Raw genomic sequence first — 144,179 nt, 5'->3', positions numbered from 1 at the left:
AACTAGCTGCTGTAAGTTACATACATAATTCACATCAGTAGGACAATCACTCTCCTCTTCAGTAGGTAGGGGGAAATGATGGAAGGACAAGGAACGGTCGATTGCTTGTTGCATATCACCAAGTGTACAATCGTCCGTGTCACTCACAAATCTATTATTATCATCGCCCATTTCTTCCCACCAGCCCTCACTGTACCATCCATAACTCATCCAGACAAACCTAGGATGAATCATGCCCCGCCGACGTGCCTATGATATAATATAGATGAGCCAGCCAGTATTACTTCAATTTGCACATACATAGACGTGTCCATTAAATGTTCAATGTATGTACATACAATACTTACATACCAAACAGAATAATTGTCTTGCTGCATTTTCAAATACATTCATTATCACAATTCTAGCACCACTGGACTGTAATCAAATTTAAAAAAAACACATTAATACTATCTAAATACAATGTGGGAAAACAACAATGCAAAACAAGTTGATGTCGTGCACTTCTAAAAACCAGGTTCCATGCAGCAAACAAACCCAATTAACAGTGTACTAAACTTTGGGTTCGTTTTGTTGCTATAATATACACAATTGAATCATAATTTGTATTTTGTAATTGATGAAATATTTTGTAATTCTGTAATTACATTGCTAAGCACTGCTAAGGAGGCATACCTCAAACAAACCACTAATAATGCACAGAAGTATCTTCATAACTGTTTTATAGTTTATTTGTAACATTTTCTTATGCAAATTCTCCAGACAAAGCCTCAAACTTCTCTTCATTTTTGTTCGCTTATGTATGGGCACGCCTCCTTTTCAACTCTAATGAAATATCAATGAATTTGTATACCCAGTAGCCTAGGCCAGCTGTGTTGTTTTTCGGCTGTTTGACGACCATAGAACCCATTGGGAAAGGCCTTCACCACATCCTTACAAACTCACTTCATCTATATTTCAACCGGCACCTATTAATCATGCTCACCTGCCTGGAAGTTTAATACAGCCTCATTATGGCCTCACATAAAGGCTGCTTTAGTGAACAAAGTTTCACTCACGTGGGTGCGGAAAGACAAACAAACAAATATACATGCATACATACAAACACACACTTATTGGAAAAATAATTTCAGTAAACCTGGTGTGCCCACAGCTGGCCAAAGGCTGGCTGTGGGCACGCTCCTGGTTTAATAATAGAGTATTATTGTACTAACAGCAGTTGAAAAATTGTGTACACTAAATAGCTGAACATACAGGAGAAGACTAACTAAAAGCTCGTGTTAGAACTCAGAAGGAACAGACAGTTGATTTACCAGAGTAATTGATTTTATAAATACAACCTGAAAACTGTCCTAGATAGCTAAAAGCTAATACTTATTTGTAGCCACAGCTGGAGGGTAGCTCGTATATAGTGCATGCAACAGCGTTGTAAAGTGGATTGGGTCATCCGGATTATCCGGGGTCGTATTTTGTCCGGTCTCATCTGCTATATTGAATATCTGGGTCTGATCACATGTGATTGTACATTAGCAAGCTTTATTGTAGTGATAGAAATATAGTTGTGCAGCATACTTAAGAAACTTGCGTGAAGCCATGCCCACTATCCAGGCTGTGTTTTGCTTGAAAATATGTGGGGTCACACCCACTTATCAGGATTGCATGCTACTGTCTGTAGACACATGCATGGGATTATGCCCACTATTGGGATTGCTGCTTGCAGCCAACCAGTCTGGTGTCCAGCCAACCTAGAATTGTTGGTTGCTGTAGCTACCTGTAGACTTACGTGAAGCTTATTGATTGTGTTTTGGCTCTTTGGTAGCTACTTGTTTTTGTTCCTTCTTGCAGACAATTATAATAATCATATAGTGCCACAGTATACTAGTGATGTAGGGCTAACTAACACGGCTTACAATTGGGACTTTTAAATCTAGCTCTTGATGAACGTCTCCATTTTAATTAAACTGGGCCACGTCTGGGTCAGATCTGGGATAACTATTCAAGTTAGTGGGTCAACCAGGTCAGCAGTACAGACCCACTTAAAATGCTGGTATGCAAATGCTTCAACGAGTACATCAAATCTAACTAACCATTATCCTGTTAATAATGTCTTCAGCACTAGCATTGTTAATATAAGAGAGACCATTGGAGATGACATTAATCCTATTTCTAGCTAGTTCTGACTTCAACTGGTCACTGACCTAATGAAACAAAAACAATCACACAACAATATGAAGAGAATAGTACAGAGCCAGTTGTAAACTAAACTGCATGGAATTCAAAGAAAGAAAATAAGAAGACCGATTTCCTTGTAAACAGGAAAAGGTGTATATCTACAGACAGATATTTTAAATACCACACGATTTAATTTTACCTGTTGTGTTGTGTACATGTTAGAAAACATTATCAAGATAGTTTACACATGTGACTATACATGTCATATGTAGGTTTCTTCAAGTTTTCGTAAAACATATTTTAAGACAGGTACTTTTAAAAACCATTGATGAGCGGAAACCCTTCACACATAAATATAGACAATCTTGATTGCAAATAAATAGGAAAGGTATTTAGCTAGTAGCTAGGTGACAAAATATTTGCACTAACTGTAAACACACAGTTTGTTGTTTATTTCAGTGCCACAACATCCTTCATATTTTACTGTTTTTGATATCAGTTTTGTATAGTGGCTTTGTTAACACCTTGGTATGACTATATTATCAGAGCCCTACTATGCAGTATATCCATTAATTTCCATAGGTACAAGGGGCCTTCCAGTGTGACACCCATTACCAATCTATATTAATACTTACTTCCCTGAACAAGTTGACATTTTGAGTGATAATAGCTACCTGTCGCCAACCAAACTGTCTTATTGTAGCTACATTTGCAGCAACTGTGGAAATATCAGAAGAAATAGCTCTGAAGAACGTCGGGAATCTTTTGGTATTGTTGAGATCAGGTGAAGTAGCAGTGTAGGATACCTGGGAAGGAATAAAACAACTAATAAGGTTTCTGGTATATTAAATTGATTACTCAATCATTTCAACAATCAGAACACCTGATACTGTTCCAAACATACTTACACATATTATAGGGCTTCACTACATAGTGGGACAATTATCAACCTCTTGCTACACCTGTATATGGCATAAACGGAAGACAAGAAATTCTAAAATGTTTCCTGTTCCCAATAAAGTTTCATGCTAGACAGTAAATAGTCCTTTAAATGCTTCAACTCAATCTTATAAACTAAAAATTGCATAACTAAATATCTGGGCTGCACTATCATTGAATGATGCTTCTGTTACATAAACAGACTACATATATGTGCACCGTATAATCATGAGATAGACAGCACAAACTGATAAGTCAATCAACAAACACATGTACAGTTTACAAAGCAATGAACTTAAAAATAAACACCTCATACACCCCAATACTTGGAATTAGAAAATTGTAGTACTTGTTTATTTCACAATACCTACACAGAGATAAATATAAATAACATCACTCAACTCGCCCTAAATAAAATTCATTACATGGTCAGGTAAGCCATAAAGTGTTGTCTGATCAACCATAATATAAAAATGCTTAACATGTTCACTCATATGGGCTCTGATCATGACTCTTATATTGAGCAATGCCATTGTACAAGTTCAGTAAATTGATTCCAATTGAGAGAAGAACTTTCTACAAACAAATTATGCATTATACTTCAAATACTTGCCACAAAAGGTTTCATTACAATGATGGTAGATATGCTAGGTGTTTTAATGTACACAGCACTTATAGCCGAAGTCACATAAACACCTCGTGAATGTTTACAAAAACAGATCATGAGAGAGAACAAACATCGGTAGAAAACTACTTGTCAACAACCAGTTGTTCATAAAATAAAACGAACTATTTTATGTGTAGATTATATTGGATTACTACCCACTGAATAGAGACGACTTTAGTAACCCACACAACGAGGTTGTTCTTCCTATTATTTCCTTCCTGTTTGCTTATTCCTATTCTATCATTTCCTGCTCTAGGTATTAACATAACTTACAGTATACCACAAAACTCTAATGAGACAGCTAAGATTATATTACAGCATAACTCAGTCAGCATTTCACACACTGTACAGACACAGACACAACATTTACCATATTGAACTAATAAAATTTTAAAAATACTGATTCTGTTTGGCATCGTTTGGCATCAACAATTATCATTTACATTATGTACACCTCGATACAAATAATAACTGATTGATAATAGGAACACTAATGATGTAGTAGCAATAATGATGGATATGAGATTAAAACTAAACTGACTATACAGTGTGTATCATATCACATCATGGTCAATAGGCATGATCTTTCACTATTAAATGACATTGTGAAGTGACATCATACTTCCCATGAAGTTTAATCATGCAAAGAGACCAAGTGTGTTATATCATATCAAGAGTGCATAATATTATGAACTCTTGATCATACGAAGAATAACCCATGACACCTACTAGACATGTGTTATTTACTATAATATTGCACTTTAAACCAAAATACAGACAGTACCTGGATTAAGTTTGAGAATGGAGCCAGTTCAGCTACAGGCTGTGCAGCAGAAGAACATCCTGGTCCTAATATGGCAGTAATAGGTCGTTCATTATTATTGGGGTCAATCTGGTATATGAAGGACCTGACAGCTGGTAGAGGATCACACTAGAGTGGGAGACAAACAATATTATCTCATAGTGTGACAAAGATGATTTAACAGCACAATTATCAATAATGGTATCAATTTCCACTCTATTCATGATGCACATAACAGTTAAGGTGATAAATATTCTTAAACACAAGTGATGATTAATGACACATTCTGCCTAAATAAAATAATACATACCCATAATATGTACCTACAGGTAGGAAACCTATCATATAACTTACTACCGTACGCAAGGAAATTTAGACGTAAGAAAAATTCAGACTTCAGCAGATTTGACGAATAAAATGTTGATGAAAATCAAGAAATTGTAGGCAAAACCTGTACTTTTAAGGGCGCTTATAAACATTTGACAAATTTAAATTTGACGAATTAAACCGATTCGTCAAAATTTTTTGACGTCAAAATTTCTTTGCGTACAGTAGACTTTGTACATAAACTTGTTTTATAGAGTCTTAATATTTGCTTAATCACTTGTATCAATTAGACAACTGACACTTGAAAAAAGTTATGTAGAAATTAGTACTACAACATGTGATCTACAATACTTTATGTATAGAACCTGAGAATGTTTCAATTGTGTAAACAAATCACCAAACTATTATGTGTAAATCTCTAATTCCATTTACCTAACAAATTGGGGGCCTGCAAGTTTGAGTATTAGAGATCTTCCCAAAGTCAATGTAAGACTTTTAGTTCTCCAAGCATCTCTTAAAATTTCATGTAGCCTCTTTGGTTTTGCCACATGATCATGATTAACCATTACTTTTACCATATAATAAAATAAGTGCACAAGCATGAGTTCAGTTTTCAAGATTGCTACAATCATACTTGTAGCTACGTCGTGCGCTCTGTATAACGCAAAGAAATGCTGGAAAATGTGTACAGTGAATCTTATAAAAAATTTTACAAGCAATACACTGAACTGAATAGCATGTCAACATCAAGTTCGTTGATAAATTAAAGATAGTCTGGACCAAAATCTTGTTGTGGTTGATGTCAGCTATTGGTTCGAACAAAGACAGTATATCAAGTGTTTGATGTGTAACTAGTTTAGTTAACCAACTCAAGTGCCAGCATTGCAAGGCACCAAATTAGATGCAGTTTAGCTATTGTGATACGATAAAAGATATTAGTAATGATCTGTTTACCTATTGACCTGCTATCAAAGGATTGTCATAAGACACTTACGAAGAAGTTTGTGGACATTTGCTGTACTTTGTTCATGGTAAAAATGCCAACCAGAACAATACATCTCTATTGAAAAACTGTTAAAAATGAAACAATTATTGTGTACCACCTAGTACCTTCCAAGTGTGATACACAATAATGTTATGTACCTATCAATACTATCCCCCCCTTTAGGCATACATGGGCTATTTGACACAGTCGAATGTCAAATGCCCCATAGTAGGGCAAACCTAGTGTCAAATCCCCACTGTTGGCCCCAGTTGTAACACAGGGATTTGATATAGCATGGAAAGTTACAACAAAAAATACTTGGGTGCTCAATAAATGATTGATTGTTAAATGCCCCACAGTGAGGCAACAGTTTTGTGTCAATTCCCCCTGTATAGCCCCACCTATGCCCGAGGGGGGGTGGGGTGGTTGGGGAGGGGGAGGGATGGTGGGGCAATGCATTGATAGGTGCATTAGAAGCCCAATTCATAGAAATCTCAGCAGGATGAAATGAAATGGCCTATTCCAGCAAATACATTAATACAATTGATATTAGGGCATTTCAGGGCCATGTATTAAATGGTGTAATAACCAGTGACATGTAATTAAGATACCTCAGATTCCGGGCTAGATTTGGAAAGATCAGTGAATGGCAATTTGTAAATGAGCTATAGCAGAAAGAAATCAGACAAAATCAAGCACATCATTTTAAGATTGAAAATCACTCTCTTAATTGTTCTATGATGAATCAAATTGAAAAGGAACGCTGTAATGGACTGACACCCATTAGGCCACTCCAAATAAATTCTGTTTCCAGTCCACCGCCCGCATCTGGTTACTGTCAGCTCTAAATATTCCATTATTCCGTATTCTTCCATTACTTTCCCGGTTATTCTTGCATACTGATAGGTTCAGTAAAAGCTATCTTGAAACAGTGTCAGCTCACATGTCAGCAGTGCTATCAAGTCAGCACAAACTTCACGTTTGTGTTATTTTTGCAACTTACAAAGGAAGGAACAAGCTTAAGCAAGCTTTTATGCAGCCTTTTTGGCTGTGCCAGGCAAGTAATGGCTTGAAAAGCTAGCCAATTTTATAATGAAATAATGGAAATGGAACGCCCGCCCGCCCGCATGCAAATATGCCTGAGTCCAGGACTGGAAACAGAGAATTTATTTGGAGTGGCCTTACCCTGACCCTATAACTATATACTGAAACAAAAGGTGTTGCGAAGCTCTGCTGGTTTGTGAACTTCAGTGTTTCGGTGATTAAGCACCCATTTTTTTTGTAGGAAACTTCTTCATATGGCTGGAGTTGGGTAGCTACGTATGACATGTTAGGCCACTCCAAATAAATTCTCTGTTTCCCGTCCACCGCCCGCATCTGGTAACTGTCAGCTCTAAATATTCCATTATTCCATATTCTTCCATTATTTTCCGGTTATTCTTGCATGCTGACAGGCTCAGTAAAAGCCACGTGTCAACAGTGCTATCAAACTTCACGTTTGTGTTATTTTTGCAATTTATAAAGAAAGGAGCAACCTTAAGCATGCTTTTTTCAGCTTTTTATGATTGTGCCAGGCAAACAGTGGCTTGAAAAGCTATAATGAAATAATGGAAATGGACCGCCCGCCCGCATGCGAATATGCCTGAGTCCAGGACGGGAAATAGAGAATTTATTTGGAGTGGCCTTAAAAGAATCATACTATATCAAACGATCGAGGTATCAAGGGAATAACCACAAGAAAATCGCTACAATACCGTTATTCATAGATCTGCATCATGTTAAACAAGGACGCTGACAAATAATAAATTGTTATCAGTGACAACTTACCATAGAATTATTTACTAACAGTTGCAGCCTATATCCTTCGAGCAAGTTTGGGGTGTTACCAATTTGTCTGATGGCCATCTGAGCGGCTGGGGTTAGTCCACGTGCCCTGAATGATGGTGTGTTGCAGGGAAACAGACCCAGTAGGGTGATGGTGTTGTTGGTATCATTAGACTTCTCCCGACAGATACTGATATTAGTGTTGTTCGCACAGTCACCATCGCACAGCAGCAATGCATTCGTATTAGCTGTAATCGAAATTAGAATAACGAGGACGGACACACGATTCATCACTCCCTTTGTAAAATCACTGTTGCCTAGTTTGATACTGTTTTATTTCCAACACAAACCTATTACAGCCCACGTGATACAACGATATCAAAGGGTGCGGTCATTATGTCAGAGTGTGGCTTCATTATTATTGGTTGAAGTTAGCTCCTAGTGCTCGCTATAGTGTCAGATTAATAAAGCATAGTTCGCAGTAGTTGTATCGTGTACCATGAGGTCGTTGACGATTCTTATCGTCTGTGCTAATTTGCTTGCCGTGTCATCCCAAGGGAACACTACTAACGAGACGAGCCGTAATGAGACTAGTAACCACACGTTGTATCTTGGAGTGTTTCTTTCGATGGATACTGAGGACCCAAGTCAAGAGTCCATAGGATTTCTACCAGCTCTGGACTTAGCTATTGAGACTGTTAATAACCACTCTGAGGTTCTGAAGAATTTAGACGGAGTGTCGTACACTTTAGAAGTGGTTAAAAGTGACTCGAAGGTATGGCTGTATGCCAAGCTACAACTAGTACAAGCAGTCTCAATGACGTATGTATTCTTGTAGTGCGAGGCATCTACTAGTCTTCAAGGATTTATTCATCAGATTTTCAATGAGCCAACTAAAATTATGTTGATAGGGGCCTCGTGTTCAGTGTCTACAGAACCACTAGCTGAACTGTCACCATATTGGAGTTTAGTGCAGGTATAGCTACTACTTGTGTATGTATTTGTGTGGGCCTGGTAACATACCGTTCTGGTGGTGTGGTTAATGGTAGCAGCCCTGGCCCTGACCGTGTAGTGGAGACCAAGGGTGCCTGAGCTGGGTCTTGCAACCATGCACACATTGCAACTAGGAAGAGACTCGGGTCCCTGCTATTGTCAGTTGCCCATCTTGGGAGTCCATTCATTCATTTGGCCTAAATCCCAACAATACTTGGGGTGGGTGGGTGGATGGGTATCTCCCATGGAGGGTAGGGAACCGAATCAAAATCCGAGGCATGCAGTCAAGAAGTGTGTGTTTGTTTGTTTTTTTACTTGCATGGGTTTCACATGGAATGTATAAATGCTCATATATTGCATTACAGGAAAACTATTATGACCATTTGTTTCCCCTTCTTCACAAGCATCACCTTTTCTTTCCTGATTTAGATATCTCCGTCTGCCTCATCTCCTCGCCTCTCAAGTACCTCACCATTTTCCAGATTCTTAAGAACAGTGTCAAGTGATAGAGAGATAGATTATGGGATATCAAGAACAATGAGGCGTTTTGGATGGTCCAGAATTGCTTTGTTAACGCAATCTGAAAATATCTTCACTTTTGTAAGTCATTTCATTGTCACTAATTTATAGTGAAAATACATTAATTTTGTGATATCATTTTTGTGGTTCACTGGTATGAAGACAATAGAATATTGAACAGAATATCATGAATGATGTTATCGTTACACCTAAACATCTCAGTAGTTAATATGTTTACCGTTTATTGTCCCTTACACACATTAACTTCTTGCTTCTATAGTGGAGGTAGCTAAGGTACTTGACAAAATTGCCATGGCTATTTCCTGAATAATTTTCTTGTTTTCCCATATTTCTACATGCTTTAAAAACTTGTACTTTTTTTAATTTTAAGGTTATTGTTTACTATGTAATGTGATTAGATTAAATAACAGTATAGTGTTACCAATATGTGTGTGTTATATGATGATAACACAACATTTTTAATATTAACATCTTGAGTGATAACAAGTGTATATTAGTTGAGCAAATGAATTTGAAGTTTAGGTGTAAACTGTTCATTAATTAATGTAATCTGCTTTGAGCTAAACTCTGTTCTTCATTTGTAACGCTGTATGTGTATCGGTGGAGCATAGCTGAAAACAAAATGTAATGGCCATTTCCCTTTCCGTTATGTAATTAACACGTAAGATTACTTTTATGGCATTCCTGGTGCCATTCTTTATTTTAATGCAGTTCATTCGTCATAAATGTGTTATAAAAAGTGAACAAACAAAGTAGAAGGACAATATAGGAAGATTAGTGAAAAAGTAGTGATACCTATAGATATACTAATATAGTATATCTGCAGGTATAGGCAACCTTCCTTGTTTCACCACTTCTTAGCTATTCCCTTGTTTCACCACTTTTTTCTTTGGTCCCTAATCCAACCTTTTGAAAAGAGTATCTACATATCTCCCTATACAAACTCACTGTTACGAGTTTAAATATTCTACAGCTGTGAGGCATTTGTTGAATTAGATGACAGTGTAGATAGACAACACATATTTTACTGGATCAACACATTTTATTTCGTCATACTGGTTATAGGATGAAAGGGTTAATATATTAGCTTAAGCATGCCCATATTTTTGGACTGTTATGCACTATTACTGGTATATTTGTGTATATGCAAAAACCAGTGGTGAAAACAATCACTCTAACAAAGCTGCTTGATTGCATCATTAAATTATCACACCAATAAGGTCTCTACAATCTGACCCTCATTATTGCTGAATTAGTAAGGACATTAGATTATCGAGCTGGTGTTACGTAGTGATTAGAGTTTTTGTTTTTTTGTTGCTTTATGTACGTAGTCTATGCACATACATAATAAGAACAAATTTGTAAGTAGCACAGAGATATATACTGTATGTATATCATATGGAATATGTCTAGTTTCTGTCATATCATTATTGTATGTGTTTGTATTGTGTAGTTTGCTGCAGCTTTACGTGATCACTTTGAAAAAGAACGAGGTGATTTGAAAATTATTACTGAAATATCATTCAATACTGATGGAGATGTGGAACAAGCAGTGGCTCAACTACAAGTAAGCATATGTTGTAAGAGTTGTTATATGTGACTGGTCAGCGGAAAAAAGGCCGACCATCACTCAAAAAAATAACTGGTTGTTTTCATAAACTTCTGTTACGTGTATTGAAATAAACAAGGCATTGCATATAAAAAATTTATACCACGGCTGCGAAGAATTTTGCTGTTTACATACTCTGAAGTACGAAGGCTACAGGCCCAACGGCTAAGAGTACATAAATCAGCAAAAACCCTGTGATATTGCCCAGGCAATATTAAACCTCAAGCAGCATGTTTGAATGCTCACAATATACATGTTTTAAGGAAAACTCAAATCAATAAAACCTATATACCATTGGATTCATCTGTTAGTGGAGAGTAACAAAACTTAGTTTTGTGTTCGTACAACAAATGAGTTGTGGGTGCTTATTTCCAAGTGTAAGAGAATTTTAAGTTCAATTAAGGATCATAGAAAGAATAGTAGGGAATCAAAGGAGGTTGCCTACACCTGCAGGTACATTTAATCCCTGATTCAGTCTATACCCACGACTGAATCAGGGATTAGATGTCCACTAGTATGTCTGCAGGTGTAGGCAACTTCGTTTCCCTACCTTTTTTCTGTGATCCCTAATCTTTTAAAATCTTTGTTTGTTTACTTTTTTGTAACATTATGACTGGTGACCCACGCATACTGCATCAAAAGAAAGGATGGCACCAGGGGTAATGTTTTCGACTGAACGCATGCCCCAACTGACTCGAAAGTGAAGTGACCATTGCACTTCGCTTTCAGCTATGTTCAGCACATTTCATAACGTTACAAACGAAGAACAGTCAGAGAAGTGCCTCTGCAATCAATCCAGTCACCACAGGGTGACTATGTACAGAAGCGATTGAATTACCACGAATTGACACCTTGGGTTGTCAGCAAAAGAAATGGGACACAAAGGAGGACAAAGCTAAGTCCATGATGTGTGCATCGTACATACTGCAGTATGCCTAAGGCACCTGTTGGGCTGAAGCAATCTCGAACAGTGAAAAAATTAAGCCCATAGCATTAGTTGTTATCAAGTTACGCTTGTCTGAAGGCATCAGGCAGGCAGTTAGTCAGTCAGTAGGAAATTCCATTGAATAAATTTTGTAGCGATCGATCTATTCAAAGCATTTAGGGTTGTACTGCTGGTTTTGGGGTATATGTTTTGGCCAAAAAACCCCAAACCTTCATGATATCTAATATACTATCATATAGTACAGTACTACTGTATGTACGTATAGTACAGTATGGCCTTCTTCTTTGTGGTGAACAGATTGAGCCAAGTCCCGTCTTTGTGGCTTGTTTCAGTTGTGAGTTGTGATCAGTTAAGTTATAGTTAAACCCCATCACAAGTAGGATATCGTTATCAACTGGAGGCCGAGGTGTTTTTAGTAACAAAGATATCCTACGTATGAGCGCAGGTGTGGTTTACTGGCTTCTATCCCACACTTTGAAGCACATGACTCACAAACAACATGACCATTGCTGAAATAGAGGTCTGATGTCATACTTGTTATAACACATATTCAAGTTAGTCATAATTTTTGTTACCTACTGGGGCTTAACTTCTATTCCTGGGGTTTGATTACCATGTACTTTTACTTTGATGTAGGCTTCAGTAAGATAAAAGTGCTGATAATGTATTTGTCGTATTGTTACTGTGCAAATCGAATTTCTGACTGTACCAATTATGTAGAGCTACAATTGCTCCAAGACTACTAGCAGTCCACTCCTTTGTTACTATAGATAGCAGAGGAGCGATTTTGTCACGTTCAAGCAAAAACATTTTAGTAATGTCACTGTGAAATCCATTAAAGTTGCATTCCGTTAATTAGTGTATTATATAATATTATAATGTTTTTTGTTCAGCGTACCGCAGCTCGTGTGGTGTTTGTCAACATGTACTCTCCTGGTGCTATCAGAGTTGTATGTGAGGTTAGTAATGCTATTTGGTATTTAGGAGTAACTATAATGTTATTGTTTGACTTTGTAGGCACACAGGAGAGGCATGACCCACCCAACATATGCATGGATGTTTTTCAACTGGTACAGCAATGATTGGTGGAATGTTTCCAATTCATCTAGCTGCACTGATGATATGAGAAAGTCATTTCTTGATTACTCGCTTGTTTTTGATCATTATCCAAGAATCAATGACAGTGACAAGAACGAAACTAATATTGCTGGAATGGTAAAGAATTATTTGATCTTGTAAAATGCATGGTAGTGTATCATTTGGCCAAGAAAGCTGATGTACCACACTAGTGTATTATTGTCAACCAGGAACTGCAACAAAAATGCTATTTTCATGTGTACATAATTTCTTGCTTCATCTAACAATGTGGTCTGCCTCTAGCAGTCGACATTCCCAGGGGTGTAGACAGACTTTTGGTGATGCCAGGGCCTAGCTATATATAGCAAGTCAATATAAGGAAAGACATACCTTAGTTTGTGAAAGCATGCCAACCTAGGGGGTTTGGGCACATGCTTCCCCAGGAATTAGACTCCCTGAAGTTGAATCTGAGACAGTTTATCACAGTATAAGTATTAATATGCTGTATTGAGGTGACTGCTCTATTAGGGTATCTTGATCTTGAATTTTATAGCTCTCTGTTAACTACGTACCACCTAGGAAAATGGACATTATCCCTTGGAAATTGTTGGTTTATTAGAGTAGGTACTATTGTTCACATGCTATTATTATTTGACTGTTCTATTAGAGCATCTCAATCTATTGTGTACAATTGTTGATGCCTGAACCTGGCCTGGGTGGGCTATGCCTCTACATTCCCACAGTAAAATCCCTCAAGTTTGTCTAAAGTTTCTTGTTTTGCTTTTCTTCATTTATGCGCTATAAATTTCCCTTATTAATGCTCAGTTATGCCCCATTATGCCTCAAATATGTTCTTAGAAATTTATATCTTTGACTGCTCTGTTAGAATTTGTATTAGGATATTTTCAGCATGTGGTGACTGTTCTATTAGAGTATCTCAATCTTGAGTCATGCCTACCATGGTAGCATAGTTGGTGCAGGCCTACGTCAGCTATGAAAAATGAAATTTTAGGTAATGTAGGTGAGAGGTCAGAATTATAATGCTGTACATGTTAATTACATTCACATACAGCCACGCTGTCAAAAGTGAACATAAAAAGTAGTAATTGCTGAAAATATTGTGTATATGTAATAATTGATTAATCTATTTTCAGACTTATGAGCAATACGAACATGAGTACTACAAAAGACTTCAAAATGACTATCCTCATTATCGGACTGATCTTTTTAATGACAGTGTTTATACATTTGATGCTGTGTGGGCAGCTGCACTAGCTCTCCACAATGCTTCTAAAGTGTTGGAGAATGATCTAACACTGATGAACTTTAGTTATAACAGTGAGAACACCTCAAGGGATATCTATGAAGCAGCACTTAGCACGTCTTTCTTTGGTCTTTCAGTAAGTGATATAAACCATAAGATGGTAGGTAGCTAAACTGTTCGATTTTAAAAATACAGGGAGAAGTGAATTTTGACAGCGAAACTGGTGACAGGATTGGCAAAGTTAGACTGCTTCAATATCGATGTTAGTTTATCCATAACGGTAATCACACATTGGGACATATGTATATTGTAGATACTGGAAACCTATCAAAAGTGCAGTTTGCTGAAATCTCTTCTGACAAACGATTAGTGTTTCTACAAGGTCTCAGTGTTGGTACAGTCTATCCTAATGGTGAGGACAATTGTATATCCATCATGTCTACATCTGTAATGGCAGGCATGGCTGTTGATGAGGAACATACTTACATTGATACACCACTGTTTGCTACCTACACTGTTTTGTCTGTGATTGGAATTGTGTTTTCCTGTGTCATGTTGATTTTCAACTTGTGGTACAGAGAACAACCGTAAGTAACCATGGATGTACCCGTAACTAGTACACACCCTGAAGTTACCCCAGAGCTGGAGGCACAGTTCTCAATGGGTGGTAATAAACTAAAGATCTGAATTAAATATATTCATTTCACTATGTTTCGTACATTTATACCCTTCATTTTAAAGAAGTATTGTGTAATGACTGTTCCATTAGAGTACATATGATTGCTCTATTAGAGTGTATTGTGGGTACATGTACACTTATGTCCCCTTTAGATCCACCCCTAAGAAATTATTGTACATTTCATGTTATTTTACCAATTTCACTGCAATGTTCTCCTAGTTTCCTGCACTTCTGTGCTGCTGTGTTCTCTTTCTATGTAAAAGGTTTTCAGAGACACAGGAATGTCCCTCCCTATTCCCCTGCAAAATATATTTTTTTCTTGTACAAATTGTCATAGCTGTGGTGCTCAATGTCTTAACAACTTTTTCTCCTATCATACACACAGGTATGTGCAACTCAGTAATCCGTACCTCAATATCTTGATTGTGATTGGTGCAATCATGTTCTACGTTGTTGTGATATTGTTTGGTGTGGATGAGAACACTGCATCATTTGATACAGTGGACAGTTTGTGTCATACAAGAATCTGGCTGTGTGCGTTTGCATTTACTCTACTATGTGGTACCATCATTGCCAAAACTTATAAAATTTATCACATCTTTCGTCACACAAAGCCTAATTCTACTCCAGTAAGTGGAATAAATTTCCCCCCTCTGATTTTATGTCACTGTTTTATATACAGGCGGTCGATCTTATTTACCTGTTTCTAATTGTCGGAGTACTTCTTGGTGTGGATTTCATTTTCTTGGTGGTTGTAACAAGTTTTGATAACACGAGGTTAAACCGAAGGGAAAAAGAATTAGGCACTGATGACGATGTAAGTTTTACACATCATTAAACGTAGTTTATAGATGTATGCATTTTTCTGTTCTATGTAGGATGGTAGTTTGCCTGAAATTGTTGGAGTATGTGATGCTGAGCACTCTGTAGAATGGTTATCAGTCTTATTTGCTTATAAAGGATTTATTCTGTTGGCTGGACTATTTCTTGCTGTTGAGACACGTAAAGTGAAATTAGCCTCTCTGAATGAGTCTCGATTTATTGCCATGTCAGTTTATGGAGCAGTAATAGTATCAATAGCTCTTACTCCGATTGGATTTCTGCTGGAAAACTTCCCCAATGCTCAGTATGCTATTTTAGGAATAATGATATTGATTAGTGTAACCATCATATTGGGATTAGTGTTCCTTTCAAAGGTATGTAAATTATTGTTTACAAAGAACTATTGTAAGACTGTCCAACTGTTAGATGTACAAAGTATACAGGGACCCAGATGGAAAGAGTATTCGTGACGAAATAAAGTCTGAAAGCAATATGAGTACCATTAAGCCTACTGACAGTACAGACTACAATGATAATGCCTATCGTAATAAGATAGAGATGTTAAATATGGAGGTGATTCAGTTGAGGGATGAAATTGCACAGGTAAATAAGCAATTGTGTAAATGTATTAGTAACATTTTTTTTCATTTGATGTTTAATTGTATAGCTGAAAAGACAGAATTCTGCTACAGATCTTGATGTGCCTATCAGTGATACTAATGGATCAACTGTTAGTGCTAAATATGAAGTGAGCATCAGTGATGCCAATGGATCAACTGTGTTATAAGGGAATTGTATTATTTCACTATTTTGTACTTTTTATCTGTGTAGATTTTGTACATTACATGCATGTACTGTATGTAATTAACTGCTATATATATATTCTCCACAATTACAGCACCCAATATTATTGCATTACTTACATGCGTCACTGTATAAATGTATTACTGTATAAATGTATTACTGTATAAATGTATTAACTACAGTTGCATGGGCAATAATTATGAATAAGGATGCAGCCTCATAATCAATAGGTCTTCTTACACATGTGGCTGATTTATTATATGATAGACATATAAAGGTATTGGAATGTATGCATGTGACATGATGTGCATTTGACATCTAAAAATTTGCTGAACCATCCCATAATTAGATCGGTATTTTAATTATTTATACATTGATGTCTAACATAGTGACACCTGACTGGTATCATATAAGGGTTTGTGAGCCATAAGCATGGTGCCAAAAACCATTATGCTTTGTTATTTTAGCAACCCATATTTTACTGGATGGCAATGATTACTACCGTAAGTTCTCTAAAAATTCGGCATATTTTTAAATCAATAATTTTCGGCCTATAATCACCACTAATTTTAGTTGATCAACCACTCGTCACTGTATAATTTGTAGCGTCGATATTAAGACTAGACAACTCTGACGTTCTCGTCACTATCAGCATCCATTGCAAAAATAGGAAACGTGCTGAATTTTTTATTAGAGGAAATTATTTCACTGTTAGAATACGGGTGCCGAATAAATAGAGGGGCCAAATTTTTAGAGAACTTACGGTATTACTGATTTGACTGATAAGTTAACAGTTAGAACTTCTAATGGCCAAATATGTTTAACTTCAACTATCATATTTACTGAAAGATGAGTACTTGTTCCTGTACAAGCGTGTATAGGCAATGAGAAGTGCATTTTGTTAAATGTTGGAGATCTCATCCTATTTAAGTTTTTTTAACTTGCACTTTAATTAACAAGTTATCCTGTAGAATCCAGCTACCACCCTATAGAGATCAGCTACAAACAAGTCACATTGTAGAGAGATCAACTAGAAAAAGTTAACTTGTAGAGACATCAGCTAGAAATAAGTCACCCTTTAGAAAGAATGATTGGAATAGCTAATCTTTGTGCCAGTCTTAATAACAAACTACAACTAAGATGGAAGTACCACACATATTTTTCAAGCCATACTTGCAACTTTCAACTAATGATTCAATTGATTCTTGTTTAGTCATTTTCACTTCCTTCATTAGTTCTTGTTCAATCATCTCTTTTATTTGCTCCTTTGGTGCCTGTTCAGCATCTTTTCTTAGGATATCTGCTGTGTTTTGGAAAAAGAGTATTCTTATGTTACCCATTGTAGTTGCTAAGTCTTAGCTTTTCATGATGACCTCTGTTACATCCAATGGGTGTAACGGAGGTCACAGCATGTCCTACCTGCTTCATATATCCCATCTCTTCTTTTCTCCTAACAATATTGTCACAACCCACTAGTGGAAACTCATCATTCATCTGCTCCCTTCTCACATGTCTAGTTTATGGAGTTTTGGATGCTATAAATACTTGGGGCGCATTTGCTGATGACTACCATTGATCCACTGGTAACGTGTACTGTCAGGCCTGTGAAGTATAGGGTCAGAAACATAGCACTAAAAACTAGGCATTCACTGTGTACTTACCAGAATAACCTCTTGTGTTTCATAAACAGTCATTTATTATTCTCTATCCCACTACTGCTATATTTACCAAGTTGCAGTCAGCTATTGAAAGAGGAAAAGGGACAATGATAGGCCTGCGTCAAATATGCCAGCATAATGCTAGTGGATATTTCAAATTATGGAGGTTAATTCCATGAAAATAGATCAATACACCCTAATAGAGCAGTCAGTGGAACTATAATCTGCAATAGAGTAGTACATAGCTCCTTAGATTGATACTTTCTAATAGAACAGTCACTTTGTAGTAAAATAGAGCATTCACTAATTAAAATGTTTCAAGAAAATTGTAAGAAATGCTGCTAACCTAGGAGCATAGTGCAAGCATAATGGGAACACTGAAGGGAATAATAGAAAAATTTGGGAAATTCCTGAAGTACTTTGGGCAAAATTTGGAGCATATTGGACTCAGGCCTAGACAATGAATTGTGCAGTGGTGAAAGGTAAATTTATAGTGGTCATTGGGGAGGTGTAGCTACTGGTGGCTACTGGTAGCTACTAGAAGTGTCATGTCGTATGAAAAGTTGATGAAGTTTCCATGTAGTTCAGAGGTGGCATTGCACTTATAGAATAGCCACTGATGAGCAGAGGAAATGCTTCATTAAGGTCATGGGATTGTATGGTAATCAGAGGAAATCTGATGAGATAGCTGCAACAGTCTGGATGTCAAGTACTCTTAATAGAACAGTCATCACATGCAACACAAATGCCAAAAAATTCTTTAATACTATGCGGGTGGTGATGATAAACCTCACAAACAACTGTGAATTAATTAAATATGCCTGGCCTATTTATAACTGAAACCCAGGCCACGCAGGACCGAGGCATGCACAAGCCGGACTTTAGAGCCAGTAAATCCAAATAATTAGAGTAGATGTTGCAGTTATTAGACACAAAAATTTAAATCCATGCGGTTTCAAATGGAAATAGTTTCAGACTTCCAAATTTAAGGCGCACATGGTGCACCTATCCTGATATTTATTTGTGGTATTTAATCTTAAAAATCATTCTTCTGAGCAGAATAATACACAATAGAGCATGGCATGGTCAATGACCCAATTGTGGGACCTTGGATGGGTTATGAGACACACACATTTAATCCTTTGTAAAAGCAAAAGGAAATCACTCAAAACATTGAAACTTGAGATGTAGTTACAGTCATATGTAGTTTACTGCATCAAATAAGGAAGCAAACAATTCATTACAATATTTTCAGCTCACTGATGATATCTAAAATAAAATACTGAAGCCACACCCCTTTTAAATGTGTAATCTTTACTGCCAACATAGGTTGGTGGGCTTAATTTCAACTAATCTAAAGTAAATTATGGGGGCATCTCCGAACTGATTTTGGTACGCTTACCGTCATAATGATATTAAGGGGGGAGGGGGGTTCAGCCCATGATGTTATTAATTTTTATTAAAGCAGTTATAGTGTAAACAGCTAGGAATAGAGAAGTGGTGTGATTAAGCAGCTATACTGTTTGTAGACTATGTTTTCAGGTAAAGAATATAACGTTTTGTGCTTCTATTGCCAATGCATTGTTTTCATAGCGCGACGTTAAGGAGGGGGAGGGGGGTCTGAAGTTAGCGTCATTATGACGTTAAGCGTACCAAAATCAGTTTGGAGATGCCGATAGCATTTCTTACATCATAGATAATATATGGAGGTATATATTATCTATGCTTACATTGTCAGGCCTGCCAACTCTCACGGGTTTACCGTGAGTCTCACGGTTTCACTACCCTGCTCAAGGGCAGCAGATCGAATCTCACGGTTTTTGAGAAAAGTCGAGACCTTTTTTTTTTTTTTTTTTTTTTTTTTGGTCTCAGCATAGCATCTACCAGTTTTTTTTTACTACACACTGCAATAAAGGTACAGAAATCTCAAGATTTTTTTACTTTCCAGGTTGGCAGGCCTGCATTGTACAGGTTGCCATCGTCTTCACACAACCTGAAAACTGGAGAATGTATTATAGCCCATATATTTTCACAGTATATTCAGTTACATAAACAAGTGTTAATATGACAAGAAAGTTGTGACAATACACCCATAATACCTGCTGTCCCATAATACCTGCTGTCCCATAATACCTGCTGTCCCATAATACCTGCTGTCCGTGTCCCATAATACCTGCTCATACTCTACTACTGTGTAATAAATAAACTAAGGAATGTGAAACCTCGTGTGAAACCTCGTGTGAAACTTCAGACATTGAGGAAACTTTAATCAAATTACAAATTGCTATACCTACATTTTCCCGGAAACGCCTGGCCCCCTATGGTTCAGTCATCGTGTGCCATGAGTTCGCTGGCAATTCTCGTCCTCTTTGCCAATTTGCTGGTCGCTGTGTCATCCAAGGGCCAGGGGAGTACTGTTAACCACACGCTGTATCTTGGTGTTTTCCTTTCGAATGACACTGTCGATCCAAGTCAAACGTCCATAGGATTTCTACCGGCTCTGGACTTAGCTATTGAGAGTGTCAATAACCACCCTGAGGTTCTGAAGAATTTGAATGGAGTGTCATACACTTTAGACGTGATTAAAAACGACTCAAAGGTAGTTAGCTATCACTGCTAGTTAGGTCATGCATTTCATGGCACTTCATGTAGTGTGAGCCGTCCGCTAGCGTTAGAGGATTTATTGATCAGATTTTCTTTAAACCAATAAAGATTATGTTAATAGGGACATCATGTTCAGTATCTACTGCACCGATAGCTGAACTGTCACCAAACTGGAATTTGGTACAGGTGAGCGATATACGTATGTCATATACACATGTAAGTGTACTGGCCATAGCTAAAAGAGTGAATGGTCTGTGTAGTCGATACCTGTGGCAGTGTGAGTTCATATGTGGATGGGCATCTGTACATGTGATTGTTAATTGTTCTGTGTACACACATTATATGTGACTGTCTCTGGGAAAACTGGTCTTATCGCCCATTTAAAAGTATCGAGAAACGTCGGTTTTAAATATTCTGTGTGTTGTAGCTGGCCAATGGTGGTAGCTACGCATACCAAATTTTCACACGTTTCACAACAATTTCTTACCTTCCTGATCATCCACTGAAGAAGTAGTCAACAGCTAAGTTTCCCGCCATTTTAGATAGTTTTTAAACCGAGGTTGTCTGTATCAGGTGAGCTCCAGAAGGGTGGGAGGCGGGGGCCCTGGAAGGCGGGCAAGATGGTGTTCAAAAATTGAAAAGAGACGTGCTGGGATGAATTAGGCCAAGTTATAGGCCATTCAGGGCTCAGAACTGGCTAAAATGAAAGGAAATTTACAGCACAGGTCATTGTCCAACACCACAGAGCTGTACAGCCACACACAGCCATCTCCTGGTTGGCCAGGGCTCCATCAAGACCCCAGACCACTTGTACGGCTCGCCACTGTGCTCTAGAAAAGCAGCCAGCAAAAGCAGACCACTTTACTCTGGTGGACTGTGGCAGTGAAACTTGATAGTGCATTCATTAAGCTTTGTGTTTGTGTGAAAAAATCAAACTTCCTGTCTTGGGTGATAAGAACGGTTTTCGTAGATCCAGTCACATATATAATATGCACATTGTTGGGATCTTTGGCCCCAAATAAATTATCTGTTTCCTGTCTTGCATGTTTGCATGCGGGTGGGTGGTTCATTTCCATTACTCCATTGTAGGATTGCCAGCTTTTCAAGCCATTATTTTCCTGGCACAACCATATAAAAAGCTTGTACATTCCTTTTAAAATAATCAAACAAGTGACAAACGTGAATTTGTGCCGATTTGAACTTTTTTGCCTGTACAGAATGCAAGAATAACCAGAAAATAATGGAATAATGGAATATGTAGAGCTGACAATGCGGGCGGTGGGTGGGAAACAGAATTTATTTGGAATGACCTATTGTGATTGTGTCCTAACCACATAGTGTATATAGCTAACAGTTGAACTACAGCTAATGAAATCATGTTAGTGTTTGGTATGTATGTACCAAGACACATAATAGTGTGTTGTGCAGCCCAACAAGCCAGTGTGACGGACAAACTGGCTCTAAATGGTGTTCAAATGTCATCCCATGAAGATATGTAACTTCCTCTAAGATTTGCATCACACTTTTCTCTCCTGTGTGATATACGTAATTATGTGTTATAAGTTGGACACTATAGCTATCAATATTTTAGACTCTATTTAGGCTGTTTTGGGTGGATAATAAATCTCATATACTCCACCTTGTTTTCTAATATACTCCACGTCTTCAGGCACAATATAACATATGCTCAAAATCTAGGTTTATCCAATCGCTATGCATTGTTCACATGCAGTAATCTAACGAGCGCCTATTATTTTGTCACGTGAGGACACATAGTTGCCATGGTGCTAGTATTATCGCAAGAAAACCAGCCGCTTTTGCTGAGCCTACAGCAGAAACAGCCGTGGATGAGGTAAGTAATCTGAGTGTAATGTGAAATAGAGTCTAAAGCAGTTATACGGGCACAATGTGGAGTCTATGAAATTTATAAACCCTCAGGCCCTTAGTAGCGCCCTCGCTTCGCTCTACAGCCCAGGCCTTCGGGTTTATAAATTTCATAGACTCCTCATTGTGCCCGTATAGCTATTATATATCATCACAATAAAACATGTAATAGTATCAAAGGTGTTTATGTATTGAGTTTCATGTTGTATATCATCACCATTATATTGATTACAAAAACTCAATTCAAATATGCCTGCTAGGTGCATTCATAGCTACATTTGGTTTCAATAACTTAGAGAAGTTGATGGATACAATAATAGTCATAGCAACTGGCTTTAATATTATGTGACTAAATTTACCATCTAAAGAACTACAATTTGGTACAGTGTGAAAATTGCATGTTCATTGGTGAAAATATGGCTTCAAGAATGTAATTCATGTTGCAGTGAAGAATATACCTATCATTAGGTAGTTTGCTACTTTTACAATTGAATTCAGAGGCGGATTTAGGGGGGGGGGGAGGAGGTGGGTAATAAAACCTTAAATCTTCTATGTGTATCAAAAGCAGACTTACTTCAGGAACTTTGCATCACTACCAACACAAATAATGTCTATGTAACTATACCTATTGTTCAACTCTGTTCCAGGAGAATATAGCTTCTCTTTTCCTCAAGAGTTGTTTTGATTGTGGGTTGCATCTTCAGTTACAAAAGTTTAATTGTGGGTTTTATTTTATTCAGATGATCAAGCAGTGTTTTCCACTATGGCTATATGAGGTGATTAGTGTGGTTTTTATATTTTAAAATGAATTAAAAAGTGTTAGTTAGTTTAATTGGTTGGAGTTATCAGCTTCAGTATAATATGTGACCGGATTTGCGAAAAGGGGTCTTCCACACACATCCAATACTCTGAACTTGGGAGACCATAACTTAGTGTTCAGTTAACATATAACCCTGAAAATTTCTCCACCCATTAAGCTATGTCAGTGCTCACTGCTGATCAAAATTCAAGTCATCATCTTTTCCCAATCATAAGTTATTAATCGTCAAAGTTGGTAAATTGGATGTGTGTGGAAGACCCCTTTTCGCAAATCCGGTCACATATGTAGCTACTAACTCGGCCATTTAGCAAACTGTAGTCTTTTGGTAATTTGCAGTCTCATGCAGCTATAGCATATTCAACCACTTTTTTCCTTGAATGTAATATCTGTATCAGTTACCTTCTGATATGACCCATGCTGTGGGTTATGGTGCTGGCATTTGTAGCTAGCCTATAGTTCAGTCTTCATAACCTGGCAGATCTAATAAGTTGACTATCACAACAAATTCAGAAAGCCCATAAATGCAAGTATAGTTGCACTTTGATAAGGATTGCCAGTGGACTAGCTAATAGCTACTAGTACCCTTCACTGCATTCTGCTTTTCAGTACACTATTGGTTGTATGGCTAACAAAGTGTCACTAGGCTAAGGAACATGCATACTAATAATTGTGACGTTCAAAACCACTACTAAGCTATACATGTTTCTGCCTCACAGATTTAGCTGATTAGAGCATGGCTAAGAGGAGCTAATGCAATATGGCATATAACTAGCTGTATCTAAATGCTTGGTAGCTACAAATGAAAAGATTGTCATGCATGCATGATAGCTACTCAATGCATATTGCAATCAGTCTTGATTTAATGGAAAAGTAAAATTTGAATGATATAATAAACTGAAATTCCATTATTTTCCACTGAAAAGCTGCTAAAAATACTCTCAGATTCATCTTCAGAGGGCATAATTTTCAAAAATTCCCTGGGGCCCCAGACCCCTCTAGGTTGGCATGCTAGTGCGCTTCACACACTAATGTCGTCACTATTCCAAATAGCAAATTTGACCATAAATACTACATGAATCTTACAACTAGGGCCTTGTGAGAAGGCTTGGTATCTTCTACTTTCTGGCTAGTTACCTATGTCCCTGTCCAGCTTAGCCCCCCCTTTCAAAAATCCTAGATCTGCCCCTGGATTTTGGCCAGAACTACTATCCTATGTGGTCTGTGGCATTGCTAATGTGAGTTTCAATAGTTATATTCATTGAATTTTAACGAAAGTCATTGTGTATGGTGAACCTACAATTACTCGATGGCTAGTTTTTTTAGATCAAAATGTTCACAGTACAATGGGCATTATGACCACACTACTGTTGTATTTTCAAATGGTTCATCTTGGTGATGTAAAGCAGCATTTGAGTGCCCTTAAATGCTATAACAGGATAAACAAGTTGATGTTATGCTTCTTCTCGCCCATGCAGTTAATACTGTCCCATTCTAACTAAATAGGTAATTAATCAACCATATATTTACATTCACGCTATCACTATTATTGATTCAGCTAGATAATTAGATTTGTAAATACTGTAATTTAGCATATTTTGTAATTCATGAATTATTGGTAATTATGTTGCTATGCGTTGCTAAGGAAACGTAACTCTAACCAACCACTTTAAACCGCAAATTACGTACAGAAGTATCTTCTCAACTGTTTTATAGTGTGTCTATCGCGTTTTCTCACAAATTGTTTAGAGAAAGCCTCAAGGTTGCCCTTCATTTTTGTTCGCGTAAGTACAGAACACTCCCCTTTAGGAATTCATTATTTCTGGTATCCTACAAAGCTTATTATGCTGTTTTTTTTTTGGTTGTATTACATCCATATAGCCCATTAGGAAGGTTGTTCACACCGTGTTGTTTAACTCGAATTTCGAAGTAGCGGCCTCAGCATAAAGCTTAGCTTCTTGAAAGTGTGATACAATGTTAACAAAGCATTCATTTCACATATGCAGGCTGCTTTTGACACAAAACTGTTTTCTCACGTGGGTGAAATGACACATGGATACACACACATGTACACGCACGCACGCACGCATACACACACACGCACACACACATTTTTCCAAAACAATTACAGTAACCAGGTGCACACCCCTTCAGCCAGCTGCGGGACATGCACCTGGTTAAAAAGCAGTATTTATTACAAATCATTATCACTGAATACAAATCATTAAGGTTCTGATTGTCAGTGACCTTTTCAGTTATTCCTAGAACACAACTACATTAATGAAACTAGCTTTCACACTTGTAGGCCAAACAAAAGAAGGCAATCCATCTGCCATAATATCCCAATTAACATTCCATGGCTTGTACAAATATATTTTACACCAAATATTCATCTGTTGATTAAGCTATCACTGTGTGGGTGTATATGTTTCTGATAAATATGCCCTGTTTTCAGTGCAGGTAATATTACATGTGGTAGGGTATGTGGGCTTTTTATAGGAGTGTAAAATGGAGTATATAAGAAGACAAAGGAAGGCCAGATGTCCAATTTGGGGTCTTCATAGATCCTAAAAATGAGACTAGTCAACATTCTGTCTTCCCCAACATCATCACAGTACCTAATTTTTACCAACAAAGCCACGGCCATTGAATGGCCCCAAACCTCTGCTCGTGGTTCACATGCAGAGTCTGAGAAAAGCTGCTGCAGAAACCAGACTTATCAGTTCTGAAGAAATGATAGAGTGAAATATGGTATTCTATCGAGTTAGCAATCGAGGTAGCAATCTAGTTGTGTGTGTTTGATTTTGTGCCCATCAAAGCCGGGTTATTTCTACACATATATACATAACATGGCATTTGTAAAGCCATGAAATTATTATGATAAATATATTCTGCTATGACGTACATAATTATTGTGATGCAGTATTTTAGTGTTGCCCAATCCTAGAGTTGATTGTATTGTTGCATGCATAACTGCATGTGTACACATTTGTGTTTTTCCCGCATGTGTGTAGCCATGTGTGTGTAGCCATGTGTGTGTAGCCTTGTGTGTGTAGCCATGTGTGTGTAGCCATGTGTGTGTAGCCATGTGCATGACTATATTGTAGGGCTTCACACAACAACAAGAGTTCATAAAATAAAAATGAACTCATGATATAATTCACAACAGGAACCATTATCAGAATCCCAGTGTACACATTACTTTTACCTACTTAGATTTCTCCATCTGCATCATCTTCCCGCCTCTCCAGTACTTCACTATTTCCCAACTTTTTAAGAACCGTATCAAGTGATTCAGAGATAGTTCATGGAATATCAGGGGCTATGAGAAAATTTGGATGGTCCAGAATTGCTTTGATAACACAGTCTGAAAGTATCTTTCAATTTGTAAGTGATTTCATAGCTGTTATAATGTTATCAGATCTATGGTGGTATACATGGGTGTAACCTTTAATTGTGAAGTCTTATCATCATTGGTTAGACATAACCAAGCCTAAAAGTGTCACCCAATAATTCCAATAGCTAGGTTGCTACAAAATTTGAAGATTTTATCAGTGAAACTTTCTACTGTCTAACTTGCTAATGCCTTCAGACAAGTGTAACTACATGCTTGTTGTTTTTTAAACTGTTAGATGTTGCAACATTTGGCATACCACGGTATGTATGTACAATGCACACATCATTGGCTTACTTTAGTCCTCCTTTGTGTTTCATTTCTTTTCACTCACAACGCAAAGTGTTGATTCACGATAGTACAACATGGCTTCCCTGTACTGACTACTGTATAGCTGAGGGGGAAAGTTTGTTTGGCTAAATCCCCCCCTCAAATTTTGAAGCTCAATCAAAATAGCATTGTTAATGTAGGTTAGAGACCTAGCACGAGGATCTTTGTGGATTTAAATACCGAGGTGAACCCGAGGTTTTTAAAGCACAAAGATCCGAGCGCATGGTCTCTAACTGACTTTAAACGTTTTATATGGGCACATACTTAAAGCATTTTATATGGGCACATAGGTAGAGTTATTGTGGGATTAGATTAGATGTCATTTTAGTTGTATTTATGGTTGTGTCATAATCACACAAACATGCTTTATTTCTGTACAAGTTAGAGCTAAAACACTGCCGCATGTGTGTATGAAAAATACAGCACGAAGGGGCATGTCAAGAGGCTAATATAGCACAAGGTGAAGCCGAGTGCTGTATTTGCCTTGAACCACCCCCCGAGTACTGTATTTTTCATACACACAAGCATAGGCAGTGCTTTAACTGTTATATTGTACTTCCTGGTTGTCTGGCTCGGAGCGATTTTCTCTAGTATTCAAACCGCTGCGATTTTTGGTGATCAGGATATCAGTAAGTGTTCATATAATCTATTTCTAGTTGTAGAATGAATTAATAGGATTAGTTTGGCTGGTTTTAGTGATTACAGTGTGTTGTTTACGTAACATTTCTTAAATAAATTCTCTGCATAACTGTACTGTATTTGCCCAAGTGTGCTGTATTTGCCCAATTAAGTGCATAACTGTACTGTATTTTCCCAATTAGCTGCATAACTGTACTGTATGACTCATACAGTACAGTTATGCAGTTGATTGGTACTGTATGGACAATACGATATGCGGCATCGCTTTGATCCTCCCACGCAAAGTACAATATAGGAAAATAAAGCACACTGATGGAAATATAGCATACTTTAGCACATTATAGAAAATAAAGCACACTTTTTCCCTTTGAACTGAGATGGTATCATATGCAATATTGTACTTTGAATGGGAAGATCAAAAGTACCACCATGTGCTATATGTAATTAGCTACATAACTGTACTGTAGGAGTCATACAGTACAGTTATGCAGCTAATTGGGCAATTACAAGGATAAAAGTAATAAGTAAATAGTAACTATAGTTACTTTTTCAAAGTAAAATTCTGTTAATAAAGCCCCAGAGCCTACCTATGGTCAACTTTGGGATATAAGTATAATAATAAGTGAAATATGTACATGCTAAAACAGCCAAGATATGAAAAAGGGTGTAATCTTAAGATCACATGGGTTTGAAAGGTTATGAAATCAAAGGCGGCAACCAAGGAATGGCTGCAATGCTGATAACATTAGTGCTCATCATTGCAGCCATTTCCTACGGTAGATATTTTGAGGCCACACTTTTTTCAAAGCTTGGCTGTTTTGGCATCGATAGATATACAATTTAGAGTAGTTTATTTATGCAATATGCCTAGTGATATCTGGTATACAATATGTAACACAGATGTTTTGTATCAGGTGTAGTAAACTATGTGTGTAATTTTAATAGTTTCTATGTGTGTAATTTTAATAGTTTGCAGCAGATTTACGTGAGCACTTTAATGATGAAGCAGGTGACCTAAGAATTATTGCTGAAATACAATTCAATACCGATGGAAATGTGGAGCAAGCTGTGGCACAATTACAAGTAACACATAAATAAACTCATGAGTATGCGTAGGTACATATAATTTATGTATGTACAGTGTTTATTATGGTATGTACATGCTGAGTGAGAAAAAATGGGTACAAAAGGAAAGTGGATTCATTTCTCAAAAAAAAAAGGCAACTAGATACTTAGTGAAGATGGCGTGGTTTGCTTCCATTACAAGTTCAGGAGATGGTATCTTTACTGCTTTATGATGAAAACCTTGATTTGTTGTAAATACATAATTTTATAATTTTGAAATATTTTCTGGGTCAATCAGTACTACTTATGAGCCAAACTTCAAAAACTTGTGTTACTTCATCCATGTGTTATTAAATGGTTTTGAGGGCTCAGCTCAAAGTGTACATACTATAATAAACACTTTTTCTAACCAGGTCTTGCTACGTACAATTTCTATTCACTAATAATATTATAAGTTGATAGGTAATAAACAAGGAATAATACAAACTGTGCATTTTGACGGAAGAGTATATAGCTAATGCATGCAAGATGAAGCCACTTAATTATGAAATCTACCAATATATTAACAAGATACTAGTATACACACATAGATTATACCACACATGATGTTTACTTTTGTGTTATGGTGTAGAAATCTGCAGCTCGCGTAGTCTTTGTCAACATGTACTCTACTAATGCTCTTAGAGTTGTATGTGAGGTGAGTGTTGTGTGTTCAAATTCAGACATACTGATGGCTACTTTGGAGCATTAGTAAATGTTGTATTATTACAGGCATACAGGAGAAGCATGACCCATCCAACATATGCCTGGATGTTTTACAACTGGTATAGCAATAGCTGGTGGAAAGGTGCAAATTTGTCCAACTGTACTTTTGAAATTAGAAAGTCATTTCTTGAATATTCGTTGGTCTTTGATCATTACCCAAGGATCCGTAATAAGACTATGACTAACATTGCTAACATGGTAAGGGATCCTTACTGTATAGGTGGTACGTAAAGTACATGTGACTATACTCTACTGTTATAGAACAGAGAAGTGAGACTGCTAGTTGTGACCAAAATACTGACTTTGGGCATAGGGAATAATCTTTGCTTCAGGCCTGTAAGATACTGAGACAAACACCATACATACATACTTAATATTACAAACTAATGACTTAAAACTCTGATGGTTAAAATTACAACCCTTGAAGAGTTAACTAACTCTCCCCCCCCCCCCCGTCTTCGTACTAAGAAATTGGTATACCTTCATGTTACAGTGTTTTACAATTCAAAATTCAAGCACTGGTATTAACTAATTTAAACTAATTTTGTATTAGCATTTTACTCCTTCAGGGGCTTGCTAATTAAAAGAAATGAAATGAAACAAAACGATAAACTGTGAATCAACTTTGTCTAGCCTGACTACAGCAAAGAAGAAAAACTGGAAAGTCACAACATCAACACCTTATAGAACCCAAAATTGTAAAATTATCCTAGCATTGTTCATCCATAACCATATAGTAGAAGTTTTGGGCTTTCCTGGCCAAAATATTACCCAACAACCAGACTCTCTTTTCCTTGATGCCAGCTTGGCAGTATTGGTTAGGCACAATTCAACCTAAAAATGCTTTTAGAGCAACCCCATTTAAACAAGTTTGTATGAATTTTTAAAAGTTTTATTTAACTGAATGTTCTACTATCTGACTACCTAAAATAATCAAAAGGTTGCAGGTGCAAGGCTGCCCAGGTCCAGTCATGGATTTTTTTCTCCTTTCTGCACTTTTCAAACACTTTATAATAGGCTATAGGATCAGGTGTCCTACAGACCTTCAGCACTTGTGTTGTAAAGCCTTAATAAATAGTAATAAATATGTACCTGACTGGCTAACTAACTAACTGATGCCTTCAACCAAGCGTAACTTGATGATGGTTAAAGCTACAGTCTTGATTTTTTCACTGTTTGACATTGCTTTGGCTTAAGACATGCCTCTTTGTCAACCGCAGCAACTACAATGCATGCACCATGGATTTATCTTTGTACTTCTTTATGTCTCGTTTCTTTCTCCATTACAGCGCAAGTGTTGATTCATGGTAATGCATTGCTTCATTGCTGGCTATCATTGGAATCATATCTGTAATTTTTGTAGTGACTGGATTGATTGCAGAGATACTTCTTGTACTGTTCTTCGTTTGTAACAATGTATAATGGGCAGAATCTAGCTGAAAACATAACAGAATGGTCATTTCACTTGATATAATGGGAGGGGGTTAGAGGCACTGTGGTACTGTTCTTCATTTTATAATGCTGTATAATGAGTGGAACATAGCTGAAAACAAGGGTAGGTAAAAACAGTGGACCCAGGGACCAATTACAAGGACCCGGAACCAGGAGACCCATGGATATCCAACTATTCTTGGGATTTTATGCACTTCACAATATTCTATACTTATATTAGGTACCTCTGCAAGTAATTTTGCATGGCCAATCCACTTTTTTATCATCACAGTGTCTCACACGATGTTTAAACCAATGAGCGCCTCTGAAAAAGTGTCTGAAGCTGACTGCATTTATATAGGCCACTCACCTGCTGCACAATGAGCATACTAGTCTATTTTGTTGCCTAGCTACTAAACTTTGGAAACATTGTGCAAATGCACCATAATTTATGAGGTCTGGTTGTGGAGCTGCTGGACTGAAACTTGCTTAGCTAGTTTGTTGAGGGGCATAGCCATCATGCTCTGCTCTCAGTCACAGACCTATTGTGCAGCTACAGGCACTGTTGGGTGTCTACGTATACATGGTACATTTTGATGAAGGTAATTTTCTCAAATACTCATTTTCCATCATTTTCACAATTTTATTCCCACTGCCTGCAGTGTATTAAAATGGCTAATATTTTTACAATTAAAACTTTGCAAAAGTTAGCTAGCACAATCACAAATTTGCAAAAGTTACATCCCTTGAGTACATATACAATAATACCTCTTACAGTAGCTTAAGCACTTCAAGCAATTTTGTGGTGTGTACATGAAGAAAGATGTCGATACAAAAAAACACCTTGATATGGCTTGATGTCATGAAGATGATTGAGCAGCATAATTAACAACAAAAAAGGCAAGGTGCAGAGGGGTGACACTCATCAGAACCCCAAAAGGCAGATCCCAACTGTGATTAAGTATTGACAATGGTGGTCGTAGCCTCTAGCCTTGTTACTGCGGTAAGGCTGACAGGCTGACACTAAGACACTTCTGTAGAGGTACTTCATAGTTGCTTAGAATGTTTCTACAATGGCTTTTAGCAGCAGCATTTTGGTGGGGCGCTATTGATTTTGGGAGATCCCTACTATACAACACTATCATACTGTATAATCAGATGTGTTGTAAACAGTGATAGTAGCATACACGTCAAGGAGAACTTTCTCACATTGTTGTCAAGTGTTTTTTTAATGCTAATGAAATTACATATTGAATCACACTTGTGAACATTGATTGCAAGAAATCAAGTGCTATTTTTACAGACTTTTGTGGATTATGAGAAAGAATATCACAACAGACTTGATCGTGACTACCCGGGAGCAGCTACCAACCTATTTGAAGACAGTGTGTACACATTTGATGCTGTGTGGACAGCTGCACTAGCCCTTCATAATGCCTCAAAATTGTTGGGAAACAACCTTACATTGATGGACTTTAACTATAACAGTAAAAACATATCTATGGCTATCTATGATGCAGCAGTTAGCACGTCTTTCTTTGGTCTATCAGTAAGTGATAACTATAGCAACATAAATTAGTCGTGTTCTTGTATTTGGTCATAACATGATAAATAGTACATTAATAATTTATATATTGCAAGCCAACAAGATAACAAGGGCATACGTAATATGAAAACATAAAAAGACCAATGAAACATAAGGGGTATTATGTGTTTTCATTGATCACACTGTCATAGTTTAAAATGATTAGTATTAGCATCATCGCAGCTGCCATTTCTTGGCTGCCACTTTTACTTTTGTCACCCTGAGGCTGCACCCTTTTTCACAGCTTGGTTGTTTTGGTAGGTGATATCCTAAAACAAAAAAAAAGCCTTGAAGCTGTAAAGAAGGGCGCTGCCAAGCAAAGTAGGATCAAGCTTATTCAACATGACTGGTAAGAACAAGGACTGATATCAAGTTGTAGCCAAGTAGATAGGAATATTATCATGATCAATCTATATACCAACTGGTAAGAAAAAGAACTGATATCAATTTTCACACTTACCGGAATAGCAGCTGCACCGAATAGCAGGTTTACTGAGTTCACCACACTGATTCACCTAGAGTTGACTGCAAATGTTAGATGCTACTTGAGTAAATGCTACTGTATTAAATAGGAAAATAGATAGAGGTGTCTTAAATTTAAGATAGGGTTCTAAAACAAGTCAGCAATCATTATTGTGTTATAAGTGCGCTTGTGGAAATTAACTTGCCACTTCTCAGAAAAATGGCAGGTCAGAATCAAGCAAAACTACTCTATATGTTTAGTTACTTATCAAAGATTGTCCCATGAAGCGCAAGAGTGACTGAATCAAGCTCTGAGAAAATTGCATATGGTGGCTTTCACAAGAGAGGTGGAGCTCCAAGATTTGTATTGAAGAACCAAAGAACTTGTGTTAGTAAATCCAAGGCTATGAAACTAACACAGTCTAAGATATAAGCATAAAAATGTTGGTCTCATGGGGCCTTTTGTACTAACAAGTATACGAAGGAGAAGAAAAATACAATGTTTTGTGCAAAATATCATGGAGCATTACTAAAATAAGAGGGGGATTATTTACTTACTAATATGAAAGTTGTGTTGTATTGTGAGGTGTTTTAAAAGTTGGTTTTGGGTGAGCGTTTTATTAGACTTAGTTAGTTGTGTAAATAGCACATGGTAGTTGTGCACTCTACTTTCCTTAGCCCTGTGACTCACTACCATGAGTCTTGATACCATGATTTATGGCTATGATTACCTTATAAGGTATAATTTCCCACAATACGACTAATAATCAGTGTCAAAATTGGCTTACTATTATTTACCTGCATAATACTAAATTGTTAATTTACTTTTTGTCTCCTGTATTATGGCTCTTCAGGAAATCAAAAATGATTAACATGTCATCATTCAATCAGCATGGCTATTGCATACATGTATCTATCCTCAATTCATGCAACGTAAGTCATAACTAGTTCTAATAGATGTGATCTCCATCATTTCTTGTACTAGGGTCTGGCATAATTTTAATTGTTACAACATGGTTATAGTTACTCAGAAATATAGCACATTCTTCCTTGGGCATTGCACACTCTTGGGAAATTTCAGCTGTATCCCTGTACTTCAATGGAACCAGCAGTTGGCCACTGAGCATATTTTCAGCAGTAGTTTTGACTGGCTAAGGAAAAAACCTGACTAGCACAACTGAAATTGAGATAGTGGCACAATGTGGTAGCTACATCCATACACTACTTGTTCTATCCAATCTTGTTACCCTGGTTGCTTTTCTGGACCCAGAGCCTCTGGTGACCTGTAGTGACATTATGCTAACTGCATGGCTATAGACTAATCCATTGAGATGGCATATAGATACAAAACTGTCTGTGATCATGTGGTGTTGTGTTTTACTGAATTTAACCACTCCTGCAGGTTCTATGAGGCTGTATGCTGGTCTCTGGCTTACCATTGTCTTCTCTGTCCTTTGCATGCTATTAATTGCCAATCCACTGTCCCCCACCCTCCATTCTTATGAGAGTGCTTGTGGTATAACAAACCCCACTGAAAAAAGAATGGCAAGAAAATACAAAGTAAGCATTTGTAAGGCTTCATGTATGGTGTAAATCTTGTACATATAGTAAAAGCAAGTGACGAACTAAAAAATATTTCTACAAACTTTAGGAATGCTAACTATAGTTAGGTTTTCACTTAGTGGGTCACACATATACCTCCCACAACATACAAACCCTTATACCCACGCATGCAATTACCATGGGTTGTGCCACCACTGGGTTGGCTATTACTATAAGTGAACCATGAACCATTTCATAGGCGGTGGAGACGGGGGGGCCATGGCCCTCCCACTTTTATGGGACACTGTTTGCAAGAAAAGATTGAGGTACTCTAATAGAACAGCCAGGATCTGGATACTCTAATAGAGCAGTCACAGTATTCAGAGAAGCAGTGTAGCAAGCTACTTAGCTACGTATGTGTAGTTATAAATAAGGAGATATAATTGATGGAGAGCAGCTATTGTCAGCAGGCTGTGACCTTTTCGTTTTTTTATTTTATTTATTTTTTTGGTCTTCAACTTACAGCTGGCCTGGCCCCCTCATTCTTTGGCCTGCTCCACCGCCCCTGAACCATTTACAACTACACCTCACACAAACTAAGTCAACTTCTACTACACATTACAATATCATTGTCTGAACAAAAAACTAGGGTGGGGGCTAGCAAAGTAATAATAAACTTAACAAAAAAAATTCAGAGCAGTCCAGCCTAAGACTACTCTAGGAAAAAACCTGATGGTTGCTTTTTTTTAACCACCAGGGAAAACCTTAAAGCTCCACCCTACTATGTGTGCATAACATGTGACAAAACTATTAAACATGTATGTTCATAGGAAATTTCCAAGTCCAAATCACTCCATCCTGGCCTCCAAGCTCCAGCTACCTAAACAATCTGTTAAGGAATCTAAGGGATGGAAGGGGGGAGGGATCACGTGATGATGTGGCATAAGGCCACACTTACATATTCTTGTGGGAGCTTATTTTCCTGCTCTTTCACTACGTTCAGACACTAGAAAATACACATATATAATGTATATCATACAGTATGATAGTACTGTATATTAGGAGGTTTGCACTTTCTCATAAAAATATTGACCAGAAACCAGCCTCACAATACCTTCATTGCACCTTGACAATACTGGTTAGGTTGAATCAAGCCCAAAATTGTCTTCAGAATGGCCAAAACTTCCAATAAGTTGCTATAGACTTTTATTTTTTTATTTAGCACAATTTTCTATTGACTGACTAGCTGCCTGTCCGATGCCTTGTAACTTGGCAACGGCTAAGACTATGGGAGTGATTTTTTCACTGTTAGACATCACTTCAGCTTGACAGGAGCCTTTTGGCACACCTCAGTAAAGTCTAAAGTGAAGGGGGGGGGGGCTTCAGCCCCCATAGCCCCACTCCTAGATCCGCCCTACAAATACAAGGAATTCTAAAATTCCTAATTTTTCCATGTACTTGTTTGTAACATGACCTATCTGAACATGCGTCTACAAATAAAGTGAAGTGGTCATAATGCTACATTTTTAACCCATCACACAGTGTTACAAATGAAGAACATTACAAGTAGCACTTCTGCAATCAATCCAGTCATTATGGAAAATATGGATGATTTCCATTACAAATGGAGGGAGCCATCATGCACCCACGAATTGACACCTTGGGCTGTCAGCAAAAAAAAAAGGGACACAAAGGAGCACAAAGGTAAGTCCATGATGCATGTGTTGTACATACAGTGGTATATATTCCAAAAGGCACCTGTCGGACTGAAGCGATATCTAACAGTGAAAAATTCATACCTGCACTCTTAGCCATTATTGAGGTATGCTTGTCTATAGGCATCAGGCAGGCAGTTAGTTAAAACTGTGCTAAATAAGATAATTTTAAAGTTTCATAATAAGCAATTTTGGCCACTCTAAAGACACTTTTGGGCTTAATTCTACCTGCCAACTGGTTCCTGGTCAATATTTTTTGTGAGAAAGTGCAAACCTCCTAGTATACAATACTATAGTACTGTGTGATACATGTGAAAAAGATGGTATTTATAATGTAACCGATGTTTGTGTGATAGGGAGAAGTAAGTTTTAACAGAAGAAATGGTGACAGAATTGGACAAGTTAGACTCCTCCAATATAGATGTTAGTTAGGATATTCCACAAAGAAATGTTACCTATACCACTGTAGGTAATGATGGAAACCTGTCAAAAGTACCGTTTGCAGAAATATACAGGGGTAACACCAGGTCAAGATTGATATTTCTACCTAAAGAAAATGTTGGTACAGTCTATCCAGGAGGTAAAGATGATTCTGATATTACTCAAAATCAATTGTACAATACTTCCAGATAACATTGCTAATGACGAAGAACACAGTTATATTAAAGCATTTCTTTTTGCTACTTACACAGTTTTGAGTGCAATTGGAATTGTGTTTGCCTGTGTCATGTTGATTTTTAACTTGTGGTTCAGAAAACAACCGTAAGTAAATATTCTGTGCAATGTATAGGTAGACTCATACTATGAATTAAGGAGCTCATACTATGAATTAAGGAAGTGAACTAGTAAAATATATAAATCATACGTAGAACAGTTTCCTTGCACAAAATGTGGTGGGAGCCCTTCACTCAGCTTTTCACCTCAGTATACAGCTAGTTCAAAGTGTTAACAGTTTTATCAGCTATTCATATAACATTGTTCTTCTGTTCATACACACAGGTATGTAAAGATCAGTAGTCCATATGTCAACATCTTAATCGTGGTTGGTGCAGTCATGTTCTACGTTGTTGTGATATTGTTTGGTGTGGATGAGAACACTGCGTCATTTGATACAGTAAACAGATTGTGTCATACAAGAATCTGGTTGTGTGCGACTGCATTTAGTTTGTTGTTTGGCACAATTTTTGCTAAAACCTGGAGAATATATTTCATCCTCCGTCATTCAAAACCAAATGTGGTAAGCAAAACAACTTTAACTTTTTATTTTTTATAACTAATACAGGTAATCAAAGATACTTACTTATTTTTGATTGTTGGTATACTTCTTCTTCTGGATATCATTTTCTTAGTGGTTACTACAATTGTAGACAAAGCAAGATTAACTAGAAAGGAAAAAGAACTTGGCACTGATGATAATGTAAGCCTTTGAATATTATTTATTTTACATACCATAATAATTTAATTGGCTTTTTAGAAAAGTGTATAATGTAAATTTAAGTGTCATTTTGTACTAGGATGGAAGTCTGCCTGATATTGTTGGAGTATGCGATGCTGATAATTCAGTATTCTGGTTATCAATTTTGTTTGCCTATAAAGGATTTGTCCTGCTGGCTGGACTATTTCTTTCTTTTGAGACACGTAAAATTAAACAGATCTCTCTGAATGAGTCTCGATTTATTGCAATGTCGGTTTATGGAGCAGTAATAGTATCGATAGCTCTTACTCCAATTGGATTTCTGCTGGGGAACTTCCCCAATGCTCAGTATGCTATTTTAGGAATAACGATATTGATTAGTGTAACCATCATATTGGGATTAGTGTTCCTTTCAAAGGTATGTAAATTATTTCTTTCCTGGAGTACTTAACACTGCATGCAACATATAGATGTACAAAGTATACGAGGATCCAGATGGAAAGCACATTCTTGATGAAAGAAATTCTGATAATAAAGGCACCACCATTCAAACTAGTAACAACAAAGACCGCAGTGATGATGTCTACTCCAACAAGATAGAGATGTTGAATATGGAGATAATTGGGCTGAGGAATGAAATTGTACAGGTATTATAAATACATGTTGGTAACAAATTATTTATATGATGTAATGTATAGCTGAGAAACCAGAGCTCTGATAATGGCCCTGAAGACTAGTTATGCCAATGGGACCGCTGTGTGATTATCAAGACAATTATTGTATGACTAAATTGTATTTGTACAGATATCTATATGTAAGCTACATTCATGAACACTTTTAATTCAGTACTATATATATATATATATATATATCTACAATCATAACACTCCTTCTACCTTTATTTTTAGGGTATGCACTGCATCCATGGTGTGTTCTGTAATGCTATATTAAGTTAACAGTGTTTTTCAACACTTGGTTGAAGCATATACATATTACCTAAATGCTATATGGAATGTAAAGAGGTTTACATGGCACTCAAAAATGAAGCCATACACTCAGTCACATGGAAATAATTAGTGTTATTTTTTTTTGCATACAATGCTGTTTAATTAACACATCTGGTATTTATAGGATTTACTTAAGTATTTAGGAATTGACAGTTTGTACATCAATTGTATAAATAACTGTACACCAAAGAACTGTTGTGTGCGATGCACAGAATTTTATAGGTGTTTTAAAGGCTTGTACTGATAGCTGGCCTTTGAGACACATAATATAAAACTAAACAAATTGCTGTAATTTGCTTTTATTTTCATGATATGTAAAACGTATGATTCACTTGAAAGACTGCTCTACTAGAGTATTCTGCAAAAAAATTTGTATGAGAAATTTTCATATATTTTACAAAAAAGCGAATTATCATGGTAATGCATTGTCAGTTTATGATAATAATAGCTCTTGGATTTCTGCTGGAAAATGTCCCCAATGCTTATGTGTCACCATTGTAATTAATTGGAATTGGTCTCCATTTCTGCAAGACTGTGTCTGACCATTATGGGACTTCGGTGTAATTTATAATCTTTAACTGCATAAAAAGACAGAGTTCTGCATGCTGATGGTCCTCAAATACTGTAATTTGCTTTATTTTCGTGCAAAAATTTTTCGTGATAAAAAGTTTCATGTAAAAATATTTTTGTATGATTTACGTAAATGACTGCTCTATTAGAGTAGTTAGATCTTAGATAAAAATTTTCGTACAAATTTTGCATACAAAAATTATTTTACAACGAAAAAATGCAAATTACAGTATGACGTGACTATCTGTGTTGCCAATGGATCCACTGTGTTATAAGTACTGCATTAATTATCCCACCATTTTGTACATTTTTATTTGTGTGTGTAGATTTGTAAGCTACATGTAGTCTCATGTGTACAACCACAACACACCTATATAGTCAGTTCATGTTTACTCGTTTCTTGTTGTATATAATAACTCTTGTTACACAGGCCACATTTAGTAGTTAGCATAGTGTTGTGCAGCCCATTAAACACCGGAACTGTTTATCAAAAAAGTGCTTTGATACAGGCAATGAGTTATGAAATATCCCATACATTTAGCATGAATAATTCAGGTATTCAACCATATTTACAACATGAAAGCATGCTTGTTTCAGTAATACACATGTTTACCTCTTTGATATACTGTTTTGGTGGGGACTCAGGTGAACGCAAACCAACTATATAGCTTAAATTCTACAGCTACTTTTAGGGTATGCATTCCATCTGTATTGTACTGCATCTGACTGGTACCTGTAATCGTTCTATTGTGTCTAATGTGCCTTACACTCCCTGGAGAAAGTTCTGCACCATAACAAATAAACTTCAAATTAAAGCCTTTTAGTTAATGGTTATATACTTCAACCTCCCCGACTACTCATGTACAACTTCCCTGTGGTGCGAATGTCATGTATTTCTTAGGACAACTGGTGCTAAAATTTAAATGCAGAAAACTGGGACTACATGCAATGTTTGATAAAAGAATACCTCTGTTTGTATTCTTATAGCAAGTTAAGGACTATTGGTTATTTGGTTTAAAATAGTATTACTACAAGCAGTGAAACCCACAATCATTTCTTTTTGTGCCCACAATCAATGTTTGCAAACCTCTGTATAAAAGTAATGTGGTGAATGCAGGTTTGTCTTCCTTCACCTATTAGGTGAGCACACCAGAGTGGTATATATTACTTATACCATGGCCACGGTATAACTATTAAATACGTACAACACAAATAGTTGTGAGAAACAAACTTCCTTTTGAAACTGAAAGTACAAAATAAACAACTAACAATTCTTGAATGAGTTCCTTCACACTGCACCTATCAGCAGAGTTTCACTCTCTATGATGTAACACATGTAGTACTAGGCTAATGAACCTTGGTGTATAGCTTTTTACAGCTATGCAGGAGGAGATCTATAAATGTTTGCAACACAGGAATTCCACTTAAAGATACAATATTATTTATAGCAAGCTATGGTCTATAACTATTTACTTGCAAAAGTATAGCTACTGTTTCATTGGCCTTTTGCAGTTTGCCACTTTTAGTCACCATGCAGAGTGATTTAGGCAATATATAGTACATCAAATCACGTATTGAGTACAGTATACTGAACTGCACAAAAGACATGATCTACTGGAAATAATTTATAGCTATTGGACTCAGCATAGTAGATCTTTCATTCACCCCCCTCAATCATATAGCCATGCTAGAGCTAGCTAACTGGTAAAATTAAAATTAATAACTCAAGATCTATAGCACCTGCACGAGGATGAGATTCCAGTTGTGAGCAAGCTCTGCAACAGGCTCAGTAGCAACAAAGCAATCAGCATTTCAAGTTCTGATTAAACCTGTCTACAGGCTTCTTGAATAATCGCATATATAAAGTACAAACTGAGGTTATGCAGGTAGCTAGCTGGCAGCGCAGTGTTACTAGCACTGGGCTAGAGTATGGGAGGTCCCAGGTTTGAACCTCACTTTAGTCAAACTTAATTATTTTGCTTTCTTTGGTTTTTTGTACAAGTTGTTTATTCATGTCACTGCTGTGACTCTAGGTACAGCCTACCATATAAAATATGCAAGCTAGAGATACCCTAATAGAGCAGTCACCTAATCCAACAGTCATTAATATTATACTGATATATAAATCACTCCCATATTCAATCTTAGAGGGTCTAATTTCCAAAAATTTCCTTGTGGGTATGCCCCCATACCCCCTAGATTAGCATACTTCGCAATCATTATACTGCTGAAAATCACTCTCAGATTCAATTTCAGAGGGTCTAATTCCTACCTCCAGACCCTCTAGATTGGCATGCTAGTGTGCTTCACATGCTAAGGTGTATGTCTTTCCTATAATGACTTGCTATAAATATATAGCTAGACTCTGGCATCACCTAAAATCTGGCTATATACGCCCCTGATACTGAGCGAATGCCGTTATAGTCTCCCATATATAAAAAGTTTAATTTCTTGCTCAGCATTAAGAGTCTGCTGCAAGCCTGCAACTATGTAACATTCCACTACTGCAATGGAGCACTGATGTCAGTCTGCTGCACAGCCACAGCTATCATACAAATTATGTTTTACTTGTAACCATTATAAGACCATCACTAGCTAAATGCTTAACCAGTTTGTGCAAACCTTAAGAACTTCTTACCCATAACGCTACACTTAAAAATGTTCCAATACAGTGTATATGCTTGTTTCATGTGTTAGCACTACCAAACAAAGCACACTACAAAATTATAAAAATGAATATGTGACCGGATTTCATATAACAAGGCTTCCACACACACAAAATCAAACTTACGTTTTTACCAGAAATGGATTGCTGGTCTAATACACTATCATATTCCACACTGTACTTCCTTCAGGACTGGCAAGTCTGGTTTCTGTAGCAGCTTTCTTCTGACCCTGTCAAAGCCACGAGTGGGAGATTGGCGCCATTAAATGGTCATGGCTTTGTGATAATGGTGTGTAGTGAGCTGGGACTTCACAGAGAGCTCGCCAGTAGTGTTCTCAGTCAATTTGGAGTGATCTGAGGGCCATGGGGAGCCCAAACTTGGCCTCTGGATTCCAATCGTCTTCTTACTTCATTTTATACCCCTAGAACTATTAAGCCCACCCACCACCCTCCCACCCTATTACTACCACCTGTGATATTATTACCCGCTTGAAAAAAGCTGCCCAAAACAGGGATAATTTTGGGTATCAGAAATGTATACATCCACTCAGTGATAGCTAGTAGATAGATGAATAATTGGTGCAAATTTTGTTTGCACAGCTGTAGGCACTGGGAAGTTATTACACAATGATTACTTAAAATCGCCATATCTCCTAATGAAGCTTTGTGTGTCGAAGCCTGGTTTTGTCAAATTCAGTCACATATATTCGAGATTGAAACAAAAAATGAAACAAATTTAATTGGGGGTTAAAATCACTCAGGTTTGACAGCAACAGCTACCAACAACTTTGTATATGTACAAAAATATAATACACTGCATGTATTAACAGGTAAACAGGTATGTAACATGACAAACATGCTGCTTGATATGTACACACATATTAACATTCACACATGTACTGTGATGTATTACAAGTTTAGTTAAGGCTGTTTTTGTGGTGAAACACTTCTACTATCAGTCCCTGTGTTCTGTAACATTAATGTTGCTTCAAGGTCTGAACGTTTTTGCAATGATTTTTCTGAAAGTTCACCAGATTTCGACTGCAAAAATAATCATATTAATACCATATAATTTACTTAAAAACGTTACACAATACTGAGAACACACATGTAAAGTTTAAATGAAATCAGTGTACAGTATGTTAAAGAGACAGCAGAATTTCCAAGCAGTGAAGAAACAGTGAGACAACAACATGTGGGAAAACTGGTCTTATTATCTGTGTTCTATAGCTGGTCTTATCACCAGATTTGACAGCAGGTTTGATTCTTTACCATTGACACAAAGCTAGATTTTGGTGTCAAAATTAGTTGGATTTAAGTGGTCTGCTTTTGCTGACGACTATTTTCAAGCCCAATTGTGAACTTTACAAACAATCTGAAGCATTGATGGGTCTCTGGCATACCTGGGGAAGGCTGAATGTGGTCTTTGTTGGTCTTTATTAATACACTATGTGGTGTTTAATAAAGACCAACAAAGAGTCAAAGACCTGTACTGTAAATAGGAGTGCAGTGATTATGCCTGCATAATTTTGGGAATGATAGGTATATGTGTGGGAATGGGGCATTATGCTGGCATTTTGAAGCAATTTAACAATATGAAAATTTGTAATTTGCACAATTCTGTTAAAAGATTGAGATACTCTAATAGAGCAGTCATAAATTCTAATAGAACAGTCACACAATTACCATATTTCCTCATATTCAAATAAATGCTTGTTCAACTATAAGCCAGGGGGTTTTCCAGCACATATGGAAAATAAATGCCTAGTCTCAAATAGAGGCTCAGGCGCTATTAATGGAGTCTACTGTTAGAGATATTAATGCTTTCCCTTGCTGCTACTGTTCCTTCAAACTTATTAACAGCCTCTGAGGGATGAAGGTGCTATGAATAATCATGTAGGTAGTCCATGTGCATGCAGATATGCATCATATAACTGTTTTTCAATTGTTTTAGACTTTCACTACACTTGTTTTTGTAGTCAACACACTGTATAAAGGTTCTCCATGCTTACCATGATGGTGTGTCCACCATGACTCTAATTTGATTAAATGCTGTGTGCCACTCAGACCTATTCAAAATAAATGTTTGGTCTCAAATAAGGCCTTATTAATTTATAGGCCTGGTCAAAAATTCCGGGAAGGAAATAGAAGCCTGGGATTTTATGAGGAATATGGTATACTAGTTTAATTAATAAACAATGATATACTCTAATATAGCAACCAGTTAAAAGATTTCTGAATATAAATGGTCTAATACAGCATTATGCTAAAGATGGTGGTTGGGCACAATGAACATTTCTCATAAGCATGATAGGTGGTTTTTGAACACTGCTCAAAAGCAGAATGCTTACTATTTATCACTGTGTGCTCCTCTGCTATTAATTTTAAAAACACACCTTTGCCTTCCCTTCTCTCCCACCACTTCTATAAGAGCTAGTCTGATACAATGACCCTCATGAAAAAACTATCAAAAAGACAGGAAACTTGGCTGATGGATACATATACAGTGGATGCTCTGAAAAGTCAGGAATAGGTGTAAAGCTAACCTCAACCATTGATGCTATAGCACTCTGAGTATTTAAAAATGGTATTTCTCAATACTTACAAAAAGGAAACAAGACTGGTTTTCCCAGAGAGTCAAATATGTACATTTTTTATTACATAAAACATCAATGGTTTGGTGATCAGTACATCATGCCAGGAGATATGGCAGATGAAAATTTGGTAACCTAATATTGCAGTCATGATGTAGTATTGAGCAATACACTGTACAAAAAGTTTGGTAAAAATGACAAATTAGCCAATTTTATTGACAATTTTTATAGCTAAACATAAGCAAGTGCATCTAAGCTGCTTGTGTTACACTGTATATAGGTTATCAACTTATTAGTATATGCACATATTGTTACCATTTCCAGTTCATAATTGAGCCTTATAATTTCGACATTAAGAGACTGTATTCTTTGCTTGAAAGTTTCTAACTCATTAGAAAGTTGGAGATTGGCAGTTTTATTAGTAGTACTGCTAGTACTATGATCTAAAGAGTGTGTTCCCTCTGGATCACGAAATACTTTGTACATCTATATAGAGTAGAATAGATTTAATAGCATCATGCATCATAAAGATGTACCTTTGAAACAAAAACTAAGCTCAATATTAAAGTTGTAATCAATAGCATCACCATCCCTAGTATACCATATTGTACACTTGGGAAATCTTGTAAGAATAATCCAATCGGAGTAAGAGCTATTGAAGCTATTACTGCTCCATAAACTGACATTGCCACAAACCGTGACTCATTTAAAGATCTAATTTTTATTTTGCGTGTCTCAAAGGCCAGAAACAGTCCAGCTAGCAGCACTAATCCTTTATAAACAAGCAGGACTGCTAACCAAGGTAGTGAATCATCTGATTTACAAACTCCAATTATTTCAGGAAGATCACCAGCCTATAAAATAATATCATTGACTAAACACTTTTTGTTAATACTAAAACAAACATTGTCTCCTTCAACTTCTTCTTGTTCCCTTCTCAATATGGCATTAGACACTGCTGTTGGTGGGATCAATATTACAATATCTACCAGAACAAGTACTCCAACAATTGCAAACAAGTAAATGTCTTTCATTTCCTGCAAAAATTAAACAAATTCAACAGTGATTAATGTACATACGTACCACAGCATTGAAATGATTGAAGATGTAATATATCCTCCAAGTTTTGGCAAAGATAGTTCCAAACAACAAACTAAACCCAATTGCTACTAGCCAAATTTTTGTCTGACACAGATGATCTACTGTTGAAGATGATGCCACATTTTCATCCACTCCAAACAAAATCACTGTTTTGTAAAATATAACTGCTCCAGCTATAATCATCACATTGACATATGGACTGGTAAGCTTCACTAGTCTAAATGTTTGAAACAAGTTATGCAACGTAGCATCTATATATAATAACATACTTTTGTTCTCTGAACCACAGGTTAAAAACCAGGCAAACAATAGCAAATATTATTCCAAGTAGAGATAATGCAGTGTAAGTGATAAACAATGGTAGGACAATATGAATGTATTCCTCATCTTCTGCAACACCATCTATGGATAAATAAGACATTAACTCACTTGACAGGAAATACAGGTGCAGTGGAACCTCTGGCAGTCTGGTACATACTACTGTCTGTATCTCAGAAATGTCTGTAACTAAGAATTGCATGCTAATATGCTAAAGTAATTGACTTAAATACAAGTAATGTTGTTATTGGCATCAGTTAGTGCTATGCAGTTTAGTGGGTAGAGGGGGAAGTCACTACAGAGCATTCATGGTCACTCCTCAGGGCTGTAAAAATGCATTATCACCTAGCAACCAAGTTGTAGTTATTATTAGTAGAATAAACAAGCCACCAAACAGGTAAACAGCAACCTTTAGGTTCCCTCCTTGTGCTTTCATTTAAACCAAACTTCATTATGGTCAATAAACAATGGAGGTGCCTGGATAATGGAGGTTATAATTATTATTATTATTATTAATGCTTTACAATGCAACATACAATTACAATTATACATGTGTAGGTGGGTATAGATGAAGAAAAAGTTGCATTGATGGTCTGCCAGCAACCTGTGCTGGCAGCCGGGAGTTAATTAAACTTATGTAGTAAAGTTAATTGTCAGTCCAGAATCATAGCACTTGCTGCATCTACAGCAGTAATGATAGGTGCAGGGATTGTCAGGAGAGAAATTTGTGGTGAAGTGTTGCCATAAATAGTTCTGAATAGTAGCTTTGATGACTGGTAGGGACTGGTTGATGTCAATGCAAGGTAATTGGTTCCATATCCTGGGAATTCTATTAAAGTAAAAGTTTCTGGCATAGTTACTATTAGTGCGGACATGATTTAGTTTGTTAGTAGACGAAGACCTGGTGTTGGTTCAGATAAGGGAGGTTCTACTGTCCTTGCATATGCAGTGCAATTAGTAAAGTACGTATTTAACTACCCTATAAGCAGTGGCGGATCTAGAAGGGTTTTGGTAGTTTCGACAGAAACCCTCTTTCAGAATTTCACTTTAAAAGTGATGCTGGCTGAGCAACCCATTCTTCTGTTATAAATAGCCCTTTATCATAACAGTAACATTTAACTTACAGAATGTCTTCTTTTTCATCTCTGAGGCCAACTAGATCAAATGCACAGCAGCTCTCCTGCTCACTCAATAATTAGTTTTTCAGGTGCTTATTTCTGTGTGAGTTCAAAATGAGAAAATGAAAGAAAAGAGACCCTGATGAGAACTTAAAACAAAGAAAAACTATTATCTTTCTTTGATAAAAGAGCAAGAGCAAGTAAGGATCTCTAAATGGTATAGCACAGTAGTGCAACAGTGCTAGCTACATAGCTATATGTTATAGTTACTGATGCTATAATTGAATGGCTTTTATGGAGAAATATTATACACCTTTCAGAAACCCCCTTATAAAAATCCTAGATCCGCCACTGATAAGTCTATAATAATAATTATGTAGTGCTAGCACTGGTATGGTAAAGAGTTCCATGATGATGGTATCAGGAAGGAATACTTGTTGGTATCTGTATTACAGAACATTTCAGCTAATTGGAACATGTGGCAAGACATTGTTTGTTGTTAATATTGTGATGTTTGAGAGTGAAATTCTGGAATGTGTTCAGATGATAATCACTCAGTAAATTACGTTAATGGCTGAAGATTGAATGTACATGTATTTGCCCATTGACATGGAAGAGATTTACATGGGTAGTGTTCACCAATAACATACAATCACACCTTTCCCTAATCATATGCATGCATGTATATAATGCTAAGGTTAATGCCCGTTATGGACAGCAGTACTTGTTGGGCTTGAGGTAGACCATAGCATAAGTATAAAATTGTTAGGGAATAGGTAAACAAATTAACCATTTGTGTGACTGGATGAGCCAAAACCCACTATTTTTACAAATTTCTATTTGCTATAAAAATGTATTAGGTAAAAATACATGTGCAACATAATGATAATGCACATTCTAATTTGCAGTGAAACAAGCCTTAACTTGATAAAACTATATAACATAGGATTTGCCTGTTCAGATAGGAAAAGAAAAATTTTTGCGTTGAGTTTGGACAGTAAAGGGCAGGTGAGTTATGGATGCTTATTTACGGTGCAGTAGAAACAAAGTTTACCATCTATAATTATTTTTCTGGAATGGCCTTCTTTGTGCACACAGAGGAAAATAGGCTATACCTTGATGGATTTGCCTGTTCATAGTGTGTGTGTGTGTGTGCGCGTAATTTGAGCAATGTGCAAAAACAGCAGGATTTTGCTTAGCTGGTCACATTTATGTCACAATAACATAGCCCACACAAAATTTTACTGGTTGTCTTGAAAAACATCTGCATGACATGTTAATGTAAGAGTTATACCTGAGAAAATCTTTGCTAAACACTGAGGAAAGGACTGAGTGAAACACTCACCTTGAAAAATTTTACTGACACTTTCATTGTCATTAAGCACTAAGCTTCCATTTTCAACTCTCCCAATGGGAACTTTTATTAAAATACCATCATCATCTGTAAAAGATAGTAAATGACATAATGGTAGTCTTATCTAACCTTGTCTGTATTGTAGTACACGAACTCTTGCAGGTCTGTCACCATTGTTTTGAAATGAAACAGTACCCTGTGATGTTGACATGTAATATTCTTTAATGTGCTGTATGTATTTGAGCATGCACATGTCAGCACTATGGAATTGCTAAAACATCACATGCATAGATAAATTGCTATCTTAAAACTTCTCTACAATAATTTGGCAGTTAGCACAGTAGGGGCAGATCCAGGAGCTGGCAAGGGGAGGGGCACAAACAGGCTAAGTTGTAGGTGGTTGGGGAGAGATTCTCTAGTTCAGTGCTGCATTTTTGAAGCAGCAAATAATCACCTCGTAGTAGTGTCTCACTGTTGATTTTTGCCATTTTGGCCTTTTCAGACGGTTGTGAAGTCTTAAAAGCTGTTTAAAAGGTTCTGAACGCCTTAAACTACAGCAACACTCTAATTATTTTTAAGGGCGCTTAGTACAGACAAAAGTGCTGGGTGACAATTTTACAGTTAGCTTGACTTTCGTTCACTTTGGTTTCAGGTGAATTTGTAGTAAAATGTGCATATTTTCATGAGTTGATAAACTGATCTTGGCCTGACAAAGTTTAGTAGCTATTTTAATTAGAAGCATGGCTGGCTCCTCCACAAGGTCGGGGGGGGGGGGGGGGGGGGGGGTTCGCCCCAAATTCCCCATCCTGGATCCGCCATTGCACAGTTACATATTGTTTTGTATCAGTTAGAAGACAAAATTAATATGCATCCTACAAATTAAGGTAGCTAATCATATTCTGCATGGAAGAAGTCCAAATCATGATGATTGAAGTATATGTAACAAGGAAAAGGCTATGGTGTACCTGTCAATTACTTTTTACTGTGTATACCTTGTATGATGGACAAAAACAACTTTGAACCTTTAAGCTTCTGATTTGGAGTCAAATGCCATAACCCAAATGTGGATCTAGGATGCCCCTCCTCCTCACTTTCAAGAGATGCTGTACATGCATGGCACTGTACAGAGCATGTACAGAAAAGCTATACATACGTTTATGCTAGCTTCATTAAAATGGGCATGGGATATTCTTCCCACAGCCCTCTCCAGGTAGCTATAAACATGAAAATTTCAATAAGCAATCAAGGTACTCTAATAGAGCAGTCAATAACTCTAATAGTACAGTTATTACAATAACATGTGTTTGAGTCAGTTATTACTCAACTGGTTCTTTAAAATTAACATGGTCACTAATCTATGTACACCATTTAGACCACTCAGATGAAATATTGATCTTCAAACATCTCACTGTAAGATTGAGCAAACATTATTTCTCCTGGTCACCTGTGTCTTGGCCTGGGTGTGCCCCACCCCTTGTCAGCTTCTGGATCCACCCCTGTAACTATTAAACCATAGAGTCTGAACTGAAGCAAAAAAACTGAAACGTTGAAATGTATGTTTGCATTATGGGTAGCAGTAGGTAACGTTGCTCCCACGTTTATAGATATGAACAGACAAGTCCTGGAAATATACAGAGAAAACTATCTTATAATCAATTGTAACTATTATTCTGAGCAAGGTGACTCAAGAGAGGAAGGCTACCAACATGTCTACCATGCCAAACTATGGTGAATTAAAGTTTAATTACGTTAGTTTGTGTACGTATGGGTTATTATTGTTAGTATGTTGTGTAGTGCGGGTTAATTTAGACACATGGTATATATGAACCATGGCGTACTTCAGAGTATTGCACTTATATACATCCCTCCTCCACCTCAAGTTTACTGTTGATAAACCCTCAGCTTTGCCTCGAGGTTATCTTCCTCTGACTTCAGAGTCAGAGTGTATAGTTATAACACGGTTATGAGAGATTGACAAAAAAATATACGCACGACTCCCTAGAGCATGATAGAGCTTGACGGAGAGTGTGTATATTCTGAGTAACCGTGTTATAACTGGTATATTCTACACCCCAGTAAGATTAAATGATTATAGGTAGCAGTTTATAGTGAGTTAAACAGTACCTGTTAGAGATTGAAATCAATAGAAATCATTAATGGATCAGACATTTCAGAGTCTTTAATGATGCCACATCAATCTGCTCATGATTAACGAGTTATTCATGAAGGAGACAGGAGTTCATTGACTATACAATCAGCAGCTCAGGTAATAATTCTTGGTTGATTTAGGGACTTGTTATTAGAGAATTGTTTACCATTTAGGTAAGGATTTTGCAAAATGTGTAATGTTACACCATATATGGTAAGTGTGGTTTATCAGCTATCCTGTACGTATACATGACAGTTTGCTGTGGTATATCAGTTATTTACCACAGTGTGGCAATTTTAATCTCCACCACAGGTATAGTATATAAGTGCAATACACTTCATAGCCATGGTTTATATTATAAAGAGCCTTGCATGGGAGGATCAAAACAAAAAACGGTTTTAAATAAAAGCCATACAAAATGCAACTGTTCTTTATAGAACACCTTGCTAGACCACAGTTCTATATCAGGTAGTTATAGCACTGACAGGCCTATTTGCAGGCTAATAGCCTGCTTTGAGTGATTAATCAATCAATCATTCTGGCCAGTACAACTAATCAACCAAGCCAGTCTAGGCTGATAGCCTAACTGCGCTGGCTGACCAATCAACCCAACCAAACCGCTTGCTTTAATTTATAGACATATTTGAAGATTTTGATGATGGTTGCTTGTGGTCAGCAGTAGTGAACATTAAAACTACGTTTTGTTTACATGAACAGTCAAGTCCTAGGAATATCACGGACATGTGCTAATTATGCTTATTAAGTACCACAATCAAAAATATTTAGTCGTTGAGAAGACGGACTAGACTCATCCTCTTGTTCATCCTAGTCTTATGCAGAGGTGTGATGCCTATTCTACCGATGATAAGACTACTTCATGAGTTGGTAATTGTTTCGTGTGTCTTGTGTGTACCTCAAGTTGATAGTTCTCTATACCTCTATACCAATAAAGCATGTACTGTATGTCAAATACTGTAAGAGTGGTCTCGAGACAATTATAGCACTCGGCTTTGCCTCGTGCTATATTTATCTTTCGCTGTTACAATGGTTAAATGACTCTTATTAAAATTAACATCATTGGAAATGGCTGCCACCTTTGATTTCTTCACTCAGGCTTTTGAAGGCCATACCTTTATTATACAACTTGGTTGTTTTCACATGGATTTCACTTCTTTTTGCATTTAAATACCCCAAAGCCAACCATAAACTGTCTTTGAAGCTTGTTTTACACAAATCATTGTTCTTATCTACAGATACAATGATGATGATACAAGACAAACTTGTGCTCTACCAATTGAAATTAAATACAGAAAAATACCAGCCAATTTGATACCAAGCTAAAGGATCTATGCAATAATCATAGCTAAATACAGTGAAACCTGTCTATTCTGGTCATCATAGGGACAAACTTTTCTGATCTCATTAAGGAGGTGGCGACATTATGCAAGTCACTTTGTACACAGTTGGCACATGTGGGGATTTTTATAATGGGATTAATGGCCAGTTTAGACAGGTGACCTCTTTATGCAGTGACCTGATTAGACGGGTTTCACTGTACTGATAATTAATTGTGACCCGCTGAGTGAAAACCAGCCGTTTTTGCAAAATTTTATTTGCCATAAAACTGTATTGAAATACACTGGGTAAAATACGTGTGCTACATGAAAAATTTACGCACGCTTTAATCACATTTGTACACACTGAAATTAAGCTCAAATCAATAAAACCTATACACCACTGGATTTGCATGTTTATGAAGAGTAAGAAAATCATTGTTTCGTGTTAGCACAGCAATGGATACGTGAGTTACAATGCAGTAAAAACAATCTCCGCTGTCATCATTTCTTAGATGGAATGGCCTTCTTCTTTGTCAACATGGAGGAGTACAGGGAAAGTACTATACCTTGCCAGTTCAGATTGAGCCAAGTCCCATCTTTATAGCTTGTTTCAATCATGAGTTATGATCAATTATCCAAGCACCTGTTATTTATTTCCCATATTGTTGCTGTACAAATCGAGGTTATCACTGTTCCAACACTCATTCATCATAAAAGGCTGAAACTTTGGCTGTCCACTCTTTTGGTACTATAGATTCACAGAGATACAATAAAATGGAATTCAAGGAATGTGCAAAACGGGCTGGTTTTTGCTCAGCCGGTCACAATTGCTTTATAATTTTGTACTTGCTAGTTCATGACTATGGCTGTATTATATATAGTACTTGTATTTATTTGCACTAGTGATTTATGTATCTGTTAAAGCATTGCTGTGAGTGCTATATATATGGTGGAACCTCAGTTATCTGGACCCTGCTTATCCGGATTCTCGGTTAACCAAAATACGGAAATGCCTGCTCTATTAGAGTAGTGACTGTTCTATTAAGGTAGTTGAAAAATCTGATATTTAAATTTTTTTCTTTATGCTATTTTAAGGTTATTTATACACAGTTTCAGAGATACGGACTTTTCAGACTTATAGACCATCCCTGGTCCCAAGGGGTTCGGATAACTGAGGCTCCACTGTATGAAAAATAAAGCACGAGGCATGCGGCCGAGGTGCTAATAAAGCACTCAGTGAATGCTTTAAGTAATTTATGAACTTTCTAGCAGCCATACACTAGGAGTCATAATTAACACGTGTTGCATGAATTATTAGCAGCCTGAATGCACATAAACTAGTTTTAAAAAAGACACTCATGTGTAGTTCACCATAGTTTGGCATGGTAGACGTTCATCACGTATTTTGGTCACAATTGATTCTATTGTGATGCATGGGGAAGTATTTCCATGATATCTCCAGGACTTGTCCATTTACATTAACAAATGTAACAGCAACGTTACCTTCTCCCACCCATCATTGAAATATTTAGATATGTCTATAAAACAATCCAGTGGTAGAACTCATATTGGCTAGGGTGACTGACCGCTCAACACGGTGAGGGCTATCAGCCAGCTTGAGTGATTAGTCATACTGGCGTGAGCACAGCGGGCTATTAGTCTGCACTAGATTATGTAAGCAACTGTACTTTATTGTCTACAAAGAGTGCTTTATTGTATGATTAAAGCACTCTTTGCAGTGCAATAAAGCACTCTTCGTGGGAAATAAAGCACTGTTTGCCTTACAAAGTGTACTTCATGAAATTTAAAGTACACTTTTCCTTTAATCTCGCCCATGCAAAGCTCTGTAAAACACATTCCAAGTTAGATATGCATGATTGCAGTATTATAATTATATATTTTGCAGTGACTGTTTTATTAGATTATCTCGATTTTTCATGCAAAACGTAACGAGTTGCATTTGCTCAACTTTTAGCAAAGCAAATCCTGCATCTTTTATGCAAGAATACAATTTCCAGCTGGTTATCACAAGTTTTGCTAGCATAGTACTTAATATGATGATTATGATGATGATGTTTGGTATGAGTGGGTCTTAATAGCAGTGTACTACCCCGCCAATTGGCACCTAAATGGCTATAATATTGGCTTTGATTCGATAAAATACTAGAGAAGTTACAATGGTATTGTATTGCAGAGTTTACTTGTAATACTCTAATAGAGTGCACATGTTTGAGGATTTCTAATAGAACACACATAGAATGTTCTAGAACAATCTACATTTTCCATTGGTAGATCTATGAAATTATAACCTTTTACTACTGTGTATGATTTTAGCTAGAATTTATTTAGAAATTAAGTGAGGTGAACAACTGTGATAGCAGTGGCTCAGTGGTTAGTTATTTGGGTGTTCAGTGTGAAGGTCCCTGGTTCAAACGTTGGGTAAGTTTTTTTTGACATTTTTATACACCTTTTTTTACTCTGTGGTGACTGTTCTATTAGAGTATATTGACCCCCAATTTACAGTTGTTTTGTTTTTGCTTTGTAACTCTATAGCTGCCAATGCGATTTCTTTTAAACCACAAAAGGCTGGAGCTATGATGGTTAACCTATACACATACAGATTTTTTATTATTTCCATAAGCAGTTTATCCTGTAGGCATGACAACAAGTCAGCCTTTTTAATGCAAAAAATTGTCTGTAGCTTTATTTATCAGATTTGCACCAAACTTGGTATGTGATTATGCCGAAATACATTCTAAAAGTGCACCGAAGTTCAAGAAAATTGAGCTATGGATTTGCATTTACAATCATTTTTATAAAGTGTGCAAAAAGAATAATATAAGCCCCCTGAGCCCCTTAAACAAAGAAAGAAAGGAAAAAAAAGAAAGAAATTGAGCTGAACTTTGAGGGCTAATATTTCACAATTGCATTAAGCAATCTTGCTCAAATTTGGTATGTGGGGTCCTGAAGGTGGAGGGAATTTGCAGTACAAAAAGATTCCAATTCAAGAAGGACGCATGCATGGAGCTATGTATGTGCGAAAATCTCATTTTCTTTATTCCTGTAAATATACTCACAGTGTGGCATGCCGGCTTTCCTGACACACTACTGTGTGTGTTGAATCTTGATATGAACCATGGATTACTTTGGCGTATTGCACTTATATACACCCTTCCTCCTCAGTCATAAGTTTACTGTTGATAAACACCTCAGCAAAGTAAACTTCCTCTAACTTCAGAGTTTGGGTATTTATGTACAGTACACCTCATAGCCATGGTTTATAATATAAAATAGATAAGATTAAGAGATGCATATATCTTAACTACTAGATACACATGCGTGCTAACATGTACACTTACAGTTAATCCAAAAAAATTCAAATCTATCATATTGTTATGTATGGACTGAGAAATATTAGCAGCTTCCTGACTGTTGTACATAAAGTTGACCAAACTATCATTAGTATTGTTCAGAGCTAGAGCTGCTGCCCATACTGCATCAAACATGTATGCACTATCTTCTAGCTGAGCAGACACATTGAGTCCCATCATATCAGAATATTTATGGTAATAATATGATTCATAATTGTTCCAAGTCTGTAAATTAAGAAAAAAAAAACAACAATTAAAATAAAATGAAAAAAGTGAAGTATCAACTCAACTAATAAGCTACATTTTGATCTCTTAATAGTACAATTAATTGTACAAATACATTACATTAGTGTGCAATATTTACAAAGTTTATTGGCTTAGTAAGGTAGTGTATATTTCTAATGCTCACCATAAATAAGCACACATAGACCCATGCATTAATGCTAATTATACCGTGAAGACAAAAATTCAAATAGCTAGCTAACACTATTGGCATACCCTGCATATCGTAAGGGGACAATTATACTAATAAAATGAAATTAAAAGTGAAACGAAATTAAAAGACTGTATCCATGCACTTAGCAATTAAGGTTGAGACTTTTACTTTACAGTATATGAAGTACCTATTGAGATGGTATGAGGTACATACAAGTATACCATGTAGACTAGTACCACCAACAGTACCATCCAGTGCCACTGAGATTGCATGTTTGTTAGAAAATTTTCTGCTGTGTATGCTGCTGTAGAGTTCCATTTATAAGGCTAACAAGTATAAAATAAGGTAGCTAGCAGCAATGACTTATATACCCTTCATACTGTATAGAGGAAAACTTTGGCGGGGGTAAAATTTGGCAAATAGCAAGCAAGTTGCATTGGGCGAAATAAATGTTGGCAGATTCAAGCTCAATCTATAGCTATAAAGATGCAAATCGCAGGTGCTATGGGTAATTGGCGGTTTAAAACTTTGGTGCCAAATTTTTTCCCCGTCAAAGTTTTCCTCTATACGGTAATAGCTATGTCTGTTGTATTTGACATGCCTGTGAACTGTGCTGGCTTTTTCTCTTTTTTTTTATCCAACCTACTAACTGTATATGTAACAAGATTCAAGCAACAGGTTTTCAAATAGGTAAAGCATAACAGCAGTATTAAACACTTGAATGTGACCAAAACAGCTAAACCAACATATATACTACTATAAACATAGTTAGGGACTAAACAAATAGCTCAGTGAGCATTAGATGGCACCAAAGACTTGTTGAGTTTTGGCACAGTTAACATAGATTTCCTTTATCAGGGCTGGAGCACTGACCTCAAGTTATATTTTTTAGGATTGTGTGTCCTCTTTCTATGGGGTCTATGCCTATGCTTTATATTTTAAAACCAGGGCCGGCTGTGGGCGCGGCCTGGTTTACTGAAATTGTTTTTGTAAAAGTGTGTGTGTGTGTGTGCGTGTGTGTGTGTGTGTGTGTGTGTGTGCGTGTGTGTGTGTGTGTGTACCTATCTACCTATGTGTCTATGTTTGTCTGTACACACCCACATGAGTAAAATCGTTAATGGTAAAAGCAGCTTGCATGAAAAACATAATAGCGAAAATGAAGTCTGTATTAAACTTCTGAACAGGCGAACTCTGCTCTGAGGTGGGTGGTCTGAAATACGGGTGTGAATACTCTTCTCAGGCTTTGTGAATTACCTTCCCTTTGGGTTCTACTGGCATTTAACAACTGAAAGACAACAGTGTACGCCTCATAGAGTATCACGAATATATAGCCTATCCCTTCAAGTTGGAAAGGGGGCGTATCCCATACGAACATGAATGAAAATGAAAAGCAGCTTTGTTGAAAGAATTTTCCAGAAAAAACATGATAGTTTAACTATAAAACAGTTTAGAAGATACTTCTGTGCACAATATGTTGTTAAAAGTGGTTTGCTTAACAAGTGCTTCCTTAGCAATACATAGAAATGTAATTGAAGAATTGCAAATTTCATGAATTACAAATCTGAAATTACAATAACTTAATTAATTGATGCATTATTGTAAAACCTAAAACTTATTAGCTAAAATAAGAACATAGCAATACATAGTTGATTAATTATAAAAGTGAGTTAGCTAGCTAGCTGCATGGCACCTGGTTTTTAGAAGTAGCACAACATCAACTTGTTAGCTTTTATCTCTTAAGATCAAACTTAGAACAATTGATTGTTCTATTAAAGAATCATGATCAATTGCTCCATGTATCGTATGATCTTAATATTACGTTTATTATATTATACTAGTCTATTGGATACTATATTAATGCTATACTATATGTGCCTTCTATTACAGTAATTTAAAAGCACATGGCAAACACTAACTATTAATAATAACTTACTATATTCCCCACATTTGGTACATCCTTGTGCTCCTCATCAATTCTGGGATAATGATCAAAGATTAGTGAAGTCAACAAGATGTTTTCTATAGCTGCTTCTTTTGCAAGATCATTTATTGTACAACTAGTGTTAGTCCACCAGTTGTCATTGTACCAGGAGAAAAACATCCATGCATACTTGGGATGAGTCAGTTGGTGTTCAAGTACCTGTACAGGTTATATTACGTATATACATACAGCTAATTTCCTAACAAACAACACTACATACAAACAAGTCACTATTACATACATACTTGTATACCTTACACATCACTTTTATTGCAAATTCTTGATACATGTTTAAAAAAATAACCCGAGCTGGAGAATTCTACATCATATTGAAAAAAATGTAATTATACGTGCAACATACAGTATGCTACTACTGTATATACGTATTACATAAACTTTGGCTATGTATACATACCAATAAATATTTGCATAAAAAGATTCATGCACTTATCTACCTTCAATGCATCCACAACAAAATCTACATTATCATCTTCTGTGTTAAATGTATGTTCTCCTATTAGCTGCAAGTTTTCTTTATTAAGATGAGATTTAATCTCTGTAGAAGCCTGAAATAAAACATGGAAGAATACATACTTTACTAACTAAATGCAATTTTACACCTACTTGATAGGCCCTACTAGTCATCTGTGCTCTGATTATTTTCTAATAGAACATTCTTTGCTGCCATGCAGCAGCTGTTACTGCTGCTTTGATGGCACATTTATGTTTTAAACAGATAGTTAAATGCATTAATAGTTGACTATCTGATGATTGATTGTGGGTTTAAAAAGCATAGAGTAATGATCCTCAGAACGTTATCAGTATGTCAATACACAATGCTAGCATGCTAATGATTGTGGATTAAGATTAAATATTTATATCGCAGTTGGTTTCACTTTTGTAAGCTTACTAACTTCGTTGCTACGGCAGAAAGAAAGTTACTATATTAAATAAAGTACATATACTTAGGGGTATAGGTTACTAACCTTTTTCAACATAGCAATTTTGTTCCATGATCAGAGTTGGGGTAGTCACTTCAAAAAAGCAATTAGTTACTAGTTATAAATTACTCGTTACTTTTATCCCTTGTAACTTACTTTTTAAAAGGTAACTAAGTATTTAGTTAGTTACTAGTTAGTTTCATAAAATTAATAAGCTATCCTTGTTTGTTAACTTTTGTAACATGATTATTTTGCCCAGAGCGAGAACTATATAATAATAGGGATGTCAAACGGATTTTAAAAAGTTTGACAAATGAATGTTTTAGCTACAGCATCTTGTGGAGCTCGAAAAATGTTGCAGATTGATGTATTAGCTAGTTTGCCACATTTGCTTTTGTGGTAGCCAGTAATTGTTAAATAAACAAATAGGCAGTTCTCCAGACTTCTCTATTGAGCACCATTGGTAGCCATGGCACAAAACAAAAACAAGTGACGTATGGGTGATTACGTCACTTTGTCTTATCAATTGCGTAAAATTGCCAGGAAACTAATACAGGCATTCAAGTTGCATCTTGTACCGACTGAAAACTGACCTATCAATTAACTGGAATGGTGTTGTGCATGGTAATCAACAAAATTAGCCTGCTGTCATCTTTCATACATTTTCTAGGCAGGGAACTAACATTGGGGCTTATACACGCACCTAGTTACTCTAATCATGAAGAAACTCACCAGAAGAGCACTACCTTGACCAGTTCATCTCTATGAAACGAAAAATTCTATTGCCTAAACTGTCTGAAAGACGCACAATTCATTGTGCCACCTTTTAATGAAATTTACGGGAGAAAAAATTCCATAATTTTGCACGGTTTTGACATCCCTAATAATAATTAAGGAAAAGGGATCATAGAAAAAAAGTACGGAAACAAGGGAGGTCGCCTACACCTGCAGATATACTAGCAAACATTTAATCCCTAATCCAGTCTATACCCAAGACCAAGACTGAACTAGGGATTAAATGTTCACTAGTATATCTACAGGTGTAGGTGACCTCCCTTGTTTCCGTACTTTTTTTTTCTCTATGATCTCTAATCGAACTTAAAATTTCTAATTTTTCCTTAAACTTGTTTGTTAACTATTTTTGTAACATTATTATGACTGGTGAACCCACGCATACTGCATCAAACGAAAGGATGGCGCCAGAATTAATGTTTTCGCCTGAACGCGCACCCCAGCTATCAAAAACTGCTTCGAAAGTGCAGTGGCTATTACACTTTACTTTCAGCCCGTTACACAGCACTACAGACTAAAAACAGTAGAAGAAGTGCCTCTGCAACAATCCAGTCACCACTTCCAATAAATTGTTACGTAATTAAAAAAAAATTAGATGGAATTTTCTACTGACTGCCTGCCTGCTGCCTTCAGGCAAGCATAACTCGATAACAGCTAAGGCTATGGGCTTGATTTTTTCACTGTTCGACGTCGCTTCATCCCAAGACGTGCCTTTTGGAATACCACAGCACGTACAATGCACGCATCATGGACTTACCTTTGTCCTCCTTTGTGTCCTATTTCTTTTTGATGACACCCCTAGGTGTCTATTCGCGGTAGCATAATGCATGGCTTCCCTACAGTACATTTGTAAACGGGAATCGTCCGTGATGACTGGACTGATTGCAGAGATGATTCTAACATTGTCTTCGTTTTTAACACTGTGTAATGGACTGAACATAGCTGAAAGTGAAGCATAATGGCCGCTGCACTTTTGAGGCAGTAATTGATAGTTGGGGGCGTGCGAATCGTCATATTTCATACTGAAGGCACTTTTGGGCTTGGTTATACCAAGAGTTCATGTATATTATGAACTCTTGGTTATACCTAACCAATACTTCCAAGGTGCCAGGATGGAGTTGTGAAGCTGGTTTTTGGGGGTGAATTTTTTTGGCCAGGAAAACCCAAATCTCCATGCATTATACAGTACTACTGTACTGTATGATTATATATACACTTGCTGAAAATATTGATTCTGTAACCATTTCAGCTCAGTTACAACTGTTATGCCTGATAATCAAGCTGAATCATGTAGGACAGTACACAGAAAGTATCTACCTAATGCGGCTGTAGCACAAAAATTGAAGTGCTCTTGCTTTTAAAGCATAATTATCTAAAGTTACAATGTAACTATTGTAACTATAGTTACTATTTTTTAGACAGTTATAACTATTTACAAGTTACTAGTTACCAGCAAGTAACTAGTTATATTAGTAGTTACTTTTACAATAACTAGTTACGTAACTTAGTTACAAAGTAACTAGTTACTGCCAACTCTGTCCATGATGTAGCATCTCCTCAACAGTTGGCACTAAAATCTATCCTAGCCTACGGTGCTTAGAAATACTCATCCACACATCTCCCAAACAATGATTAGCCATAGAATCAAGACACGCGGTAGTGTGTCGTGCGGCCCAAGAAGCCGGCGCGTAACACCCGTGAGTATATTGACAGGAAGAAAGAAAACGCAATTTTCGTACCTCCGTAACTCTGTGCTGCCTTGATGAAACAAGATGATTTTTGCTGTGGACACTCCCTCCAACTTCAGTACTCCACATTCCAAGTTTGAGCGAAATCGCTTCAGGCATTCCCGAGATATGCGACTTCAAAAATTGGCTTAGTTTCTTCGTTTTTTTTTTCTTCTTATTTTCTTCCTCTTTTCGCACACTTACAAAAACTGCTATAAAACGCGAACGCCATATCCGATCGCCTTGAAATTTGGCACACAGAAGGGGGGTATAAAGGCGCATATCTGTACCAACCTTGGCTGGAATACGATAAACAGGCAAAGAGTTATGAGCGATTATTCACGAAAAATAACACTAATATGTTGTCACGCCTACAGGGTAAACTGCATATGGGAAGAAGCTGAAAATCAGTGGGTGAATAGGTTAACTATTGAACCTCAAACCTTTTGTGGTTTGAAAGAAATCGAGCTAAAAACCAGGAAGGTACAACGAAAAAACCAACAGTGTGTAACAATTACGCAATCGAGATTAGCTAATAAAAAACGACTACTTGCCACGCCTACCAGATAAACCGCTTGGGGTAATGCTTTGAAAATCGCTGTACAGATGGAGTTATCATATTAGAAAGGCTCTTCAATGGTGTAGGATAATCAGACTTAAAGCCACGGAGTTATAACACGAAATCCAACTTGGTGTAGCAAGTGCGAGATCGAGATACTCTAATAGAGCAGTCATCCTAATAGAGCAGTCACCCTAAAGAGAATTCAAGAGATCAACTAGAAACAAGTAACCTGTATAGAGATCTGCTACAAACAAGTCACCCTGTAGAGAGATCAGCCACAAACAATTCACCCTGTAGAGAGATCAGCTAGAAGAAGTTACCTTGTAGGGAATTCATGCAACTATAGAAAGAGATAGTTCGGCTAGAAGAAATCACCTTGTAGAGTTCAGCTAAAAAGAAACCACCATATAGAGAGTTCAGCTACAAACAAATCGCCCTGTAGAGAGATGAGCTAGAAGAAGTTACCTTGTAGAGAGTTCAGCTACAAAGAAACCATCATGTAGAGAGTTCAGCTGCAAACAAATCACCTGTAGAGAGTTCAGCTACAAACAAATCTCTCTGTAGAGAGATCAGCTAGAAGAAGTTACCTTGTAGAGAGTTCAACTACAAAGAAACCATCGTGTAGAGAGTTCAGCTGCAAACAAATCACCTGTAGAGAGTTCAGCTACAAACAAATCTCCCTGTAGAGAGATCAGCTAGAAGAAGTTTCCTTGTAGAGAGTTCAGCTACAAAGAAACCATCATGTAGAGAGTTCAGCTGCAAACAAATCACCTGTAGAGAGTTCAGCTACAAAAAAATCTCCCTGTAGAAAGGTCAGCTAGAAGAAGTCACCTTGTAGAGAGTTCAGCTACAAACAAATCGCCCTGTAGAGAGATGAGCTAGAAGAAGTTACCTTGTAGAGAGTTCAGCTACAAAGAAACCATCATGTAGAGAGTTCAGCTGCAAACAAATCACCTGTAGAAAGTTCAGCTACAAACAAATCTCCCTGTAGAGAGTTCAGCTACAAACAAATCACCCTGTAGAAAGATCAGCTAGAAGAAGTTACCTTGTAGAGAGCTCAGCTACAAAGAAACCATCATGAAGAGAGTTCAGTTACAAACTAGTGACCTTGTAGAGACATCAGCTAGAAGAAGTTACCTTGTAGAGAGTTCAGCTGCAAAGAAACCATTCTGTAAAGAGCACAGCTGCAAACAAATCACCTGTACAAAGTTCAGCTACAAAGAAACCACCATGTAGGGAGCTCAGCCAGAAGAAGTTACCTTGTAGAGAGTTCAGCTACAAAGAAACCATCATGAAGAGAGTTCAGCTACAAACAAATCTCCCTGTAGAAAGATCAGTTAGAAGAAGTTATCTTGTAGAGAGTTCAGCTACAAAGAAACCATCATGTAAAGAGTTCAGCTAGAAGAAATTACCTTGTAGAGAGTTCAGGTACAAAGAAACCATTCTGTAAAGAGCGCAGCAGCAAAGAAATCACCTGTACAGAATTCAGCTACAAACAAATCACCCTGTAGAGAGAACAGCTAGAAGAAGTTACCTTGTTGATAGTTCAGCTACAAACAAATCACCCTGTAGAGAGATCAGCTAGAAGAAGTTACCTTGAAGAGTGTTCAGTTACAAAGAAACCACCATGGAAAGTTCTGTAATAAATATATGTATTATATATATAATTTGAACATTTACTGATAAAATCAGAAATATTTAAGGTACATCTGCTTCATCTTTTCTTCTTCCTGTGGTAAAGAAAAAAAGACAGGTTAAAAAAGTCCCAAAGCCGGCCCTAGGCCGGCTTTGGGGTATGCAAATACAAAAAGAAGTGAAATCTAATCCAAAACAGCCAAGCTGTAAAAAAGTGTGCGGCCCTCAAAAAGGCTATGGTGAAAAAAAATGTGAAATCCAAGGTGGCGGCCAAAAAATGGCTGTGATGGTAGGTTAATGGTAAAAATTTTAATAATGACAATTCAGGTGAATTTTGTGCCAATTGACCAAGCGGCACCAAAATTCACCTGAATTGGCGTTATTAAAATTTTTACCATTAACCTACAATCACAGCCATTTCTTGGCTGCCACTTTGGATTTCACATCTTTTTTCACCATAGCCTTTTTGAGGGCCGCACACTTTTTTGCAGTTTGGCTGTTTTGGATTAGATATCATTTATTACAATGAACAAGTTCTAAATCCCACAATAAAGTTGTGAAGTTGCGATGTAATAATTAAGTCAAAGCGTACCAAATCTTTGAACTGGTTGGACATCAAAGACATAAGTAAACCACTTTCCCAGTATATTTCCTGGAAAATACCCCAGGAAACATGCTATTGTTAAAAAGTGTTGCCTTTTGAATGCCCATGCTAAATGGGTATATACCAGTAGAAAATGCTTTTGTTTACACATGGCTAGTACAAACAATAATTATGTATTTGTATGTGCCACTGTAAATACTAATTATTACATTCATGTTTAATTAGTATTTCAGGAAGGACAAGACAAGCTCAAGAGAATTGAGGCTTCAGTGTGAGCATGCTCAGTATGAGTGGCCATCTAACAACAGCTTTTACAACTTACAAATGAGAATATGTTCTCCGATTGTGTTATTAAAGCAACTCTGGACCATCCAAATTTCTTCATGACTGCTGTTATTCCTACAGCAACTTCTGCATCACTTGACACTGTTCTTAGGAATAGCGGAAACAACTTCTTATTAGAAAGACGAGGTGAGGAAGATGCTGGTGATATCTACAAAAGCATATGATCATTTACCAGCCTCAAAATAATTATATATACACATTTGTGACTGTCTCAGTGAAAACTAAACTTGTTTGCACAAGCATGTGTTTTGAGAAAAACCACATTTTAAAAAAATCGCAGAATTATGCATGCTACAAAGAAAAAATACATAAATTTTTATTGGGCCATTACTCACAGAAGGAAAATTCAAATCCATTAAAATTATACAACATCTTATATTCACCTGCTCATGGAAAGTTTGAAAATCTTGGTTTCGTTTCTGTAGCCCCGATGGTATGCATGTCACTTGCGTTAATATATGATGCAGTAAACGTAAACAAGATTGTTGTCATTTATCCAACTAAACTGCCTTCAAACCTACGTATATGCATAAGTGACTACAAGGCAAACACTATACCTTGGTGGATTTGCTCATCCATGGGGAACATTTTAAGCCAAATTCCAACATTATAGACTAATGGGAACAGAAGTTTTGACTGCAAATGTAAGCTCCTGTAGTTTATTTTCAGTATAGTTGCTCTACAAATCGATTTGTCTTGCTCTTCCTGCTGTCTAGCACTATAATTCCAAAACTACACTCCACAGAAGGCTGAAATTTTAGTGATCCATTCCTTAGACACTGCAGATGATGTTGAGAAAAAAATTAGAAGTTATGTAAACAAGTTGGGTTTTGCTGAGACAGTCATATTTACACAATCATGCAATCATGGTATCTATAACTTATATATATCAAGACACACGGTAGTGTGTCATGCGCCCAAGAAGCCGGCGTGTAACACCCGTGAGTATATTGACAGGAAGAACGAAAACGCAATTTTCGCACCTCTGTAGCTCTGTGCTTCCTTGATGAAACAAGAAGATTTTTGCTGTGGACATGCCCTCCAACTTCAGCACTCCACATTCCAAATTTGATTTGAGCAAAATCGCTTCACGCGTTCCCGAGATATGCGACTTCAAAAATTGGCTTAGTTTCTTCGTTATTTTTTTCTTCTTATTTTTCTTCCTCTTGTCGCACACTTACAAAAACTGCTATTAAACGCGAACGCCATATCCGAATGCCTTGAAATTTGGCACACAGAAGGGGGTATAAAGGCGCATCTCGGTACCAACTTTGGCTGGAATACGATAAACAGGCAAAGAATTATGAGCGATTATTCACGAAAAATAACATCAATATGTTGTCACGCCTACATGGTAAACCGCGTATGGGAAGAAGCTGAAAATCGGTGGGTGAATAGGTTAACTATTGAACCTCAAACCTTTTGTGGTTTGAAAGAAATCGAGCTAAAAACCAGGAAGATACAACGAAAAACCAACAGTGTGTAACAATTATGCAATCGAGATTAGCTAATAAAAAAACGACTGCTTGCCACGCCTACCAGATAAACCGCTTGGGGTAATGCTTTGAAAATCGTTGTACAGATGGAGTAATCATCTTAGAAAGGCTCATCAATGGTGTAGAAGAATCAGACTTAAAGCCACGGAGTTATAACACAAAATCCAACTTGGTGCAGCAAGTGCGAGATACTCTAATAGAGCAGTCATCCTAATAGAGCAGTCACCCTGAAGAGAATTCAAGAGATCAGCTAGAAACAAGAAATCTGTATAGAGATCAGCTACACACAAGTCACCCTGTAGAGAGATCAGCTAAAAGAAATTACCTTGTAGGGAGTTCATGCAACTATGGAAAGAAATAGTTTAGCTAGAAGAAATCACTTTGTAGAGTTCAGCTACAAAGAAACCACCATGTAGATAGTTCAGCTACAAACAAATCACCCTGTAGAAAGATCAGTTAGAAGAAGTTACCTTGTAGAGAGTTCAGCTACAAAGAAACCATTCTGTAAAGAGCTTAGCTGCAAACAAATCACCTGTACAGAATTCAGCTACGAACAAATCACCCTATAGAGAGATCAGCTAGAAGAAGTTACCTTGTAGATAGTTCAGCTACAAACAAATCTCCCTGTAGAGAGATCAGCTAGAAGAAATTACCTTGTAGAGAGTTCAGCTACAAAGAAACCACCATGTAGAGAGTTCAGCTGCAAAGAAATCACCCTGTAGAAAATTCTGCCACAAACAAATTGCCCTGTAGAAACCTTTTAGAGAGTTCAGCTACAAAGAAACCATTCTGTAAAGAGCTCAGCTGCAAACAAATCACCTGTACAGAATTCAGCTACAAACAAATCACCCTGTAGAGAGATCAGCTAGAAGAAGTTACCTTGTAGATCGTTCAGCTACAAACAATTCACCCTATAGAGAGAGCATATAAAAGAAGTCACCTTGTAGAGTGTTCAGTTACAAAGAAACCACCATGGAGATTTCTGTAATCAATATATGTATTATATGTATAATTTATACATTTACTGATAAAATATTTAAAGTACATCTACTTCATCTTTTCTTCTTCCTGTGGTATAGAAAAAAGATAGGTTTACAAATACAAAAAGAAATGAAATCTAATCCAAAACAGTCAAGCTGTAAAAAAAGTGTGCGGCCCTCAAAAAGGCTATGGTGAAAAAAGATGTGAAATCCAAGGTGGCAGCCAAGAAATGGCTGTGATGGTAGGTTAATGGTAAAAATTTTAATAATGACAATTCAGGTGAATTTTGTGCCAGGTTAATGGTAAAAATTTTAATAATGACGGCACAAAAATTCACCTGAATTGTCGTTATTAAAATTTTTACCATTAACCTACCATCACAGCCATTTCTTGGCGGCCACCTTGGATTTCACATCTTTTTTCATCATAGCCTTTTTGCACTTTTTTACAGCTTGGATGTTTTGGATTAGATATAGTTAGCTGGCCAGCACTATCCCAATAACTAAACATTTAACTGAACATCAAGAGCATTACATGCACACAAGCATTTCTGAGGTATACTAAGCAGTAACTACTATTTGTTGCCTAGCAGCTATATAAAACACAGACCTCTTCAGCTACATCAGTACAATTCTCAAGGAGTCACAAATTGATAATTTGGGTTGTCTACACTTTACTAATAATAGTAGCTAATCTGATGATTTTATAGCCATGACTATACATATATGAAAAATAGGTATAGCACAGTGTTCAGATAAGCACATTATAGAAGAGGTTCAGCTTGGTCTTAATTGTTTGAAAGCTTTATCCTGAATGATTAGAGTATGAGTGACTGTTGTATTAGAGTATTTAGTGACTATTCTATTAGAGTATATCGATCTTTTCTAGACTATTAATATGTGATTACAACGCTTAAAAATACTGATTACATGTGGCTGATCATTATATTAGAGTAATTGACTGCTCTATTACTAAGTATTTCGATCTGGCTAAAGTCCTGGACATATTGAAGAGAAACTTTTAACATTTTTAAGACAGGGGATAGTCAAAACCCCATTCAAGTGGATTTGGATTGTGTATGTGTGTGCTGGGTGCAGTAGCCAGGCAGAGAAGCCTAAATGCAATGTAGCTATTCGGGCAAAAATCAAGGTGCGGTCATTGTGCATGTATTTTATTTACTATTGAACGATATAGTTTATGCTCTCAATTTATTTATTATTACTGGGCAGGCAGCTCTGCTGATGTCTCAATGTTCATAAAAATAGCTTTGAATTCGATATAAGTAACTATTTGATTTGCACAAGCTTCACATGTGGCCTAATTGAAGATTGCACGACAGAGGTGACTTTGGAGCTTTGTAATTCATAGCAAGTAAGGACTAAGCCAAATATCTAGATCAAAACTACTGTATTGTTCCCCACTGTGGAGGCCATACCTGTTAAAAGACATTGAATTACTTGAGAAAGTCCAACGAAGAGCCACTAAATTCATATTATCAAACTATCAATCAGACTATAAAACAAGGCTAATACAAACTGGTATGTTGCCACTAAAGTACATTTACGAAATTGCCGACATATTATTCTTCATCAAATCCATCAAAAATCCATCAGACAAAATTGACATCTTGAACTATACCAACTTTACTACAGGTTCAACAAGATCTGCTAGCACAAAGTTATACCCCAAGACAGCTCATATCAACCCTATCATGAACTCATATTTTTATCGTTTACCAAGATTATGGAACTCTTTACCAATAATTGACCTATCTCAATCACTAGATGTAATCAAACCAAAGTTGAAAGCATTTTTATGGAATCATTTTTTAGCTAACTTTGATAATACCCCCCTGTACTTTTCATTACCTGTGTCCTTGTACCCGCTGCTCCAAGACTCCTGCACCAACCAATTATAATTATTTGTAATTATTATATATGTATGCATGTATAGTTTTTGTAGTTAAGTAATTAGTGCTCTAGGCTACCAGTGCAGGACACTGGTAGTCCTTCAGAATTGTATGTCTCTGTAATCACTATAGCCTCTACTGTATGTAATTCCAATTCTGTAAAGCAATTATTAAATTATTATATTTGGAGAGTGTAAGAGTTGCTTTCATATCAAGCACAGAAAGACTTGATCAGCTTCAAGCATTATACGAGCAGTACCACTCGACCGATAATACATATTTTTATCCGAGAATTGAGAACATTCGGACAGGTAACTTTTGCAGCTCCTGCAACCAGACGAAGAAAGCTGCAGGTCTGAAATTTTGTATGCAAGAGTTTATGGCCTAGACCTCTCCAAAGGCATAGCAAGAGCAAAAATTTTCTTTGCGGGTTTAAAGAAAAATCGCGTCCGAACCGATGGTGGTCGAACATTGGTGGCTTACTCTAGTTAGCTAGAACACAGTGTATATAAATGAATGGCTCAGTAGACAGTACACATGCAGCCTTAATCAACTAACTGAGCTAGCTTACCTGTACGAGGTTCCAGTTGGGAGCAATCTCTGCAACAGGCTCAGTAGCGACAGAACAATCCGAACCAATCAGCATTATCAGACTCTGACTGAATATTTGGTCAATGAAACTTCGCAGGCTAGACGCCGCTTCACACTATACGGAAGTATACATTAATCTTATATCGGCATACAGTAGCTAGTTTGATATACCAGTGAATTGCTGACTGTTATATTGAATCTATACCGAAGCGACGAATCTTTGTTAACGGTATCTAACGCAAGTGACAGGGCAGGTAGTAGTCCTGAGTAATCAAACCCGGATCCTAGTTGTTGAGATATTAGAACTCCAATATGAAGTGTTTCCCTCCCATAAGCTGCTCCACTATACAACGCCAAAGCAATGATCAATGCTTTTGGTATGAACGCCATCTGACATCAATCTTTACTCACGAATATAGTTGGACCATCTATGGTTACTGTAATTTATACGCATGAATACGAAACTAAGCCACGCCTTGTGTACATATTCACAGCATAGCTAACATGCCGACATGCGAGGGGTAGGTAACGACCTGAAATTTAGTAGATCACCTCTGAAATTATTTCTAAAGATGAAATATTGCCTGAAATTTGTGCAGTTTGAAAGGTGAAATTTGACGATCGAAGAGATGTAACGAAAATTTACGGAGTCTAAAATTTACGGATTTTCTAATTTTACAATTACTGAATTTTACGGAGATATTTGTACTGAAATTTGTCTTGAAAGATGAAATATGGGCAGTCATCTTTGATATTTCGTAGACGATTTTGGCTCGTTACCTACCCCTCGCCGGCATGCCTATTATAACCATTCAGCTCAGCAATTCCGCATGTGCGCGGGGATCGCCAACGGCTTGAGACTCTCGTACACTATAGCATGCTAGAAGAAAGAGCAATTGAAGCAGTTTATCTGAGAACAAGGTGGCAATTAGCTCAGAATGGCACTGACAAGAATTTTGTCAAGCTAAGAGGAAACAACATTTATGTCAACAAGAGTCTCTTTGGCACAATTGAAAGGTCCAGCAGCACAGAATCATATGTAATGACTCCTATTACTACCAATGATCATTAAGTTATTAACTTTGACGATAAGAGCAACTGTACATGTTACTTAACTTCTTTCTCAAGAATTTATCAGTTACAGCCACCCACCTTCAATCTAAACTCTCCTTAGCAACTGTACGTATGTATGTATGTAAATAAATATGTAAATAAGTAACATAGGATAACGTACAAGGCTGTTGGTACAAGTTACCTTCAGGCCTTTGGTGTGTTTACACCATAAAGTTTTAAATAATAATAATGCTAACCTAACCCTAACCAGTAATAATAATAATAATCATAATTATTATAATCATAATGATCTGAGAAATCCAATTAGAAAGCTATTCCTAAATATTTTGAATCCTGGGGTAGGGGGGATTTTTTTCCTTTCTTTAGCCCTTTTCTGTTTCACCTTATTGTTAGCTAAGTTAAGTAATCATTAAGTCTCCAGTTCCTGTTAGGTTAGGATAATCCAAAGGCTGCAGCACATGTTGCTGTCAGACCTTCAGTGCTGCACACTGTAAAGTGCTAATATAAGAATAAGAATTTAGAGTTCCTGAAATATTTATTTATTTATTTATTGATTAGCAAACACCCGACAGGGTTTTACGCTAATGTACACGGTACGTACACATACAGTAAGTGCCTAGTTTAAGTTACAATAACATAAGTGCTTATAGTTTAAGTTACAATAATGATTAGTACTAAATTACAGTAAGTGGTAAGTTACAATAAGTGCTAGAATTACAATGAGTACTATTACAATAAATACAATAAGTGCTAAGTTACAGTTATAAAGTACTGAGTAGTTGATTGTTTAAATGTTTCAAGATCAATGGTAGATAGATTTGGGATACATAGATCGTTCCAATGGGGAATAGTTCTGGGTAGGAATGAATATATGTGACCGGATTTCACATAACAAGGCTTCCACACACACAAAATCAAACTTACGATTTTACCAGAAATGGATTGCTGGTCTAATACACTATCATATTTCACACTGTACTTCCTTCAGCACTGACAAGTCTGGTTTCTGTAGCAGTTTTCTTCCGACCCTGTCAAAGCCACGAGTGTGAGATTGGCACCATTAAATGGCCATGGTTTTGTGATAATGGTGTGTAGTGAGCTGGGACTTCACAGCGAGGGGTCCGTCACTGGCAGGAATATCGTCGAACATCAGAACTGAAATATGGAATATGGAATATATTCAAATCATATTTCCGTATATGTACGTGTATTTTCGTATATTGTTCTTATCACGTGATATAAAATTACATCATTTAATTATCTGCGGCGGGCGTCAATTATATCAAACTTCTTGTTCTCCTCAAGGTTATTCCACTGCTTGATGGTTCGCGGAAAGTAGCTGTAGCTCTGTTGGTAAGCAGTTGTTTTGGCTGGAGGGGTTATACTTACATTCGTCTTGGCCAGCTCAGTTACTGATTGAGTCTATATAAAATGGCCCGCTCCTCGCTGCATGGCTCCATTGCAACATGCCGGCTAACCATCATTGCTCGTACTGCGTAATCCTCGGCGTAATCGTCCCAACTGTGTGAAAAGCACTTCATTTGATATGAACCAGTAGCCTAAATAAATAATACATGGATGGAATGTAGAGGAATATTCAGGAATATTGAGGAATCCAATTGAATTATGGAATATGCAAGAATATCGCGAATATTTGAAATATAATCTGAAATATGCAGGAATATGGAATATCATGGAATACAATGCCCATATTCCGAATATCGTCGATGATTTCGCTAGTGACGGACCCCTCGCTTCACAGAGAGCTCGCCAATAGTGTTCTCAGTCAATTTGGAGTAATTTTAGGGCCATGGATAGCCCAAACTTGGCCTCTGGATTCCAATCGTCTTCTTACTTCATTTTATACCCGTATATATTAAGACCACCGTCCACCCCATTACTTAGTCTGGCGCCGCCCGCCCCTTCGCAAAAAGTAAGGGTCTGGTGAAATACAAATACCTAATCATTTCAAAAGGAATTCAATTAGACAGCGCACGTAATGCTTGTTACGTCAGATAATTGCACTTCAATTCGAACAAAAGCATTGTGTTGCCAAGGCGATTTCTGTGTGAACGTCATTGGCATGCACTAATTGGCTAGCGCCGAATCTGGGCGCTAGAAATGATTTAGTATCTGTATTTCACCAGACCCTTACTTTATGCGAAGGGGCGGGCGGCGCCAGACTACCTATTACTACCACCTGTGATATTATTACCCGCTCGAAAAAAGCTGCTCAAAACAGGACAAAGTTTGGGTATCAGAAATGTATACACCCACTCAGTGATAGCTAGTGAACAGATGAACAATTGGTGCAAATTGTGTTTGCACAGCTGTAGGCACTGGGAAGTTATTACACAATGATTCCTTAAAATCGCCATATCTCCTAACAAAGCTTTGTGCGTCGAAGCCTTGTTTTGTCAAATTCAGTCACATATAGAGATACGTGTTTACTGAAGATTGTATATGATTAAATTTCTGATCATGATGGGCTCTGGTAGCAGTTTGATTTAATGATGGCAGACAGCGATTTGGGACCAGTAATAAATGATTAACTATCTTGTACAATAGGATGAGGCGTACTTGCTTTCTGCGTTCTTGTAAAGATGGCCAATTTAGTTCATTTAACATGTCTGTGACACTACTGTCATGGTGGTGTCTGTTCCAAGGCTTATTTAAGACGAAACGAGCAGCTCGATGTTGAATCATTTCAAGTTTAGAGATGTCATTTTGGTGGTGTGGGTCCCAGATGGCACAACAATATTCAATAGATGGTAGCAGAAATTGCAATACCAGAAATTTGAGGTCATGGGCCTACTAATTAAAAATTAAATTGACATAGTGTTGTATTGGCAATACATCTCAAATACAGGGGCGTAGCTAGCCAGAGGGCGATGGAGGGGCTGGCATGCCCCCACGAAACACTCAAAATCATTCATGATTCCAAAAAAGGCTAATGACCCAATGGTGGGCTAGCCAACATACGGTGTTGTATTATTACAGCTTAAATAACTAGCTACATAACTATTTCAGTACTGACTGCTTCCAATCGAGGTAGCTATATTCGTCGAGCATCATCGCACGTGCCACAACTGTACTCCAACAAATTCATCCACAGTCCGGTAGAGCTAATACTTTAGTGCAAATACAAGTTACTTTACGTTAGCCACAGCCTATGCTGCAGTCCTAGCACACTGCTGACAGGATGACGTATTCACTCACTTCACTCGGTGAAATTCAAATGCCATGTATCGCACAAAATCCCACCTGTCTTGCTAGCAGAACTTGTAAGCTTGACTGATCCACCTGACTGGCTGACAAAGTAAAAACAGACTGCACTGCCGTACGTACAAAGGTCCAGTGTGATCGACTCGATAAAATTTTCATTGCTTCGTTCTGCTACAATGTGCATCTGGGAACACGATCCATCCTTCCAACAATGCTTCCCCGGAAATGGGCCATATGGACTTCTAGTTGTCCCTCTTTCAGTTGTCCAGCACACTTGCTCCTAGGTGCTGGGGGTGGTACGCAAGGGAAGTACATCCAGCCCGGGAAAAAAACTCGATAAAATAAACTTGGTACATCTATTTAGCTAACACTTTATCACCTCGTAGGCAGTAGGTTCGTAGCGTCATCTGGTCTCCTCAAGCTTGGGTCTCCTTTGTCACTTGTGAGTTGTGATTCCTGCCGCGGAGAAGCGGGTCACTCCTTTTAGATTCAAAAATGTTCTATCACGCGAGTAATCTAGGCTAAATATAGAAGTATGTCTCTAATATTTTCGTCCGGTGGATTCACGACCGAGTTGAATGTTGTGTGTGCGCATTCACTTGCAACCCCTAGTGATACCGCGTAGTAGTGTACATAATTTACAGTCATTTGCGTGTCAGTTTAATACTGGTAAACTTGTGACGAGGTTTTAAAAAAATCATTTAGTGATGGGGGGGCAAATGCCCCCCCTTAGCTACGCCTCTGCTCAAATAACGGTGTACAATGTCCGCTCTGGAGTGAAGGTAATGAAATATGTATGAATAGAGGCTAAACGACCCATTTGGTAGGATTGAAGTCCGTCTACATGTGGCAATACAGTCTATGGTTCAGTAGGCCCAAATGTATGGGTTTAACATACAATAAACTCACTCACCCTACGAAGTAGGTTTAATCTGTATGTAAGCAATCATTTTCACCTTATTATTAACGCGTAGGCTAAAACCTTCGCTAAATACAGCCATCTACTTGTGGTTCCAGGCCGTCCATAAATGTCCAGCGATGCTCCAACAAATTAGAAACTGCTTCAGTCTTTGACGTATTGCCTACGTCATTCGTCATTAATAGGCAAATCCAGCACTGACCTTACTTAGAAAGCTCAATCCAACTAATTATAGGTGTTCTGTTTTCTCCAGCACGTAAACTACGAAAGTAGTAGCTAGCTGAAACCGGCGCCAAATGAGATAGTCTACTTTTCAGGGTATATTAAAATCACGTACATCGAACTAGAAAATGCTTGTAATAAAATCAGCAGATTATGATGGGTGTTCTTTTTTAAACTAAGGAGTTTTGAGCATATATGCACGTACACAGTGCAAAACCTAGAGCATGCTTTAGCATGCTCTCGTCTAGGGGGTCTGGGGGCATGCCCCCACAGAAGATTTTTTGAGAATTTACCCATCTAAGGTTAAATCTGGTGTAAATTTGGACCAAAAATTGCTCGACTATATGTTAGCGATAATAACAAAGCAAAACGACTGAAATATGATGTGATAGACCAGCTTCCTCCAGGACAAGACACTTATGGCATACGCGTTGTGATACCGACTACATTATAGTCAATCAACTCAATTAATTTAAAAATGCAATAACACGCACACATGCATGCACATTATAAACAATCATCAGTTTAGTCAGTGACTTGTGGCTTCCGGATGAATGGTTTTGTATAGACGAGCTGCAGGCTATAAAGGAACATGTACTTGTAAATTACACACAGACACAGACACACACTACATACACAGTATGGCTTTGAAAGTGTACTAAGTGGAAGCAAATTTTGAGGTTAGTGCAAGATAATATTGTGGTTAGGGACTAAATGGCTTCAAACCCTTTGGAATGTGTTGGTTTCAATCATTAGACATTTATTCCAACATATGCATAGCTTTAAAAACATCGCATTCAAAAGTGATTGTATTATATGAATATTTTACACAGGTTGTCTACACTAATGCACACGACCAAAAAATGTACTAAATTTCTGGTATTGGTTTGTATGCGATCTACAAAATCAGATGTTTTCGTGGATCATTATATCATAGATCCTTGGGTGTAAAGGATCTATGATTATATAGTCTAGCGGTATTATTATAGTACTTCACTACCCTTGTGGCAAGTTGTGCTCCTGTCGAGGCTCCTATGGTCTCCAGTAAGTACAAGCGAAAACAGGTGGGGTCTATTCTACGGAACGGAACGGAATGGACTAAACTACGGAACGGAATGCTTTCTCAAATTGAAGCTTGCAGCTTACCATTGCTGTACAAGTTATCGGTGGCACTTCCAGCAGGTAATCAAACGCACACGAAGAAAGATAAAACGATTTTAAGGATCGATTGTGGGTTCTTGTTGGTTGTCATTAGTAACGAAGTACTAATGACAACCAACAAGAACCCACAATGGGAATAGCAATGGTAAGCTGACTCAATGTGGGAATAGCTGACTCAATGTGTCCATCTTCGGATGTATCAAGTAGGGAACTTAATGCATGACTTGTTTTTACTATGTGAGTTGTTTTTGCTTACTTTGACTTTAGAATGTACAGTCTGGGGACCAGCCTTTCTAATCGGCATAAATCAGTATGTAGCTACACTTCCCGGCTACACTGACTGACTACAAAGGAAACGAGTATGGTGATAAGCTCAGTCTAAGCAGAATCTAAAGGAATTTTGTGCAGTGTGTGAGGAGCAAACATTCAGATACCTCAAGGAGGCTATATTGTGTGAACATCAATGATTCATTAACAGAGTAGTGGACTAATGCCAGATATCTCAGCCTGAGTAGTGAGTTGAATCCAGGATGAGGTCTATTTTACAGAATGGAATGCTTTCTGAATCAAAACTTGCAGCTTAGCTAGCCGCTATCATTGCTGAAATTGCATTTTATCAGTGGAGCCTCCAGGAAATGGAGTAGGATAGTAATAAAATATTAATAGCTGTCTCATGCAGTAATTGTTCTACTATCTTCAATTCATTTATTGCATGACTAAGGCAAGTTTTGCTACTACAATACAGTAGCCAATTGAATGTCAGTTGTTTCTGCTGAACTTGACAAGGTAGATAGTTTAGAAGACCACTCAATTTCTTCAGTTTCAGAGCATAATATCTACAGAGAAATTAACTAGAAAGTTACTGGTGACAGGAAAAGGCTAGGTGATCATGACTTTATGGTTGATTGAGTGAGGTATCACTTTCAGAATGTTCAGATGACCAGCGATGAGATGCATGGATCATCGAATTTTTGTTGCGGTTGGAGACATTAAATATCCAAAAGCAAACTGACTGTATAATATTAATTCACTTTTATATTTCTCAATTTTGAGCCCGCATACAATAAATTAATTTTGTCTTAGTCAATAGAAATCCTAGAATAAGATGGGAGAGAAAATTTATCTTTGTTTACCTATACTGTACAACTTCAAAGGAAAATGAAGAAAACATACAAACAAATCAATAAAATTAGTACAACTACAATAAAGTAAATTACAAATTTAAATAATATGAATTAGAGCCTTTAGATAATTATTGTTCCGAAGCAAAATTGCAGATGGAAAAAACAAAGACTGGTGAGATCTTGGTTAATTAACGACAGTGGTTGGAGATTAAAAGCTTCTTGTTCTTGCATATGTTGCAAAGTGGAGGTACAAATCAAAATGGGATATCAATTTCATTATGAAGTTTGTATACATAAATAATCTAGCATTACTGTATTCATTTGTCCTCCACTTAAATATACTACAACAGTGTCGGTACATTGGCAGTCTACCTTGATATCTCAACTCTAGAGTAGATCCAACACAGAGTAGCCCGTCAAATACATGTGATCCCACTGTAATTTCATGGATCAGCTGGACTGGGAATCACTTGAAAATAGACGAACAAATTTAACCTGTTTTATTTGAAGTGAAGCATGTGAAATGTTACACTTAAACAATCCTAGGATTCTTAGGTGGTATGTAATTGATGTGAGTGTTCCATTTTAGGTCTGACTAGATACACACACATCTAGAAGGCTTATAATTGAGATTTGGTTGATCTGGCATTTAGCTTGATTCAAGGCTAGCAGTCAGACACATCCTTGAATTTGTGTAACAGAAAAAATCAGCTCACTATTGAACACGGCATTAGTCCATTGCACCGGCTGTTAATAACTCCATGCATACACTTCAGTGATGTTTGCAGAATATAGCCTCCTTGCAGTCTGCCAAAATATTTGCTCCTCACACAGCACAACATTCAGTTCAGCTGGCTCTTTCCTGTTACCAGTGTCTTCCTGCTTGCTTAATTTGTACACTGACTTATAACTTGAAAAACTGGTACAGACTGTTTTCTAAAGTCAAAATAAGCAAAACAGCTCACATAAGTGTCCTTCTTGATATATCCGTAGATGAACCATAGATGAATATCTTATTACCCCTCTACAATTAAATTATGGAATAACCTATCTAGCAGTACTTTGGAATCACCTACCTTAAACACATTTAAACAATGTATTAATTATAGCTAAGTACAATCACTACAATTTATTCTTAATTTAATCTGTTGTACTATATTCTATATACTTCATATGGAGGTTTCTGTACAGTAAACAAATATAATATATATAATGAACATCACTGATACACAATTAACACTTTGTTACTAATGACAACCAACAAGAACCCACAATCGATCCTTTAATTCTTTTTATCTTACGTTTAATCACCCACTGGAGATGCCACTGATAACTTGTAAGGGTAGTTTCAGCAATGGTAAGTTGCAAGCTTCAATTTGAGAAAGCGTTCCGTTCCGTGGTTTAGTCCATCATTCCGTTCCGTTCCGTAGAATAGACCCCACCGCGAAAACATTGGTAAATGAAAATTGATATTGTAGCCATAGAAATATTTTACAATTCGAGCGTAAATTGGATAGCTGCAGGTTCGAGGTCCAGTCATGGATTTTTTCTCCTTTCTCTAACTTTTCAAACACACCTTCTGTAGCTAAAGTCTTTGAGCAGGTTGTAGGACCAGTTGTCCTACAGACCTTCAGCACTTGTGATGTAAAGTATTAACAAACAAATACGTAAATATTGGGACTCACGACCAGCGTGTTAACAAATTAATAATACTACTGGCAGTATACACTCCATAGTTGTACATGGGCTGCTACACAGCTACCATTACACATCTATAGCTATATAGCTAGCCATTGCATTACTTGTAGCTAATGGTATTATGGTACGTAACTGTATACAGAATCTTGCAGTTGGCTGCAATTGATCAAGTCAACCAAAATGCTAACAGTAGAATCGTAGTGTAGTTAGGTATAGTGTTTCTCCAATCATCTGTGTAGCTAGCTATAACTGTAAATTATAAACATGTGAATGTACACATATTATACTGTACATTATAGTTAAAGCACCGCCGGCTCGTGTGTATGGAAAATACAGCACGAGGGAGCGTGCTAGATATTTATTATGGCTATTGCCATGCAACCTTCAGAAAAAGTCACTAACAATGATTGATCTCTGTGAACTAATACCTCTGCCTTAGGCTTAGCAGGAGCTTATAAGTGCCAAAGGCATGCGGCGCTTATATATGAGTTCCTACATACACTAACTATAATTCTTCGCCTCTGATACATGCAAAGCTTACTCAACACATTATTGTAGGTTTGGTCATCAACAAGCATGTTTATGGCTTAATTTGATTTATACCAACATCACCAGTGACCATGCAGAGACATAAAGTGCACAAGAAAAATTCATTTCATATACATGTATAGACCTATAAACTACCAGTTCAATGTCTTCTGTCAGGCCAGCGTTGCTGTGTTTTGTGTGTATGTGACTGAGAGTGACATGAGGTGCATGTTTGTCTAGATGGTTGACTATAGCTATATATGGGCTGGGTGCATCATCAGTATTTAACATCCAACCAATATTTTTTGCTGATGCCAAAACCATCAACAGGTTAGTCTGGTTATCAAGGATGTTTATAATCTTACATAATAAAGCCATTGACAGTGGGGTTACTGGTCCCGGCAATAATGAGCAACATTTTAATGACCTATAAGCTATTCAGTAGAGTGATTTGAATGGCAGTAAATGCTTTAGTGTAGTCTATCAGGCCAGTGTTGCTATAAATAACTACTGCAATGATGATGATGCATGTAACTGAGGTGCATGTTTGTCGAAGCTGGATGGTTGGCTACATGCAGTTAATCTTCTTTTTTATGAATTGGTTCTGCCCAATGTGGCATCTATAAGCAAACATCAATATTATTGTTATAAATTAAACTATTATTAATAGGCTTTATAGTGCAACAAACATTATTGTGTACGATTACAAGTTGTGTGTGTGGGAACACATTAACTATAGGAGTTCCACTAAAGGTAGTTGCCATGATGTATTTGAAATCTAGGTTTGTGAATGTAGCATTGACTTAGTAGTGGTGAAGCAACTGTTTGGCAACTCCTGCTTGGCAACCATCTATACTTGTTGACAACATTTGAGCTAATTTGCTTTATAACCACTAATTAAACTATCTGCCTTATTGACCCATACAAATTCATACAACAGATCTCCTGTAGGTAATACAGACTGGGCAATATGGTAATGTTGTGTGCCATTTATACCTCAGGCAGTGTCCTATATTTTATACAAGATGCACACACAACTTGAAGAGACATTTTTAAGGTTTGCATAACTACACATATGTACGTGGTCATGACTGAAGATGTACTTCCTATCAACTAATGACCATGCCGTAAACAGATGAAGACACTGTATAAATAAACCAAAGCACGAAAGGTTAGGGAGTTTTGTAAATCTAAGTTTCTGTTATTCACATGTCTCTGATGGCTAGATATGATTTTCCTGTATGGTAGGTTTTTTTAGCTGCTATATATAGCTTTAAACTGGTACTTCAGTCTTCATCTCCACCTTTTAACTAGCAATGCATCTATTGATATGACTAAATGCTTCTTGGTAGTATACCACCTTCTAAGCAAACAACAATTTAAATTGTTATTGAGATAATAGTGGTACGGGTGCATGTAGATGGAATTGATGTATATTATGTACTAGTGAGGTATACAGATCACCCTTCAGTGATCTTCTTGATACATACTAAAGCCAACAGCATGTTAAATGTAATCATCAACTATAGAGTGTTTATAACTTTGGCTGCTTGATGAAGCCATCAACAAAAGTCTACAAATTACACCCAGGGTGAATGACCTAAGCTATATTAGCTACCAACTATACTCTGAATCCACTTTAGTGCTGTCAGTCAGGCTAAAGCATTTGCTTGGCTGCTGCAATGTGGTACCTACCACTATTATTATTAACTCTTGGTGCGGATATGGTGAATACCATCCAGTAGAGTCATCAACTTTATGTACATGATGCCCAACTCAGCTTATGAGTGATAAACATTTTACACACAAGCACTACATTCACACAGACACATTGTAGCACACAAACCAGACAAACAAATGATACACACATGTATACAGTCATGCACACACAGAAGAGACAGGATATACATACACACATGCACATGCACTATCCAGTATTGTACACTTGTACATTCACACAAAATAGATGGCTACAGAGACTTAATTACATACCACTACACACATAAAACTATATACTGTGCACCACACTTTTGGTTTCATTGTTAGTGAAGCAAACTTGAAGAACATCCCTATGCTTGCTTGGTCATTTACATTTCTATAGCAACTTTGGTGCTTGAACTCATCTATACTTGTTGACAGATATTTGATTTATAACCACTAATTAAAACTATCTGTCTGATTGGCCCATACAATAATATTTTATTCCTGTAGTTTTCCCATTAAGGTAAAAAATAGACTGAGTAATACATTTGTTTATACATCACTATAGCTGCTTAGCATCAGATATAGTGTCCTTGTTATATTTATTTATTGATTGGTTGATTATAGCAAAACCCTTAGGGGTAACACGCTAATGTACAATATTACATTATTAAGTAAATAAGTAAGACCTATAAATGTGTCTGTGTCAATCTCATTAAGATCAATATAACTAGCTATAATCTATTCAAGATGCACACACAACTTGAAGTGACATTTTTAAGTTATCATGATGATGTATCATGACTGAAGATGTACTTCCTATCAACTAGTGACCATGCTGTAAACAGGCAAAGACACTGTATAAATAAACAAATGCCTGAAAGGTTAGGGATTTTAAAATCTATAAGTTCCTGTTATTCACATGTCTCTGATGGCTAGATAGATACAGTTTTCCTGTGTGGTAGCTTTTGTAGCTGCATATAGCTTTAATTGTAATATGTAAGCAATGTCATTCACATATTGATAAATTAAATGCTCTTGGTAGTTATACCAACTTCTAAGCAAGCAGCAATTGAACTTGTTACTGGTTGATTTTTTAAGATATAGCATGCAGTGTGGATATAGCTGGCAGTGATGTACACAGATCACTCTTCAGTGATCACCTTGATGCATGCCAAAGCCAGGATGAAGCCATCAGCAGTAGGGTTGGTACTTGGTCAAGTCTTTAATTACACCCAGTGTGAATGACCTAAGCTATTAGCCACTGAAGTATATACTCTGAATCCACTTTAGTACTGTCAGTCTGGCTAGAGTGTTTGCTTGGCTGCTGTTAAGTATGTGTAAATTACACTTAATATGGTGGATATACTGTCATGCAGTACTGTCAACTTTAATGAACATGCCAGCTCAGCTTATGAGTGTTATTATAAATTTTTGTTCATTTTACACACACACACACACACACACACACACACACACACACACACACACACACACACTACTGCTACTACTACTACTACACTACACACACATACAAACCAAGCAAAGCCTATTATAGCATTGCAGAACACAGCTATTGCCACCCAGTGAACCAGTTCAAAAAGCCTGCGTCTTATGCAGACAAAACTGGGTGGGCTGCTCCCCAGTTGAAAAATCAGGTCACCAGGTGCCCATGTAAACAGCTGAGTATACTGGAGCAATGTGAGCAGGGCCGGTTAATCTAGGGGGGCGGGACACAGGCCCCCCTGCATGGGTTAGCTATTGCCTTCCCTAGGTTTATACCTAAAGCCTTGACAAATGGAAAGGTTTAATTGATCCCAAAGTTGTATAATTGGCATCACAGTAAAATTTCACCAAAATTGAGTATACTTATACCTAAATTTCCCTGGGGGAGCTTTCCCTCGACCCCCTTTTAGAATCCAAAGCGGCTTACTTTGTCCCCTAGCTTAATGTTCTGGGTTGAGCCCTGGTGAGAAAAGATTCTTGCTGAAGGAAGCAACAACAGCAAGTTGGCATAACTGGGCATCAAACCTGAAAATTCTCAATTACCAGGACGGTGCTTTAGCCACTTGGCTATATATGCTGCCTCATAACACACTCATGCGTGTGCAAACACACACTACGCAGACACGTGCAGCACAGCTAATCTCATCCAGGAAACCATATATCCAGGAAACTGGCATTGGAATGCTGGGGCAAGACTAACAATCATCAGAATGACTGTCCAAGTCTTATGGATAGAAGCCTGGGAACCCAAGCTTCCACAATATGACCTTAGGATGAGACAAAGAAAGAGTGGCATTTATTTCCTCAGTGGATGCTAAGTTTGTTGCTCAAGAAAAAAGAACTGGTGATCATGGAGTCCAATCTAGTGCACCAGGGGAAGTTGGACGTGTTCGTGTGAGCTGTACATTTTCATGGGTAATATATCTTCGTTTAGAGACAATTTTTTTCAAACTTCAGTGTGTTTAAAAGTTTATGCATTTTTAAACCTAGCCCCAACCTGGAAAAAAAATGTTGATTGGTGCTTATGCATTTTCTGTGAACAAGTGATTGATCCATAGATAATACAGGCATTCACAGCAGTGGTGTTTCCATATGAACTACACAATAGGTTGTCTAAGCTTTATAGGGCAGCTTGGGCAATTTCATCAGTTTACAGACAATGTCTGAATTAAGTAATATTTTCATCAAAGTGACAAAATACCGCTATATTAGATTATCCTGATTTTACCACAAATGTTTATTAATAATTACAGAGGCATGCAGAAAGGAAAAATAATGGTATCATGTATAGCACAGCACAATTACACAAAACAGCATAAAAACAGTGAAAGTACAAAATGTTTCTCTACAATGAATCTAGTCATTAAGCATGGGTGTTTATAATACTGTGAATTAACACCTACACAGTAGTGCAGAAAGAAGGGGACACAAAATAGGGGACACATGTTAACTACATTGTAGAAAAGGATGGCAATTATTATTAAGTCTTTGGCCCCAATTGCCACACAGTAGCTTTGGTTCCTTACTACGAACCAGGTGCTCGCCCACAGCTGGCCAAATGTTGGCTATGGGTGCATGCCTGGTTTACTGAAATTGTTTTCAGAAAAGTGTGTGTGTTTGTTTGTATGTATGTACGTATGTATGTATGTATGTATGTATGTATGTATGTATGTATGTATGTATGTATGTATGTATGTATGTATGTATGTATGTATGTATGTACAGTGTTGGGCAAGTTACTTTTTAAGAAGTAACTAGTTACATATTACTTGCAACTGAACTATTTAGTTACAGTTACATATTACCCATAAAATAAAGTAACTATAATAATATTACATATTATATTACTTTGTGTCCGCGGCCCTAAGCTGTCACATGTGAAACTACCGCCTTATCACGTGACATGATTGCGTTGTTGGACAATGTGCAAATCTTGGTTATAAGTAAGAAGCTGGTGAATAAGCTTCATTCAGTAGGCTTCGTTCCTTCGTTGTGGCTAGGCGTTACTCAGAGGATAACTAACGAGATTAGTAACTTTGTTACTTGTAGTAATAATATTATGTAATATTAGACTCGTTACAGTAACTATATTACTTAGGTAACGCGTTACATTGATAAGTAAAATAACTTGAGTTATATATTACCTGTTTTTATAGCGGATTTCGTTATATTACTTAGGTACCACAAAAGTAATAATATTATGTAACGCGTTACGTTACTCCCAACACTGTGTATGTATGTATGTATGCATATATAAGTATGTATGTACGTTTCTTTGTCTGTCCACACCCGTACTTATGCAACAAAGTATAAAAAGTAGCCATTGGGAATGCTTTATAGACCCTGTAGTAAACTTTGGCACAGGTTAGCTTTGGTTCGAAGGTGGTTTCTTTTCCCCACTAAAAGAACAGGAGTAGCAACTCTCTATGAACACTATGAGTGGCCTTCCCAATGGGCTTTTCAGGTGTTTAACAACCAAAAGACACCATTGTAGGCCTTGTAGGCTCCGAGGAAAAGCATATCTCTTTGACTTGAAAGTGGGCATGACCATGTGAATGAAAAATTAATGAAGAGCATCCTAGAGGCTTTGCTGTGAGAATTTGTGGAAAATAATACAACAGACAAACTATAAAACAGTTGAGAAGATACTTCTGTGCGTATTATGTTGTTTAAAGAGGTTTGTTAGAATATGCATCCTTGGCAGTACACATGCAGCAACAATTATAAGGTATTCATAAATTATAAATTACAACATTGAAAAATGACTAAGTAATTGATAACTATAGCATATCAACTTGTAACAGATAGAAAATGAAGGAAAATTTACTCCAGAAAGATGGAAAAATCAATCTAGTTCCTTTCCACCTCCCATCACGCTCCAGTATGAAGGAGCTTAAAAAAATCTTCACAGGAATGGAGATTGACCACAGATTAGTGTGTTAAATCCATTTACGCATAGGATATTCCATTTACAAGATTCACATATTTGAATGCATGCATGTAGTGAGAGCCACTATAGTGGCGTTCACTTTTAATGGAACGCTTTCTTTACTAACCTTGGGGCCAAACGGAATAAATTAGTGCAGATGATCACTTCTCTGAGACAAAGTAAAATGTGTGGACTGCATAAAGTGTGCATGGCAAATGCATAGCTGTTTACTGTTACAATGTTACATGAAAATTATTTCATCAATTTTGTCAGAAAACAGTTTAGAAAAAATACATTAAGCACAGCCCAAATATGTTGCAACCTCCTGTTATCTCTAGTTTCGCATATTGACTATCAAAACTTATACATGAAATTGCAGACAAACTATGTAATTAACCAAATAATTAAAAGTAGTGTGTTGCAGACCTCTTTTGCAAGCATGATACGTAGTTGGCGAAAAGGTACACCTTGGGCCTAAGCAATGGAGAATAGTGAAGTAATCAGGCCCATAACATTACCCACATTAAGTTATGTTTGGCTGAACTAAGGCATCAGGTAGTAAGCTGATCAGTAGAAATTCATAGGCAATATTTAAAATTCTGTAGAAATACTGTAGACACTTGTTGGAAGTGTTTGGAATTGCTATGAACTATTTTGGTTTGACTATGGAACCACTACTGAAAAAGACCCAAACCTCCACGATCCCTACTGGAAGACTTTTGGAGGCCACTACTACAGCATCATAAACTATTTTATGCAAAGTAATTGAAGGTATATGATCACTCTTGATCACAATCTAAATGTCTAGTTACATGTAGGTGAAATAATCACATATTTTAAAAATAAAATTTTAAAATACCTTGGTCTTTGTGAAGAAAAGTTGAAGGGTGCAAACTTGAATATCAACTTATTCATACACTCAAGAGGAGTTCGAAAAAATCATTGCTTAATTCGAGTAGATCAAAGGAAACAAAAGTTATGATTGTTTGTTTGCATCGCATTGAAGCGATAGTAGGTGATCAATTTTTCTTCATTGATTTCGTATTTTGTGGTAAAAAGGTAAGAGAAGGAAAAACTTACCCAGCAATGGATTGCCCTTGTCATGGCAAATGTGATGGTGAAAATTTCAACTCTGTATACCATTGTGTTAGTAAGTTTCGACCATTTTAGTAAGCGGCTTTAATTTACTTTCCCTGCATGACTTGCTATACAAATCGATCTTTCTGTTGCTGGGCTATAACTCCAAAAGTTCTCAGGATATATGAAGCTGTAACTTCACGTCACAGCATACACTTGGATAAGTATATATATATATATATATATATATATATATATATATATAATAAGTATTTAATAGAATTTGAAAAATATGTGATTATGTCAGATCTTGCCAGGTAAAGTATTTGATCTCTCAGCATACACGTATGGAAATTAATGTAGGCACTAATATCTGTGCAGTGATCTGTCCTTTGAAATGACCTATTCTCTCTTTGCACAGATGTTTAAGTGGCTCCCTTTGTGAGGTAAAGCTGAAGGAGGGGTTAGCATTACTTTATATACGTACCTATGCTTTTACCGTCGAAGACTGGTTGAGGTAATAGATGGATACAAGCTGAGACACAAGCATAGATAGTGTGTTGCAAACTTAGAGCTTTATTTATTTTTTAGGCCACATAAACTTAATTGTTAGTTTCTCATCCTCCTGTAGCTACTCAAAATAGCAGTGCGGGAGGACGGATTTTTATTTTATTTTTTACTGACCAAATAGCTGAATTAGCCAGCTGAAATGACTCAGAATGCAATTTTCTTAGACTGCTCTAGCAAGGTAGCAACTTTAGAAGGTGCTGGATAGCTGCACTCAGCCACCAGTGGTATAAAAAATCCTTAATGAGGTAAGAAAAACGGCCATGCGGGCGGGGATGAGAAACTAATAATTAAGTTTATGTGGCCTTACTACAAACTAAATGTATTGTTCATTCTGAGTAGTCTTGCGAGACTATATACACTCCGAGGGTAGTCTTGTGTGGCCAGACCCTTTTTTCCCTGCGGACCGCGCGCAAGGCGTGCTAAAACAAAGACTCTGGTACAATCACTCTTCCAGATCTGTCACCATTATCATTAAATGAAACATTACCCTATAACAATATCATATACATATAGTTAGCAGAATTTTTACCATCTATTACCGTGGTTCATAATAGAGATCACCTATGTTTTTTCAAAAATCCTAATAGAACACTCAACTAAACACCACCTTATAAACATTTCCCAACCTCTACAGAAGCTTTAGAAATTAATTTGGTAGAAGTTTAGGTTCACTAGCAAAGATGAAATCAAAAGGACTTGATAAAAGTACTTTTTTAAAGAACTGAAATCTGCTTTTTAAGCCATTTTTCCAGTGTTCATCTTCTTATTATTCTTCTTACTAGGCCCGGGGCACATACAACCAAGTACAACCACCAATGGGGCAATCTACAAATGGGGCATGTACCAGCACAGTGTGTGTAGATGAAAAAGATGTATATACAGTAAACATAAGTGATATTACAATCGTGAGGGCCTGCTACTATTACGTTGTATTGAATACCCGACCATGGAAGACCACACAATGCATTGTCACCACCCCTCCTGCATGATTCTCACAAGTTGAGGTGCAAGTGCATGCTCTCATATCTATGGTATTGAATCTCATGAGTCATGCATGCCTGCTAGCAATGAAGCTTATACATCCATTCAACAGTCCTAAAATTATAATATTTAACGAGGATGAATCAGGGTACTGGATTAAGATATACATGGCTGCTGAAGTTTTTTTTGATAAAAGAAGCAGGGTATTTCACTAGAAACTGTTATCTTACATTTTTTTATATGAGCTGGGCCATATGTCCTAAAATGATAACATGATATACTATAAGATGAATTACATTTACAGTGGTGTGGCAATGGCACAGTAATAGGAGATACACTATACAGGAGATACAATGCAGGTGATACACAAAACTGTATGCAAGCCAATAAAAGGAGACAGCCAAGCTATCCAAAAGCCAGGAGAAGGCAAAATGTACAATACAAGAAAACATACCACGCTCTTTACAATACACTAGAGGTAGCCAAGCCAACTACAACCTAGCAAGCCAGGTGTAAGTACAAAATAATACAAACAAACATACCGCTATTAATTTTTTTCTTGGTCTTGTGCAGCTGGCATGGTGAACTTCGTGTTGGGCGTGGCCGCCTTAATTACTTTCCTTTGCGTGGAGCGCATCCACTGGCAGCTGGCATGACGACTTGAGACTTGGTGTGCCAGCTGGCAACAATTCCAAAAACAAATGATCAGTATTTCGTTCGTCTAAATCGCTGTTTGAATCCGCCTGGTCGATTATTATAAACTGTATTGTAGTGGGCATCACGTGCTAGCTGTTTTGATCGGCGTTAAATGGAATAGTCGTACGGTTTCTATCACCTCCACGAAAACTCCCGCCCATTATAGTCTACGATTGCCTCTTCGTTCAACATGGATTTTTTAAAATTCCGGCCCTAATGGCACTCCCATCCTCCCCGATCTCTAGCTAGAAGTTAAACCTAATTTAATTTATAAAAGACAAAAAGCAGCTAAACCTACAGAGCCTACACAGACCTACAAAAACACCACATGGACCGCCAGCATACACACAGCAAAACCCCCGGACAGGGGCCCTGCAGACTACTGACCAAACTGCAGGGAGTGGGAGCATGAAACAGAGTCAACTCCCACAAAGGACTGCCAGGCAACAGGCTAAATAAGTGTGGTGCCACAGACAAACAGAGAGTTGCTCTAGCAGATGGCGGTACGCTAGGCCACGAGAAATGCCACTCCTGGTGGTTGTCCTCAAAGCAATATCCTGCAAGACAGGACGACTAGATGAACATGGGTTCAACATGGATTCTATTCCCAGTGAGTGCGAAGCCTTAGGCCTTGTATGGTTTCAGTTTAATTACCACAATACTTGAAATAGCTTATATCTGATATAATGCCCACACTATACCATCACATATATGGTTTCAGTATGTCTAACACATTAACTAAAGCCTTATGTGGGATTGTTAGTATAATACAGGTTATACCAAGCTTTTTTGTATTCAATAAGCCACTGGAAATACCATCTTATATCCCACCTTTTTCACAGTGATGTTTAGTACTGTGTAATATCAAGTACCACCAGCACCTCTTATTATCATGTTAGCTATCCATCAATGGACTTATAAAAGTAAACGAACTAGTGTAAAAATAATTTTCAAAAATTAAAACATGGGAATAGAGATCGCTGAAAAAAGTAATGAAACAAGGGTCAAACAAACCAGCATGTTAAACACACAGAGATCTCTATTTGGACTCAAATAAACATTTATACGGAAGCATTCTCAGTGCTTACTGATTATTTTCAGTACTTATCTTCCCCTATTTATATAACACTACTCATTTTCCTTAGTCTCTAGTTATACCATATCCATTGAGTCCAAATAGAGATCTCTTTGTGTTTAACATGCTGGCTTGTTTGACCCTTGTTTCTTTACTTTTTTCAGTGATCTCTATTCCAATGTATTAATTTTTGAAAATTATTTTTACACTAGTACATAAAGTAGAACCTCAGTTATCTGTGCCCCACTTATCTGGATCCTCGGTTAACTGAACTACGGAAATGACTGCTCTATTAGAGTAGTGACTGTTCTATTAGGGTAGTTGATAATACTGATATATTTGTAAAAAAAAACAAAAAATTTTATGCCATTAAAGGTTATTTATAAGATATGGAGTTTTCAGACCTATGGACCACCCACGGTCCCAAGGGGTTCGGATAACTGAAAACAATGTTTATTATTCTTGGATTGTACTAGGTGACAATTATTTTTAAACATCACAATTTTAGGAATCATTAGGATTATTATTTTACTAAGTAATTTTGTATGGACAAGATCCAACAGAAAAGTTTATTTTATACTTTCCATAACATGTAAAGTGTTTTATAGAATTGCTAACAGTAATTGTATACTTTATGAAATTTCGAAGCTTTATCAAGGCACACAGTAGTGTGTTGCATGGTCAAGAAAGCCAGCATGCCACACCATGGGTATCATACAGTATGGTATAGTAACTGTATATTAGGGATCATGAAAGTTTACACTTCCTCACAAAAAATTGGCCAGAAACTATATAGTCTCACAATAGTTTTGTGGAAACTTGGCAGTATATTGGTTAGGTTGAATCAAGCCCAAAAGTGTCTTCAGAATGGCCAAAACTACTTCCAATAAGTTGCTACAGAATTTTATTATTTATTTAGCACAATTTTCTATTGACTGACTAATTGCCTGTCTGCCTACCTGATGCCTTGTAACTTGACAATGGCTAAGACTATGGCAGTGATTTTTTCACTGTTAGACATTGCTTCAGCTTGACAGGAGCCTTTTGGCACACCTCAGTACATATAAATAGAGATATAATGTATGCATTATGGACTTACCTTTGTCCTTCTTTTATTCTTTATGTCTCATTTCTTCTTGCTGACAGTGCAAGGTGTTGATTTGCAGTAGCATGAAGTGGCTTCCCTACATTTGTAATGGAAATCATCCATATTTTTTTTGTAATGACTGGATTGATTGCAGATGTACTTCTCATAATGTTCTTTGTAAACTTAGCCGAAATGTAGAGTAATGGCCACTTCACTATTTTTAGTAATTATTAGTTGAGTAAGTCTATCTGCATTACCGATTTTTATGTTGTTTTTTACCCTGCAGGTGTGACAAAGAATTGCATTTGCAATTTTGTAAAATTGCTTTTAACTTTGCACCACTTCTACCAATCTGTACACAAATTGGAAGATTATAAGGCCACATAAACTCAATTATCATCCCCACCAGAATTTCCGGTTTTCTTACCACATCAAGGATTTTTTTTTGTACCGCTGGTAGCTGAGTGCAGCCATCCAGCACCTTTTAAAGTTGTTAACTAGTTAGAACAGTCTAAGAAAATTGTATTCTGAGTCATTTGCTAATAAAAAATAAATTAAAAAATCTGCCCTCCCACGCTATGATGAGAAACTAATAATAAAGTTTACATGGTCTAATATGCTCTTTATACTCTATAAATTTGAAAAGAATCCAATAAAGCTTATGGTAAGTGGTGTGAAAAGAAAATTAACAGAAGATGAAGAAAAATAAGATGAACTTTGAAGGTGCGTATCTCAAAGATGGCTGAACCAATTTAGCCTAAATTTGGTATAGAGGATGTCCCACCACGAGGGACGCTTCACAGAAAAAAATGGGCTATTTCTGTTTAACCGGTACTAAGGTATGAATGGATGAATATAATGTTTTCTTGGTTCCTGTGAAATACATACTGGCCTATTATGTGCCTGGATGCATTGGCTTTCCTTGGCTGCACAACATATGTACATACAGTATATGTGTACCTACCTGTGGTTAGATATACGTGCTAATCACTTAGTATGGTTATCAAAACCTACATGTATGCTGTGAAGTGTTGAGATCGATTGTGGGAGGAGAATTAGGCAAAGAACAAGGGATAAAATGAGCAATTGTAGGACTAGCTGACAACATTCAACACTCATGAATTTTAATTTGTTATAGTAATGTTCTGTAACGTTTGAATGTCGGGTGTTACTTACTCATCATAGTATATTATCATATAAACTATGGCTTTATCAAGAATGCATTCTTTTACATTTGTATATACAGGGGTGGATTTAGGATTTACAAAAGGTGTGTGTGTGTGTGGGGGGGGGGGGCTAACTCAAGGGTAGGTTAAGACAAACCTCTCATAATTGCACAACAACAGGTGCATGTTAGAATAATGTAATTGAAACTGGAAATTTTTGAAATTTGAATGATACAAGATTGAATCTGAGAGCATTTTAAGTGGCATGTGTACACTTGAATTAAGTATTGCCATACGTAATGACTGTACAAGTAGATGAATCAGTTATTAATGAAGGCCTTTGAAATAGATCAATGCACTTCATTGTATGTATAAGCACATCTTTAGGTACAGACAGATATGGATAAATTCCATAGCAGAACCAACTATTATGTATCTGCTGAATGTTCTATTAAAGTTAGGTGACTGCTCTATTACAGTATCTTGATCTTGTGCACCAATGCTGATCCTAGTGATTCAGGCCTTTGTTGGATAGCCTTTAGTACAAATCCAGTGTTAATGCCTTGAAAAGATGGATATAAAGTGTGTTAATAACTATTTGTACTATTAGTGGTCTATATAACTATGCTAAGACAAAAGTTCATTATAATCTTTAGCATATTGATCAAGTAAAGTCTAAAGTGAAGGAAAGGGGGGGTGAAGCCCCCATAGCCCCTCCCCTAGATCCGCTCTACAATACAAGGAATTTTATTTTTCCATGTACTGGTTTGTAACATGACTGTGAACCATTATGTACCACATCTAAAGAAAAATGGTACCTATCTGAACACGTGTCTACAAATAGAGTGAAGTGGCCATTATTGCTACATTTTCAGCCCATCACTCAGTGTTACAAATGAAGAACATTACAAGCAGCACTTCTGCAATCAATCCAGTCATTATGGAAAATATGGATGATTTCTGTTACAAATGGAGGGAGCCATCATGCACTAGCACGAATTGACACCTTGAGCTGTCAGCAAAAAAAAGGGACACAAAGGAGCACAAAGGTAAGTCCATGATGCATGCATTGTACATACAGTGGAATATATGCCAAAAGGCACCTGTCGGACTGAAGCGATGTCTAACAATGAAAAAATCACACCTGCACTCTTAGCCATTATTGAGGTATGCTTGTCTATAGGCATCAGGCAGGCAGTTAGTTAAAATTGTACTAAATAAAATAATTTTAAAGTTCCATAATAAGCAATTTTGGCCACTCTAAAGACACTTTTGGGCTTGATTCTACCTGCAAACTGGTTCCTGGTCAATATATTTTGTGAGAAAGTGCAAACCTCCTATTATATAGTACTATCGTGCTGTATGATACATGTGAAAAAGATGGTATTTATAATGTAACTGATGTTTGTGTGATAGGGAGAAGTAAGTTTTAACAGAAGAAATGGTGACAGAATTGGACAAGTTAGACTCCTCCAATATAGATGTTAGTTAGGATATTCCACAAAGAAATGTTACCTATACCACTGTAGGTAATGATGGAAACCTGTCAAAAGTACAGTTTGTAGAAATATACAGGGGTAACACCAGGTCAAGATTGATATTTCTACCTAAAGAAAATGTTGGTACAGTCTATCCAGGAGGTAAAGATGATTCTGATATTACTCGAAATCAATTGTACAATACTTCCAGATAACATTGCTAATGACGAAGAACACAGTTATATTAAAGCATTACTTTTTGCTACTTACACAGTTTTGAGTGCAATTGGAATTGTGTTTGCCTGTGTCATGTTGATTTTTAACTTGTGGTTCAGAAAACAACCGTAAGTAAATATTCTGTGCAACATATAGGTAGACTCATACTATGAATTATGGAGCTCATACTATGAATTATGGAGCTCATACTATGAATTATGGAGCTCATACTATGAATTAAGGAAGTAAACTAGTATAATATATAAATCATACTTAGAACAGTTTCCTTGCACAAAATGTGGTTGGAGTCCTTCACTCAGCTTTTCACCTCAGTATACAGCTAGTTCAAAGTCTTTACCCACCACCAAATGTACTAATAATTATAATCGTGCAGCTACAGATGAACCATGCAGTAAAAACCAAGGACTTATTACATATGTACATTATGTTTGTGTAACAACTGTAGCATTTGATTGAACAGTCCACATCATGAGTAAAAAAAATATGAGTAGTTAATGCTTATTGTTATTGTTACAAATGTACAACACAAATAGTTAGTTTTTTCATTATAGAGAAACAAACTTCCTTTTGAAACTGAAAGTATATCAACAAAACAAACAACTAACAATTCTTGAATGAGTCCCTTCACACCTATCAGCAGAGTTTCACTTTCTATGATGTAACACATATAATATTAGGCTAATGAACCTTGATGTATAGCTTTTTACAGCTATGCAGGAGGAGATCTATAGATGCTTACAACACAGGAATTCCACTTAAAGGTACGATATTATTTATAGCAAGCTATGATCTATAACTATTTGCTTGCAAAAGTATAGCTACTGTTCAGCTTGTTTCATTGGCCTTTTGCAGTTTTCCACTTTTAGTCACCATGCAGAGTGAACTTAGGTAATATATAGTACATCAAATCATGTATTGAGTACAGTATACTGAACAAAAGACATGATCTACAGGAAAATACTTTATAGCTATTGGACTCAGCATAGTAGATCTTTCATTCACCCCCCTCCCCCCCATAATCATAAGCTATACTAGCTTTAAACAGCACAAGTAGCTAGCTAACTGGTAAAACTAAAATTAATAACTCAAGATCTATAGCACCTGCACGAGGATGAGCTTCCAGTTGGGAGCAAGCTCTGCAACAGGCTCAGTAGCAGCAAATAGGGACCCGCCTATTATGCTGGCATAATTATGAGCATAATAGGTAGGGACCCGCCGATTATGCTCATAATTTTACCTATTATGCTATGCTGCACTGCTCAAAAATTTACCTATTATGCTTAAATTTATGCTCAATGCTTACCCATTATGCTCAAATTATGCCCAATTATTTATGCCTCAGTTCTCATGCTCTGCTAATAATTTCCAATTTATGGATAAATAGTAAGTGGCTGAAGCACAAACTTACTTGTCAAAATGCATATCATAGAAAAGATCGATATACTCTAATAGAACAGTCAGCTATATGATTGTTCTATTAGAGTTACTGACTGTTCTATTAGAGTATATCGATCTTTCTGTATTAGCTATTTTGATAAGCAAGAATTCATACTATTGCACAAATATTCTACCTATTATGCTAGCATTATGCTCAATGCTTTCAGACACCTATTATGCTCATAATTACGCCAGCATAATCGGCGGGTCCCTAATAATAGGTACCTGAAAGCATTGAGCATAATGCTAGCATAATAGGTAGAATATTTTGTGATTCTTGCTTATAAAAATAAGTATCACAGAAAGATCGATATACTCTAATAGAACAGTCAATAACTCTAATAGAGCAATCACATAGCTGACTGTTCTATTAGAGTATATCGATCTTTTCTGTGATATGCATTTTGACAAGTAAGTTTGTGCTTCAGGTACTTATTATTTATCCATAAACTGGAAATTATTAGCAGAGCATGAGAACTGAGGCATAAATAGTTGGGCATAATTTGAGCATAATAGGTAAGTATTGAGCATAAATGTAAGCTTAATAGGTAAACTTTTGAGCAGTGCAGCATAGCATAATAGGTAAAATTATGAGCATAATCGGCGGGTCCCTAGCAACAAAGCAATCAGCATTATCAAGTTCTGATTAAACCCGTCTACAGGCTTCTTCATGAATGACATATATAAAGTACAAACTGAAGTTATCAGGTAGCTGGCTGGCAGTGCAGTGATACAGTGGTTACTAGCACTGGGCTAGAGTATGGGAGGTCCCAGGTTCGAATCTCACTTTAGTCAAACTTAATTATTTTGTTTTCTTTGGTTTTTTGCACAAGTTGTTTATTCACATGACTGCTGTGACTCCAGGTACAGCCTACTATATAAAATATGCAAGCTAGAGATACCCTAATAGAGCAGTCACCTAATCCAACAGTCATTAATATTATAAAATCATTCCCATATAGCATATTCAATCTTAGAGGGTCTAATTTTCAAAATTTTCCTTGTGGGTGCAATCATTATATTGCTGAAAATCACTCTCAGATTCAATTTCAGAGGGTCTAATTCCTACCTCCAGACCCTCTAGATTGGCATACTAGTGTGCTTCACATGCTAAGGTGTATGTCTTTCCTATAATGACTTGCTATAAATATATAGCTAGACTCTGGCATCACCTAAAATCTGGCTATATACGCCTCTGATACCGAGTGAATGCCATTATAGTCTCCCATATATAAAAATTGTAATTTCTTGCTCAGCATTAAGAGTCTGCTGCAAGCCTGCAACTATATAACATTCCACTACTGTAATGGAACACTGATGTCAGTTTGCTGCACAGCCACAGCTATCATGTTTATGTGTGTATACAAATTATGTTTTACTTGTGACCATTATAAGACAATCACTAGCTAAATTCTTGACCAGTTTGTACAAACCTTAAGAACTCCTTACCCTTAATGCTAAATTACAAATGTTTCAATTCAGTGTTTATGCTTGTTTCATACCAAACAAAGCACGCTACAAAATTATGTAAAATGAATATTCGTGATTGAAAGCAAAAAATGAAACAAATTTAATTGGGGGTTAAAATCACTCAGGTTTGACAGCAACAGCTACCAACAACTTTGTATGCGTACAAAAATAAAATACACTGCATGTATTAACAGGTAAATAGGTATGTAACATGACAAACATGCTGCTTGATATGTACACACACATAATAACATTCACACATATTAACATTCACACATGTACTGTGATGTATTACAAGTTTAGTTAAGGCTGTTTTTGTGGTGAAACACTTCTACTATCAGTCCCTGTGTTCTGTAACATTAATGTTGCTTCAAGGTCTGAACGTTTTCGCAATGATTTTTCTGAAAATTCACCAGATCTTGACTGCAAAAATAATTGTATTAATACCATATAATTTACTTACAAATGTTACACAATACTGAGAACACACATGTGAAGTTTAAATGAAATCAGTGTACAGTATGTTAATTCCAAGCAGTGAAGAAACAGTGAGACAATAACATGTGGGAAAACTGGTCTTATTATCTGTGTTCTGTAGCTGGTCTTATCACCAGATTTGACAACAGGTTTCATTCTTTACCATTGACACAAAGCTAGATTTTGTTGTCAAAATTAGTTGGATGTAAGTGGTCTGCTTTTGCTGATGACTATTTTCAAGCCAATTGTGAACTTTACAAACAATCTGAAGCATTGATGGGTCTCTGGCCAACCTGGGGAAGGCTGAATGTATCTATACACTATGTGGTGTTTAATAAAAACCAACAAAGGGTCAAAGACCTGTACTGTAAATAGGAGTGCAGTGATTATGCCTGCATAATTTTGGGAATGATAGGTATACATGTGGGAATGGGGCATTATGCTGGCATTATGAAGCAATTTAACAGTAAGAAAATTTGCAATTTACACAATTCTGTTAAAAAATTGAGATACTTTAATAGAGCAGTCATAAATTCTAATAGAACAGTCAGACAATTACCATATTTCCTCATATTCAAATAAATGCTTGTTCAACTATAAGCCAGGGGGTTTTCCAGCACATATGGAAAATAAATGCATAGTCTCAAATAGAGGCTCGGGTGCTATTAATGGAGTCTACTGTTAGAGATATTAACGCTTTCCCTTACTGCTATTTGTTTCTTCAAACTTATTAACATTAAGTTAAAGCCTCTGAGGGATGAAGGTGCTATGAATAATCATGTAGGTAGTCCATGTGTATGCAGATATACATCATATAACTGTTTTTCAATTGATTTAGACCTTCACTACACTTCACTTGTTTTTGTAGTCAACACACTGTATAAAGGTTCTCCATGCTTACCATGATGGTGTGTCCACCATGACTCTAATTTGATTAAATGCCAGGTGCCACTCAGACTTATTCAATTTGGTCTCAAATTAAGGCCTTATTCATTACAGGCCTGGTCAAAAATGCCGGGAAGGAAATAGAAGCCTGGGCTTTAATGAAGAATATGGTATACTAGTTTAATTAATAAAACAATGATATACTCTAATATAGCAACCAGTTAAAAGATTTCTGAATGTAAATGGTAATACAGCATTATGCTAAAGATGTTGGTTGGGCACAATGAATATTTCTCATAAGCATAATAGGTGGTTTTTGAACACTGCTCAAAAGCAGAATGTTTAATATTTACCACTGTGAGCTCCTCTGTTATTAATTTTAAAAACACACCTTTGCCTTCCCTACTCTCCCGCCACTTCTATAAGAGCTAGTCTGATACAATGACCCTCATGAAAAAGCTATCAATAAGACAGGAAACTTGGCTGATGGATACATGTACAGTGGATGCTCTGGAAAGTCAGGAATAGGCGTAAAGCTATCCTCAACCATTGATGCTATAGCACTCTGAGTATTTAAAAATATGGTTTTTCTCAATACTTAAAAAAGGAAACAAGACTGGTTTTCCCTTATGCACATTTTTAATTGCACAATCTACCATAAACATCAATGGTTTGGTGATCAGTACATCATGCCAGGAGATATGGCAGATGAAAATTTGTGAAAATTTGGTAACCTAATATTGCAGTCATGATGTAGTATTGAGCAATACACTGTACAAAAAGTTTGGTAAAAAGGGAAAATAAGCCAATTTTATTGACAATTTTTATAGCTAAACATAAGCAAGTACATCTAAGCAGGGGTGGAGGAAGTAGTTGATATGAGGGGGGCTTGGCTGACCCAGACTTATGGAAATGAGGCACTACATTGTCTCTGGTTTGGTAAGGTGAGACCAAAAAAAAAAAGGGTCACAACCAGTTGACAATTAATAGCTACCCACCTCACCAGCTACACATTTATAGCTGATAAACTACATAAATCCTTACATAGCTCGCTACTCACTGCTCTAATACTGTGACTGCTCTATTAGAGTATCTCAATCTTTTTCAGCCCCACTCCAAGAAGGACATTTTCGGCGTGGTATCATTCTGAGGGGGGGGCTAAGCCCCCCTCAGCAGACCAAGGGGGGCTTCAGCCCCCTAGCCCCCCTTCCGCCACCTATGCATCTAAGCTGTTTGTGTTACACTGTATATATGTTATCAATCTATTAGTATATGCACGTATTGTTACCATTTCCAGTTCATCATTGAGCCTTATAATTTCAACATTAAGAGACTGTATTCTTTGCTTGTAAGTTTCCATCTCATTAGAACATTGGAGAGTGGGAGTTTTATTAGTAGTAGCACTGCTAGTACTACGATCTAAAGAGCGTGTTCCCTCTGGATCACGAAATACTTTGTACATCTACAGTAGAATAGATTTACTAGCATCATGCATCATAAAGATGTACCTTTGAAACAAAAACTAAGCCCAATATTAAAGTTGTAATCAGTAACATCACCATCCCTAGTATACCATATTGTACACTTGGAAAATCTTGTAAGAACAATCCAATTGGAGTAAGAGCTATTGAAGCTATTACTGCTCCGTAAACAGACATTGCCACAAATCGAGACTCATTTAAAGATATAATTTTTATTTTGCGTGTCTCAAAGGCCAGAAACAGTCCAGCTAGCAGCACTAATCCTTTATAAACAAGTAGGACTGCTAACCAAGGTAGTGAATCATCTGATTTACAAACTCCAATTATTTCAGGCAGATCACCAGCCTATAAAATAATATCATTGACTAAACACTTTTTGTTAATACCAAAACAAACATTGTCTCCTTCAACTTCTTCTTGTTCCCTTCTCAAGATGGCACTAGACACTGCTGTTGGTGGGATCAGTATTACAATGTCTACCAGAACTAGTACTCCAACAATTGCAAACAAGTAAATGTCTTTCATTTCCTGCAAAAATTAAACAAATTCAACAGTGATTAAATGTGTGTATGTACCATGGCATTGAAATGATTGAAGATGTAATATATCCTCCAAGTTTTGGCAAAGATAGTTCCAAACAACAAACTAAATCCAATTGCTACAAGCCAAATTTTTATCTGACACAGATGATCTACTGTTGAAAATGATGCCACATTTTCATCCACTCCAAACAAAATCACTGTTATGTAAAATATAACTGCTCCAGCTATAATCATCACATTGACATATGGACTGGTAAGCTTCACTAGTCTAAATGTTTGAAACAAGTTATGCAACGTAGCATCTATATATAATAACATACTTTTGTTCTCTGAACCACAGGTTAAAAACCAGGCAAACAATAGCAAATATTGTTCCAAGTAGAGATAATACAGTGTAAGTGACAAACAATGGTAGGACAATATGAATGTATTCCTCATCTTCTGCAATTCCATCTATGGGTATATAAGACATTAACTCCTTTGACAGGAAATACAGGTACATTGCACACGCAGTGCAATTAGTAAAGTATGTATACGTAGTACTAGCTTGAAGGATTAACTGATGTACGTTCAATGATGTGGTGTGGTAAAGAGTTCCATAATCTTGATGATGATATCAGGAAGGAATACTTGTTGGTATCTGTATTACAGAACATTTCAGCTAATTGGCAAGACATTGTTTGTAGTTAATATTGTGATGTTTGAGAGTGAAATTCTGGAATATGTTCAGATGGTAATCACTCAGTAACTTACGTTAACCCATTAATGGCCACTGCCACCATATGGTGGCATGGCATCATAACTCACTCATAAAATAAACTTTAGCCTCACTATAACTTGTAAAACATGTTTCATAGCAAGAAGCGCTAGTACTGAAATGGACACACCCATAGAGGTCTCATTTCTGGGATAACCGGATCCTTACCAAGCTAGTGCGCGTTTGTTATGTAACAGCGTAAAGTGTAACCTTTTATAATGGGCGAATTAAATCGTTCTTCGAAATAAAATCTAGTAGCTGATTACAAAGAAAGTGTTATACATCGATGGAGACAGGTAAAGTCAACAGTCAGCTGCTTTATCCCAGACGTTGCATGGTGGACATGAGTGCAGATACACATGTGTAACAGCAAAAATGGGACAAATCATGAAGAAACCAGCTGTGGAATGGATTGTACTGTAAGTAAATTGTATAGAATAGTTCATTGCAGTGTAATACACCTTTGTAAATAGTTAGTTGGATTCCATTGTTTGTTCAGGCTGGTTTTTACCAAAGTTTAGACTTTGTTGTTTAATAACTTTGTTGCGGTTACTGTTATGTAAACAAAAATAACACAGTCAACCTCCTTAGTTTATAGTGAGTATTTAGATATATGGTTACTAAGCAGTTCTGTACAGTTAATATGATGCAATTCAGCAATTCGTCCAGTGCCCCCAGAGAATTTGGCCGTGAATGGGTTATTAATGACTGAAGATTGAATGCACATGTATTTGCCCATTGACATGGAAGAGATTTACATGGGTAGTGTTTCACCACCAACATACAACCACATCCTTTCCCTAATCATATGCACGCATGTATATAATGCTAAGGACCTAAGGTTAATTCCTGTTATGGACAGCAGTACTTGTTGGATTTGAGGCAGATCATAGCATAAGTATGAAATTGTTAGGGAATAGGTTAAACAAATTAACCACTTTTGTGACTGCAATGGATGAGCCAAAACCCACTATTATTGCAAATTTCTATTTGCCATAAAAAAGTATTGGGTAAAAATACATGTGCAACATAATGATAATGCACATTCTAATTTGCAGAGAAACTAGCCTTAAATTGATAAAACTATACAACACTGTTCAGAGAAAATCTTTGTTTTGAGTTTGGACAGTAAAGGGCAGGTGAGTTATGGACGCTTATTTATGGTACAGTAGAAACAAAGTTTACCATTTCTTTTTTGAAATGGCCTTCTTCTTTGTGCACACAGAGGAAAATAGGCTATACCTTGATGGATTTGCCTGTTCATAGTGTGTGTGTGTGTGTGTGTGTGTGTGTGTGTGTGTGTGTGTGTGTGTGTGTGTGTACTTTGAGGAAAAAATGTGCAAAAACAGCAGGTTTTTGCTTAATTAGTTACATGTATGTCACAATAGCATAGCCCACACAAAACTTTACTTGTTGTCTTGAAAAACATCTGCATGACATGTTATGTAAGAATTATACTTGAGAGAATCTCTGCTAAATATTAAGGAAAGGACTGGCTGAAACACTCACCTTGAAAAATTTTACTGACACTTTCATTGTCATTAAGCACTAAGCTTCCATTTTCAACTTTCCCAATGGGAACTTTTATTAACATACCATCATCATCTGTAAAAGATAGTAAATGACATAATGGTAGTCTTATCTAACCTTGTCTGTATTGTAGTACACGAACTCTTGCAGGTCTGTCACCATTGTTTTGAAATGAAACAGTACCCTGTGATGTTGAAATGTAATATTCTTTAATGTGCTGTATGTATTTGAGCATACACATGTAAGCACTCTGGAATTGATTAAACATCACATGTATAGATGAATTGCTATCTTAAAATTTCTCAGCAATAATTTGGCAGTCAGCACAGTGATTACATACTGCATATTGTTTTGTACCAGTTAGAAGACAAATATGCACCCTACAAATTAAGGTAGCTAATCATAATTATTCTGCATGGAAGAAGTCCAAATCATGATGGTTCAAGTATATGTAACAAGGCAAAGGCTATGGTATACCTGTCAATTACTTTACTGTGTATACCTTGTAGTTTCTGATTTGAAGTCAAATGCCATAACACAAATGTGGATCTAGGATGCCCCTCCTCTTCACGTTCAAGAGATACTGTGCATGCATGGCACTGTACAGAGCTTGTACAGAAAAGCTATACATACGTTTGTGCTAGCTTCATTAAAATGGGCATGGGATATCCTTCCCACAGATAACTATATCCACCCCAAAAACACCTTCGCTGTAAAAAAGGTGCGCCCAAGAAACTACGACTACCTGGAACCCAATGTAAAAAACAAAAACAAAAAAACAGCTCAGCTGAAGTGAAAAGTAACTGGTAACTTAAAGAGCTGATATCTGAAACGGCCAAGAATACAACTAACTACAATTACTAAAGTTTAATCCATGCAAGAACACCTTGGCTATAAAACAGGTGTGTACATGAAAGTAGCTGGCAACTGAAATGGCTGATATCTGAAGCGGCCAAGAATGAATGGTCATATACAACAAAATTTAACACTGAACCTTTATAATTCAGCTGTGTTCTATATTCACTCTTGCTGCATCCTAAAGTAATTTCTTTTAACTCTAATTGGCTGGTAATTTGGCCGCCTTTTTTAATAGTCAGTATAATAGAGCAAAAAAGGCGGCCAAATTACCAGCCAATTAGAGTTAAAAGAAATTACTTTAGGATGCAGCAAGAGTGAATATAGAACACAGCTGAATTATAAAGGTTCAGTGTTAATTTTTTGAATTAGTTGTATATGACCATTCATTCTTGGCTGCTTCAGATATCAGCCATTTCAGTTGCCAGCTACTTTCATGTACACACCTGTTTTATAGCCAAGGTGTTCTTGCACGGATTAAACTTTAGTAATTGTAGTTAGTTGTATTCTTGGCCGCTTCAGATATCAGCTCTTTAAGTTACCAGTTACTTTTCACTTCAGCTGAGCTGTTTTTTGTTTTTGTTTTTTACATTGGGTTCCAGGTACTTGTAATTTCTTGGGCGCGCCTTTTTTACAGCGAAGGTGTTTTTGGGGTGAATATCACTAATTTTTGTCAGTGATAGACTCTACAATTGGTTTAAAAGGTAATTTTTTTAGAAATGAGCAATTAACATTAATGCAGAATATTATCTTGGAGAATCAGTAAAATCCATACAATAATAATGACTGTTTCATAACACCGTAAATTTGTAAGTACAAATTTACAGTGTAGTATGGCTGTTCTATTAGAGTAAATCTATCCTCACTGCATGTGACGAATATATCTCATATCTGTGCATGTTAAATGCTTCAGACACCTAATTAAACTTGCAAGTGCCTAATTAGTTCACAGTTGCTACACAGCTATAAATACATATATTGTAATCATTATCATCATAATAATTTATCATGTTATAACCATTTTTTTAATATTGTGGTCACAACTTCAGGATTGGAGCAGCAGAGAAAGGAATAGAGGACTCAACCATCGAGACCTGTATATGGGAGATTGAATGGACAATGCCGGTACTAACCCCTCAAGGGTGTTGCAGTGCAGTATAGATGCAAGACCAGAGCCTCGATTGCCACCTTTTGACTGTGGTCACAATTTCAGGATTGGAGCAGCAGAGAAAGGAATGGAGGACGCAATCATCAGAGACTGGGGGAGATGGAATAGTATTGCCATGGACAATGCCAGCACTAACCCCTCAAGGATGTCACAGTGCAGTATCGATGCAACCACTCCAACCAGTACATAAGACCAGAGCCTCGATCATCACCTTTTGACTGAAATTTTTATACTAGCTTGATGAAGCAATTAAAACTAAAAAGTTGTAGTACTTATGCTTTCCTGAGGGAGCACGCCCCCAGAGTCCCAGACTCCCTTGCCTGTTCAGCAGAATAATAGGATTGAGCCTTAGGCCAATGAAACTTGATTAGCAGTTTCGCGTCATCGCCCGCATGCTTTTGATACACCCGCATGGAATTTCATTATTGGTATTTTTCATATTGAAATACTCTAATAGAACAGTCACTTTTACTCTAATAGAGCAATCAGCTATACTCTAATGGAAAAATCACCTGTTATAGATTAGTAACGTACTTTAGCTATTTAATGCAAGAATAATCAGTGTAGATTTCATTGTTTTTTGGCAGAAATCTTCATGTTTGGATGTGTGTTGTGCTTTTAGAAAAATAATGAATAATAAATAATAACCGCCCGCCCGCATCAAATTTTCAAAAATCTGAGCGAGAAACTGGTAATCAAGTTTCATTGGCCTTACTACCACTTTCACCTTTATTCTTGGCCCGGTTGTACATATCAGCAACATAATACAGTAGCTGTAGATAATGCTAGTTAATGCCCCTATAGGGGTGGGAATTTTTCACTACTATCACAGTAGCTCTTCTCGCAGTTCTTTGCCTGGCCATCATCAACTGCTGTCAAAACATTAGTCTCGTCCCCCAGACCCTTCCTCAAGCATGCTTATCACACTTAGTTTAGCAGTGCATTGACAGCTTATACTACACTTACCGCATTTTTGAACCATGTATACCACCAGAATCCACTGGATTTACAACTAACATGTGATCTATTTAGGGGAAATCTAGTGGAAAGTCCCTAATTACCTTAAGCGGACACACGTGATACGTGGTTTTAAAATTGAATGGTTTAAGAATGTAACTGGATGGTGAGGCGTACTTTAATCGGCTCGACTTTAATGAGAAACTCGAGCCCCTCGTGAGAAACTACATCGCTTGAGCAACGCTTGAAGAAGTAAGAGTCAAGAATACTGAGGTACTCTCTATGATATATGCCGGTCTTGAAGGCTAATGAAACGAGGAGTGAAGTTTGTGCAACGTGTCACATCGCCACACACTGATTCACCGTGTTTGTGTGATAGGGTTTTTGGACCTGTCCACCAGACGTTGAAAGGAAATTCATTCCAACTTGTGAAGTTATTGATGTACTCATTGTTGGGGTCCACGGGGACACGATGATCATTTACCAGTCAGCTGTAAGTAATGTCACAACAGAAGGAAAGGAACCATTTCCATACCCCTATGGCATACTGATTTTCCAGGTCAGTTTATATACTCTCAACCACAGAAATGTAGAACTTTGGTTGCAGGTGGAAAATAAACACCTTTTTACTCAGTTACAAGAGATTCACCCAGCTGGGATAAAATGTGGCATTAGTACCAACTTGTTCAGACAATTCCAAGTGTCCAGATTATGCAGTTGTCCTCACGTTCAAGTTTACACGTTTAGGCAAGTTCCACAACATCCTATAATCTATTACTATATCAATGTGGAATAATGCTTATATAATATTTTTCATATTCTAGGCTTTAGGTGTATTGTATTTAACACCTGCTTGTTGGTTTTTGCAGGCCATCTGGTCATACCGGTTTATCCACTAGCAGTTGAAGGTGATCTTGGTACATATGTAAGTTGAGACCATGCAGGAACAAAGATACAGGTGTCATGAATTTCAGGTCAGTTGACGTTCAGAGGAATTGTATTATTGCAATTGTTCTTTTTGTAGTTATCAATTATCAGTGACCAGGTTGTGATAGCGTACTTTTGTTTGACTAATGTCCTAATGTTCTGGTTTACATGCTTACCCAACAGTTCTGTTATTCACTTAACCTGCATATGGGATATAATTTTTTTGAGTTCATTTTGATTATCCATCCTATTATTGGTACAGCCTGGCATATTGATTTTTTGCACATTCTCTTTTTAATTCAGTGCCTGCTGGATTGTTTTGTCAGATATCGAAACAGGTGTCTTTGGTGTTGCGACCAACGTTCCAGGTCAGTTGCATGTGTATTTAATTTAAGGTTAACATCAGTGCCTACTTATTCTTTTACAGGTCTCAGTATCGTCATGCTGACATACAAGAGATCATCACTATTGTTGAACTATTTTAGTAATGTCTTGATGTGATGTTGATTAACGTTGTTACACATTGTTGTATGTTTACCATATGGCAAGAAATTTTCATGGCCATCATGAAATTTGAATATTGTGTAAGTTGTGTGGAACAATCCAAACTCATACACAGCCACTGTCAAACCACCAACCACATTCGAGCCACAACACCACCAACCACATTTGAGCAGTCCATCACAAATTTTTGTTGCACCATTTGTGTGTGCATAATACTTAATGAAAGCCACAACACAAGCTCCATGGTACATACTACATAGAGGTGGTAACCCCTAAAGGCTTGTTACCTTTTGTATTCACCTTACCGGCCTTTGTGGTTAAATCTGTTAAAAATTACATGTAAATAGAGAATTGAAGAGTATGCTTAAAGCACCTTTGCTAGTGACTTTGTTCTTCACACCATAAGACATCTGGCGACTTATAAACGCTCGCATGGGGTGTGGCACTAAATGGATTTCTGCTTAAAACGCTATCCCTAGGGATCTTACAGTTGTCACAACTTGTTTATCAGGAATTAGAGTTTGTGTCCACGTCGTGTCTTTAAAAGTTATTGTAGGGATTAGAGGTTTGATTGAAGAAAATACGGGTATAAGCAAACCAGAATTGGATAATGTCAGTGCTAGATGGACTGTACAAACACGACTATGTTGACTGGGATAACGTGACAGTAGTTGTAACATAAGGTAGAGAAATAAAGTGAAATACGCCTATTTTTTATTTTGCGATGGCTACTTTTTTATTTTAGCGAGGTCGCAAGAAAACTATGATGACGACTCCTAAAGATTTTTTTATCATGTAACGCAATACAAAATCTATTGAGAGATGTTGCGTAATCCAGGATTAATATTGCAAAACCGGCCCTACACGTAAATAACTCACAGTAGTGGCCGCCCGTATTTTAATTGGGCGTGTGCTTTGTAGTTTCTTGGCCGCGCGACTCACTATCGTGAGTCTTGATACATGAAAATTTCAATAAGCAATCAAGATACTCTAATAGAGCAGTCAATAACTCTAATAGTACAGTTATTACAATAACATGTGTTTGAGTCAGTTATTACTCAACTGGTTCTTTAAAATAGTCCAGTTGCATGTAAGGGAAAGTATTTTAATTGATCTTTTAATTGCAGTTGTGCAACCACTGGATGCTGTGGTTAGGCATAAAATGTACAGAAACCATTGGGAAACGGACGACCACGGACACAAAATCTATTGTCACCTTGAAACTAAAGGAGGTATCCGAGTTTTTTAAACAGCAATAGAAACTACATTGATTTCTACGGCCGGTGATGTTTGTCTGCTGTAAATACGCTAAGCCAATAGCGAGTTATGAGCCAGTAAAGCATGGAATTAGTGACGAAAATGTTTTTCGGAGATGAAATACACAGGCAGCTGCTTGTTTTCATTGTCTACCACAGGTACAGTACAAGGACAAGTGTTACAATCACCTGGATGATGTATCTTGGCTTGCTGAACACTCCATTAACTTAGTTGGCTGTTATGTCGAATCAGCGCTTTCCTGCAAAGCGATTCACTACAAAGCTTATTGTTAAGATTTGTTGGTGATCTTGAATGATTTTCTAACTCTGAACTTACGAATATCAGCTGTGAAAAGCCTTGTCCGGTAACTTTTCTAACTTCACGACCCTATAAGTCAGGCATCTTTCGTCCAATTCACAGCGGATAACCACCAAACAACAGAGAAATCAATGTAGATTATTTCCATGTACAGAAAATTGGAACATACCGTACACTTTGTAAGTAACGGAAGTTTTACTGTAGGTTATCATCGTTTTCCCAATGGCTTCAATACATTTTTATGGGCATCCACAGCATCCAATGGTTGTGCAATGGGCAATTAATGCTAATTGCATTCCTAAGGTCTTACATGCAACTGGAATATTAAAATGGTCACTGATCTATGTACACCATTTAGACCACTCAGATGTAATATTGACCTTCAAACAACATCTCACTGCAAGATTGAACAAACATTATTTCTCCTGGTCACCTGTGTCTTTGCCTGGGTGTGTCCCACCCCTTTTCAGCTTCTGGATCCACCCCTGTAACTATTAGACCATAGAGTCTGAACTGAAACAAAAAAAAATTGAACACTGAAATGTATGTTTGCATTATGGGTAGCAGCGGGTAACGTTGCTCCCACATTTGTAGATAAGTCCTGGAATTTTATGGAGAAAACTATCTTATAATCAATTGTAACTATTATCCCATCCAAAAACAGCTTATAGCTGTAAAAAAAGTGCGCGTCCAAGTAAAGCAGAGTTAACTGCGACAAAAAGTAATGATATCATAATGCGGCCATGTGCGAGGTGTGCAAGTTGTAATATTAGCTAATCAGATAATACAATGTTATTGTTAAAGTGTTAATGAGAACTATGTGATGCTGCTAGTTTTGAAGTGTGTGAGCATCTTCATAAATGCCACATAAATTTAATTCTCAATAAAGCAATGTGTATAGATTCTCTGATAGTAATAAATAGTTTGAGTTTGGCCACCTTTCCTTTGTTCGTAGCATTGCTGTATACAGGAAAGGCGGCCAAACTCAAACTATTTATTACTATCAGAGAATCTATACACATTGCTTTATTGAGAATTAAATTTATGTGGCATTTATGAAGATGCTCACACACTTCAAAACTAGCAGCATCACATAGTTCTCATTAACACTTTAACAATAACATTGTATTATCTGATTAGCTAATATTACAACTTGCACACCTCGCACATGGCCGCATTATGATATCATTACTTTTTGTCGCAGTTAACTCTGCTTTACTTGGACGCGCACTTTTTTTACAGCTATAAGCTGTTTTTGGATGGGATTTCAATACTTTTTGTTAGAATAAGCAATGCACTGTTGATAACAGTAGGTGAGTCAGTAGTTTCCATGGTTTTGACAGAAACCCCAGATTACAGTGACAGAATATTAAAATATAACTGTAATTTTAGTGGCCAGGGCCGCCCACATTGGGGGTAACTGGGGTATTTTTCCCCCTACCACAGCCTGAAAGGGGCCACTTGAATACCTGTTTAAAGAAAGATCGATATACTCTAATAGAGCAGTCAGGATCTAGACCCTTCCTTGCCCCTGGGCCCCTCTTTAACTCTTTTCCCTGGGCCCTCTAATTTCTCTGGACGGCCCTGTTAGTGGCATGCAACTGCAGTCAACTAACACCCATTTTAACTAGTAAACCCTTAACAACACTTTGCCTTTCATCTTGTACTGCATTGAAACGATCAAGATACTCTATTAGAGCAGTCACAAAACAGCTGTAACACAGCCATAGGCGGCGGAAAGGGGGGGGGGGGGGGGGGGGGGGCTTAGCCCCCCCTCAGAATGATATCACACCGAAATTATCTTTCTTGGAGTGGGGCTGAAAACCGTGATAAAGATCGAGATACTCTAATAGAGCAGTCACTCTAATAAAGTATTCAGTGTGTAGCGAGCTATGTAAGGATTTTTATGTAGTTTATCAGCTAGAAATGGTAGCTGGTGAGGTGGAAGCTCTTGTCAGTTGGTTGCGACCTTTTTTTTTTTTTTTTTTTTTTTTTTTTTGGTCTCACCTTACTAAACTATAGAAATAAGTCTGGGTCAGCCCAGCCCCCCTCATATCAACTACTTGCTCCACCGCTGAACACAGCAATCAATATTTAGCATAGTTACAACTTCTGCTTAGCATCGGATTGTATAGTTTAAATTACTAGCTACTTACAGACTTTACAATATAAAAATATAGCACTTGTAGAAATGTGACTGTTCTATTAGAGTATATCGATGTACTTCAAGCATTGACTAATTCAAGTGAAGAAGCTACGCCCCTGCCAAGAGATCTTGTGAAATGAAATGAGAAAAGGCAAGTATGTACAGAGACAATAGAGGGGCGCGTAATTATGTCCTGTTGTAAATAAACGCCTTTAAAATTTATATTACTACTAAATAAACGCACCAGAATAGGCTTGTGTGGCTGTTGTCTCCAAGGTTGTCTCATTATTTGTCTTTTCGTGTTGAAGGGATTTAGTCGCAATTGGTGAGTTTAACTATACATGTATTTGTGTTGTAAAACTTAATTGTAAAAAGGCGATTAGCACATATCATGATAAACATGTATTTGTCACAGTAGAGTCTCTCACGAAGTCACGATTATTATGAGACATTGGACCAGGGTAAAAAATTTACTGCTATATTTAGAGGTTGTAGCGTTTGTATATCTTAGTATCTTAATAAATAATCCCCCATGATCACTAATCACTAATAGTACAGTGAAAACTGGTCATTATTCAGGCCGTAGGGACAAAATTTTCTAACCTTGCCTTTTAAAGAGGTGGCTGCATTATGCGGCCTTAAAAAAAGGTAAGAAGCATGCTGTTCTAACTGGCTATAGAGATGGATTTAGTGTATGACAGCGTATGAGACAGTGAGTGCTGGCAGCAAGGGGGCAGCCAATCTGTTAGAGCACCAAAAGCACTGCTTCAGACATAGGCAGTTGACTGTCAGCCCCAAGTGTAAAAAGTTTCACTGTTGGTCCTTATAAGCTCCTGATGAAGAAAGTGATGAAGTCATTATCCATAGGATATATTTTTCAGAGTATCCATTTCAGTTCTACAATATAGTAGCCAAGCATAAGATGAACATAACACAGCATTCCAGTAGTTTAGTGGTGACCACAACACTGCCTGAGTTAAACTGTGGTGAGATTTGAGACTACCAGAAGCCCTGGAATGTCTTCAACACATGAAATACCAAATATCTAATGCCTGGCTTTCATCCACAGTGGACCTGTCTTGGTGGCCACTTGTACAGAAGGGAAACAGCTAGTTGCCACACCCCTTAATTATCAATTTGTAAAATCGTTAGCAAAATTGTGTGTGCGAGCAAGTGCGATGTGGCAGTGCCGTGTATATGGTTGCTGCCTAGCAGTGACACATCACGAGTATTGAAGTCACAATGCGTTACTGTATCATCCATCTAAATACAATCTCTGAATGTGTCATTTTGTGTAGAGAGCAATCTTCCACAAGAAGTGACCTGCAGGTTTCAGTGTATATTGTTAACCATTAATATTGTTCACAATATTGTGAACTATATGTACAGTGAAACCTCACTTAGTGGCCACCTCTTTAATAAGACCACCTCATTATATTGGCCACCTCTAGTAGGTCCCAAATATAGCTAAGCATTACTTATGACCTCATTAATAAGGCCACCTTGTTATTCAGGCCAAATTTTTTGGTCCCACAGCCTGCCATATTAATGAGGTTTCATTGTACTTATGTGAATTTTTATTTTTCGTAACTTTTCTTCAGGTTTACTGATGGGCACTATGAAGCATTGTTGACTGGTACGTGTATAATGTGGTGACTTGAAATGCTAAAACAGTACGTAGCGTGTCTTGTATGTACATGTAATGTGTTGTAATGTGTCCACACATCCACACATCTTAGAAATAAATGTAATTGTATTCTCTATAAATAGTCAGTTCCATTGTGCCACTGGGTCATAAGTTGGTTGAGTATGGATCATCCAGGGCACTTGAGTCACATTTTGTCCTGGCCAAGTGGATCTCATCCACTGACAGAATATACAGGATCAGATCACGTGTATAAATTACGGTGGAACTTGTTTATTGCCACCTTCACTCATTCAGCAGGTAACAGTGTATAAATTCTCAATTGGAATTGGCTTTTCAAGAGTGGTTGTCTTTCTATACTAGTGGCCATTAAGATAGGTTGTACTGATAGAGTGTACATACTAGAGATGCAACAATATCCTCCACTTAGTGTCGTTTGATAGTGATGCAATGGAGACTATGTATTATTGCATTTAAATACTATACTATTATATTGCAACTCTAGCACGTATTTATAACAGGAATGTTTGTTAACCGTTTAGACATACTGGAGCCACACCCACTCATCTGGATTCTACAAATGGAGTCATACCAACTTGTTGTCATCATACTCACTCGTTACTCCCATTGTGTTTGGATGAATATACATGCCGTCATGTGAGACTTGCTACCATGGCGGGCCACTGGAAAACATTTGCATAGCAGTTATATTACAGTCATTATTGTACAATTCTTACATTATTGTTGTGAAAAGTGTTTGGTATTCATGTGTCTCCTCTGTATGTTGTAATTACATGTGTAATTTTGTGTGGGGGTGCTATAAAATGCAATAATGCATGGTGACAATTGTATTAGGCGATTTTGCACACTTCCTTTTAAGCTAGCTACATGTGCTAATTACTCACAGCTTGTGTCAACAACTGGTAACCGCAGTTGTACTCTTGTGTCATTCTTTAAGCCGCGCCCTTAGAGGACAAATTATGTGGGGGCGACTAATTTCAAAACGAAGGATGGTATGCAGCACCATAGATTAGCTATATCTATGGACTATAATCTATGGCAGCACACTTCTTGGTGGCTATATGTACTGATTAACTACATAGAGCGCCAGTTCATCAATACCCAGAGACCGCAGTTGTGCTCTGCGTCATTCTTTAAATTCCGAGTAAAATTCTTAGAGAGCAAATGACGTGGGGGCGACTAAATTCAAATTTCAAACTAGCCATTCTCGAAAACAAATGTTTCAATCTGAACGAAACTTTCAGAACAGTTTAAAGACACATTGCCCTACATGCCAAGCGAGTATTGCGGAAAACAACAATCTGGGATTTGTATTTGGCCTCTAGGTCGACTGAGGACGACTGAAACTTCGTTTGGTGCTGAAATCACGACTGTAGGGTAATCATGTATGGTGAAATCGATGATGTGAATCTTGAGGTGATTGAGTGAATACTGAAGCGATAACAGGGCGATCAATGTTCGGAATGCACAAAGGAACGCAAGGCATACACCTGCGGTTGCGTCTAACCGCATGCGATAAAAAAAAAAAAAAAAAAAAAAAATGAAACGTCCCCTTTCATGTCGGCAATCTCGATCACGAAACAATCGGCATGGATTTGCTTCACTGCTTGTGTGGTAGTTACTAGTGACACGATGAGTTCAACTCCAGAGTTTCAGAGGGATAGCGTAAGTGACGGGTGGATTACAGGAAGGCCAAATTTGAGAACGTTCGTTCTTGTAAAATCCTCACGTAGTGGTCGCGTCATTTATTGTCTGCGGCGCGCGTTTCTGCTTTACTGGCCGCGCGACTCACTACCGTGAGTCTTGATTCTGAGCAAGCTGACTCAAGAGAGGAAGGCTACCAACATGTCTACCATGCCAAACTATGGTGAATTAAGTTCAATTACATTAGTTTATGTGCGTATGGGTTGTTATTGTTAGTATGTTGTGTACTGCGGGTTAATTTAGACACATGGCAAGGGTGTAGGAAAATAGTTAACTTATGGGTGCCCAGTGGTAATGCTGAAGACCAAAAAAGAAAGGTCGCGACTGCTTTATTAGAATCATTGACTGCTCTATTAGAGTATCTTGATCTTTTTAGTAATATGTAGTACAATGTGCTGACACCCGTTAGTTATGCAACTGGAAATATTTATGGGTGCCCAAGCACCCATGGCACCCATGCTTCCTATGCCCCTGCATGGTATGAACCATGGCATACTTCAGTGTATTGCACTTATATACACCCCTCCTCCACCTCAAGTTTACTGTTGATAAGTCCCTCACCTTCGCCTCGAGGTTATCTTCCTCTGACTTCAGAGTCGGGGTGTATAGTTATAACATGGTTATGAGGGATTGACAAAAAATATATGCATGACTCCCGAGAGCATGATAGAACTCGATGGAGAGTGTGTATTTTCCGATTAGCCATGTTATAAGTATGTTCTACACCCCAGTAATTATAGATGGCAAAAACAGTATTCTGTTAGAGATTGAAATTAATAGAAATCATTGATGGATCAGACATTTCAGAGTCTTTAATAATGCCACACCAACCTGCTCATGATTAATGAGTTATTCATGAAGGAGAAAGGATTTCATTGACTATACAATCAGCAACTCAGGTAATAATAATTCTTGGTTGATTTAGGGGCTTTTAAAAATTGTTTACCATATTTTTTACCATTATTTACCACTTAGAATTGAATTGATTTGTTTACCATTTAGGTAACACCTATACAATTGTCCATGTGCTAGCAGTACTGGTTACACACCTCCACCATTTGTAGGGACTAACTATAGGAGCTACTGATACATACAATTATTCTTTCTATTACTACTTCAATGACACATTGTGGGACAGATCTGGTTGCATCACTAGTAGATGTTGTGATAATCCTACCCAGCCTTGGTTTTACTGTGAGTTGAATGGAACAACTACAAGTGACATAGAAGCTAGAATTGTTTACCATTTAGGTAAGGATTTTGCAAAATGTTTAATATTACACCATAAAACCAGTCACAATACTTAAGAGTTAATCACAGCACTATATTATACTAGATTATGACTCATACAATAACAATTGATCAGTAGGCGTGGCTCTACATAAGCCTGCAGACAACAATGGACATGGATTCGTGCATACCTACAGACTGATGAATGGGCATGGCTACCATATGTCTACAGACAGTAATTTACATAAGTGGGTGTGGCTCACGAAAGAAGCAGGGATACGCTATGATGTGTAGTAACACGTCCTCATTTAAATTTAGCACATGTCTACAGACAGTAATTTATGTAAGTGGGCGTGGCTCACAAAAGAAGCAGGGCTACGCTACTGACGTGTAGTAACACATCCACATTTAGTTTAGCAAGTGGGGTCAGACCCGAATAATCTGTAAAGTGGGACCTGGATGACCCGACTCGGTTTAACAGTGTTACTAAATAAACTATTTATTGACTTACACATTGCTATATAGTTCGCTGCGAGTTGCTCTCACTGATCGATATCAACAGCAAGTCACATACACGTCTGTTCAAAATAGTTTGGTGCACCTGGCGACCACGTGTATTTGAATAGTTTGATGCAATTATACACTAGTAGATGGAAGCTGTACTGTAGTCTATTAACACTCAGCAGTAGAACCTTGACTGATGGCCATGGTAAAGAAGGATAAAAGGGTAAGACAATAGCGCAAGCATTGTATGTTTATCAATATACCAAAGGTTTTTTCTTAAGCGATCTAGAAACGTTTCTGCAAAAGAATTAGGGCTGTAGCTGTGCTATGCTTGACTGAAGGTGTCAGGCAGGCAGGCGGGCGGGCGGGCGGGCGGGCAGGCAGAAAAATCCATTGACTAAATAAAAAAAAATTCTGTAGCATCTTGATGGAAACATTTCAGATCGATCTGAAGACATTTTTGGGCTTGGTTTTACCCAACCAAAACTGTCATGTCATTGTGAGGAAAAATCGCACCAGGTTTTTGGGTTATATTAAATCACGGATTGCCTCCACACCTTCGATGTCCCTACTATACAGTACTATCGTACTGTATGATAAAACACTGCCTAGGCTTGTACTATATGTCAAATACTGTAAGAGTGGTCTCGAGACAAAATATAGCACTCGGCTTTGCCTTGTGCTATATTTGTCTCTCGCTGCTGCAATGGTTAAATGATTTTTATTAAAATTAACATCATTGGAAATGGTTGCCACTTTTTATTTCTTCACTCAGGCTTTTGAAGGCTGTACCTTTTTAATACAACTTGGCTGTTTTCGCATGGATTTCACTTCCTTTTGTATTTAAATACCCCAAAGCCAACCATAAACTGGCTTTGAGGCTTGTTATACACAAATCGTTGTTCTTATCTACTGATACAATGGTGATGATACAAGACAAACTTGTGTTCTACCAATAAATTAATTTCATAATAAAGACTTTTAAACTGTTGCCCCTAGCAACCTGAATTTACATTATTTAGTAGGTGTGAATGTCAAAAGTAACATCTCCAATTATTTAAAAGGATAGCATAATATATAGGTTATGAGCTATGGCATTTTAAATTTTATCATTTTTCCATACATTATCTATGTGAGGGGGTAACAGTTGCCCCTTCTGGGCAATCACATGGATAATGTTGGGAAAACCACAAGTTTCAAAATGTCATATCTCATGAACTATATATGCTCTATCTCTCTATATATGCTCTATACTCTATCATTTTAAAATTTGAAGACGTTAATTGTGAGATTCACACCTACAAATAATATTAAATTGAGAAATGACATTAATTGAATTTATTGTTTTCCCACACATTATTTATGTGATTGCCCAGAAGGGGTAACTGTTGTCCCCTCTCATAGAAAATGTATGGAAAATGACGAACTATAAAATGTTATATCTCATGACCTATATATATGCTATCCTTTTAAAAGTTGGAGATGTTACTATAGACATTTACCCCTACAAATATTGTAAAATTCAGGTTTCTAGGGACAACTTTTGTCATCATGAAATTCATCCATTAAAATTAACCTACCGATTTGATAACAAAGCTAAAGTATCTATGCAATAACCATAGCTAAATACAGTGAAACCTGTCTGTTCTGGTCATCATAGGGACAAATTTTTCTGACCTCATTAAGGAGGTGGCTAGTCACTTTGTACACAGTTGGCACATGTGGGGATTTTTATAGTGGCCAGTTTAGACAGGTGACTTCTTTATGCAGTGACCTGATTAGACAGGTTTCACTGTACTGATAATTAATTGTGGCCCACTGAGTGAAAACCAGCCATTTTTGCAAAATTATATTTTGCCATAAAACCGTATTGAAGCACACTGGGTAAAATATGTGTGCTACATGAAAAATTTACGCACACTTTAATCACGTTTGTATGCACTGAAATTAAACTCAAATCAATAAAACCTATACACCAGTGGATTTTCCTGTTTATGGAGAGTAAGAAAATCATTGTTTCGTGTTAGCACAGCAATGGATATATACGCGAGTTACGATGCAGTGAAAACAATCATTGCTGTCATCATTTCTTAGATGGAATGGCCTTATTCTTTGTCAACATGGAGGAGTACAGAGAAAGAACTATACCTTGCCAGTTCATGGTGCACAGATTGAGCCAAGTCCCATCTTTATAGCTTGTTTCAATCATGAGTTATGATCAATTATCTTAGTACCTGTTATTTATTTCCCACATTGTTGCTGTACAAATTCAGGTTATCACTGTTCAACTGTCAAGTGCTATAACTCCAAGACCATTTAATGTTGCTTGTCAGTTTAACCCGGTCAGCAGGGCTTACCCTGTTGTGAGTGGGTTGCCACCGTCAACAGATGGTGGTTGTTTTGGTAGGTGTGCAGGGTTCCATGGATTCTCCTATTAATTCTCAAATAGGCCCCTTTTCAACAATTTTACATGATGTATACAGCATGTTTTACTACAAAGGCTTGGAGGTAGGAATGCTTGGGGATTCTAACATTCTCTGAAGCCACAAGAATTTCCGCATGCCAAAGAAAGGCAACTGCCTTTCCCTCCAAGCCATAGGAACCATAAAACCTCTGGGATATTCCCTGCACATCCACCGCAAAGAATGTCCTCAAATCAAAACGATTTCCAGGTTGGTGTAAATGTTTGCCGTGTCAAACTGAACCATGTTGAACTGCTTGTATCAAACTGAACCATGTTGAACCGCTCTGGAGTGGACCTGCTAGGGATGGTTCGATCTAGTTCTACATACCCAATATAAACAGTTATGACCTTGCAATTCAACTTAGTTCAAATAAACAGAATAAAAAAATACAGCTAAAATGCATATGGTGACTGTAATGATGAAATGAGGCAAGCATGAGATCTCCTGTGCATGTTGCTCACTCTTTGACCCAAGTAGTATAATTATAAGCACTGATAACAGGGAGTCAACAGGGGTCAGGTTATGCTACCCTGGTAAACCTAGACCATCTGAGAGCAATTTAAGTTGTTAAATTCTATCAAAGTATTATATTAAAAATTTGCTTGACTGCATGTTGTATCAGGGTGAGTGTTCTATATTAGGGTGACTGCTCCACTAGAGTATATCGATCTTGCTTGACCAGTTTCTGAAAAGTAACCTCAGTAGCTATCCACTTACAGCTGAACCTGGATGGACTCTTACTATGTACACTATAAGTTGAACTAAACAGCATACAAACCCTGTTAATGGATGCTTTCAATGCATCTAAAGGTCCGACAACTCCCAGTTCAGTGACTTCAGATACAAACACCTGGTGAGGCAGCTGCTTCGCCTGCCTACACTGTAGCTACACCTCAGCCGGGAGTAGTTGAACACAATTAATACATAACTGATATTGGATCAACTATAGGTACACCTGGAAGGTGGATTTGTTGTCTGTGCGTACTGGCTAGCTCTATAAATGCTTCAAAGAATCTGCTCAAAGTGTGGTGTAAGGAGGCTTGTACTATGCACTATGCTGACTGCAGGATGAATGAAGCTATAGGTTGCCATTGGAGTATAAGTGGACTTGAAGCATTGTGCCATTGTGATTAAAATGGAGACTGGTGTTGGGTTATATAGTCTGTGTGAGGAATAGTAAACATCAGTGCTGCTCAGCATTATAACATCTCTCAAGTAGGAGACACTAAACCATTCATGTAGATTACTGCACAGCTGCCTGGACTGTGTGTGCGTGTCCGTCCTATTTATCCCTCAGAATCTGCAATCACGGATGAGGTAGTGGAGCTGGCAGTCAGGTGGCTGGTGGACATAAACGAAAGAACGAATGCAGGTTACCATGGGAGATGTGGTCAGCTGTGCTATTATTGTACCACTGCTAAGTGTCTACAGGCTACATCAATCTCGAAATTAGTAAAAAACAATGAACCACAGGCTGCATTACAAGTACATGGCAGCTTTATAGTGTCTATTCACAGCAGTGACAACTCTGGAATGGTCAAACTCAAATTGTGCCTGACTTCTTCCACAAAGCTCAAACAACTGGATTTTCCTTTTTAAAATTACTATGATGTTATATTTGACCCCATGTAGCACCATGTGTTCTAACACCTCTCCACGCGCCTTTTTCTTGTAACGCATGCGCAATGTTATTCTCCAATTATTGCCAACCCTTCTCACGTGCGTGCCTTCCCAATCTTCCCTCCAGTCATGGTGGAGCTTCGGGTTAGTCACTATCATAATACACTCATGCATGCTCAGCTGCAACATTAACCTAGTTTAACTAGTTAAACTCCATTCATCATAAAAGGCTGAAACATTGGCTGTCCACTCTTTTGTTACTATAGATTTACAGAGATACAATAAAATGGAATTTGAGGAATGTGCAAAAATGACTGGTTTTTGTTCAGCCAGTCACAATTGCTTTATAATTTTGTACTTGCTAGTTCATGACTATGGCTGTATTATAGTGCCCGTATCTATTTGCACTAGTGATTTATGCATATGTTAAAATATTGCCGTGACTGCAGTGGGACCTTAGCTATCCGGACCCCACTTATCTGGATTCTCGGTTAACCGAACTTTATTAAGGTAGTTGAAAAAACTGATATTAAAAAAATTAATGCTATTTTATACACAGTTTTAGAGATATGGATTTTCAGGCTTATAGACCATCCCTGGTCCCAAGGGGTTCGGATAACTGAGGTTCCACTGTATGAAAAATAAAGCACAGAGCGTGCGGCTGAGATGCTAATAAAGCACTCAGCGAATGCTTTAAATAATTTATGAAACTTTATAGTTGTAGTTTGCAGCCATACACTAAGAGTCATAATTAACATGCGTTGCACGAATTATTAGCAGCCTGAATGCACACAAACTAGTTTAAAAAAGTAATTAACGTGTAGTTCACCATAGCTTGGCATGGTAGGTGTTCATCGCGTATTTTGGTCACAACCCACAACCGATTCTATTGTGATACAAGGTGAAGTACTTCCGTGATATCTCCAGGACTTGTCCATCTACATTAACAAATGTAATAGCAACATTACCTTCTCCCACCCATCATTGAAATATTTAGATATGTCTATAAAACAATCCAGTGGTAGAACTCATATTGGCTGGGGTGATTGACCACTCAACACGGTGAGGGCTATCAGCCGGCTTGGGTGATTAGTCGTACTGGCGTGAGCACAGCGGGCTATTAGCTTGCACTGGATTATGTAAGTAACTGTGCTTTATTACCTACAAAGAGTGCTTTATTGTACGATTAAAGCACTCTTTGCAGTGCAATAAAGCACTCTTCATGGGCAATAAAGCACTGTTTGCCCTACAAAATGTACTTATTTAAAGTACACTTTTCCTTTGATCTTGCCCATGTCAAGCTCTATAAAACACATTCCAAGTTAGATATGTATGATTGCAGTACTATAATTACATATATTTGCAGTGATTGTTTTATTAGAGTATCTCAATTTTTCATTCAAAACGTGACAAGTTGCATTTGCTCAACTTTTAGCAAAGCAAATCCTGCATCTAGAATAGAATTTCCAGCTGGTTATTACAAGTTTTGCTAGCATAGCACTTAGTATGATGATTATGATGATGATGTTTGGTGCGAGTGGGTCTTAATAGCAGTGTACTACCCCGCCAATCGGTACCTAAAGGGCTATAATATTGGCTTCGATTTGATAGAATACTAGAGAAGTTACAATGGTATTGTATTGCAGAGTTTACTTTTAATACTCTAATAAAGTGCACATTTTTGAGGATTTCTAATAGAGCACACATAGAATGTTCTAGAACAATCTAGATTTTCTATTGGTAGATAGACCTATGAAATTATAACCTTTTACTACATTTTAGCTAGAATTTAAGTAGAAATTAAGTGAGGTGAACAACCATGATAGCAGTGGCTCAGTGGTTAGTTATTTGGGTGTTCAGTGTGGAGGTCCCTGGTTCAAACGCTGGTAAGTGTTTTTGGACATTTTTATGCACCTTTTTTATTCTGTGGTGACTGTTGTATTAGAATATATTGACCCCCAATTTACAGTTGTTTGATTTTTGCTTTGTAACTCTATAGCTGCCAATGCGATTTCTTTTAAACCACAAAAGGCTTGAGCTATGATGGTTAACCTATACACATAACTTCCACAAGCAATTTATCCTGTAGGCATGATAACAAGTTGGCCTTTTTAATGTAAATAATTGTCTGTAGCTTTATTTATCAGATTTGCACCAAACTTGGTATGTAATTATGCCGAAATACATTCTAAAAGTGCACCGAAGTTCAAGAAAATTGAGCTGTGCATTTTACAATCATTTTTGTAAAGTGTGCAAAAAGAATAATATAAACCCCCTGAGCCCCCTAAACAAAGAAAGGAAAGAAAAAAGAAGAAAGAAAAAAAATGAAGAAATTGAGCTGAACTTTGAGGGCTAATATGTCACAATTGCGTTAAGCAATCTTGCTCAAATTTGGTATGTGGGATGCTGAAGGTGGAGGGAATTTGCAGTACAAAAAATATTCAAATTCAAGAAGGGAGCACGGAGCTATGTATGTGTGAAAATCGCTTTTTCTGTATTCCTGTAAATACACTCACTGTGTGGCATGCCGGCTTTCTTGACACACTACTGTGTGTGTTGAATCTTGATATGAACCATGGATTACTTTGGCATATTGCACTTATATATACCGTTCCTCCTCAGTCATCAGTTTACTGTTGATAGGCACCTCGGCAAAATAAACTTCATCTGACTTTGGAGTTGGGGTGTATATAAAAAAGTGCAGTATACCTTGTAGCCATATTACATATAAAATAGATTGAGCGATGCATATATCTTAACCACTAGATACACATGTATGCTAGCATGTACACTTACAGTTAATCCAAAAAAATTCAAATCTATCATATTCTTATGTATGGACTGAGAAATATTAGCAGCTTCCTGACTGTTGTACATAAAGTTGACCAAACTATCATTAGTATTGTTCAGAGCTAGAGCTGCTGCCCATACTGCATCAAACATGTATGCACTATCTTCTAGCTGAGCAGACACATTGAGTCCCATCATATCAGAATATTTATGGTAATAATATGATTCATAATCGTTCCAAGTCTGTAAATTAAAAAAAAATAAAACAAAGTGAAAAAAGCAAAGCATCAATTCAACTAATAAGCCAATGAACTTTGTAAATATTGCACACGCCAATGCATGTGTCCACATTATGTATTTGTACAATTAATAGAGATAAAAAATGTAGTAAGGTAGTGTATATTTCTAATGCTCACTAGGCCAATGTTGAATAAGCACACATAGACCCATGCATTAATGCTAATTATATGGTAAAGACAAAAATTCAAGCAGCTAGCTAACACCGTCAGCATATTGTAAGGAAACAATTGTGACTGGATCTTCTTATCGCCCATGTCGATTTTTCACCAAGAACACAAAGCTACATGAATAAACTATCTAATTTTACAATCAAAATCAGCTAGACTTGAATGATCTACTTTTGCTGGCTGCTTTTCCCAAGCCCAGTGGTGATCCGTACATACAGTGTGGGGCCTTAAAAAATGAAGCTCTGATCAGCCTGGGGATGGCTGTATATGGCTGTAAAACTCTGTGGTGTTGACCTGTGTTGTGAATTTCCTGGCCCATAACTTGGCTTAATTCATCCCTATGTCTTCCTTTTCAGTTTTAAACAGTCTCGTACCCTCCTTCTGGGCCCCAACCTCCCTCCCCTTTTAGAGCTCGCCTGATACAGTCAACCTCAGTTTAAAAACTACCTAAAATAGTGGGAAACTTAGCTGTTGGCTACTTGCACAGTGGATGCTCTGGAAGGTAAGAAATTGGTGTGATTAGGTACATATAGCTTCAATCATTGGTGAGCTACAGCATGCTAAATACTTAAAACCGGCATTTCTCAATGCTTTCAAATAGATGATAAGACCGATTTTCCTAGACTGGGTCACAATTTTATTACTAAAAAGAAATTAAAAGTGAAAAGAAATTAAAAGACTGTATCCATGCACCTATAATGGACTTTTACTTTATAGCATATGAAGTACCTATTGACATGGTATGAGGTGCATACAAGTATACCATGTAGACTAGTACCACCACAGTACCACCCAGTGCCACTGCGATTGCATGTTTGTTAGAAAATTTCCTGCTGCGTATGTTGCTGTAGAGTTCCATTTACAAGGCTAAAAGGTATAGAATGAGGTAGCTAGAAGCAATGACTTTTAGTGGGTACTATCTATATTATGTTGGTTTCGTATCGGTAACTGTACGATTAGGAATAAACAGCTGTTTTGGTCACATTCTTTGAAGTGTTAAATACTGCTGTTAGGCTACACCTATTTGAAAACTTGTTGCTTGAATCTTGTTACAAGAAAAACAGGATAGTTGGTAGTTTGGATAAAAAAAGAGAAAAAGCCAGTACAGTTTACAGGCATGTCAAATACAACATACATATAGCAATTATGAAGGGTATAAGTGTAGTTAGTGACTAAATACATAGCTCAGTGAGCTATAGACAGCACTAAAAATTTGAGTTTTGACTTGAGTTTTGGTATAGCTAACATTTATCAGGGCTGGAGCACTGGCCTAGACAAATGTCAAGCTAGTGACATTTTTAGGATTTGTACGTACTCTTTCTAAGGAGTCTATGCCTATGATAAGCTTCACATTTTTAACTCTTTGAGATCAAACTTATAGAGCAATTGGCTGTTCTATTAAAGTATTGCAATCAATTACAAATTTAATTCCATGTATCTTATTTTTCCATATATAAAACCTGTGCAAAATCTGAGTTTGTCAGGCCTGAGCAACAAGTTTTCAAACAGACATAGTCTCAATAGCAACAGCTTACATACTTAATATTATGCTTATTATATTATACTCGTCTATTGGTCACTATATTAATGCTATACTATATGTGCCTTCTATTCAGTAATTTAAAAGCACATGGCAAACACTAACTATTAATAATAACTTACTATATTCCCCACATTTGGTACATCCTTGTGCTCCTCATCAATTCTGGAATAATGATCAAAGAGTAGTGAAGTCAACAAGATGTTTTCTATAGCTGCTTCTTTCACAGGATCATTGATTGTACAACTAGTGTTAGTCCACCATTTGTCATTGTACCAGGTAAAAAACAACCATGCAAACTTGGGATGAGTCAGTTGGTGTTCAAGTATCTGTACAGGTTATATGTACGTACATATATGCAGCTAATTACATAACATACAACACTACATACAAACAAGTCACTATTACATACACACTTGTATACCTCACACATCACTTTTATTGCAAATTCTTGATACATGTTTAAAAAAATAACCCGAGCTGGAGAATCCTACATCAAATTGAAAAAAATGTGCAACATACAGTATGCTCCTACTATATACATAGTACATCATGACTTTGGCTATGTATACATACCAAGAAATATTTGCATAAAAAGATTCATGCACTTATCTACCTTCAATGCATCCACAACAAATTCTACGTTCTCATCTTCTGTGTTAAATGTATGTTCTCCTATTAGCTGCAAGTTTTCTTTATTAAGATGAGATTTAATCTCTGTAGAAACCTGAAATAAAACATGGAAGAATACATATTACTTTATTAACCAAATCTTTTACACCTAATTAATAGGTCCCACTAGCCTGATTACTTTCTTCTAATAGAACATTTATTGTTACCATGTAGGAGCTGTTACTGCTGCTTTGATGGCACATTATGTTTTAAACAGCAGATACGTAGCATTAATGTTATCAATACGTCAATACATAATGCTAACATGCTAATGATTGTGGACCAAGATTTAATACATCGCAGTTGATTTTAACTTTTACTTTAGTAAGCTTACTAACTTTGTTGCTATGGCAGAAACTATATTAATTAAATAAAGTACATATACACTTACTTAGGGGTATAAGTTACTAACCTTTTTCATTGTAGCAATTTTGTTGCATGATCTCTTCAACAGCTAGCACCAACATCTATGCTAGCTTATGGTGCTTAGAAATACTCATCCATGCATCTCCCACACAATTATTTAGTGATGATTACTCATAGAATATCCTTTATTACAATGAACTACCGTAAACTTTGGTGGTAAAAAATTTGGTAAATTTGATGAATAACGTTCAATTTGCCAAAGTTTTTTTCACCAATTATTTTAGATGATCACACAAGCACATTGCATAACTAGAACTGGAGATGAAGGTCAGCTCATACCACTACACAATAAGGATCGAGCTGACTTTAGAGATCTTCGAAATGTGTCCCACAGTTGTAAGCACTACTTGGGATAGCATTTACAACTGGCTTGCTGTCTGCACGTCAGCTAGTTCATTGTCTCGCGATGGATTTGGCCAAATATTTTGATATACATGATAACCTCTGCTACTGATAAAGGAAAATACATGCAGTTGTTCTCGGCATTGCAGGAGATAGTGAAGCACGCCTTTGCTAACACGTCGTTAGATCAGTAGCTACTACAAAAGTACTGCAGCAAAAACAACGCTAGCTACCTATACACTTACTACACTACTTAACTGATGAGTTGACAACTTGTCATTATCCTTACGTACCGTACAGTAAAAACTTTGGCAGTAAAAACTTTGGCAAATATTATTTCGATCACCAAAGTTTTTCCACCAATTCTTTCAACAGAGGGGTTTCGTCACACTGTTTTACCGGCAAAGTTTTTTACTATATGGTAGTAACTATACTCAGCCTACAATTCTAAATCCAACAATAAAGTTGTGAAGTTGCACATTGCTCAATGTAATAAGTCAAAACATACCAAATCTTTGAACTGGTTGGGCATCAAAGACATAAGCGAACCACTTTCCCAGCATATTGCCTGGAAAATATCTAGACATTTCCCAGGCAATACGCTATAGTTAAACCCAAGTGGTTCCTTTAAATGCCCATGCTAAATGGGTATCCAGTAGAAAATTCTTTTGTTTACATATGGCTAGTACAAACAATTTTATGCACTACTGTAATACTGGTACCCATAATTATTGCATTCATGTTTAATTAGTATTTCAGGAAAAGATATGACAAAATCAAGAGAACCGAGGCTTGTGATAGAACACAGCATGCTTAGTATGAGTGGCGATCTAACAACAGCTTTACAACTTACAAATGTAAATATGTTCTCCGATTGTGTTATTAAAGCAACTCTAGACCATCCAAATTTCTTCATGACTGCTGTTACTCCTACAGCAACTTCTGCATCACTTGACACTGTTCTTAGGAATAGTGGAAATAACTTCTTATTAGAAAGACGAGGTGACGTAGATGCTGGTGATATCTACAAAAGCATATGATCATTTACCAGCCTCAAAATAATTATATATATACACATTTGTGAGTGTTTCAGTGAAAACCCAACTTGTTTGCACACGCATGTGTTTTGAGAAAAACCACATTAAAACAATTGCAGAATTATGCATGCTACAAAGAAAAAAATACGCAAGTATTTATTGGACCATTACTCAGAGAAGAAAGATTCAAATCCATTAAAATTATACACCATCTTATTCACCTGCTCATGGAAAGTTAGAAAATTTTTGTTTCATTTTTATAGTCCCGATGGTATGCGTGTCACATGCATTTATATATGATGCAGTAAATGTAAACAAAATTGTCGTCATTTCTTCAACTAAACTGCCTTCATACCTACGTATATGCGTAAGTGACTACAAGGCAAACATGACACCTTGGTGGATTTGCTAATCCATGGTGAACATTTTAAGCCAAATTCCAACATTGTAGACTAATAGGAACAAAATTTATGGCTGTGAATGTAAGTGCCTGTAGTTTATTTTCAGTACAGTCACTGTAAAAATCAATTTGTCTTGTTCTTCCTGCTGTCTAGCACTATAATTCCAAACTTACTGACCACAGAAGGCTGAAGTTTTAGTGATCCATTCCTTGGACACGGCAGAATATGCTGAGAAAATAAATTTAAAAAATTGGAAGTTGTGTGAACAAGTTGGGTTTTTGCTGAGGCAGTCATATTTACACAATCATGCAATCATGGTGTCTATAACTAATACACAGCACAAAGCTATATAATGCAATTATTTGAAAAGCATAAGGAATGTTAAGTTCAATTAGGGATCATAATAAAAAGCAGGAAACAAGGGAGGTCACCTACACCTGTAGATATATTACTGGACATTTAATCTCAAATTCAGTCTATATCCATGACTGTATTTGGGATCAAATGTCTACTAGTATATCTGCAGATGTAGGCCAGAAGTAATGATAAATTGGTTGATTGTTATTGTTGAATAGCCAATAGTTGCTTTCATTATAGGTGTTACAAGAGAAACAAACTTTCTTTGAAAACTGAAAGTATATTAACAATACAGATAACTAACAATTCTTGAATGCACCTATTAGCAGAGTTTTACCATGTATAGTAAAGTACATGCAGTAATAAACTCACTATAAATCATTTGACAGTGTGAGGAACAGAACTAGTATATTTTACCCTTAAAGCTACATAAAACGCATGCACCATATCCGCATAAGCCACTATATAGTGGCTATTGATATTGATTGCTCAATAACTCATATATGGAAGATCATGCAGACTTGCAATTAAGAATTTTTGAATGCTGACATTGCAAAGAATATAATGGTGGACACGTTTTACCGATTCTGATGCTCCTTTGCCAAGTTATGATGGTTTAAACACAGGAGTGTAAATTTGCATAATGTTTTACAGAAGAAGAAGAAGATATCTTTGAGGTTTGTAAACTCTGTGGACTGTAGTGCGGAAAGTTTCTATCTACAAGTTGATATGATTTACTGTGGCACTGTTCAAGCAGTATCGCTTTCAGCAAGTCCCTCAAGATTGGTCACCTTGTTGTCATCTTAACGAGCAAAACATTTGAATGAGCTGATGGCAATTCTTGCCAATTGAGGACAGATTGTCTACTGAAACCAAAAATATGGTGCTTGGCTCAGGCTTTTTACCACTGAAGTTAGATAATATATAATGCCTTAAATTTAGTCATTGAAGTGATAGGTTATGTACATGGAACTTCCTCTAGTCATGCTATAGTGTTGTAATCATTTGGACTCTTATGTAGCAAGTAAAAACCTAGCAGTATGTTATGTGTGTATCAGTGACTTGTCTACATATGAATACTTATATTGCATAGAAGCTGACAGTTTTAGGCGTGATTAAGTAGCACACTTAAACAATACAACAGTGAAATGGCCATTGTGATCAAGCCCCTCACTGCCTTAATTTGTAGAGGCTCATGATCAAATCTACTGCTTCTGATGGCTGAGGTTTTATCCTCTAAGTCCAAGCCGTAGACTTAAAAGCCAGACTAATTCTAAGCTGCTATAGTTTGTAAACCATACTACTTGCTATATAGAACTGGGAACTGCATATTGCACTGTGGTATGCCAAAAGGCACCTCTCGGGCCAAAGCGATGTCGAACAGTGAAAAAATCAAGCCCGCAGCCTTACCCATTATCAAGGTATGCTTGTCTGAAGGCATCAGTCAGTTACTGACTTACTTACTCAGTCAGTCAGTAGAAAATTCCATCAAATAAAAAAAAAATTAAAATTCTGTAGCAACTTGTTGAAAGCGTTTCGGGTTGATCTGAAAGCTTGTTTGGGCTTAGCTTTACCTAACCAATACTGCCTCATCGTCATAGGGGAAAATTGAGGCTGGTTTTTGGGTGATATTATTTCATGGGCCGTGCCTACTCCTTGTGGTCCCTACTATACAGTTACTATCGTACTGTATGATTGTACAAGACATGTGCTCATATGATGCATGTAGCCATTTTTTGCAACTATGATCTGCCATTACACAGCCCTACACATGGAGAATGAAGCTGGCCTACAACTTATCTACTTACCTTGCCTGCTGAAGGTATGGTGTGGTAATTGCAGATAATTTTCAGCACAAAAGCATTTGATATGCTACAACAAATCAACACCTTGCACTGTCAGCAAAATAGGGACACAAAGGAATACAGACTCTGCATATTAACAGGTTTTAGACAAAGGTAATGATTTCATGATGCTTGCATTGTATGTACTGTGGTGTGCCAAGAGGAGCTGTCACAGGTTGTTAGTGCTAATAGTGCAAAATCAAGCTTGGTAGTCTAAGCTGTCATTGAGTTATGCTTGTCTGAAGGCATCAGTTAGTTAGACAGTTAGTCAGTAGAAATTCCAAAGTTTGTGGTAACCTATAGATTGGAAGCATTTCGAGTAACACTGAAGGCAATTTGGGCTTGGCTTTACTTTTACCAATTCTGCCCTAGTGTTGTGAAGGAATTGTGAGGCCTATAACACCATACTGTATAAAAACAAGGAAATGAAACAGTTGCATGGCTTCAAAAGACTATGAAATCTTATACATTGCATGTGTAACCTACACACATTATAAACATTATTGAAATAATAAACACATAATATCGTATTACGTACCACACCAATGAGCAGACTTGAGAGTACAGTAGTACATGATCAGTGGTGGTGAAAAAGGAGGGGGGATAGACCTCCCTTTCCCCAACATTCAGGTGAGAGGAGAAAGGCTCCTCCAATAATTACCTTGTGCGACGTCAAAAGTGTATCACATGATTAAATATCACTGTGGTTGCCAAACTGGCATATCGCATAGTGGAAGAATTTGTTGTACATAATGTCGTACCTGAATGATTATCCTTTTGCAAAAAAATGCCACCAAATTCAATCTCATAGCACCTATTTTTTTCAAAATGTTCTAGGGGAGCACCCCCCCAAGACCCTCTTACAAAAGTAATTACTGCAACCATGAACAAGCCTCCAGCTTCCATACAAGTGTCAGCTCATGAGCCCCCCAACTTTTTTCACATGATACATAGCTAGCTAGCTACTGTACTACACAATAGGCAAATTTATAGCTATTAAAGTACTAGTTCCCATTTTTCATTCAACTTCCGTTTTTCATTTTCTTCCCAACTGTATTTAATTTCCCAGCTTGCCAGAATCCAGTCAACAGCATAGCTGAACCAAGAGACTGACTTTCTCGCTTAACTTCTAACAAAACTCGGAGTAGTGTTCAATATTAAACAGACCCAGACCTTCGTAGCTAGGTGGCTAGAACACAGAGGCGTATAAATGAATGGCTCGGTAGACAATGTACAGCCTTAATCAACTAACTGAGCTAGCTGACCTGTACGAGGTTCCAGTTGGGAGCAATCTCAGCAACAGGCTCAGTAGCGACAGAGCAATCCGAACCAATCAGCATTATCAGACCCTGACTGAATATTTGGTCAATGAAACTTCGCAGGCTAGACGCCGCTTCACACTATATGGATGTATACATTAATATTATATCATACAGTAGCTAGTTTGATACCAGTGAATTGTTGACTGTGACACTGAGCCTATACCGAAGCGACGAATCGTTGTTAACGGTATCTAACGCAAGTGATAGGGCAGGTAGAAATCCTGAGTAATCAAACCCGGCTCCTAGCTGTTGGGATATTAGAACTCCAATATGAAGTGTTTCCCTCCCATAAGCTTCTCCAGTATACAACGCCAAAGTAATGATCAATGCTTTTGTCATGAACGCCATCCGAATCTTTGCTCATGCCAACCGGCTATGGTTGGACAATAGCACTATAATTTATACGCGTGAATGCGAAACTAAGCCACGCCTTGTGTACATATTCATAGCACAGCTAACATGCCGGTAGTGCACCATGCAGCTCAGTCCCGCATGTGCGCGGGGATCGCCAAGCCCGCGGACTCTCGTACACCCGGTCGCTCGTACACTATCCTGAGAAATCCAATTAGAAATCTAGAGAGAGACCATCATTTTATTGATGAAAATTGAGTGTTAAAATAACAATAATGTGAGGTGCCACTCACGGGGCTATGTCTCAAGAGTGGGTGTGACAAGGAAAAAAAATTCCTAAATATTTCGAATTCCTGAAATATGCAATCTACAAAATCAGACGTTTTCGTTTCTATCCTGGATATAGCAGTATTATTGTACTTCACTGCCCTTGTCGAGACTCCTATCTTTTCCAGTCGTTCATGCACAAGTACAGGTGAAAACATATTGGTAAATGAAAATTGATATTGTAGCCTTGATTGTAGCTAGCTATAGAAATATTTCTAGGATCTTTTGATTCTTTTCACTCATAACTTTGACCCCCTCAATCCTCATACACTGCACTACCTCTGTCCCTGCAGCCGGTGTGTTACTGATCATTTCTCTACACACTGTTATAGACAATTATCATGTGATCTTTTTTTATCACTTTATAATTACAGTGAAACCTCACTTAGTGGCCACCTCAATAATAAGGCCACCTTGTTATAGTGGCCAGGTCCAGAAAGTCCAGATGTATCTTCCATATTATTCCATTGATTTAATTTTTGTTAATAGGGCCACCTCATTAATAAGGCCAGTGGCCACATACTGCAGGACCAAGCTGGTAAAACTAACACAATATTTCCTTAACAAAGGGGCCAGCTGAATGGACAGTCAACGTATCACTGCAAAAGTTGCTGCTCCTCAAAAGCTATGCCAATAGTTTTAGCAATGTGCTTCATCCTTTTAGCAGCCATTATGCCTCATAATCCTATCTGTGCACTATAATGAAACCTGTAGTATATGTATATAGCTGTTACAGCAACTATAGCCAGGTGTTAATTTATTGAAAACCTTGATAATAAGACCACTTTGTTTATGGCCAGATTAACGAGGCTTTCATTAATAAGGCCACCTCGCTAATAGGGCCACTTATTGTGGGTCCCAAAGGTGGCCCTATTAATGAGGTTTCACTGTACTACTTTTGGCTGTAGGCATAAGCCTACAGACCTTTAGTACACCATTTGCATTGTCATACTTGTGTTTTTGTGTGTGTGAGCTCATGCTTGTGTGTGTGTACTACAAAGCATAAAGCATTAGTAAGTATTTTGAAATACGTAAATATTGGGACTCTTGACCTGCGTGTTAAACAGAGATGATCTGCAAGTGATTGAGTGGTGTATTAGTTTATTCTCTGCAGGATAAACTAGTAGACTACAGCTGGTGGCATAAACTCATTTGAATGTTGGACTGAATTTCTGCTTTGGTAGCTACTTTTGTAACTCGTGGTAAACTGCTACAATTCATCTTGTGAACCTGAGTGTCACATGGTTATAGGTCTCAACATTGTTATCAGTTGGCTGGTACGGGTACCTCTAATTCTCATGCAAATACTAACTTAGTTTCGTCAACACAGACTGTATTTTTTCTTCTGTCATTTGCAATTGGTTGGAAAAAAGGTCTGCTGACGAGACTAATACTCACTATTCAAAATAATAATACTACTGGCAGTATAACACTCCAGGGCTGCTACACAGCTATCATTACACATCTATAGCTATAGCTAGTCATTGCATTACTTGTAGCTAATGGTATTGTGGTACATAACTGTATACAGAATCTTGCAATTGGCTACAATTGATTGAGTCACCAAAATGTCAACAGTAGAATTGTAGTGTAGTTAGGTATAGTGTTTCACCAATCATCTGTGTAGCTATAATTGTAAATTATAAACTAATATAAACATGTGAATGTACACGTGTTAGTGTATAATTAGACAAGCTATATACAGTATCATATTGGACTGTGCCGTGTTACTATACTATATATTAGGTTCTTGCATACATAGCTAGCTACATGTGTACAAACTTTAAAACAACAGAATTATTTTATATCTGGCCAGAATCAATCTAGTGTGTTGTGCGAACAAACTGTTAGCTAGTATGTAGAGTTTTGAACATGGTCTTTACGAACCACAATGGAGGAAAACTGAAGGTATGTATATACACTTCATGTGTCGATTTCTTAAAGTTGCATCAATACGTATAGCTCATATATAGCTATCACCATATAGAAATTAAAAGCTAATATGATGTTGAATAGCTACTGTGTAGATGTGCACCATGCACAGGTTCTATGAAAACAATCTTCAGCAGGAAAGATGATTGCCATTCCTGTATCATGATTTCCTAGGGTTTTATAATGCGTGACTTCTATAGTAATCATAATGAAACATGTGTCGTTAGCTAGCTTAACTGAATATGGATGGACAAGTTGAATTAAATAAGTACATATTGCCATGCAGGCAAGTTGCTGTTTTGCGAAACCTTTAATAGTAACTACTCTATACATCAGGCAAGATATAACATTAGACAAGATCACCATTCTTTGGGAATACTTCTTGTAACATGATTCCCTGGGTGATGTACAGAGGACAGAGAACATATAGAGTGTTAAGAAAGTTTTACACTGTTTAGAAATTAAGGTATACATTTCATGTAGAGTAATGTATCATATTTCCTTATGGTCTGAACCACACATACTGACAGTTTGTAGCTTCACGGTTTACCTGTGACAAATTATGAAATCTACTAGCTGTCTATTCTGGGGACTCTTGGGACAAAGTTTCCCCACTTCAGTAGACAAATGTAATTCATATTTTGGGGAGTTTTAGATTATCAGTTTATACTTGGTTATGTATTTAGTGACTCAATTATATAGTTTTTACTGTATTATATGTTGGCTGAACTAGCCAATTATAAGGTATGCAACACTGTACTATTCACCATTACTACCATACAATGTGTAGCTATATAGCACCACTGAAATCTGAAATACATTCTATTCACAAGCAGCATAACTATGAGCATGCTTCAGTGAGATATAGAGATTGTTATCATATTCATTATCTGTTGGCTAAGGTCATACATATTATAGTTGGTAAAGGGATTTTCAGCATCATGAATAATTGGTGGGAAATATGCATCCCATCCTACACACAAGGTGCATTCCCTTGAGCCATAGAAATATTGTGGGCCACATGAATATTATTAAAATCTTCAAAAGAACCTCAGCAGTCTTGACCTCTATATAAGGCCACTCCAAATAAATTCTCTGTTTCCCGTCCACCGCCCGCATCTGGTTACTGCCAACTCTAAATATTCCATTATTCCGTATTCTTCCATTTATTCTTGCATACTGATAGACTCAGTAAACGCTATCTTGAAACAGTGTCAGCTCACGTGTCAGCAGTGCTATCAAGTCAGCACAAACGTCGCGTTTGTGTTATTTTTGCAACTTACTAAGGAAGGAACAAGCTTAAGCATGCTTTTATGCAGCCGTTTTGGCTGTTCCAGGCAAATAATGGCTTGAAAGGCTAGCCAATCTTATAATGAAATAATGGAAATGGACCGCCCGCCCACATGCGAATATTCCAGTGTCCAGGACGGGAAACAGAGAATTTATTTGGAGTGGCCTAAGCAACTGAGTAAATAATCTTTAGCCAACTAAATACATAGAACTATACCGTAGGCAGACAAATTTTCGTGGAAAAATATTTTCGTGGTTGGTCTGAGACCCCTAAAATATTTTAAACGAATTTTTTTATTACGAAAATTTTGCTACTGTACCTCAATTATACAGCTACGATCCAGCTACAAAGGTTATTAAAATGGCTGTTGATATTTAGCCGATCATTGCAATTTTTAAAAAAAAACTTGGAAAAAATCGTGACACAAAAAAGCACAGTACTTCTTATTGTTGCTTCAGTTATGTCCAGCATATAGGCCTTTTGTGCTGGGGGTAGTAGGCGGGAATAATAATAAATCTTGTGATTATAATGCATTATTTAAAGGTGTATAGTATTTAAAAGTGTATAGCTAGTTAACATCGTATCGCCCTTGATCTCCATACGCAAATATTATTGGGGGTACAGGTAAGGAGGCAAAGCCTGTAAAAACCTGATCTAAACAATCAAACTACTACAAAAATAACTATACAATATCATACTGGTAATCATAATAAAATCTATCTAGATGTGTCTTAAACAAATTGGTTGAATGAACATTAACTGAGTCATATGGGAGTCCATTCCAATCATTTATAATTCGCCGGTGCCTATAAACAGCTGGCATTATTTACAGTCCAGTGCTTCGTTTCAGTTTTGGTTGCTGTAACTCCCGAGCTTTGCCTCTTAGCGTCTGAGTCAGCTTGAGTCTCTTGGTCAGCAAGTAATTAATTCTGGTGCCACGCCCTGCTCTTCGCGATCTATTATTATTATTATTGTATAATGTACAAACCTCAATCACGAGTATAATGTACATGATTAGTTAACAAACTAAACGTTAATAAACTTAATCACATGTAACTATAATACTAAAGATTAAAAAGTATCAATATTATCAGTTTCCACGAGGTGATCAGGTAGGTGATTCCATAGTCTAATTGCTCTAGGGAAGAATGATTGCATGTAGGAATCAATTCTTGAGGGTAAATGTAGGTATTTCCTGCTACTATACTACGGGTGGTGCTTGGGACTTTATGAAGGATATGATCATAAGGGATATCTACATACCGATTAATGATTTTGTGAAACATAGCTAACTAAGATTGAGTCATCTCTTCGCTTTTCTAATGATTTCTAATCAAGTTCATTTAACATTGTTGTAACACTAGAATGTCGAGAATAATCATTGAATACAAACCTAGCAGCCTTCCTTTGAATCATCCCTAATTGGTGGATGTTATAAGTGGGGTGACCAGATGACTGCGGCATATTCACAGATGGGGCGGATATATGTTTGATAGCATTTAGTTTTGATGGATTGTGTACACTGACCAAAGTTCCTTCGAAAAAATGACAGGACAGAATTAGCTCGGCCAATGATTCCTGATATGTGTGGACCAAGATAGGTTACCTGAGATTGTTAGACCAAGGTACTTTGCTGATTGCACTCTCTGTATTTCATAGTCATTCAACTTATAGTGATACATGAGAGGGGAAGACTTGTTAATAACTATGAGATATTCACATTTAGTTAAGTTAAAAGGCATTTGCCAGATTGTGGACCAGTGAGCTAGCTTGTTCAGATCATTTTGTAGGGCTTGATGATCACTACGATCCTTGATGCTCCTATACATCAGGACATCATCAGCATAAAGCTTAACTACAGAGTCAATGCTGCGAGGTAGATCATTAATGAATAGTAGGAAAAGTAAAGGACCTAGAACTGACCCTTGAAGAACACCAGAAGTTACTGGGGTCAAGTCACTAAGCTTATTCTCAATAACAACTTGTTGAGTTCTACCAACTAGAAATTGCTTAATCCACTCTAGGTCATAGTAGTCCAGTTTATGGAGTAGTCTATTGTGAGGCACTTTATCAAAGGCCTTTGAGAAGTCTAGAAAAAGAACATTAACCTGTTCTCCAGAGTTAAGACGGGTGGCTAGGTCATGCATCGTTGTGATCAACTGTTTCGCATGAGTGACTCTTTCTAAATCCATGTTGAGAATCACACAAATTCCATTATTCTCAAGGTGTTTATATACTGAACTATATATTATGTGCTCAAAGATCTTGCATGGAATGCTTGTCAGAGATATCGGTCTGTAATTAACAGGATTTTTGCGTGATCCTTTCTTAAAGACAGGAGTAATGTGGGCAGTTTTCCAATCACTAGGGAGATGTTGTTGGTGCAGTGATGCCTTAAATATTAATGTGAGTAGTGGAGCCATATTGTATGCAGTCTCTTTTAATAAGCGAGCTGGAATTTCATCGGGACCATGGGCTTTATGGCTCTGTAAATCAGCTAACAAACAAGCAACACCCTCCATGGTTATGTCTTCTGTGCCGATGGAACTGTATGGGGAAGTCCCTAGGTCCGGTAGAGTAGAGACATCCTCCTCAATATGAACTGATAAAAATTGTGCGTTGATAGCATCAGCCTTCTCTTGTGAATCACTTACTGTTAGCCCATTAACATCCAGTGGTGGAATACTCACTTGGTCACGTTTTTTGTACTTCACATAGGACCATAGATTCTTGTAACCTCTGCCAGAGTCAGGATTACATAAGGTAGATCACATTCAACACACACAGCCTCGTGATCACTTATTCCAGGTATAACTTTGACATCAGATATAAGAGCTGGATGATTTGTAAGGAAAATATCTAATATGTGATTATGTCTAGTTGGTTATAGATTCATCTGTGTAAAGCCGTGGCTTGTGAGTAGGTCTATAGAAAGATGTTACATAGTGAGAGTGGGTAATTAGTACCGCTGATGGTGTTGTCAGCCCAGTTTATATTTGGTAGATTAAGGTCACCACCAAACCATATAGTGGAGTTCTTGTAATTATTTGCAATGTAATTGATAGAGTCAGTGAGATTTTCCATATATACATGATCATTGTATGGGGGACGGTATACAGATATTATGACAAGTGGGGGGCCACGGGGTGACTGAACTTCACAGACCACTAGTTCACATTCTGTGACAATTTCAATGGGTTTGCATTGAATATTAGATCTACATGCTATAAATACCCCGCCGTATCCACTGTCTCTATCCTTTCTAAATATTGTAAAGTTAGGGGGGAAGACTTCATTGTTTAATGCAGAATTCAGTAACCATGATTCAGTCCCAATGATAAAATCAGGGTTGTGTTCAGAAACTAAGTAAGAGAAAGAATCTTTCTTAGAAAATAGACTTTGACAATTAATTATAATCAATTTTCTACTAGTTAAATTATCAGTACAAGGAGCCTGACTTAGGCCCTTCGCACTATTACTCCATTTTTTTTTTTTTATCTTGTATATCTTGTTGTCTTTGTTCATTTCAGCCAATTTCAGCCAATTTCTGTCTGTCTTTCTTTTGTTCTAAAGGAGTTAGATCAGGTGGCAAATTTTTTTTGAATATATGTAGGGTTTTTACTATTTCTCAGTTTGTAGCAGTTGCACAGGATGGTGGATTTTTCTTGAACTGTAGAAACAGAAACTTTGAGGAGCCTGGGTCTATCAGACTTTTCCCCCAATAGGACTACATTAGAAATTGTAGGGTTAAAATCAAGGTATTGATGCAATAAGCCATTAACTGTACTAATATCGTCTGCTTTTCCTTCAGGACCCCTCTGCTTTGCTGATTCAGGCACATTGTGGAATATTAGATTTAGCTTTCTCCTGTCTCGTTCTCTCTGCTCATCTACAACACCAATGGTGATGGTAGTTACTGACTCGCTTGTAAGCGAACTAGTAGTATCAGTTAAGACACCTTCCTCTAATTCCATCGTTGGACTTTCTTTATGTAATCCGTCTAGCTGACTTTTCAGTGTCACGAGCTGGGTGCTATTGGAGGTGATGTCTTTTGCTAAGGCGTCAACTTTAGCACTGAGGTCAGAAAAAGTAACTTGGTGTTGCTTGCTTGATTCCTTAAGTTGACACTCAGCTGATTGTTCTTTGCTATTTGCTGGACTTGATCAGAGAGTCTGTCAAACTTATTAATTAGGTTTAGCTCAAATGATTTTAAGCTTTTATCAATAGTGGAGTTAACTTCATCAGTTTTGTCAGAGGCAGCTAAAGCACCAGGCAATTTGCAAAAGCATGGTGTACAAAAATATACAACATTGTGGGGAGATTCGCTAATATACAATATTGGTCATCACTTATCTTAACACAACTCCTGTGCTTCAGACGCTCACACCAAACACATTCTAGCTAGTCACCATTGCATCAGTCACTGAATTTTCGCACGATGTACACACGTTCGATTCTGGTTTGGTTGGCGATGTAGATTCTCCTCTAGGTCTTTTGAAGGGCAACATGATGTGCTACAGCTCCGTGGATAGCCTGTTACAACAAACGGCTCTTTAATTGAAAAAAGTCTTGCCTTTCCAGGTACCGTTTGCGGCTACGCGAGTTTGAAATGCTGCACCACGGTACCAGGTATCTTGTTTGTGATTTTCCAGACAGTTCTTGTTATAGTAAATAGGACTACTTCTCTGCCGCAAATTACACTACCACGATCACGTGATTTTAATTTTATTTATTTTTATTTCCAGCTACACGGCTGCAGAGGCCGGGTACATCACAGAAAGTGTATCTACAAATAAACCAAAGAAAGATAACTTTTTGAGATACAGTACTAAAAAAAGTTCGAGTAAAAATATTTTCGTGGGCTGTCTGCACCCACGAAAATATTTTTACTCGAAAATTTCTGAAACGAGAATATTCAGTTTTACATGAAAATTTCTCTGCCTACGGCGAGGCCTACGGTATACGATTGTGTAAATCATCCAAGCTTTATCATTGATATATAGTGACTTTTCAAACGGTAATAAAGTGCTAGTATCGTATAGCTAGCCTAAATATTTTGAGGGGCAATATTTTTGAGGTTGAGCAATGCAAAAATAAAAATTTCTCAGATTTGAAAACAATCCCATATGTAATATATGGGGTTCTATTTTAACTGTGAACTCCAAAAAACTCGAAATTTTCTCCCTAAAAATATTTAGGCTATACAGCAATATAGTGAAACCTGTCTCTGGTCATCATAGGGACAACTTTTCGGATTTCATTAAGGAGGTGACTACATTATGCAAGTTACTTTGTACATAGTTGGCACATGTGGGGATTTTTATAATGGCCAGCTGCAGTTTAGACAGGTGACCTCTTTCCTGATTAGACAGGTTTCACTGCATTGGTTGCACAGCACCAAGAAAGAGTAGCTATGTAGTCTCCAATATGTGTTAAATTGGTACTCTGTGATGTGTACACTGGATATATACTGTTTTGAGGAAATGTGCATTGGTAGTTAAATTCAGTCAATTACATTAAATCAACACTTTCATAAACTTCTGCCTACTTCAAAGTGGTGATCGTTTAACTTATACTTGTAAATACAGTCTGACTAGCTTTCAATTTTTGTCCTACTGGTAGGATAGTATAACTATAGTTAAACAAGCTGTCATTTTGCTTTGACTAGAGTTCATTAGATATGGTTTGTGTTGCTACTGTCCTGTTGATCTGCCCTCTTAATAGAATTCAGGATTGGATTGCAAGAAGGCCCTGGATGGTTTAGCAATTCAGCGACATGCTAGTGACATTCACTATATGGGCGCAAAGAGGCAAACAAGACTAAGCCATACTGTTGTTTTATGTAATCTATTCAACAATTCCATGTTTGAGAGGAGCTGGCCCTTGTTAAGTGGTTTCAGTGTTAGGATAAAACAACATGGCCTTACCCAATGTTTGTGAGACTGGAGCCAAAACACTGAAAGTTTTTTGTTTTGCATCCTGGTCAGCATCATTTTCTGGATGTAGTTACTATGCCCGCGTGGATAAATATTGTACCCATTCTGAATAAGTTTAGTAGCACTGTTGCTGCTGATAGAGAATTATGTGAGATGACAAACAAAGTGGTGAAAGATCCTAAGTTAATATCTCACATGACCAACAAAGGGATAAAATGGAATTTCAACCCTCCTTATGCTCCACACTTTGGCGGTGTATTTGAGACAATGATCAAAGCTGCAAGACGAGCTATAATGGCAATATTGAGTAAAGCAGATGTTACTGATGAAGAGTTAATGACTGCCTTCACAGGAGCAGAAGCCTTAACAAACTCCAGACCACTTACATACCAGTCAGCTAATCCAAATGATGATGTGCCAATTACCCCTAACCACTTTCTACATGGTCAAATTGGGGGAACATTCGCATCAGAAGCTCCAAATGAAGTAGATTATAATCCAAAGAAGCGATGGAGGAGACTACAAGAACTTAACCAGACATTTTTGGCATCGTTGGTTGAAGGAATGGGTACCTAGTTTAAGCCCAAGAAAAAAGTGGTTTGACATCAGAAGCAATTTGAAAATTGCAGATGTAGTCTTGATGATTTCACCTGATAGTCCTCGTGCTCACTGGCCACTTGCAAGAATATTTGAAGTACACACTGGCAAAGATGGATTTATTCGATCAGCTAAAGTTAAAGTTGGCACTAAAGAATAGGTGAGACCGATAGTTAAGCTTTGTCCACTGGAGTTGAGCTCATCCACATGTCATTGATTTACATAGAACTTCTACAAATTTAAGAGATTTTTACGGATAAATACAGATATCTAAACTAAAAATTACTGTGAAGGTGTGCATTTTATCATTTTGTTGTGTGGAACATGACAAGGAGGAGGAAATGGAGAAGAGAAAAATAAACTGTAACCTGTGAAATAATAAACATTTTCGAAAGGTGCATGATAACAATATGGAACAAGGTTAATTAAAGATAGTTCTAGAACTGACCTATAGTTATAGTATAAAGAGACAGACTCTTTATTTTATTGTTACTGGTGCACTTTTTGCTGTTGCTGTTTAATACTTTGCTGTATGTGCTGATTTGCTTAAAGAATTAATTGCTAATCTGTCAGTAACTTAGTAGAGAAAGAGACTCAGTACGTATAGACAGTTGTGTAGTCTCAGGACCACTCACTTAGCGGCCACCTCTTTAACAAGACCATGCACCTCGTTATGTTGGCCACCTCTAGTAGGTCCCAAATACAGCTAAGGCCACTCCAAATAAATTCTCTGTTTCCCGTCCACCGCCCACATCCGGTTACTGCCAGCTCTAAATATTCCATTATTCCGTATTCTTCCATTATTTTCCGGTTATTCTTGCATACTGATAGGCTCAGTGAAAGCTATCTTGAAACAGTGTCAGCAGTGCAATCAAGTCAGCACAAACTTCACGTTTGTGCTATTTTTGCAACTTAAAAAGGAAGGAACAAGCTTAAGCATGCTTTTATGCAGCCTTTTTGACAGTGCCAGGCAAATAATGGCTTGAAAAACTAGCCAATCTTATAATGAAATAATGGAAATGGACCGCCCGCCCGCATGCAAATATGCCTGAGTCCAGGCAGGGCCGCCCAGAGAAATTAAGGGGCCCAGGGCAAAGAGTTAAAGTGGGGCTCTTGACCCAAATGTAAGTTGTAAGGTGAAGACCAAAAAAAAAAAGGTCACAACCTGCTGGCAATGACAATAACTACCCATCACCAACCATATCTCCTTATCTATAAGCTTGCTACACTGCTCCTCTGAAGAATACTGTGACTGCTCTATTAGAGTATTTAGATCTGACTGCTCTATTAGAGTATATCGATCTTTTAAACAGGTATTCAGGGGGCCCTTCATGGGGCCTCCTGGGGCCCCTTTCAGGCTGGGGCCCGGGGAAAAATGCCCCAGTTGCCCCCCCTCCCCCTGTGGGCGGCCCTGAGTCCAGGATGGGAAACAGAGAATTTATTTGGGGTGGCCTAAGCAGTACTTTATGACCAGTGTTGGGAGTAACGCGTTACATAATATTATTACTTTTGTGGCAACTAAGTAATATAACGAAATACGCTATAAAAATAGGTAATATAACTCAAGTTACTTTACTTACAAATGTAACGCGTTACCTAAGTAATATAGTTTCTGTAACGAGTCTAATATTACGTAATATTATTACTACAAGTAACGAAGTTACTAGTAACGCCTAACCACAACGAAGTAATGAAGCCTACTGAATGAAGCTTATTCACCAGCTTCTTACTTATAATCAAGATTTGCACATTGTCCAACCACGCAATCATGTCACGTGATAAGGTGGCAGTTTCACACGTGACAGCTTAAGGCTGTGGACACAAAGTAATATAATATGTAATATTATTATAGTTACTTTATTTTATGGGTAATATGTAACTAACTAAATGGTTCAGTTAATGCAAGTAATGTGTATTATGTAACTAGTTACTTTAAAAAAGTATCTTGCCCAACACTGCTGGTTCTTTAAAATTACTTAACATGGTCACTGATCTATGTACACCATTTAGAGCACTCAGATGTAATATTGACCTTCAAAAACATCTCACTGTAAGATTGAGCAAACATTATTTCTCCAGGTCACCTGTGTCTTGGCCTGGGTGTGCCCCACCCCTTGTCAGCTTCTGGATCCACCCCTGTAACTATTAGACCATATAGAGTCTGAAAAAAGCTGAAATGTTGAAATTAGGGACCCGCCGATTATGCTCATAATTTTACCTATTATGCTATGCTGCACTGCTCAAAAATTCACCTATTATGCTTAAATTAATGCTCAATATTTACCTATTATGCTCGATTATGCTCAATGTTCATGCCTTAGTTAGGGCCCGCAATCCGAAAAATCAACTTCTACAAATCAATCCCCCTACCATTGTGGGATGTTCATTGTAGTATCCCATTGCTTGATCCACCATGAAACCGGAGGTACGATTGTTGTCTTCACAGAAATATTGTTTTCAGTATCTCGCAAGATGCAAAATTTATTTTTAAAATTTCGTGCCCCACACAAAGGACCGGATGAAACTTGCTACTTAGCCAAATCGTATCCAGAGTTATTGTAGTTGAAAAGTACGCACATAAATAAGTAAATGATTTGCTGGGTGCCCGGCACAGGGTTGCTTTCTTTGAAAAAACAGACAAAGAGATGCGAAGTTTCGAATTCAAACTGCCCTACCACCCAGGGCAAGAGAAGCCAACTCTTCCTCATAGTGTTTCGATACGGTTGGGTGCATAGTCTGTCTATGCTGTTAGTTTGGAAAGGATCTGAGACTTCTCACCATCTGGGTGACGAGCGTAAAAATTTTCTGTAGCATTAAAGAATTTCTAGCCATTTCCAGCACTTCAGCAGCCACA

The 144,179-nt window shown here is 37.2% G+C and overlaps 7 protein-coding genes and 3 long non-coding RNA genes across 16 annotated transcripts in view; 5 read left to right on the top strand and 5 right to left on the bottom strand.

The window, feature by feature from the left end:
* LOC136251092 (gamma-aminobutyric acid type B receptor subunit 2-like) overlaps positions 1 to 8,080 on the bottom strand; it is a 12,939-nt gene extending 4,859 nt beyond the window's left edge. Inside the window, exons 1-6 of the mRNA XM_066043470.1 lie at positions 7,720 to 8,080; positions 4,563 to 4,709; positions 2,808 to 2,978; positions 2,088 to 2,198; positions 352 to 417; positions 25 to 249 (exon numbers count right to left, since the gene is read on the bottom strand). Of these exons, the coding sequence (XP_065899542.1) occupies positions 25 to 249; positions 352 to 417; positions 2,088 to 2,198; positions 2,808 to 2,978; positions 4,563 to 4,709; positions 7,720 to 8,007 (1,008 nt within the window). The 5' untranslated portion in view covers positions 8,008 to 8,080. The remainder of the gene's footprint in view (positions 1 to 24; positions 250 to 351; positions 418 to 2,087; positions 2,199 to 2,807; positions 2,979 to 4,562; positions 4,710 to 7,719) is intronic.
* A 15-nt stretch (positions 8,081 to 8,095) lies between these two features.
* LOC136251094 (gamma-aminobutyric acid type B receptor subunit 2-like) lies at positions 8,096 to 16,627 on the top strand. Of its 2 annotated transcripts, none has more exons than XM_066043471.1 (15): positions 8,096 to 8,491; positions 8,555 to 8,692; positions 9,139 to 9,309; positions 10,703 to 10,816; positions 12,698 to 12,763; positions 12,822 to 13,019; positions 14,036 to 14,281; positions 14,341 to 14,407; positions 14,459 to 14,557; positions 14,603 to 14,732; positions 15,210 to 15,453; positions 15,507 to 15,641; positions 15,703 to 16,020; positions 16,073 to 16,249; positions 16,314 to 16,627. In XM_066043471.1, exons 1-15 carry the CDS (start codon positions 8,216 to 8,218, stop codon positions 16,431 to 16,433), a joined length of 2,499 nt encoding a protein of 832 aa, XP_065899543.1. In that variant the 5' UTR covers positions 8,096 to 8,215; the 3' UTR covers positions 16,434 to 16,627. The 2 variants fall into 2 exon arrangements, with proteins under 2 accessions (XP_065899543.1, XP_065899544.1); XM_066043472.1 differs by having other exon boundaries at positions 14,036 to 14,285; positions 14,345 to 14,407.
* Positions 16,628 to 17,567: 940 nt separating this feature from the next.
* LOC136251102 (uncharacterized) lies at positions 17,568 to 18,197 on the bottom strand. The gene is made up of 3 exons (XR_010698931.1): positions 18,112 to 18,197; positions 17,870 to 18,052; positions 17,568 to 17,753 (listed from the first exon to the last, which is right to left on the bottom strand). It is a non-coding gene; the product is annotated as an uncharacterized lncRNA (long non-coding RNA).
* Positions 18,198 to 20,389: 2,192 nt separating this feature from the next.
* Positions 20,390 to 38,633, top strand: LOC136251095 (gamma-aminobutyric acid type B receptor subunit 2-like). Of its 4 annotated transcripts, none has more exons than XM_066043476.1 (15): positions 20,390 to 20,707; positions 20,761 to 20,898; positions 26,630 to 26,800; positions 28,746 to 28,859; positions 29,473 to 29,538; positions 29,613 to 29,804; positions 32,341 to 32,586; positions 36,698 to 36,764; positions 36,811 to 36,921; positions 36,971 to 37,103; positions 37,341 to 37,575; positions 37,624 to 37,758; positions 37,856 to 38,173; positions 38,226 to 38,402; positions 38,454 to 38,633. In XM_066043476.1, exons 1-15 carry the CDS (start codon positions 20,429 to 20,431, stop codon positions 38,490 to 38,492), a joined length of 2,421 nt encoding a protein of 806 aa, XP_065899548.1. In that variant the 5' UTR covers positions 20,390 to 20,428; the 3' UTR covers positions 38,493 to 38,633. The 4 variants fall into 4 exon arrangements, with proteins under 4 accessions (XP_065899548.1, XP_065899545.1, XP_065899549.1 ...); XM_066043473.1 differs by having other exon boundaries at positions 37,341 to 37,578; XM_066043477.1 differs by lacking the exons at positions 20,390 to 20,707; positions 20,761 to 20,898 and adding an exon at positions 23,146 to 23,372 and having other exon boundaries at positions 37,341 to 37,578.
* A 4,070-nt stretch (positions 38,634 to 42,703) lies between these two features.
* LOC136251089 (gamma-aminobutyric acid type B receptor subunit 2-like) lies at positions 42,704 to 74,820 on the bottom strand. 3 transcript variants are annotated; one of them, XM_066043466.1, is made up of 15 exons: positions 69,511 to 69,836; positions 69,320 to 69,454; positions 64,340 to 64,510; positions 58,212 to 58,322; positions 58,010 to 58,075; positions 57,709 to 57,915; positions 55,328 to 55,564; positions 48,612 to 48,678; positions 48,474 to 48,569; positions 45,962 to 46,094; positions 45,675 to 45,909; positions 45,497 to 45,628; positions 45,128 to 45,445; positions 44,907 to 45,077; positions 42,704 to 43,038 (listed from the first exon to the last, which is right to left on the bottom strand). In XM_066043466.1, the coding sequence occupies exons 1-15, from the start codon at positions 69,727 to 69,729 to the stop codon at positions 42,919 to 42,921; spliced, it is 2,418 nt and encodes an 805-aa protein (XP_065899538.1). In that variant the 5' UTR covers positions 69,730 to 69,836; the 3' UTR covers positions 42,704 to 42,918. The 3 variants fall into 3 exon arrangements, with proteins under 3 accessions (XP_065899538.1, XP_065899540.1, XP_065899539.1); XM_066043468.1 differs by lacking the exons at positions 69,320 to 69,454; positions 69,511 to 69,836 and adding an exon at positions 74,595 to 74,820; XM_066043467.1 differs by lacking the exon at positions 58,010 to 58,075 and having other exon boundaries at positions 69,511 to 69,832.
* LOC136251091 (uncharacterized) lies at positions 70,948 to 72,554 on the bottom strand. The gene is made up of 2 exons (XR_010698930.1): positions 71,338 to 72,554; positions 70,948 to 71,266 (listed from the first exon to the last, which is right to left on the bottom strand). It is a non-coding gene; the product is annotated as an uncharacterized lncRNA (long non-coding RNA).
* Positions 74,821 to 88,967: 14,147 nt separating the features above from the next.
* LOC136251090 (uncharacterized) lies at positions 88,968 to 93,906 on the top strand. The gene is made up of 4 exons (XM_066043469.1): positions 88,968 to 89,360; positions 93,495 to 93,561; positions 93,608 to 93,718; positions 93,768 to 93,906. The coding sequence occupies exons 1-4, from the start codon at positions 89,328 to 89,330 to the stop codon at positions 93,902 to 93,904; spliced, it is 348 nt and encodes a 115-aa protein (XP_065899541.1). The 5' UTR covers positions 88,968 to 89,327; the 3' UTR covers positions 93,905 to 93,906.
* A 2,870-nt stretch (positions 93,907 to 96,776) lies between these two features.
* Positions 96,777 to 131,308, bottom strand: LOC136251088 (gamma-aminobutyric acid type B receptor subunit 2-like). Its single transcript, XM_066043465.1, has 15 exons — positions 131,021 to 131,308; positions 130,835 to 130,969; positions 126,784 to 126,954; positions 125,107 to 125,217; positions 124,915 to 124,980; positions 124,613 to 124,819; positions 122,490 to 122,726; positions 102,490 to 102,556; positions 102,352 to 102,447; positions 100,406 to 100,538; positions 100,119 to 100,353; positions 99,940 to 100,071; positions 99,571 to 99,888; positions 99,351 to 99,524; positions 96,777 to 97,123 (listed from the first exon to the last, which is right to left on the bottom strand). Exons 1-15 carry the CDS (start codon positions 131,237 to 131,239, stop codon positions 97,004 to 97,006), a joined length of 2,421 nt encoding a protein of 806 aa, XP_065899537.1. The 5' UTR covers positions 131,240 to 131,308; the 3' UTR covers positions 96,777 to 97,003.
* Positions 110,598 to 112,995, top strand: LOC136251087 (uncharacterized). The gene is made up of 3 exons (XR_010698928.1): positions 110,598 to 110,829; positions 112,106 to 112,177; positions 112,692 to 112,995. It is a non-coding gene; the product is annotated as an uncharacterized lncRNA (long non-coding RNA).
* Positions 131,309 to 140,803: 9,495 nt separating the features above from the next.
* LOC136248527 (uncharacterized) lies at positions 140,804 to 141,304 on the top strand. Its single transcript, XM_066040301.1, has one exon. The coding sequence runs from the start codon at positions 140,804 to 140,806 to the stop codon at positions 141,302 to 141,304; it is 501 nt and encodes a 166-aa protein (XP_065896373.1).
* Positions 141,305 to 144,179: the final 2,875 nt, after the last annotated feature.

The sequence above is a fragment of the Dysidea avara genome, chromosome 3 (assembly GCF_963678975.1).
Source record: "Dysidea avara chromosome 3, odDysAvar1.4, whole genome shotgun sequence".
NCBI lineage: Eukaryota > Metazoa > Porifera > Demospongiae > Dictyoceratida > Dysideidae > Dysidea > Dysidea avara.
The sequence above is the reverse complement of the archived record's forward strand: the minus strand, read 5'-3'. Positions and strand labels throughout refer to the sequence as shown.

What these genes read in the sequence shown, in the direction of transcription:
- LOC136251095 (XM_066043473.1), top strand. Translation starts at nt 20,429, where the DNA reads ATGGTTCAGTCATCGTGTGCCATGAGTTCGCTGGCAATTCTCGTCCTC. An exon ending in AAGCTGTGGCACAATTACAA is followed by an intron (nt 28,860 to 29,472) that starts GTAACACATAAA and finishes GTTATGGTGTAG; the next exon opens with AAATCTGCAGCTCGCGTAGT. An exon ending in TAGACTCCTCCAATATAGAT is followed by an intron (nt 36,765 to 36,810) that starts GTTAGTTAGGAT and finishes ATACCACTGTAG; the next exon opens with GTAATGATGGAAACCTGTCA.
- LOC136248527 (XM_066040301.1), top strand. Translation starts at nt 140,804, where the DNA reads ATGCCCGCGTGGATAAATATTGTACCCATTCTGAATAAGTTTAGTAGC.
- LOC136251094 (XM_066043471.1), top strand. Translation starts at nt 8,216, where the DNA reads ATGAGGTCGTTGACGATTCTTATCGTCTGTGCTAATTTGCTTGCCGTG. An exon ending in AAGCAGTGGCTCAACTACAA is followed by an intron (nt 10,817 to 12,697) that starts GTAAGCATATGT and finishes TTTTTTGTTCAG; the next exon opens with CGTACCGCAGCTCGTGTGGT. An exon ending in CTATCAGAGTTGTATGTGAG is followed by an intron (nt 12,764 to 12,821) that starts GTTAGTAATGCT and finishes TTGACTTTGTAG; the next exon opens with GCACACAGGAGAGGCATGAC.
- LOC136251088 (XM_066043465.1), bottom strand. Translation starts at nt 131,239, where the DNA reads ATGGCGTTCATGACAAAAGCATTGATCATTACTTTGGCGTTGTATACT. An exon ending in CTGTGGTTCAGAGAACAAAA is followed by an intron (nt 100,354 to 100,405) that starts GTATGTTATTAT and finishes TCAAACATTTAG; the next exon opens with ACTAGTGAAGCTTACCAGTC. An exon ending in TCAATGATGAACTGGAAATG is followed by an intron (nt 97,124 to 99,350) that starts GTAACAATACGT and finishes TTATTTTTGCAG; the next exon opens with TCAAGATCTGGTGAATTTTC.
- LOC136251089 (XM_066043466.1), bottom strand. Translation starts at nt 69,729, where the DNA reads ATGGCGTTCATACCAAAAGCATTGATCATTGCTTTGGCGTTGTATAGT. An exon ending in TACCAAATGTGGGGAATATA is followed by an intron (nt 55,565 to 57,708) that starts GTAAGTTATTAT and finishes CTTAATTTACAG; the next exon opens with ACTTGGAACAATTATGAATC. An exon ending in TCAATTATGAACTGGAAATG is followed by an intron (nt 43,039 to 44,906) that starts GTAACAATATGT and finishes TTATTTTTGCAG; the next exon opens with TCGAAATCTGGTGAACTTTC.
- LOC136251090 (XM_066043469.1), top strand. Translation starts at nt 89,328, where the DNA reads ATGAACATGGGTTCAACATGGATTCTATTCCCA. An exon ending in TAGACTCCTCCAATATAGAT is followed by an intron (nt 93,562 to 93,607) that starts GTTAGTTAGGAT and finishes ATACCACTGTAG; the next exon opens with GTAATGATGGAAACCTGTCA. An exon ending in TGGTACAGTCTATCCAGGAG is followed by an intron (nt 93,719 to 93,767) that starts GTAAAGATGATT and finishes CAATACTTCCAG; the next exon opens with ATAACATTGCTAATGACGAA.